At 58.3% G+C, this 124,591-nt stretch overlaps 2 protein-coding genes and 3 non-coding genes across 9 annotated transcripts; all 5 read right to left on the bottom strand.

The window, feature by feature from the left end:
* Nucleotides 1–48,912: 48,912 nt before the first annotated feature.
* Nucleotides 48,913–93,620, bottom strand: EIF4G1 (eukaryotic translation initiation factor 4 gamma 1). Of its 5 annotated transcripts, none has more exons than XM_077825665.1 (32): nt 93,523–93,620; nt 83,455–83,563; nt 83,042–83,128; nt 78,972–79,145; nt 78,318–78,417; nt 73,983–74,095; nt 70,514–70,606; nt 70,082–70,148; nt 64,529–65,377; nt 64,068–64,156; nt 63,523–63,709; nt 62,431–62,585; nt 60,745–60,864; nt 60,279–60,452; nt 59,997–60,194; nt 59,484–59,630; nt 59,121–59,357; nt 58,530–58,634; nt 57,377–57,533; nt 56,868–56,968; nt 56,032–56,134; nt 55,799–55,901; nt 54,858–55,117; nt 54,586–54,701; nt 54,023–54,195; nt 53,604–53,729; nt 53,403–53,484; nt 52,076–52,174; nt 51,711–51,845; nt 51,275–51,356; nt 50,857–50,997; nt 48,913–50,618 (listed from the first exon to the last, which is right to left on the bottom strand). In XM_077825665.1, the coding sequence occupies exons 2-32, from the start codon at nt 83,527–83,529 to the stop codon at nt 50,437–50,439; spliced, it is 4,830 nt and encodes a 1,609-aa protein (XP_077681791.1). In that variant the 5' UTR covers nt 83,530–83,563; nt 93,523–93,620; the 3' UTR covers nt 48,913–50,436. The 5 variants fall into 5 exon arrangements, with proteins under 5 accessions (XP_077681791.1, XP_077681793.1, XP_077681792.1 ...); XM_077825667.1 differs by having other exon boundaries at nt 62,452–62,585; XM_077825666.1 differs by lacking the exon at nt 93,523–93,620 and adding an exon at nt 86,796–86,936.
* Nucleotides 60,627–60,702, bottom strand: LOC144270714 (small nucleolar RNA SNORD66). The gene has a single exon (XR_013347220.1). It is a non-coding gene; the product is annotated as a small nucleolar RNA SNORD66 (small nucleolar RNA).
* On the bottom strand, nt 63,377–63,453 carry LOC144270715 (small nucleolar RNA SNORD66). The gene has a single exon (XR_013347221.1). It is a non-coding gene; the product is annotated as a small nucleolar RNA SNORD66 (small nucleolar RNA).
* On the bottom strand, nt 63,922–63,998 carry LOC144270716 (small nucleolar RNA SNORD66). Its single transcript, XR_013347222.1, has one exon. It is a non-coding gene; the product is annotated as a small nucleolar RNA SNORD66 (small nucleolar RNA).
* Nucleotides 93,621–102,226: 8,606 nt separating the features above from the next.
* Nucleotides 102,227–121,126, bottom strand: PSMD2 (proteasome 26S subunit ubiquitin receptor, non-ATPase 2). The gene is made up of 21 exons (XM_077826565.1): nt 120,973–121,126; nt 118,090–118,146; nt 116,953–117,117; nt 116,322–116,443; nt 113,415–113,639; nt 112,934–113,092; nt 111,480–111,624; nt 111,051–111,111; nt 109,763–109,909; nt 108,775–108,881; nt 108,062–108,189; nt 107,898–107,985; nt 107,242–107,404; nt 105,809–105,910; nt 105,587–105,732; nt 105,032–105,115; nt 104,347–104,515; nt 103,690–103,784; nt 103,339–103,465; nt 102,867–102,985; nt 102,227–102,562 (listed from the first exon to the last, which is right to left on the bottom strand). The coding sequence occupies exons 1-21, from the start codon at nt 121,105–121,107 to the stop codon at nt 102,380–102,382; spliced, it is 2,727 nt and encodes a 908-aa protein (XP_077682691.1). The 5' UTR covers nt 121,108–121,126; the 3' UTR covers nt 102,227–102,379.
* Between the last annotated feature and the right edge of the window lie 3,465 nt (nt 121,127–124,591).

Below are 124,591 nucleotides of genomic sequence, written 5' to 3'. Positions count from 1 at the left end.
GAATATATTTATATATTTTAAATTTTCAGCTAAAATGATTCAGCTATTTCCAAGAGCAAGGTTAGGAAAAAATATGTTGTTTTGCATTTGCTAAAATTTCTTACAACTTGTTTTCTTTGGAAGCTCCAGCATCCCCATCCTTTGGAGCAGGGGGGTCACAACATTTGGCCGGGGCATAACACTGGTGTCAGAGATGTGCTTTTCCTGTTTCCAGGCAAATCCACCCAAATTTGACCAAGTTATACATCTCTGAAAAAATCTGTGTGTACACGCTCAGTCGAGACTCGTTAGAGTTTGGCAACTAAATTCTCTGAAGAGACTATCTGCACTGAGCACGCTCTAACCCCTCACAGCTCCTAAGTACAGCAGAACCTCAGAGATACAAACACCAGAGTTACGAACGGACCAGTCAACCACACACCACATTTGGAAAGGGAAATACGCGATCAGGCCGCAGCAGAGACACGCAAAAAAAGCAATTCAGTACAGTACTGTATTAAACATAAACTACTAAAAAAATCCAAAGGGAAAGCAGTATTTTTCTTCTGCTTAGTAAAGTTTCAAAGCTGTATTAAGTCAATGTTCAGCTGTAAACTTCTGAACAAACCACCATCACGTTTTGTTCACTTACAAACATTTCAGAGTTACGAACAACCATCATTCCCAAGGTGCTCAACTACTCTGAAGTTGTACTGTATGACCAGACCATGCACACACCATCCCCACAAAGCAACTGAGCATACCCCAGCCAGGGGCTGCACGGCAGGGCCTGAGCAGAACTTTCCCTGCCATTGCTTCTCTCTGTTGGGGACCAGAACTGAGAGAAGGGAGATTGTCTGTCCTATGCTTTCAGTGCTCCCCCAGCTGTCAGAGAGGAGATGGAGAAGGAGGAAGCAGTCACACTGGAATACAGCGGGATGAAAAACAGATGGGGATGAGGGAGGGGGTTGCAGGAACTGGAGGGCTAGATAGGAACAGAGGGGAAAGGGAGAGGCTGGGGGCATGGGTCAGAAGGGTCTATAAGCACTAGCGAACACGCCCCTACATACTCTGGAATGGAACCAGGAGTCCTGAGTCTCCTCTGCTGTCCGAAAATAGCTATAAAACCCATCAGCAAAGCGTGTCTCATCCTGCCTCTAGTAGACAGAGGATAACAGCCTACTGCTGTTACCAGTTACTCTGTGAGCATAAGTCATCACAGTCTGTGCTGTGGATCTAAAGGTCTGAACCCTGCTGATGTGTCCAGTTGGAGTCAGCATATTTCCACATAATGGAATTTCTTTCTTTTTTTTTTCTTCTTCTTCTTTTTTAGGTTTGATGGTGGGGTTTAGTTTGTTTGCTTTTTATGTTGGGAAATTATGTTTAAAATGCTCAAAGAATAAGGTTGCAAAGGCAAGCACTCAGAAGATAGGAAATGCCAGAATTTAGGTTACCTGTGCAACCTTAATTCGGCCCCCTCTTGTGCGTATGCATTATTCACTGATTCACAGAGCAGAAGGCCAGAAGAGACCATTGTAATCATCCAGTCTAGCATCCTGTGTAACACAGACCATAGGACTTCCCTGAATTAGTGTGCATCTTTGAGAAAAACATCCAGTTTTAAAATTCCCAGTGATGGAGTCCCCCATGTCCCAGGGTAAATTGTACCGATGGTCAATTACACTCACTATTACACATTTGTGCCTTAATTCCAGTCAGAAATTGCCTACGTTCAACTTCCAGCCATTGGATCTTGTTACAGATTCACAGATTCCAAGGCCAAAAGAGACCTTTGTGATCATCCAGTCCGACCCCCTGTATCACACAGGCCAGAGAACTGCCCCAAAATAATTCCTAGAAACGATCTTTTAGAAAAACATCCAATAGTGATTTAAAAATTGTCAGGGATGGAGAATCTGCCACGGCCCTTGGTCCGTTGTTCCAATGGTTAATTACTCTCACCGTTAAAAAATTACGGCTTATTTCCAGTCTGAATTTGTCTAGCTTCAACTTCCAGCCATTGGCTCATATTGTACCTTTCTTTGCTAGCTTGAAGAGCCCATTATTAATTCTTTGTTCCCCATGTAGATACTTACAGACTGTAATCAAGTCACCCCTTCACCTTCTATTTGTTTAGACTGAGCTCTTGGGAGCTATCACTATAAGGCATGTTTTCTAATCCTTTAATCTTCCTCATAGCCCCTCTCTGATCCCTCTCCAATTTATCAACAACTTGAATTGTAGGCAACAGAACTGGAAACAGGATTCCAGCAGCGATCACATCAGTGCCAACTACAATCACATTTTTAGACCGCTCTCTTAGTTTTTAATCCGTTTAATGTGTGCCGTTTTAATTTTGTATCATTCTAGCTTTTTAATCAAAATGTTGCGTGGTCCCAAGTCCTCTGCCTTCCAGAAGGCTAAGCATATTACTTCCACACTATTACCTTTATCAACCAAACTCGTAATCCCATCAAAAAAAGACATCAAGTTAGTTTGATAGGCTTGACTGTCCATAAACCCATGTTCATTGGCATTCATTATATTATCGTCCTTTAGTTCTTTATTAATTGAGTCCTGTATTAGCCACTCCATTATTTTGACACAGTCTTTCATTACATGATCACATACTCTTTTCTCCACTGGACCCCTCCCCCTCACTCAGTGGAGGGGATAGATCTGCTCAGGGATGAATCATGGTTGTATAGTGAATGAGGCTGTTGTCCGGGACGCTGGTTTGTTTGTCACAGTAATTGGAAGGTGGCTAGTGACAGAGAGAGGGAACTGAAGGATGAGAAAGGATGGCTCCTGGTTAAGGCAGCTGAATGTCACCTTGGAGAAGTGGATTCTATCCCTGCCTTTGCCTGTGTAATTCTGGGCAAATCACGTACTCCAGCCTTTTCACAAATCACTAATTGCGTGATCCTCTTTTTCTGACTTGAGACTCTGGGCTCTTCTGTCCAGAAATGCAGCATGCTCACAACTGCAACTGAAATTGATCACAGCTGTGCTCTGACGGTATCAAGTGTTATAAAACTGCTAAGTTCTCAGTCAGGCCCTCGCTATCTCAAGTCGGGCATCCAAAGATAGTGGACAGTTGGCCTTAAACTCTATCTCTCTGCTCCCCGTCTGTAAGATGGGGATCACAGTAACCCCAAGAGAGGGGGGCGGTTAAGATAAATTCATCAATGTTTGTGAAGCATTCGGATACTATAATGAGAGCACCTTAGAAACACCCCTGAGGAAATGAATAGTTTTGTATTCAGTGCAGGGTTTGGACAGCATGTGGTAAATAAGGTCGGGGGTCAAACAGTGAATGAGGGGACAAAAAGAAATATTGAATGAGGCAGGGAAAAAATGTATGTGATCATGTCATTAAAGACTGTTTCATAAAACATAGACACAAGGGGGCTGAATTAAGTTTGCACGGGCAATTTGCAACCTTAATATTCTTTTACCATCATTGTCTGTAGTACATAGAGCGTGTGTGAATGATTTGCAAGAATGGGTAAAGAGCGTGTAGATTTTGCTTGTCAATGACACTCACCCCGGAGGTGTTGCAAACATCAGATGACTGTGAAATAGTACGAGAGGGGGTGTGCAGGAAATAACAGCACCAGAGAGTCCTTTTGGGGAAATACAATCAGGGTTTGAGGGGAAAGCGACCCTCAGTACAGAGTCAGCGCCTAGGGTGATGTCACATTCAGGCAGTTCTTCCCGGTGTCCTTCCTGAACATCATCCCTTTACACCGAAGATGGAAACCCTTTCGTTCAAGTCAGCTCAAACCAGACTAGACAAAGAACCTGCCTTGGCCACTGGGGAATAACCACTAGGCCTTGTCCACCTCTGACGTCTATAATTCAACAATGGCACTAGTCTGTTTTTAGGCCCAAAGGCGTGTAGATACGTGTATATTTTATACACGTTATCCCACTACACACACTAAATATACACATGCATTCTCACACCGTACACACTGTGTGTATCTATATATTACACACACATACTGACAGTATACACAGTCTCCTACGTTACCTGCATCTTTATCTATATATACACACATTCTCCCACTATACATATATATAGACACACTCATACTGTATATACACCTACATACATTCTGCCACTACACACGTACAGTCTCTCTCTCTCTCACACACACACACACACACACACACAACACATGCACGCACATGCCTGCCTCTTCCCCCCCAGCAGGAAGCTGTGCGGGGTGCTGAAGAAGAGCATTGATAGCATTGGGCTGTTTAACTGAGTATAGCTGGCTGCTCCTGTAACTTTGCAGACTATTTCATCATTCAGGATAAATATTTTCTTGGGTTCCCGCTAAGCCCTGGAGTGGATTTGCCCGTGGCAGGATTGCAGGGGCTGGCCTGGGCCCGGAGCTACAGCCTGGAAAACTCCCAGAGCTTTAGGAAAGGGTTGCAGGGGAGCAGCGTTGTCATCATTTTATCAGCACCATTAAGAAAACAAGTAAATCGGCTGCGTGCGGGAGAGCAATCGCGAGTGACAGGAGGGAAAATAAAAGCAAGATAATGGTTCCGAATGCTTCAGTCATGAACGCCCCGCAGCCGCCCTGGCAATTAGCCACCCGCTGGGACCGGGGAAGCGCGCTTCGCACACCCCTGCTGAAAGCGCCTGCCATTCTGCAGGAGAGGAGAGGAGAAGCCACCCCAGCAGCCGAGGTAGCGAACAGCTCTGACGCGGGACGGGGCTGGGCCTCCTGCTCTTCACCCTAAATACAGAAGCACGGGGGCTGCACATGGCCTGGAACCTGGCAGCAGCTGCTGGACTTGCTAAGCCCCACGGCGGACCCTGGGGAGACCAGCACAGGCGAGCTCCAGGGAGTTAAACCCCCTCCCCTGAGACCTGCACCTGCAGAGCTCTATGGATGTATCTGCACGGCCGTGCAAGCCTGGGTTTGCCATTGTTGGACCCGGGTCTCAAGGCTGCGCTACTGAGGCCATACTGCATCACGCAGAGACTCGGCTCTGCGGCTTGAGCTGCAGCCATAGCTTGGCCCCAGGTCTCAGCAGGTCTCAAGGCTCCGACCCACCCCCCTAGCAGGATCCTAGGACCCGGGCCCTGAGTGCTTGCTGACCTAAGCCAGACTGGCTTGAGCTCCAGCCTGAGTCAGAGCCCGGGCTTACTGTGCAGCGTAGACAGACCCTGGCAGCCACATGCAGTTCGGGGCCTCTGCAAACACTCATGCAACAGGTGCCAAGCATGGGAGAGGGACTTCAGGCACATGCTCTGTGGGTGCTGTCCCGGCGGCCGGTCAGATCCCAGCAGGGGCGAGGAAGAGGAACTGCAGCAGCTGGGGATGCATTTCCCACAGCCAGGGACAGTAGGAGCCAATTCCGCTCCTGTCACCGTGTATGGCCCCTGGGCACAGTCCCAGCACCACCCGGGAGAAGCGCAGCCTCCGCGTGGTCTTACCTGGCACTGCCAGCTGCCCCCTGCCTCCCTGGCAGCAGCCCTAGACCCAGCCCCAGTGGCTCACAGCCAGTGGCTTCCTAGGAAGTGACTCTGGACTTGTAGCTTGCAACAAGGTGTATTTCCATGGCAACCAGTCACCATGGACTGATTTCTCCCAGGATACAGGCCTGGCTTGGCACTGACGTCAGTGTAGCACGGCAGGAAAAGATACCAGGGAGCTGGGGCTGCAGCAGGGCGTGGGGAAGGGGGCAGAGCGGGGGATGGAGGGGGCAGGCCCCAGCCGAGCTCACAGGCTGCTGGCTGCACAGGACAGGCTCAGCGAAGCTCGTGGGAAAACCTTCACGTGCTCGGGCCAGGCTGGGTGTCAGGGCTGCAGGATCAGTTGGAGGGGAAAGCTCAGGGCTCACTTCACACTGACCACAGCCACGGAGGGCTCCTGGCGGCAGGGGCAGCAAGGAGAGGCCTTCCCGGCATCTGTGCGAGACAGATTCACCATCACGGCTCCAGCCTCAGGGGACGGGAATTTGAACATCAGCAATGAGGGAAGAGATGTGCCCCAGTCAGGCCAGCAGGGAGTATCGATACCCCGGGCAGGCCAGCAGGGACTCAGGGACCTGGCAGTATTGATACCCGAGTCAGGCCAGCAGGGAGTCAGGGACCAGGGAGTATCAATACCCCAGCCAGGCCAGCAGGGACCAGGGAGTATCGATACGCCAGCTAGGCCAGCAGGGACACAGGGACCTGGGAGTATAGATACCACAACCAGGCCAGCAGGGACTTAGGGACCTGAGAGTATCGATTCCCTGCTGGCCTGGCAGGGGTATCGATACTCCCTGCTGGCCTGACTGGGGCACATCTCTTCCCTCATTGCTGATGTTCAAATTCCCGTCCCCTGAGGCTGGAGCCATGATGGTGAATCTGTCTCGCACAGACGCCGGGAAGGCCTCTTCTTGCTGCCCCTGCCGCCAGGAGCCCTCCGTGGCTGTGGTCAGTGTGAAGTGAGCCCTGAGCTTTCCCCTCCCGCTGATCCTGCAGCCCTGACACCCAGCCTGGCCCGAGCACATGAAGGGACTCAGGGACCAGGGAGTATCAATACCCCAGCCAGGCCAGCAGGGAATTGATACTCTGAGATCCCTAAGTCCCTGCTGGCCTGGTCGGGGTACTGATACTCCCAGGTCCCTGTGTCCCTGCTGGCCTAGCTGGGGTATCGATACTCCCCAGTCCCTGCTGGCCTGGCTGGGGTATCAATACTCCCAGGTCCCTGAGTCCCTGCTGGCCTGGCTGGGGTCTCAGGGACCAGGAAGTATCAATACCCGAGCCAGGGCAGCAGGGAGTCAGGGACCGGGGAGTATCAATACCCCAGCTAGGACAGCAGGGAGTCAGAGACCAGGGAGTATCGATACCCGAGCCAGGCCAGCAGGGAGTCAGGGACCGGGGAGTATCGATACCCCAGCCAAGCCAGCAGGAAGTCAGGGACCAGGGAGTATCAATACCCCAGCCAAGCCAGCAGGAAGTCAGGGACCAGGGAGTATCAATACCCCAGCCAGGCCAGCAGGGAGTCAGGGACCAGGAGGTGAGGGGGTCAGTGGAGAGACACTGCACAGGCTCCCCCGGGTCTCTCGGTGCAGGGCACATGCTGAGCACCCAGCCCTTGCTGGCTGAGCTATGGGCAGGGGCTGTCACAGGCCAGGCAGTTATTGCTGCTCTGCGGTTCATTGAGATAAGGCTAAATTGCTCCTTGGTTCTCCAATATGCAGACCCCACTTCACTGCCCAGCACTTGGGTCTCATCCAGGGGCCAGCAGGCTGGGGGCACTGAGCTAAGAGCACCCAATAATACAGTCCCGGGCTCAGGGCACCGAACAGAGCAACTAACCTGCCCGCTCAGCAGCTCACTGCCCCTGCCTGGGACCAGTCACTGGTGTTCTGTGCGCTTGTGTCACTGCAGCTGTGAGAGAGGCCCATTGCACTGGGCACACCACGCACAGGTGTGCAAGAGACAGGCCCTGCCCTAAAGAGCTCCCAGTCATGTCCCGCATTCCAGGCTGCATTTCAAAGGGCACAGGAGGGGAAAGGGGTGCACCAGCTGGAGACTGAGTGAGGAGGGGTGGCAGAGGGTGGGGGGAGGCAGAAGATGGAGGCTTGTTTCAGAGGCAGCCATAAGAGAGCAAACAAGGATGATCCAAAGGACAGTTTCAGGCTGGAGTCTAGAAGCCGCCCTTGGGCTCTTTGGGCCCAGAAGCCCTTTGCAGCCTGCAGAGGACTTGCTCTGTTGATTATGAGCCCAGCCCAGCCTGGTGCCAATCCCCGGCACATTTGTGGGGGTTCCCTGAATTCTCTCTTTGTTTAGACACAGACCCCCCCCTCCCATCGAGCCCAGTGCTGGATCCGCCCCAACCCCAGGGGTGCTCCGGGAGCCAGGTCATGACAGCAGAGGGTGTGTCAGGACCAGCCGTGCCCTGGGGAATGGCCACAAGAGAAGCGCTGGGTTTCTGGGGGGTAACGGTGATGCCAGGAATGCCTGAGAGCTCCAGGGCAATCAAGCCCCCAGGGACATGGTCCAAATCCCTGGGGATGGTGCCAGCAGGAATCCCTGGGGCTCACCATGGTTCCTGCCCTTTCCCCAGTGCAAAGGCCCATGTCTGCTCAGCCCAGACACCGCACCTGCCCAGGGGCAAGGGCTCTGGTTACCCAACTGAGTGGGCAAGGCTGACCAAGGTGCTTGGCTACATGCTGGGGAGGAATGCCGAGAAGTCTAAAGGTGCCGAGACCTTAGTCTCCTCTGGGCTTTGAATGCTGGTGCGACTCCACGCTGGGGATTAACCCACGGCCGTCCTGCCCTGATCAGCAGGGCACTGGAAGGCTCATCCCCTTGGGACTGGGATCCCCCTATTCCCCACATTCTGCAGCCTCCAAGCCCATCACCCCAGAGGGGCAGGGACGGGGCAGTGTGTGTACGGGGGCCAGAGTGGCCTGCGCATTGGGGAAAGGAGGGGAGGGAGGGTGTGGGTGTAGGGACAGGGTATGTGGGGTGCTGGAGTGAGGTGGGGGTTGTGTTCTCAGTCGGCTGCAGAATGCCAATGCCCAGAGGCCCAGGGAGTCACCCGCACATAAACCACGTGGGAGGTTGTAATCCAAGAATCCCTCAATGCCAATGGGTTAGAGCGGTTACAGGCATGTCCTGATTCTGGTGTGTCCATTCTGGTTCACCAAGGAACATCACTGGGAGGTCTTAAATGAAAGCTGGGCTCACACTGGTCATTACTCGTGGTGTGAATGGTAGGTACAGACACTACCCGAGGAGTTATGATGTGTACAGCAAACAAGGTTTCGACTCCGTCTCAAAGCCGAGTTGACAAACAGGTTTTCTGTCAGCCAAGGGATGTTTACTCACTTGTCTCTCTGCTGAGCTGTAAATTAAGCACTCTCAGCGAACACAATGGATGCTGCCCCCTGCTTAGCTCCCTGGTTACTTTGAGGACACAAGTAACCAAGGAAGACGACCCCCGTCAGCCTGCACTTTGGAAGTAACCGGGCAGCGTGCGGACAGGCATGAAAATGGGACCACAACCAGCCTTGTCTGAAATGCTGCAGAGGACTTTGGGGGTAAGGTAAACAGCTTTAGCCGGGAGGTCAGCCTGGCCCCCCAGAAAGCACATTACGAGTTTGTTTCCAACATCCTTTCCCATTCCCTCTTGAATCTTTGATATTAAACGTCTGCATGGCTCACTCTGACTATCTCAGAGCTGTGATGTTAAGCAAGGAGCCGATCCTGAGCTGAATCCTACAAACTGGTGTGTGCACTGGCCCCTTGGGGACAGCAGACCTGGTGTTTCTGGGGGCATTCAGTGGATACGGGGCTGGACACTACAGGGCACCCTGCAGAGGGGCTCCGGGAGCGGGGTGCACCTATCATTAGCCTGCAAGACAAAGGGAGGGCTGGCATTGCCCCGAGGAGGGCGCTTTTGGGGGCTACCAGGCTGGAGGTGTCAGGAAGCCGACACCCAGCTAAGCACAAGCAAGTATCCCCCTGCCTCCAGCGTGAGGGAGAACAGGGGGACTCACTGCCCTGGGTACCCAGAGAGCCATCCCAGAGGCATCCATTAAAAGGCTCTGCCTTGCTCTGAGGGGGCTTCACGCACTGGCAAACCTGGAACCCCAGAGCTGGATCCTAAAGCCGTATTTAGGCCCCTGCATCAAAGCGGGAGATTATGAGCACTGCTGAGCACCCCCAATCCCACTGAAGATCATGCCGGCTGTACCTAGGGGGAAAGAGACAGACTTCAGCTGCTTCCACACTCCCAACATCTCTCTGCCTCATTTGCCCCAGCCCCCGCTGGGTGCACTGTGGGTGCGCTGCTCCTCACAGGAGAGCAAAAGGGTTGGTTTCCCCAGGGCTGAACCAGGGGGTTCCTGGGTGCAGAGCTTGGGGCTAGACCCATGTTCTGAGCTCAGCAAGGTCTCTCCCCTGCTCAGAAAGGAAGCTTGGCAGGACACAGGCACCGACTTTCCAAAGCGCCCGGGGTGCTCGACCCCTGGCTCTGCCCCAGGCCCCACCCCATTCCACCCCTTCCCCCAAGGCCCCACCCCGGCCCCGCCCAGTTCCACTCCCTCCCCAAGCGCACCTAATCCTCACTGCTCCCCCTTCCTCCCTCCCCAGCCTCCTGCACACCACAAAGCAGCTGATCACAGTGGGTGAAAGGCATGGGGAGGGACTGGGGAGGCGCTGATCTGCAGGGCCCGCCAGCAGGCACTGGGGGAGGGGGGTGAGCTGATGGGGAGGCTGCCGGCCGTCGGTGCTCCAACCCCGGAACACCCCCAGAGTTAGCGCCTTTGTGGCCGAAGCAGGGTGCTCATGAGCGGCAGAGAATGCCCCTGAGGCCCACCCACAGCTTGGGCATTCACTTTATCTACCATCTCTACAGCCCTGAGCCTGGTCTGGACTTGGGAGGACAAAGCCACCTACAATCCAGACTGATGAGGGGGAACAAACATTTAATAATGGGCTCCTCAGTCTGGCAGAGAAAGGTACAACACAATCCAACAGCTGGAAGTTAAAGCTAGACAAATTCAGCCTGGAAACAAGGTGTACATTTTTGACAATGGGGCTAATTAACCGCTAGAAAAACTGACCAAGGGTCACGGTGGATTCTTCATCCCTGACAATTGTTAAACCACTATTGGATGTTTTCTCCAAAAGATCTGCTCTAGGAATTATTGCGGTAAGTCCTCTGGCCTGGGTGATACGGGAGGTCACACTAGATGACCACAGTGGTCCTTTCTGGCCTGGGAATTGATGAATTACTCCAAGGCAAGGGACTGGCTTTATTGTCAAATCAGGAGAGAGTTTTGAGCAGAGTGGGGGGCATGTGGGTCTGACTGGATCAGGGGTAGGGAGCTGCATGGAGGAAGAAACCAGAGCAGAACAAGGACACCCAGATTTTGCTAGCCCTGGTCCAGTCACAGCCCCTGCAAGCTGCAGTAGTGCAGAGCAGTCACACTGCGTGTCCTATTTTTACAGAGCATCCATCTGCACTCGCTGGGTCTGGAGAGGAGACATTCCCTTCCTTCCCTGACCTAGCGCAGTTGGGGTCTGGGGGGATAGATTGCTGCTTGGGGTGACGGGGAGGACAAGTGGGTGCTGGAGCAACCTGGGGTGTAGGTGGATTTACAAGGACCCTTCCCCGCTCTTACTTTTTCAGGTCTCAGTAGCACGGGGGACACGGCTGAGGCAGTCCACGGGTGGCTCGGGCAGTGTAAGTACATTGAGGGTGTAAGCATTGGGGGGCGGGCGGGGGGAGGGGGAAGAGCGTGTGCAGACCCACTTGGCCTCCTAGCTTGGCCCAGACACCCCTGATTTTGGGCACCCATTTCTACCCCTGGGGGAGCCGTAGTCCCCCAGCACTCTAACCATAGAGAGGCTGCTGTGACAATCAGGGGCCAGACACTCCAAGGGGAAACCAGGGGGGCTGAACTCCAAAGAGCAAGTAACTGAACCAATGTCTTGCACACAACGTTATCGTACTAGAAAAGTGCAGCGAGTGAAGTCTCTTATGAAAGCCTGTGATGTTCTGAGCGTGATGGGTATTATAAGATATGGAGACACATTGTGGTGATCAATCTATGTATCTAAAGTACTAAACTCATGACTTGTTCTACGATTTCACACACACCGCCCAGAAGGGGTGGTTTCTCCCAAGCCAGATATTTCCATGAAACTGGCTCCAAGCAATGACCCATTGTCCAGCCAGGAACAGACAATGGGGGACCATTAAAGTTAATGGACAGACATTGAAACTGACAAGAAACCCCCAGTCTTGGAAACCTAAGGAAGGAGGGAGTTTACTCTGAATAACTGAGAGTCATCATGCCAGGAGAAAGAGAGGCGTGAGGGGGGAAAGCCTTTTAAAATCAGGCTTGCGTCTGAGGGTTTTTATCCAGAAACGATGGGGGTGAGGGACAGCCTCTAAATGGGAAGCTGGGGAAAGGCTGGATCCCTTCTATCATAAGAAGAAAAGGAGTACTTGTGGCACCTTAGAGACTAACCAATTTATTTGAGCATGAGCTTTCGTGAGCTACAGCTTAAATTGGTTAGTCTCTAAGGTGCCACAAGTACTCCTTTTCTTTTTGCGAATACAGACTAACACGGCTGTTACTCTGAAACTTCTATCATAAGGGCATGCGGGGAAACCGTGCAGGGGCAATAGACAATGTCCCTTTTCTAATACAAGTTAACTAACACAGAAGCGTGAAGCCTGGAGTTGTGTGTCTGTTAATTCTCTTCGTTACTTGCCTGGGTTTGTTTTTCCTCACTAGCTCATCTTTGAACCTGGGATTTTTCTATTAAATAAACTTTTTATTTTTACGCCTAGCAGCTCTCCTTTGTGCAAACTGTTTGGAGCACGTGTCCCGAAACCGAACTGATCCGGTGAGCCAGAGGGGAAAATCCGAGTGGCCAGTCATTAAGAACTCAGGTTACACAGATCTGGGGACCAGAAGGGCTGTTGGGGTCACCCTGCAAGGTGTAACGAGGCCGGTGGAAGCCACGATGTGACCTTTATACTCAAGGACCAGCTATGGGTGTCAAGGTTCTGAGCCACAGCAGCAAAACAGTACAGCACCCTAAGTTACAAGACGGGTGGTGACAGAGCCCCTTACGGATGTGAGTGATCCCCAACCCATCACAGCTGCAGGGAGCAGAGCCCTGAGCTGGAAACACAGCTAGAGCACCGGGCAGGGAGACAGACAGAGCGGGAAGACCGACTGCACCACCAAAGCCTGTTATTCCTGTGCACGCTGGCCCTGCAACGATGCCGAGGGACATGGCCGCGGAGGCAGCTTTGCTCCCCAGGGCGCGCGCAATCGCCCGGTGATGTGAGCCTGGAGCACGCAGTGGTGCTCACAGTGGCAAAATACTCTAGCCCAGACAAGGGCAAAGGGGACAGCCAGTTTTCTGGTTGGAGCTGGTCACAGCGGCGGGATGGGTACGAACATGAGGCCTTGGATGGACATCTCCACTACTATCGTGGCCCAGGTTAAAGCTAGCACAGGGGTGCCTACCCGTGCTATAAGCACATCTTCACTTTCAGTGTAGACAGAACCTCAGAAAGCCCCGGGGATACAGCAGCCTTAGGCAGAAAGTTAAACCAGGCAGCCGTGAGATGTGGGAGACCCTGAAACGAAAGGCCAAGGGAGGAGATGACTGGAATTCAGTAATGTCCCCCTGCAGCCAGCTCCTCCCTGCCCAAAGGTTCTACCCTTGCCTGTCATGCCAATAAAGATTTCTGATGTATCACACAGTCGACAGTTACTGTGGGATCTGAGCGCCACACCAGGGTGGGTTGGTGCAAGATGGGGCTGGGCTGGCAAAGCTGTCCATGCTGGACCTGACCTTGAGCAAGTCTCTTAGATCCACGATTGCAAAACAAGCCACTGATATTTGGATGCTACGGTGGAAAACGGAGGCCGTACTCCCTCTGGGCCTCAGTTTCCCCTCCTCCAATATAGGCCTACCGCTGCCACCTACGTCCCAGGGGAAAGTTGCAAGGTGAGGCTCATTCTTGGGTTGCAAAGCACTCTGGGATCTTCAGTTGCAAGGCACTGGCAAAGGGGGAAGTGTTGCTATTGTGGGTCTATCCTGATGGTAGGGAGGACAGCAGCCTCAGCCAAACCCCAGGTGCTGTTTTCATCGCACAAGGCCTACGTGCCACGTAAGTAGGGCTGAAGTGAGACTTAGGCCTGACTCCAGCAGCTGGGGCCTTAAGAGAACCCCTAGATAACCGGCAGCTGGCTTTCACTTGAATTGGAAAGGCAGAGAAGCTACGCACATGGCCCTCCTCCCCATCTCCCCCTGCCCCAAACAGCTGCCCCATAGACCCACACGCCCACTCATAGCTCATTTCACCTACGGAGCACCCCCCATCCCCAAAGGCAGAGGGATGAGAACCATGGCACCTCGAGAGAGTCCTGGCTGTCCACCGAGCTCTGCCGAACCAGCCTGTGGACCAGCGACGTCCTGGTGCTCCCCAAGGGCGAGAGGGCAGGCAGGGCCTTCACCTCATTCCACTCCACATGCAAAGTCGTGTCCACAGCCACTGTGGGGAGAGCACAGAGAAACGTCAGCCCCCAAGAGCCTTGCCCTGCTGCGGGGCCCTCTGGGGACTCTAAACTGCACTGCTCCCTCCAGGAAAGTGACTGCCGTGGGCAGGACACTGGCTGTGTCCCCTCTGCTCTGCACCAGACTCCAGCTCTGCGCTTTCCGCTGGAACCAGATCTCTCCGATTCTGGGCAACAGCGGGGGTTGATTCTTCCCTTTAAGGAATCCCAGACTTTGAATGTAAATGTCACCCCGTTGTTACCAGCGAGCCTCTTTCTAAGGTCTCCGAGCGCCATCAGGAGGCAGCGGGCAGTGACAACGAGGGGTTAACGTTAGTCATCCCAGTGGGACCATAAAAGCACAGAGGGGGTATTACTTTCTGTTCCCCAGGGGAATAGAAGCAATGAGAAGGGGAGAGGAGAGGCTGGTTTAATGTTTTAGTCCAAGTATTAACAGGCACTAAGGCACCATGGAGACCCAGCTGTGTCTACACCCGGAGACAACAGCGGCATAGCTAGGCCAGCATAAGCCTGTAGTGCAGACAGCGATGGGGAAGGGGGATGGGTTTCTCTGTCCGTGTAGGGACACCACGTCCCCGAATGACCATTGCTACGGGCTGATCTACACTGCCGAGATAGGTCCGCTTCACTTCTCACGCTCAGGGCTGTGAAAAATGGGATGTAATAAAGCTGACCTAAGCCCTGGTGTAGACACCCCTAGGTTAAAATAAAAAAAAATTCTTCCATCAACCTGGCGACCACCTCGTGGAGTGGTGGATTTACAGCAAGGACCGAAGAACCCCCTCCGCGGCCATCGTACAGCTGCACCACGAGAGCCTGTCATCAGAGCCTCAATCGACGGAAGCCTTCCTTCTTCCATTAACAGAGCTGCATCTACCCTGGGGCTTAGGTCGGTATAAACGTGTCATCAGGGGTGTGGTTTCTTCACAGACCTCCAACCAACGCAGCTATGTCAAACCAACTTCAAAGAGGGACCTCAGTGCGCGGACCTCCCTGTGGGTTTCAGCCCCCGTGTTGAAAGGGGGTGGGATTTTGGACTAGGATTTGCAGCACGGAATCCAAGGCCAATCTTTTGCATTTCCCCAGGGCTATCCCCCTGGATTTTGTGAGTGCGTCCAGTGAAGTCCACCCCAACGCAGTGCCATGTAAACCCCAGGGCAGCAAACCCTCCACACGGCGGGAGGTGGTGTGTGTGGAACCTTGAACAAACCTGCCATGCAGAGGGAGCGAATTGCACTCTCCTAGCAAAAGAGAACAGCATAAAGGCCCTACACGTGCAAATGCACACGCACGTGCACAGAGGCTACCGTACACAGACACACCCGAACAGGGCTGCCGGATTTCCTAGCAGACCCGCTGTCGGCACTAACTGTGTTGTTCTCTCTTGTATCAACCGGATGGAACATAAACGATCGGCAACTGGTGCGCCGCTGATCCCAATCGTCTCATTGTTCTCCTGTCCGCCTGTCTATTGCATCTACCTGTTGTCTCTTCTGCTTAGTTCGGCATGCTTTCGGGGGCAGGGACCCTCCCTTTGTTATATGTTTGCATGGTGCCTAGCGCAGTGGGATTGGAGCCCCTACGCCCTACTGTAATACTTATCGTAGAAGGCATTTGTGACAGCTGCCATCCTGGTCAAAACACCAGGGGTCCAACTGGGACCCCCCCAAAGCTACACACACAACTGGATTCCGGGCTCCCCAGCAGCAGCTGGAACAGGATCCCATTCTTTGTGGATCAGGCACGAAAGGGGACTGACCACAACTCACCCACCAGTGGGTCACGTGCGTTTCTATCTCAGGAGGGGCAGGTCTGCACTTCGCTCTACTAGGCCACAGGGCGTAAGCGATGAATAGGCAGTTTGCCGGCCCTCTGCCTCAGGGTGAATGTCACCCTGGGGCCTGTGAGCCAGGCCCGTCCTCAGCATGCTATTCCAGCAGACACTCTGTCACCCTGCCATCCCAGCCAGATCCTCATGTGGCTTGCTTGGAACCCTTTCAGAGGCGCTGTGGTTTTGGTTGGGGGGGGGGGTTTTCTGTCTCCGAGCTGTGGCCACATCAATGGGAAACAAGGCACCACCAGGGTCAGGATGGACTGGAATGCCATACTCGGCATGCTGTGAAATCTCACTAGTTAGGGCAATCCTGGGAGCCAGGATTCTCCCTAGTGTGTGTCTGAGACCATCCAAAACTCACTGCAAGTGTGAAATGCCAAAGGCCTGATCCTCACACTCATGGCTGTTTGTTAAAGAGGCATGAAGTTTGGGGTGGAGCTGGGCTGCTGCCCCCTCCCCCCCCCCCCCCCCACACACACGAGGTCGGATGCTGGGCTCCCACCAGGGGACACTACTACATTCTCTTATTTACAGGGGCGGTTTGGAATTGGTTTTTTTAGCAGTTTAAGGCCCTGATTCTGCTCCCATTAAGAATGTTGCCAGTGACTTGAACAGGTTCCTGCTCATGGCCTAGGGAGGGGATTTTAATATCCCCATTCTCAAGGCATCTGTTACACTGCGGAACAAAAGGGCTGAAAAACCCATGTCCTCTCTACGTACCTGCCAAGACCTGACTAGAAGAGCTCTGGGTTCCCCTGCAAGAGCTGACGTCATCCCAGACCCCCTCAAATGAACCAGGGGAAGCCTCCAGTGTAGGCTGTGGATGTCCTCACGGGTGGCAGGAAAACCCCTGGGGGTCCAGAACACAAGGACTTGGCAGGTCAGTAAAGGAGGATGGGATTGACGGGTTGCGTACCCTCCCAGCTCCGCTCCATGGGAAAGTCCCAGTCCTGCACAGGTAGGGAATGGAGCAGAATCCCAGCGTGAGGCTTCCCTAGGCAGCACCGAGAGCAGCCCTTTGCCTCGGCCTGCTGCATCTTAGCGTCATGTGGATTCTGCCGGGGGGGGACAATTTTGTGCCTTCGTTTACAAAGCTGCCTGGGTCACTATGTAAAGCACAGAGCCCCCAAAGCACAAGCAGAGCTTCCCTCCCTGGAGAAGTGCCGGGAAAATTGTAGTTGTTTGCTGCAAACCAGGCCAGGTTCTTTAGGGGAGTAATTCACCCGGTGCACAGGGGCCAGCACAAGTCATAAGCAGTGCCTAAGCCTTGTGCCTCCCCTCCGGGTCAGGGGTGCATTTCACCCTGCAGCCACAAAAAGAGACCTACACCCTGTGAAAAGCATAGAAATGGCAGGCATGAGCCATGGGAGGTTAACCTGCCCCATGGCCTGTCAATGCAGGGCTGAGAAGACCAATCTGGTTTTCCTAGTGTTAATTCAGCCCAGGTTAACGCCTTCTCTGATCTACTCCAGGAGGTCACTAAGCTCCGCTGACCCTCTCACCCTTCCTCTCTCCTCTTGCTTAACACAGTCACTGCCTCCAGCTTTTCACCGGGTTGTAAATTCATCAGGGCAGGGCCGGTGTGTCTGTGCAGCACCCAGCACCATGGGGCCCTGATTCTGGCCAGAGCATCGCTGATCCTGGCCAGAGCTTTCGACGCTCCCACAAAGCCAGCCCCGCAGTCATTGGGGAGGTGCTAGCATGGAACATCTTCCACCCAAGAGGCAAAGAAAGGCCTGGCTTTATACCACAGCAGTTCCCAGTGTCAGGCACAACGCACACATTGAAAAAGGAAAATCTAGCTATTCTCCGCTCTGGGCCTGGAACGCTGCATCGGACCAGCTGCAGCCCACACCGTACTCCAGCGGGGCCCATGACAGAGCTCAGTGTGCATGGGGAGCTGTAACCCAGGGACTGCATTTCCCAGCATGCAATGCTTTCTCTTTGTCCAGCCGGGTGCACCCCTCACTGTGGGTTTAGGCCCACAGGCCAAGCACAGCAAGAGGAAGATTCTCATCCCGGGGCCCATCTTTACAGGCCACCCTCTACACTGGAGGCGAGACCCCAGCCCCTTCCATTTTGCCAGCAATGCCACCTTCACGCCCAGATTTGCCCACTTCTCCCACAAGCACCGACATGCTTCTGTCCATGTTATTAACCCTTCCTCTTTCCCCAGGCTTGGCTCCTCGCATTGACACCAGTGGGGTCACGCCCCAGTTACCCAGGCATAAGCAGGAGCCGATTCCAGTCCTGTGCTCAAACCACTAGACAGCGCTGCCTCTTAGAGCAGAAGTTGCCAAACTTTTTACTAAGGTGACCCACCAGCCGCACCGTGTCTTTTGAGGGATCCCCCGTGACATATACAGAGACAGTGAGAGAGAAAACAAATCGGGCTTGCTAGGAGCTGTCACACCAGGCTGCAGAGTGCCTTTAAAGTGGGGGCCCTCCAGCCCCATGACCCCCTTCTCCACTCCCCTCCCCCACTCTCCAACCCCTGCTCCCCACTCCCCTTCTCAGCCCAAGCCCCCGTGTTTGGCTCTCCTCAGCCATGCCCCCAGCTGGGCCCGGATCACTGCCAGGCTCCGGACACTTCCTCTGCAGGGCTGCTGCTGCACCAGGGGAAGTGAGAGCACAGGGCAGAGGGGGAGAACGCTTCTGGGGCACGCACGACCCACCGCTAGTCTTCCCACAGCTGGGGAGCTGCTGTACTAGAGCGGGGAAGAGCAGAGATGCCTGGAAGCTGGGAAGGTGGAATTGCACTAGCCAGAGCCAAGTGCTTCCCCCCTTTCCCAGAAGCTTGGCTGCATCCCACAGGAACAGCAAAGGGCTTGCGGCTTGGGTTCTGCTGCAGTTCCTGGCCACCTGGCAGGTGACCTTTGGGCATGGATGGCCATGGCCGCAGCATTTTTTCCCCATGGGGCACAACCGCTCTGTGCTACCGTGGCAAATCAGGAGCAGAGCCGAGGACCCTGGGCAGGTGCCGTGGCGGCTGGCAGTGCACCGGGCTCGCGGCCCAAAAGAAAGGAAGGAAGGCACAGAGCCAAACCACCAGGAGCCCATCTGCACTAAGCAGCGGCAGGCCTTGTTGACGTGTGGATGGGAGACCTCCAAGGACCAGCCAGCTGCAGAAACAGGGAGGGGTGACTCAGCAAAGGGCACCCTTCCATCCGTGTCAGCATTCAGTCAGTGCCCCAGCCCGGTGCTAGGAGGCCCTGGCTCGCTGGACAGGCGATGTAAACCCAATGGACCGTGGTCATTGTTACGCGCATTGGGACAGTATCTCCACAGACCCGGACAACTCCCAGCTCGCGTAAGGATAGCCTGTCTGCCTCAGGATACAGGATTCTTCTTCACATCCCCTGTTCCACCCCAGCAGTGGTTGCATTGCACTAGTGATTGGGTGTGACGAAGCAGGACTGTTCTTAATGTTTCCTCTGAATAATGTAGGGGTGCCTCAGTTTCCCCTATGCATTTCTTAAGTCTCTAGGTGGTGGGATAAGGGGGTGTAATTGTTGAAGAGCAAAGGGCCAGTGTACATAAATGGCCAAAACTCTGTCTCCTGGCAACGGATGGCCTGGGCCCTTCCCTCCTGCAAGGTGAGAGCTGAAGGGTTGGAGAACAAAGGAATCAGGTGACCTCCTGGCCTGGGAAAGGGACAAAGCCCAGAGGAGGAGGGGGTGGAGGATGAGTCAGTTGGGGGCTGGCTGGGGATGTGTAGATGTGGTTGTCTGGCTCTCTGCCCACCAAAATGGACCCGGCTGAGGGGTCCTGTTCTCTGCACCTACAAGCTCTGTTTTAGACTCTGTTCCTGTCATCTAATAAACCTTCTGTTTTACTGGCTGGCTGAGAGTCAGGTCTGACTGCGAAGTTGGGGGGCAGGACCCTCTGGCTTCCCCAGGACCCTGCCTGGGTGGACTCGCTGTGGGAAGCACACGGAGGGGCAGAGGAGGCTGAATGCTCCGAGGTCAGACCCAGGAAGGTGGAAGCCGTATGAGCTGTGTGTCCTGCAGACAGGCTGCTCCCAGAGAGGAGACTTCCCCAGAGTCCTGTCTGGCTGCATAGGGAGCAGTTCCAGAGCAGCGCCCGGGGACTCCGTGACACGGGGTGTGAATGCCGGCTGGGATGCTAGGGGCTAGAGAGACGGGGTTGCCATGGCAGGGAGGGGAGTGGGGCGCAGGGAGCTGGGTGTTTTCGGCATAAGTTCTGGGGACAGGGCTTGATTTGTCGTGTGCTTGATCCTAGACAATCCTGCGCCCCTGAACCACCTGTTCATCCTCTCCAGGAGAGGGGCCGAGCCCTGCAGGCCAAGCGGGGGAGGCGAGGGGGGAGGCACCAAACACAATGGGCAGCAGGAATGAGGAGAGAGGTCCTGAGCCCTGCAGGCCATGAAGGGCAGGAGGCACTGAGCCATGTGGCGGGGGGGGACGGAGAGGGGAGTGGGGGGGGTGGGAGAAGGCACTGGACCCTGGTGAGGGGTGACAAGACACTCAGCCCTGTGGGGTGCGGCAAGGAGAAGGCAGTGGGGGCTGGAAGGAGGATGTGGGCCCCGCAGATCAGGGGTGAGGGGCAGCCCCACTGCATGGGGGGTGGGAAATGTGCCTTCCAGCCAAGATTCCTTCCAAGGAACGTGCATTCTGCTACAGCCTGCTCCATTCGAGGGACACAATGTTCCCACCATGGAGCCATTAATATTCCAGGGGGGAGACGGTGCTTCTGGCACAGTGAGTTTTTCTGATGAGCACACGTCAGGGCTGGGACAGGAGACAGCCTCCTGGGTGTCGGGCATGAGCCAGCCGGGTGCCAGTTCCCACACGCCTCCTCCCGGGACAGGCCCAGCACGGACAGCCCCAGCATCAGAGATTCTGGGCACACGTGGCCAGCTGGAGCGGGGTCAGGGAGAGGCAACGTGGGTCAGCCGGCACTGGAATCCCACAGGGTGGAGAGCAGAGAGGGCCAGGGGCTGACCCGCAGCACCCTGCAAAGGTGACCTCCCGCTGCTAACACCGGGGGAGGAGAAGAGAGGCACAGAATGGACCAAGGACGGGGAAGGTTTCATTCCCCCCCTCCCCCCAGATGGTATATCAGAGCCAGGATGCTGGGGAGGGGGTGGGCAGAGGGACAGAGAGCAGGGAGGCACTGTCCCCGGGACACCCCCGCCCCCAGCACTGCCCTAAGCACATGGAACGTGACAAATTCATCCGAAACACACAGACTCAGGCAATGCAACACCTGCCTCCACGTTCACACGCAACAGCCATAGAGACTCCTCAAACCCACCCACTTGGAGTCACTCCTGGGTACCCCACTCATGCACCCCCGCCAGCCCCGGGGGGGGCTGATCCTGGCCAGGAGCATCTCTCAGCCAGGGAGAGGCACAGCTCTGTCTCCATGCCACATCAGAGGACCCACCTGCCTTGGTCACTGCTCTGGGACTACAAAACTGCAACCTTGATGGTGTGGACCAGACCCACGGGCACCAGGGCTGGGGACAGATCCCGTACATGAGGTGGGATCCTTTCCTGTCTCAGACCTGGCACTACAGTGCCAGTCCAACAGCTGCCAAAGACCCAGGATGGGACACCCGCGGTGACTAACACTGCCTGGACACAGCCATGTATCCATGACCCCCGGCGGGTATCCAGGCTGCTGCTACGTTAGCGAATGTGGATTTGATCTAACTGGGGGTACAGTAAGTGTGTCATGCTAGTGAGCGTGGCTGAGTGTGGCACGTGTGAGCACACACTATACAGATGTCGTGACGTAGGCAGGGGCTGGGCCAGTCCGGGGGTTTCAGCATTTCTGTGTTAGGGGCTGGGTCAGCTGTGGGACAGGGAGACGAGAAAGGAGCAGCCTCCTTCTCTCAGAACAGCCTGTCCAGTAAGGTCCATGCCCTAGCTGGAGTTTCCCGACCCAAGCCCCAGCTGGAGGTCCCCCTAGATGAGGTCTCTAGCTCCCACATCGGGCTGGATACTGCTCTCCACCTGAAGTCCCTGGGAGTTGTACCGTTGATTTCAGTGGGAGCAGAATCAGGCCCCAGCCCTCAGACTCCACCCAGCCAGCCGTGTGTCACTCCCAGTGTGCACTGCCTTGTGTGGGGAAGCGTGACATTTCCAGTGGCCAGGCTAAGAGCACACGGTGAGGCATGGCCCTGTGCCAAGCGAAAGCCAGCTGTCAGCTAAACGGAGCTCATAGCAAGGGGAGTGACAACCGGCTTGATGCTAATGCTGGAGTAAAAGCTTAAGGCCAAAAAAGGGCTTCGCTGGAATGCTTGCCGGGGGGAGCAAAGCTCATCACTCATGCCTCCGCTGCGTGGTGAGATGATAAAAATCAATTGGATATGGTGACGACTCCAAACTTGACAGGAAGGAAACGTTACATCAGCATGGGGGAGGCTGGTGGGGTAATCACTCGCTACCTAACAAGGAACCCAAAGATTATCCCACAGTGGGGACAGCTGCGCGCTCCAGGCCCGACCGTGCTCGGAGCTGTACGCCCTGAGTAGAAGAGATTCCCTTCCCTGGAGGAGCTTATCTCTTTGCTTTCAGACCCAATGCAACAAGTGAAACAAACCAACAGATGGGGAGGGGAGCTAGTTACACAGCCTAAGCTTACCAAAGCCGACTCAGTTTGGTTACAAGTTGCCAGGTAACAGGAACCCTCCCGGTCCGGTAGGGGTCAAGCCCTGGGACTCAGAGCGTCCAAGCAGCAAAAGCCACGGGGACAGTCAGACTCACCGGCAATTGTAATGACCCTGCTATTAGCCGGCTGAATGGCACAACAGGGAAAATGACTGGATTATGACTGGTGAGAGCAGCTTTTGTTTGGGAGCCGACAAAGGGGAATGCAACCAGCCTTCGATGGAAGCGTTGGAGACCCACTGAGCACCAGAGATATACTTAGGACCTCATCCTGCGGTGCACCCGCAATCGCAACCCAACTCAACAGGAGCGGAGGGGGCTCAGGATCGTGCAGGATCAGGCCTGCACAGGCCTGGAGGTCTGGTGTAATAACACCCTAAAAGAGGTGGATGTTTAAACAGGGTTGATTTTAAAGGGGCAGATTTTAAAGCCAGTGAAGGAGCTGGCTGCTAGGCTGAGTTGTGAGCTCACTACACAGGGTCCGGCTGGAGGCTACCTCAAACCTTGGATTAGAGGCACAGCTGGTTGCCTAGACCTCGGAGCAAACGAAACAGCGAGGCAGAGAGTTAAACTGAGAGACACAGGAGCGTGCTGGGCCTTTCCAAAGCAGGGATCCTTCCTAACAGCCTGAGCCAGTGCCGGCTGGATGCGCACTGGAAAGAAAAGGTCCGATCCTGCTTCCATTGACGTCACTGGACAAAAACCCACATTGACTTAAGTGGGATCAAAACAAAGGCCCAGAAAAGGCAGTGAGAGGCCGAAGGACAGGTCATCAGAGCTAGATATATCCAAAGGGGTGGGGATGCATTCAGCGTGCAGCGGTTGCATAGGGTATTGTGGGGCCCTAGGCTGTCCAGGGGGTGACAAAATGGGATGGTGAAGAAGGGTAGCACAGACTTTGTGCCCCAGGCTGTGGGACACTGAGCGATGGGGATACTGGTGGGCCGGAGGCACATGGGGTGGCAAATCAGTGAGGCCTCCAAAGAGAATGAGAGAAACTCAGGCCTGGTCTCCACTTAGGAAACAGATTGGCTTAGGGACCCCCTCAGGGCTGTGAAGCTCTCTGCACCCCAAGTGCAAACCTAACCCCTGCAGCTAACGCAACAGAAGAATCCTTCCAGCCAGCTGGCTACCGACTCCCGGAGAGGCGCATTAACTACATTGGCAGAAACCCCCCCGCCGATGTAGGTGTCCACAGGACAGTGCCCTCAAAGCAAGAAGTTGAGCTGGGGAAGCTGGAGCACAGGGACTCCTGGGCCCAGGCTAGGGCTCTGCAGGAGACAAAGTAGAGGCACCAGGTACGCAGTGGCAGGGGGGGACGACCCTTGCAAAGAGCTGGACGAGGCCTAGGCATCTCGTAAGCCCTACTCAGGCCCTTACGGGCATGAGTCTGAGTCCAGGGTTTTATCCACAAGACCATCCTTCCTCTCAAAAACAGGCTCGGCGAGAGGAGACAATCTCCCTGAACAGCTGCTGCTCAGGGGTACCAGTGGGGTTCCCCGGGGCAGTAATGGTGCCTGACCAGTCCACAGCAGCCGTTAACCCACCAGTACCCCGAGTCCCTATCGCTCTTGGGACGGGGTCTCAGAGAGCAGGGAGGAGGAAGTGGGGTGTCTGGGTGCATCTGCACACAGTGATGCTGACATGGTAAGAGACCCTGGGACTGGTCCCCTCCCCCCGGGGGAGTACACCCAACCCCGGCAGAAGCTGAGCCCGGCTGGCCAGGACGTTGGGAACCATTGTGGTTTAACCCGGGACTAGGATTGCCAGTCCTCGGAGGCAGATGAGTTTTGAAGGGGCTGCAGTATAGGGTGTCCATATAGAGACAGGCCCCAGCCGCCCTCTGCCCGCCTTCATGGCTGGGGCTGGCCTTAGCTAACAAGCCCCCTGTGCTGTGGGGGCTCAGGGGCATTTCCCCATGGCCTTGGCCGGCCCACCTGACGGAATCCCTCCCCTTGGGGGACTGGCCCTGTCTGGGGAAGGGCTCCCCACAATCCCAGGGCCCAGGAGATTCACCCCCACAGCAAGAGGCCCCGGAGCTGCCCCCTGGAGAAGGGACGAGCTGACCAGAGAGCAACAAGGCAGGCCCCAGTAGCACCAGGACCACCCTTGCCCAGCAACTGGGGTGTGGGTCTGGCAGAGCCGCTGCTGGGAGCCGGGTACGCAGGGAAGGGAGAGCGAGCTCCGGGGCTGCGCGCTGGGGAAGCGGGGTGGGTCAATCACATCCAGGCCGGGGGCTTTCTCCCCGCAGCGGCCAAGGCAGAGCTCTGGGGCCGGCCCACCTCCCTCCTAGCAACTTCGAGCAACTCAGCGAGCGGTGCAAGCTCAGGATGGGGGCCCTGGGGCTGACGCAGCGCAGCACCCCGGGGCCCCCCGGCCCCGCACTCCGGCCAACCGGGCACAGCGACTCCCAGCGCGTCCCGCCCCGCTGCCACCGGCCAGCCCGCTCCGAACCAGCGCTGAGCCGAGCCAAGCCGAGCCGAGCCGGGCTGACCCTACCCCTGGTGCTTCCGCGCCGCGTCCCCGCCAGCCCCCTCCCGCAGCCCGGCCAGCGCCTGCCGAGCCGGGCCAGGAGAAGCAGCGGGCTCGGCCGCGCTCCACCGAGGCGGGGAATCGCTCCCCACCGGCCCGCCCCGGCGTCCGCAGCCGCGGCCGCTTCCTCCCTCCCTCCCTCCGGGAGCGGATCGCGGGGAGCTGAAGGTCTCCTAAGGAGACTGGCGCCGGGACAACGGCCCTGCCGGCTGCATACTAACCGCGCCGGCTCCCGCCGGCCCGCGACCCCGCCCGGCTGCGGCGCGGCCCCCTCCCCGCTGCATCCCGCGGCCGCGGGGTCCCCCCGCCCCGGCTGCTGCGCTCGGGGCGTCCCGCGGGGCCCGGCCGCGCTTACCGAGGGTGCCTTTGGAGCCGATGCAGCCCATGCTCGGCCGGGGCGGCTTGGCGGGGAGCGGAGCCGAGCGCAGCCCCCTCGCATCGCCGCAGACCCGCCGCCGCCGGCCACACGCCGCCTCTGCCTGGCCCGGGAGCGGCGGGCTCGGCTGCTCGCCCGGCCACGTCAGCGCCGCGCGGCGGGGCGGGGCTTCAGCACCGGGGCCAGCGGCCTGCCCGGGGCCCGGCTCAGGACGCTGGGCAGCGCCCGCCGCTCGGCCCCGGGCGCTGCGAGCCCCCCTCCGGCGCGGGGACCCGCCGGGCGCCGGCCCGCCCCCGCCTTGCTCCCCCGCTGCGGGAGGGGGGGCAGAGCCCTCCCCCGCCCGGCCAGCCCCCACGGGAGCGGGAGGGCTGCACCCAGAAGTGGGGCTGGCCCATCCAGCCGCCCCTGCTCAACCCCGAGTTGAAACCAAACCATCCGCAGCCCCTGGCCCAGAAGCAGAGCCAGCGCACTCCTTCGCCCCGCACAGACCCCAGGCGGCTCAGAAAGCAGCGCCAGGGACTTTGGGGGTGCAAGGGGCTCGGCGCCCCAAGACCGCTGGGCATTTAAATAGACCCCGGTGGGGTGACACTCGTCCAGGTTCCTTCTCCTGCTCCAGGGAGTTTGCTCCTGCTAAAGGGTTCAGGTCAGCCCAGTTTGAACCTGAAATGGTCCCAGGCAGAGGGGCCCTCAGCTCCGGTTTGGCAGGGACTCCAGCCCAGCAGTAATGTCGTCCCTCTCTGCCACAACAGACACCACCCGCCTTTGCCTGCCCGGGGATTCACGGCCCAGGACATGATCCAGAAGGAAAGCATCCAGCATTGAAAAAGCCCTGGGCCAGGCTGGGCTGGGCAGCGCTGAGCCATCGCAAGGGGACCTGTAGTTACTCGAGTACCTCCCTCTGGTGCAAAGGTCCCAAAGGTCCACCCCCACTCCGGCAAACACGAGCCCCATAACCTCGCTAGAGGTTTCATCCCATCTCTTTGCTGGGTCTGGTGGCCTCCCTGGGTCAGTGGAACGAGGAGGGACTCAGGAGATCTAGGCTCAGTTCCTGGCTTTGCTACAAGCTGCCTGGGTGACCAGCTCTCTGACCTTCAGTTCCCCATCAGCCAAGAGAGGATACTCCTTCCTCTCTCCCACCCACTGTCAGCCTCTGTGGGGCAGGGACTGGGTGTGTGCAGCCCCCAGGACCCCGGGGCCCTGATCGAGACATTTCCCCCAGACAAAGAATAAAGCCCCACTTCATTCCACTGCTTCTTCACCAGCAACCCCCCAGCCCTTCTGCACTCTCCCTTCATCCCTACACAGATGAGACGGGCTCATGAAACAGCTGCCCAAGCCACCGCAGCTGCGTTGGGAGTAGCTATGCCCTTCCTCGTGGTTCCCGGGTGTTCGTACCAATCCCAGAAATGTCAGCCCAATCACCTAGCACCCTGGGATGGCAGCTACACAAGGGACCCTGAACACGGCACCTGTCACAGGGCTGGGCTCGGGCTCCCAGGACCGGAGAGCAAGATACACCCTGACATTTCCCGGCCGTGCAGAGAGCTGGCTGCAAAGCACTCAGCAGCATCGATCACGCCCCAGTTCAATGGCTCCTTGTGTGACTGTTGTCCCTGGTATTAGCTGTGAGTCATAAATCCCGGCTGGCTCAGGGTGTGATCATAACGGGTTATGGAGCCTGGTTCCCATCCAGCCAGGCTCACCAGTGACAGGGAGTTTTTGCCATTTGAGAGTAGTGGGGGGAGGGGATGGGGGACGTTGGGCACAGTTTTAGCAAGCAAGGCGTGCCCATCACAAACCCCAGGGTAACTGGCAGTCGCGTGGTGCCCCAGCTGGCAGGCCCAGCAGAGGCCAAGGAGTAAACAAGCACAAAGGCGGAACTCCCCGCTCACTCCTCAAATGGTCCCTCCAGTTTAAGATTGACACACCCTGAGGGACAGTTCAGGGGGGGCAGCCAGGCCCTTCTGATGCCCACGCTCTGCTGGCGCTGCGGACAAACAGCTGGCTCCAGCCCTCTTTTGCTCTGCATTCCCCCCGCCCCCCCCAGCCATCACGTTCACAAAGAGGCACCCAGCCCCTGCCTGTGTATTTATGACAGAGGTGTCACGTCGGTGACCAAGTATAACATGATGAAATGGACTGATAAATCCAGGCAGCAAAAGGTTGGGGAGGAAACCTCGGCAGACATAAGAAATGAAATTCTGCAGAACAAAGGGGCTGGGAAGAGGTGCCCCCCTGCTTCCTCCCCGCCCCCCTGCACTCGGGCTGCTGGACACAATGTGGAGGAAATTGCTGTTGGGGTGATAAAAATGTCTGTTTCTAAGCAAACCAGCTGAAGTGCGTGGGGCCGATCTTCATAGAGGAGGTACCTTTAAATTCCAGTGGCTTCAATGCTAGCCTTATTTGATGAACTCCTCTGCAATTTGTTCACTGTAGCAAGGCTAGGGGGAGACTATTTGCTTCATCTTATGAGTGCTACACAGTACGGGCCTTTTCCAAAGCCCACTGAAGCCAATGGGAGCCTTTTCATGGCATTTCAATAGCTTTTTGAATCAGGCCCTCACAGCAGAGTTGTCACAGCCAATTAGACTGTGGTGGGCTCCCGTGGCCAGAGCATTGGGAACTAGACTGTAAAGAACCCTCCCACGGGGCCCTTCTTTGCACCAGCTGGAACCATCGGCCTTTTCCGTCTCTAAGAGCTATGGCTCTGTATCTCAATGAGGTCGCGGTGCAGGGCAAGGTGCTGAGCTCCCCAACCCGCCCTTCCAAATGAGGGCAGAGCAGCTTTAAAAACATCTGATAGGACCTGGTCCTCACCGGATCAAGCTTTCGGCTCTCTGAGGCAGGGCCTCTCATTAGCTGCAGCCTCCTAGAGAGAGAAGCACTTGGGAGGCGACTAACAACTAGGAAATGATACCTCTGGGTTTCTCTTGGCAAGAGGTTCAAATACAGGCATGGGGTTAACGTCCCTTTCTCCCACCCCCGTCTGGCTTGTCTGTTTCGACTGTCAATTCTTCTTCAGAGCTAGCCTTTTACTAGGTGTTTATAGGGCATCTCGCATCATGGAGCGCCTTGCTCACCTGGGGCCTCTTGCGGCTACCATAACACAAACAATTAGCAATAATTCTAAACAGCCCTGACACCGCGAACATCCCCTTAGCCCACAACAGCACCAGTTAGGGACTCAGAGGGGACATTTCTCATGCACATTTGCTGCTGAACTGCATAGTGAAAGCCTGCGAAACAAACAGGAAGGAGCGAACAGACTGGGATGCAGGAAATTTCTGCTCCTGGGAAGAGCCAGAAAGCCCCTTGCAAAGGGCTCGTTTTGGAAGCTGGAGCCTATGCTCAGGAAGTGCCCCATAATTAATTCACTACTCACCCATGTAATGGGCTGGGGCTGCGGGTAGGTAAGGGGTCTTTATCTGACCTAGGGGTATTATATTGGTACTCAGTGTGGGTTCACTGTGAGTTCGCTGGAGGCTAGATTAGCTCTGCTCAGGTCAGGGCAGGCTGCCAGGGATTTTGGTTTACCCCGAACGGCATCCCTGCTGATTTAGGGTCAGTCAAATTGCCTTCTAAGTCCAGTGGCAGAGCCTTGACAGGAGAAGCAAGGCGGGATGGGGGGGAGGAGAGAGATTTCTGAGCCAACAGCCACTTCTTTCTGCTATTAGTTCACTCAGTGTGCACTCCCTCATGCGCTTGGGAAGAACACATAAAAGGCAGGCTATTGTGCACTGCCAGCATCCGCAGCAAACAACTACCCCCTCAAACACACTGGCCTCCAGGCAAACAAGGGCTCAGCCCAGACAGTGATGAAAACTCTTCCTGTAGACCTTAGCTTTGCCTATTTTGGAAGCATGCCCTGGGAAGAGAATGCCCAGAACTCCCTCCCGCCCCCAAAGTAACTGGCCCAGTGATGGATTCCTTTGAAAGAGGATCACCTTCAAACATTTGCCTCTCTCCCTGCCTGGCTGGAGGGCAGCCCTTGGATCTGCAGCCAGATAATACAGCTGAGTGGGTAAGTGAATCACTCAGGAGACACAACCCCCAGGGAGACATGCAAAGAGGCTCTCAGAGGTCTGGCTCATTTATCCAGACCCCCTCAGGGTCCTGCCAAGCAACAAGACGGAGAGAGAACATGAGCTAGCCAGAGCTCAGGAGTGCTCCCATATCCCTATTGTTGGCTCCAAGTGGTTCATCTCTTTGGGGAGAGATACTGTCATGAGTGTTCATTATCCAGGGAGAAGGCAGAGAAGGAGATGGGTGCTCAGAGACCATGAAGATGGGTGCCTTAGATAAACCTAGATGACAGAGAGAAAGTGTCATTAGGCCAGCGTCTGGGGGTCTTTGACCCGGGAATGCGAAGCTGAGCCAGATGCTAACTGCACACCTCTGAACATCAGAGCCCCACCTCACTGATCAGGCACAGGTAGAGATTAATGCAGCTACAGGAGCAGGAGAAAAGTTCGAAGGCAGAGAGCCCAGTTCAGACAGAGCTTCACAGTGCCTTTTAGGGAGGCTACGGGGGTGGTAGTTGACAGTTATCCAGCCCTTGCGTGGGCACGGCTATCACTGTCTGCAGGACTCTCACTCGCTGTAAACAACCTCACAGCCAAACAGGATTAGCATCTCCTAGACTTAGCTGCCAGGACCTGGGGGTGGGGGGGGTGGGGGGGATCATTCCGCTGCCGCAGCAGCAACACAGAATCCTGCACCCAGGTCCTGGCAGCTGACCCTTGACGTTCCCTATTAAAGGAACCAGCAGTGACGTTCCCCGCAGCCAGAGGAGATGCCACCAGCCCCTCGTCTTCCCCACGCGGGTGTGCTCAGAGGAACAGCTACAGAGCTGGAACCCTGAGGGTGCATTAGACCAGGAGCAAGTGCCGCTGGATTAGAGCAGGGACTGGGCTTTGGGAGCCCTGAGATCTGTTTCCACTTCTCTCACAGACCCCCTGTGGGACCTTGGGCAAATCACATTCACTCTCCATCTCGGTTAATGCCCTGTAAAATGGGAAGCCTAATACTTACCCACCTTCTTACAGTCTCATGGCTACAGGGCTAGCTGTGCCTCGTCATGTCTTGGGTCTCTCGGAGAGCGCCCCTGAGGTTCATAGTCTCTGGCCCTTCCCTGTGTCACGGTGGAATCCCCTGATTCTGCCACTCTTAGCCCAGGACCCAGCTACACGACCCCAGATGCCGACTGCTTCTCCCCTGCAGGCCTGGCTGGGCTTGGGCACCTGTGTTCCCCTCGTTGGGGCACGTGGCCGGTGTTATGTTGACCACCAGCCTCTTGGAAACAAACTGTTTTTAGTTAGCTGGGGGACGACAGCATTAGAGAAAACAGACTGTAAACCCTAAGCAGCCTCCGCACGTAGACAATCTCCACTAGTTTTATAGACTAAGTGAGATCAATTTTCCTCTTCAATTACAGGAACAGAACAGAACGGGTTGACATTCTCCCAGCCAGTTCAGATGCTCCTGGGCATCTGTGTGGGACTCTTAATCCACCTGGTTTTTCAGTCTGACACACACTGTTCCACCTGGGTTCATGCTCTGCAAAAAGACTGGATTAGAGCCATTAAATCTACCTGCTCTGGCATTGTCTCTTAACGACCCTTCCGTGGAAGCTATTACATGACCCTGAGAAACAGAGCCAGGGAGGGTGTGAAAACTGTCCGATCCCAGAAGTCAAGCCTGTAAATCACATTTGGGGATAAAGAGTGAAACAGGCACTTAATACAGGTGTGTATGGCCACATCTCAGCACAGAGCTCCTCAGGCAAATAGCGTTACGGTGGAAGCACAGGTAGAGATTAATGCAGTTGCAGGAGAAATGTTCGAAGGCAGAGAGCCCAGTTCAGACAGGGCTTCACAGTGCCTTTTAGGGAGGCTACGGGGGTGGTAGTTGACAGTTATCCAGCCCTTGCGTGGGCACCGCTATCACTGTCTGCAGGACTCTCACTCACCGTCAACAATCTGCTGACCTCAGACGACAAACCCTCCAAACTTGGGGATTTTCAGAGCCAATGGTGACCTACAAGAGAAAGATCAGATCAGGGCCTTCTCTGGATCAGTCGGGCCCATTGTGAATGAGCGAGCTAAATCCCAGGCGTCTAGCTCCATGGGAACATGGGAATCCATCATGTCACTCAGTCACCAAGGGCCCAACATCTGTGTCTACTAACAGGCAATGGGACAGAGATTCCCTAAGCCACTTTGAAAATCTCAACCAAATTCACCTTCCACTCCCTCCCCCATTCCAAGCTGCCCCCTATACTTGGTGTAATACTGCACCCCCACCCCCAAAAGCCCAATAGGGAAGGCTCCTCCACTTTCTCCTCATTCAAATCACTGCTAAAGATTCACACCTTCCAGCAGCCCATAAACCCCTGCCTGTGACAACCAACAGACCCTTCTCCAATCCCATCCCATTACAAACATTAAGTCTAACCCAGGCGCCCCTCTCATGACTCCTGCTCTGCAAACTCCTCAGGGCAGGGTGACGGGTACACCAAGCACATGGTCAGTGCCTAATAAATCGTGGGAATGCTCTATTCTGGGTGGATCAGTAATAATGGGGGGGCGGGGGGGAGGGGATCATCACTGCCCTGGCAACTTCTCAGAGCTGGATTTGACAAATTAACCCTTTTGGGGTCCCTTGTCTTAGTCCTGCTGCAACTGCCTAGGAGCACCTTGGGGTGGATTAGTGCCAGGTGGGAGGGAACAGGCCAGCGTCAGGCAGCGGGGGCGATGGTACCACACGTTGCCCCATGGGAAGGAGAAGGGGGCATGGTGTGTCACCCCCTGAAGCCTGGAAAAAGGCAGGAAGGAGCCATCCTCGGATGAAAATGCTAGGGGGATTTCGGGGGTGGTTTTAACCAGTTTGGGAAGTGCCCCCTTCCCCAGATCTAATTCTGAACTAGACAGCAGGGAAGCACTGGTAAAATCCGTACCCAGCCAGAGCGCCCACGAAAACAACAGCTGTGTTCCATTCCGAATCGTAGCACACGTGCCCTGGGAGCTGGTCTGGGCAGCATAAGATGGTTTTATTGTTTAAAACGTCTTTGTGCTAATAACTGGCAGGCACTTGTGCAGGCAGGGGTGCAGTGAGGCACACATTCCCTGTTGGGCCCCAGCTCAGCCTGGGGGCCTTGCAGCAACGTCCCAGCCCATACTAAGCAATGTTACCTTTGCACCTTGCTCTGGAAGAGACAAGGAGGGGGAGGGAATGCCTTTCACTGGAGCTTTGAAGCACCACCAAGTTCATCCCTTTAGAACCAGTCAGAGGGATCCCATTAGTGGCACCATGCAGTAACTTCACGGTTACACGCATACTAGTAGCTGGTGTTCCCAGACTAGAAGCAGCCGATTTTTAAGGACCCCTTAGAGTTCTTCCCGCTGGTGTCACTACAGCGTCTCCCTAGACCTTTCTCTAGTACAGGTGGCCTGACACTTCCTGTTCTAAAACCACCTTTCCAGTTGCTTATAACTTTGCCCAGCGTATTCCTCAGGACGAGATGAGGGAAAACGGTGCTGTTTTCGACCACGTCAAAACAATGGCACAGCTGATTTGTTGGGAAGCTCTCGTGCCTCCATGCTTTGGAGCGGGGACTTGACATTTGCCAGGGGGGTTGCCCTGGTGGCAGAGATGTGCCCTTTGCTGCCCAAGCTATAAACCTCTGAAGAATCTGTCTGCACATGCTCAGTAGAGACTGGTTGAAGTTGGCAGCTAAATTCCCCCAAAGACTCCATCTGAACTGAGCATGCTCCACCCCCTCACACCTCCTAGGCGCTGGCTGGACTGTGCATGGGCCATTCTCACAAAGCAACTGAGCATGCTCCAGCCCGGAGACGCAGAGGCTGAGCAGGATTTTCCCTGCAAGTGCGGCTTCCTTCGTCTGCCAGGCACCGGAACGGAGAGCAGGGTGATTGTATCTCCTGTACTTTCTGTGCTTCCCCTGCTGGGCCCCAGAAAGCCAACAGAAGGTGGAGGAAGCTCCCTGACTGGTGGGGTGAAGAACTGATGGGGGGAGGGAAAGAGATGCAGGGTGGGGGGCAGGGGCAGAGGAGGACAGCAGACTGGGAGAGGGAGAGGAGCAAGAGGGGAGGAGGACAGGTGCAGAGGGAGTGGGGGATGGAGAACCATAGGCAGGAGTTGCAGAGTGGGGCAGGAGGAGAGATAGGGGGATGGATGGGGCAGAGGGAGGAAGATAAGGGCAGGGGCAGGAGCCAGGGGGCTAGCAGGAGGGGACGGGTGCTGGAGCTGAGGAGGGAAGGATAGGAGCAAGGGCGAGGGAGAGGCTGGATGGATTGGCACAGAAGGATACACACCTGTAGAGAGCCTGGAATAGTCCCAGGTCTCAACACTTCCTTGCTGTCAAGCAAATAGCTGTGAAACCCACTGGCAAAGTGGGTGTCTTGGGAGAAAAAATTATTACACCGTCTTGAATTACATGCGCGTATCATAATGCATACCCACGATGGGGCCAAATTAAGGTTGCCCAGGCAACTTTAATACCGGCATTTCCTCACTGCTGACTGCGCACCGTTAACATTCTTGCAGTGGAGTCTTTGGGGATGTGATCGCACCTGCCTGCACACGCGCACACAGAGCCCCGTCGGTCGTGTGACTGGAACGGCTGCCACCATTTGCTGAGGTGTTGCACAAGTCGACCTCCCAGGTTAGACAGGGTGGAACCTATGATGGGGCGAGTCTCTCCAAACTCTTCCCACAAATTCTAAAGTGCATGAGACGCAGCAGCGTCTGGGCCCCTCTTGCGGTCCGTGTCTGGGACTATCCAGGCAGTGACCTTGGTGGCAGAAACATTCAAGCAAACAGGGACGCAGATTCCCACAATTCCAATGCCCCGTCGTGAACATTTGCATCGGAAACCTGGCTCTCACCCAGTTAGGTCACAGAAACATAGTCAGGTGACCTAGGCGCCCAATCAAACAGCTCCTCCATCAGCTATTCACAATTGAGCTGTAGCCAATGGATGATCCACAGGCAAATAATTCTGAGTAATTAAAATAAAAACCCAGGAAATCACACACAGCTGGGGAATGATTCCCAACCAGGAGAAAGTGGTGGTCACTGAACGGATTATTCCCTAGGGGTGACTCTTAGTTCCAGTGGAACCCTCCCTGCTGGCCCAACACCCGGTACAGAAGATTCCTGCGCTGGCCAGTGGGCTATGGATTAGATACAGCGGAATATGGCCTTGTTATCTGTCTATTTCCTGGTTGTCTTATCCCCACGCTCCTGCCAGCAATGGCAATGGAATGGCCCATTGTTCATTTCATTGCACAGGATGGAGAATGTAAACCAAGGGGGGCTAGAGAAGGTTGGAGGCACAAGCAGGCAACACCATGAGATTCAGTTTGGGAAAATACAGCTGATCCGGCAGCAGGATACTGCCCCTTTCTAGACAGAGCAGGCTAGTCGGTAAACGTGTGGCCAATGCACCTTAAAGCAAGCACGAGCAATGGTGGGAAGGCCAGATCCCCTGGCCATCTTGGGAAGGTCAGATCAGCGAGGGATAGATTTCAGTTCAATGGCACTTCGGTTGGCTAGGCAAGCGTTGCCAAAGTGTAAGCAAGAGACAGGCAAGAGCTGCCCAGGCTAGGGCTGCAGTCAGTGCACGTATGCATGGGGGCGAAAGGTGATCACATCGGGCATCCAGAAGGAATGTACCACACGTGCCCAGTGCAGCACATCAAGGCTGTTAGCCGCTGCCCCTTGTCCAGGCCGACGGTGTGAGAGACAGCTTGGCTCTCCAGCCGACAGACTCAAAGGGGGAAACAGCGACAGAGACCGCTGCGAGAAGCCTCCCGTTCTTACTCCATCAGCTGGAGAGAAGCCATTACAGGGTTCTTTACGGCACAGGCAAAAATCTCTGGGGTCATTTAAAATTTGGACTGTCACCTTGTTCTAATGAGGCAATCTTATCACCACAGCATAAAGGGCTGGCTAATCTCTCTGTCTCAAGGGACATTGTAAATGCTGGCCTGCCCCTGCTCTTGCTAGCCACATGCCAGCTTTGTTTGCTGGACAGGGTGTTCCAAAGGGAAACTGGCTCCGTGTTGTAAGTCGGGAATTACTGTCGTTGCTACAGCGAGGCTCTGAAAATGTCAGGGACCAGCTGGCTCCAGCGTTTCCTAATCACACTCGGCCTCTGTTGGGTGGCCCAGCTCAGCTGGAGCTCCTGCTAGCACTGGAAGAGCAGAACTGGGGCAGAGAAATGTGTTCTATGTTCCCGCTGCAGACAAAGCCAGAGAGCGATTGCCAGCCAAAGGACAGGGCAGGTCGGGAGGCTGAGGTAGGGCTGTGGGGGTGGTATGCGAAGAAGTAGGGTTATATCAGAGGTGTAATACACATTGGTTGCATGGTTATGAAAGACACTGAACTGGGCGCTATCTAATGTGAGGGATGCTAGTGTTGCCCCTTTCACAGGGGACGTATCACCTGATCACCTGTTCTGTTCATTCCCTCTGGGGCACCTGGCATTGGCCACTGTCAGAAGACAGGACACTGGGCTAGATGGACCTTTGGTCTGACCCAGTGTGGCCGCTCTTATGTTCACAGTTGGACACTCCCCTTCTAGCATGGAACAATTTTTCTGCCAAGGAAATAGGATCATATTCGAAGAGCACATGGGGCGTTTGACCCTGCTGCCCTCTAGGCCCCAGCTCAGGGGCACATGCCTGCAAGATTGATTGCTTGAAGACACCAGGACTGTGCAATGCCAGTTTAGCGCCCAGGCTGCCCTCGAGTCCCCAGGGGCATCTGTTATGCTGGTGTCCCGAATATCTTCCCAGGAGCTTTGTCTTTTGTGAGGTTTGTCCAGGGAGCTATTGGGACAGAAAAGCCAGGCAGGGTCAATGCCCTCCTCAGCTGGGTTCCCGGCTAAACCCACCTCCTGAAAAGCTGGAGTCCTGTCATACCTATCCTGAGATGCTGAGTCCAACACAGGCTTTATAATGGTACTGGACTAATGACTGCATGAAGAAGCTCTACCCTACTGCTGGGGTGGTGGGAAGCACCCAAGCTGGAATGTGGCTGGGGCAATAAAGAGACCAAAGGCGGAGTCCAGACCAAAGAGAAGGGCAAAGGACTTTTTTTTGGACTCAAAGATGATGTGGATTGTGGGCTGTCCTGGCGTCCCTGGGCGCTGCTCTGGAACTGCTCCCTACGAAGCCAGGCAGGACTCTGGGGAAGTCTCCTCTCTGGGAGCAGCCTGTCTGCAGGGCAAGAAGCTCACACGGCTTCCACCTTCCTGGGTCTGACGTCGGAGCATTCAGCCTCCTCTGCCCCTCCATGCACTTCCCACAGTGAGTCTACCCAGGCGGAGTCCTGGGGAAGCCAGAGGGTCCTGCCCCCCAACGCCACAGTCAGACGTGACTCTCAGCCAGCCAGTAAAACAGAGGTTTATTAGATGACAGGAACAGGGTCTAAAACAGAGCTTGTAGGTACAGAGACCAGGACCCCTCAGCTGGGTCCATTTGGGAGGGCAGTGAGCCAGACAACCACATCTGCACTTCACTCCACGTCCCCAGCCAGCCCGCCTGCCCCAAACTGATTCACCCTCCACCCCCTCCTCCTCTGGGCTTTGTCCCTTTCCCAGGCCAGGAGGTCACCTGATTCCTTTGTTCTCCAACCCTTCAGCTCTCACCTTGCAGTGGGGAAGAGCCCAGGCCATCCGTTGCCAGGAGACAGTGTCGGCCATATATGTACACTGGCCCTTTGCTCTGCAACAATTACACCCCCTTATCCCACCGCCTAGAGACTTAAGAAATGCATAGGGGAAACTGAGGCACCCCTACAGTATTCAGAGGAAACATTAACAACAGTCCCACTTCGTCACAGGCGGGTCCTAGAGTCTGAATGAGTCTGGCTTTACCTCATCTGTCCAGCATCTCACCAACCCGAGGCACTGGGTGGACAGGGCATTTTGAAGCCGCACTGACTTTCTAGAGTAGCCTGGATGCCAGAGATGCCCCGGCAGGCACCCCAGCCAGGTGTGTGCCTGTCCAAAGCCCCTCTGGACTATCATCAGATAGTCACCTCTTGAGATAGGCCTCAAAGGGGTCTCACTTTGGCCAGGACCTCCCCGCAAGATCTGTGATGACAGCAAGAGACAGGGAACCTTCCTCAGCCACTGGAACTACCATGTTGATCCCGTTTTGGTGCCAGTCTTGGAAACTCCATTTAACCATTGCCATGTAGTTCACAGGCAGGAGCGAGTCTGGGGTGGCACATGGCAGGCCACCACTGACGCTCTGGGTCTCACCCAAAGCCGCTTGGAGAACACCAAGTGAGATGATAAAACTGTATCCCGTAACAGGTGTCGGAGAACAGTTACATCTCCTGGGATGTCCCAACCGTCTCTGGCTCCCAGAGCATCCACAATATATAGACACAGCTGGTGGGACACAGCAGCAGCATGTCGATCCACCTGCTGAGGGTCGGCACCGACTTGGTCAAGAGAAGCGTTTGTTGTCGTGCCCCAGCCGGGTCACTTTTTGGCTGATGAATGTTGCTTGTGCAATAGAACAAATTAAAACCTGCAGGATCCCCACTAGATTCTCTGTTCACCACATTTAGACCACAGTGTGCACAATGGCTGTCCCACACAACTGATCACCACCACCACCGGGCACCCGCTTATGGCACCAGCTCCATCAAAACCCAAAGCCACTTGTGACCCTGAGACCTGCTGCCACGGATCGTAGCTTGGTATCTTCTCTGCTAGATCCCTCCCAGGCATTGATGTCAGTGAGCCCGAGGGCGTCTCCTCCAACGACACCATTGGGCGAGTTCCATGAGCAAAGGACTGTTTGTGCCTTCCCCACCCCACCCCACCCACCATCTCATCTGCCACCACAATCACCAACTCCAGCTTGCGGAGTCATTTCATGACAGTCTGTTATTTCTGGACCACGACGCTCGATCTGCTGAATCTGAATAGCTTGGCTTGGGTGTGCGGTTGGCCCCCTACCTTAGCTATTTCTCCAGCCCCTTTTGTGGCCAATAAATGCACAGAGCCATCCAGGAGATCCCATCACTCTCAGCTGACGGAACTCTGCTCTTAGGACCTTGACTGGGTGCTTTTGAGGGCAGACATTGCCCATGTGATTTGAGGGGAGATCTATCCATTCTTCTGCATCTTGTTACAATGGGTCTAGCGAAAGTGGCTGTAGGTGTCACCCAGGGCCCAGCAGCACAGGTCTGGTGTTCAAGAGCAGGCTAGTGTACATTGGAGCCAGTGCTGAGCACAGGGTTAATGGGGCGGGTTGGCCAGGCACTCTGGAGCACTGTGGGCAAGAGGTGAGAAGCAGAGCTTGGCTGTTGAAGATGGAGGAGATGTTGGAGCAGGTGACCCATGAGGCAGCATCTGAAGCCGCTGAAGAGGGGACAACCCCAGAGAACGATTCATGCCCTGAAAGAGGAGCAGACGGCAAAAGAGGCCCCACATCTGGTCCTATGGATGTAATTCTGTGGCACAGGGGTGAAGGGGAAGCCTCTCTGCAAAGTTCATCTCTGCCCATGGTTGTGGTTTGCTATGGGGGGCAGGGGGGAGGAGAAGGGCGTTGTGCTACAGACAACACGATGCAAAGAAAGGAATTTCGAAGAGGGTTGGAATGATCTTGACTCAATTTTCTGTTGAAAAGCCCCATTGTTGAAGCACTTCCTTTTAGAAAAGAAAACCCCTCCTGGGAAAATGACACTTCCCCTTGTCAAACAAACGGTGATAGGGCATCTGGTTCTATGGACACGCAGTGCCGCTTTGCTGACTCACCCTGCTAGCCAGACCAGCGGTGCCTTACAAGGGGCATGGACAGGGTGTATAGTCCCTTGAGGCAGGGGAGCGCCAGGTGGGGAGGGGGAATTTGGCTGTGAACTTGTGTGTAAGCCAAGTTCTGCACAGCAGGACCTCCCCCTGCCCCCGCCCCCCCGCTGACAGAAACAGCCAGAGTTTCCATTGTCACTTGAGAAGCAAAGTGGCCCCCCTGCGCTCCCCACCCCAAAATGTTCCACTGAAAATGAGAAACTCCAGCGGGAAAACAGCAGGAAAGGTTCCTCTTCAGAGACCAATGGAGGCAAGAAAAGCCCAGCAAGAGACCAGGGACCAGGACGCGTCCTCACACTGCTGCTCTGCTGTGAGCACCAAGGGAGATCAGAGCGGGGCCAGAACATGGTTATGCCCACAGGGCCGTACTCCATTCAAAGCCACCCTGAAACCAACAGGGCTGCTCATGGACTAGTGCATGAGGTAGCAGAATCCGGCCCAGAGAGATCACGGGCAGATCATGGCCAACATGACGAGCGTGTCTACACCAACGACATTCTCCACTGCACGCAATAGAGGAAGCTGAACACGGTGTAACGGCCCATGTAGACTGGACCTGAGCTGGCACCGAATGTGGGCTCGTCCTGTCTCTTGCAATCAAAGCGTATTCAGCCCCGGTTCTGAGCTCCCAGGTTCAGCAAAGGGGAACATTTCTAGCACAGACAAACTTTGCGTCACGCTGAGACACATGCGCCGTACAGGTGCTCAGGGCTGCAGCAGGGAGAGAGCGAGCTGGGGGGGATCCTCTCTCCCTGCCGTAGCCCCAGGGCAGCCTGCACCCCAAACCCCTCATCCCCAGCCCAACCTTCTGAGCCCCCTCCCGCACCCTGAACTCTTCAGCCCCACCCCCGCCACACGAATTTTGTGATGTGCACCCATACGGAGGGGATGTGTCACATATCCCTTCCACATTAGTGCACATCACAAAATTCATTCTGCACACGTGTGGGGAAAATTAGAGGGAACACTGCCCACATGCTCATCTCCTAGCTCGATTCTGGACCCCCAAGCACTCCAGACCCTGACATGCCTGCTGCCCCGCTCCTGGCCACTCAAAATGGAGCTGCTCAGACCCCTCTGACTACGGCACCCCTCCCCTGGCTCCCCCTGCTTCGCCCAATCACACTGAAGCGCCCTGTCCTCCAAGGCACGGCATAGCTCTGCTTTTCCCTATCGTGCCCCCTGCTCCCCGCTCTGCCAACCACGCCAGCCTCCTCCCACAAGCATCCCTGCTACCTTCCCCACCCTGCAAAGCCGCTGGTGCCACCCTATGCTCCTTCAGATCCCCACTCCAGAACCTCCTCTGCTAGACACCTCAGGGCAATCAGCCAGGCAGCCAGGCCCCGGAGCCTAAAGCAAGCAGCTACAGGCTGGACTCCATGGCCTTTCTCTCCCCCACTCCCTGCATGGCCTTTGCTTCTGTAGATTGCACGGTCCTTGGAACGGGGCTGCCCCTGGCTCTGTCTGTGCACCACGCAGCACAGCGGGGCCCTGATCCTGGCTGGGGCCACTGGGCGCTGCTGGAAGAGACACACTGGCCTGCTTTCCACCCAGGATGCTCCTAGCAGCGCTAGGACCCACCTGTTAGGCCCCCGTGTGAAGCGCAGGCCCAGCTGCTGTCTGGGTAGGGCGGGTCCGTGCCCGGCCACAGCACAGCTGTGGGGCAGTGATGATCCTCCACTGCGGGAGAAAGAGGGAGCGAGGCCCCGCCGTCACCGCAGGGCGGACTAGGATACAGCAGGAGGGGGCTAGGGAGACAGCAGCCTCGCCGCCCAGGAAATGCCAGAGGTGCGAGATCCGCCCTTGGCGTGTGCCCAGCCCCAGCCAGGGGGAGAGGAAACAGCATGGAGACGAGAAAGTTAGTGTCCAAAGGCCAGTGCCCCACACCGCCCCACAGCCACCTGCCAGGAGCCGTGAGCCTCCGTCGCCATCTAGTGGACGAAGGCCACGTTGCTGCACCCGAGGCAAACCTCTCCCTGCGTCCCTGCCCACGCTGTCCCCCAGCTGGGAGTCCTGGCACGTCTGTCCTCGGTAGCGTAGGAGCTGGGGCTGCTGCTCTTGGCTCCGCGGCTGCCACCCCCAGGCATAGCCCAGCTCCGAAAGCTGCCAGGCCAGGCCTGCCCAAAAGCAGCCCCCAGAGCCCCAGTGAGATGGTGACAGCCCTGGCGACTGCTGGCCGGTGGCTGAGCGCCAGGGCACAGTGACTCCCTCAATGGAAGGGCAAAGGGAACAGCCAGAGCAGGGCGGCAGTTTGACTCAGGTCTGTGCTGCAGGGCACTGCCCAGACTTACTGCATGATGGTCTAGCTGGAACCCCCCAGGCCTCCCCCCGTGTCACTGCCATGTCACATTTAAAGGGGTGCTCTGTGGGACAGGAAGCACGGCTTTCCAGGCCACTGTGCCCTGCCACTCCATGGAGAAAGTTTGCTTTAATCCTGTGAGGAGCTTTTTGCAGCCTAATGTTTCCAATTGTTAATCGCTCAGTGGGCTGGCTTGGCCGGCTCAGCCTTTAAGCCAGGGAACAACTCCCCAGATAATTATTGGCCAGCTTGCTGGCTACTTCCCAGTAATGTGTCAGCAAACTCACAACTGGCCCCAGTGCCCGCTAGAGCAGCCAGGCAAGAGCAGGGACGCTCCTTCCGTTTGATGCAGTCTCCTGTCACAGGCCCCCAGTAGCCCCTGGCCCACCCGCCAATCTGCCATTGTGTTTTCACTCCCTTTACCATGCATCACCTCCATCTCCTGATCTCACCGCACCAGACTCCATCTCAGCATTGGACCCTTTCATCTGACACAGCCAGGTGGGAGCGAATGGTCAGGGCACACCAGGAGCAACGGTACCCACAGCGACATGGCTGGATGGTCTCCGTGCCCACACAATGGCCGGACACTCCTGATCATCACTTGCATCGTTTATTTTTCAGGGGAGAAATATCTTGCTCCAACACACCACGAGCTGCCTCCCCGTTGTCACCGGTCTGCAGCCGTACAGCTCACAGCTGTGTCTGTGAGAACCCAGTGGGTGGTCTGGGCTTGCTGGACAGATCTCTGCTGAAGGCCCATTTCGGTTCACAAGAGGCCTGTTGCCTGTTCAGTGCAATCTCCTTCTTCTGGCTCTCTCTTTGGACACAGCTCAGGGATGGAGCTGCCGCGAGGGACGAAGCTCCTGTAACTTCTGACCATCCCTGGAAAGGACCGAGCCTGTTTCCTGCTCGGGGGAGCGGGCTAATTCTTAGGACCCTCCACCTTTGCAGGCTCCTGTTTAAAGCAGCCACGCCCCATTCCATGGCCCAGATAGGCCGTGCCCCCTTTACGCTTCTCCATCTTGTCCATCAGTCCTGCAGCCTGAATGTGCCGGAGCAGCAGTTCTCAAACTGTGGGTCGCCAGAGCCAGCATTAGACTTGCTGGGACCCAGGGCTGAAGTCCGAGCTGCCACCCCCACCTGGGGCAGCAGGACTTGGCTGCGGCCCCTCTCAGGAGCTAAGCCTCCTCTGACCCAGCCCTGGCCCTGCCCATGTTCTGGCCTGAGGCCCTGCTCTGCCTCCCCCCTGTTGTTCCCTGAAGCTGGAGGGGACCCAGCTCCAGGCTGCCAGGGCCAGCGCTGGGGCCAGCCCAGGGGGGGTTGGGGCTGCCCAGCAGCCCAAAGTGGCGCTGGGACCAGCCCGGTGCTGGGACCAGCCCGGTTCGGGGGGGGCTGCCCAGCACAAGCAAGCTGGCGCTTCATCGGCTGTGGGAGGGCGGGGCCTCAGGTGGAAGGGGCAGGGCCAGTGGGCTAGCCTCCCCAAAGTGGGGGTTCACCCGCCACCCATGCCCCCTTCCCCCACCCCTGGGGCGGTGGGGCTCAGGCTCTTCCCTCAACCCGAAGTCATGTTGTAACCTTGTTGTCCGAAGGGGGTCATGGTGCAATGAAGTTTGAGCTGCCCCCCATCGTGGGGAACATGCCCCTCCCAGGCCTGAGCTAGGAAACAAATCTCTCCCCTCGCCCCAGCCAGCGACCGACATAGCTGGAATCCCCTTCCAGACCAAAAGGTAAACCAACGAGCTCCCAGAGCCCACTCGGGGATAAACATAGATGTGGTAAAGTAACATGCACTTCCCAGCTCATCTCAGCTCTCAGCAGGCCTGGCCATCGGCTACCTGTCAGACACGGAGGGCATTGAGCTGTCTATAATGACATACACTCCCATGGTCCCTCCCTTCTTGGGTGTCAGCACCCGGGCAATGCCCCACAGGTTCCGCGGAGGCCAAGTTACCCCACCACCAGCGGTTTCCTTCTCCACGCTCTGGAGGAGGGGAGCCACTAACTGGACCCCCTCTCCACCCAGTGGACAGCAAGTGAGGGGCATCCAGGCTGCTGGAGAGGTTTGTAACCCTGCAGCCCCTCCATGCTGGCTGTGCGGGGGCCAAGCGCTCAGAGAGGGGTATGGGCACCAGCAAAGGGGCTCCCCTCCCCCTCTCCCACATACCACTAGGACCGACGTCTCTGTCTCGCTCCGGTACGTTAGTCACCCCAGCGGGGGAACGTAGAGAGCTCCACACCAGAGTTCTCCTCAGCGAACGACTTGATGGGTTTAAAGGGCCCCTCCCTGGCAGCTTGGAGCCTATTCCGCCACTCAGGAACGAGCACCGTAACTTTGTCCCCTACTCTATAGCACCGGGCACCACTCAGCGTGGCTATGCCAGACTTGCCTTCTCTCCTGGGCAAGCCCATGAACTCCACCGCCACTGAGGCCTTACCCTGCCCACTCAGCCCCCATTAGACCCCAGGGTCCCCGCACTTTCCTCCATGGATCAGGTTGAAATGGGCAAACCCTGGGGCTTCTTGGGGAATTCCCCTCCGGCCAAATTCAGGGAAGGTCCACACTTAGCCCAGTAGCTGGGCATTGCTCTGCCAGGGTTTTCAGAATCCTTTTCAGTGTCCCTTTAACCCTCTCCCCCGTGCCACTGGTTGATGAGCGACACGCAGCGGCCCAGAAGCAGCCGATCCCGCCTTTCTCCCACCAGCCCTGGGGAAGGGCGGACAGAAATATGGCTCGCTGGCCGACAAGGACCTTGGTAGGGTCGGCCCCCGTGCTCAAAATTGGCAAAAGGGCACCAGCCGCCGTGTCTGCCTCTGTGGAGGATGGAGCTACCTACCACCTCGGCGTAGCATAGGCCATCGCCCCCAGGATGTCGTTCGCTCCTCTCTGGGTTACCGACAATCCACGGCCACCTCTGAGACGGTCCCTCTATTATAGTATAGGCAGGGAAACATGGCTGCGGTACCCTGATCTCAGGCGTTCCCCATCCTCTGGCCAGAATCACACGTTTTGCAGTGATTTGTAATTGGCTCCAAAGCGGTTCAAAACAGCTGAACGCGGTACTTCTGGGGCCTCCCCAGTGGCTCCTCCTGCTATCCCAAGTCTCACTCGCCCCTGTGGGAGCCTCATCCCCGCACAGGAGTCCCAGCCCCGGCCCCACTATCTCCCTGCATCCCTGCTCTGCAAGCCCTCTCAGCGAGGAACCAGCCTCGAAGGAGAGATCCGGCCGGTGGCCCCATTTGGAACTCAGGGGCCGGGGCAGGAGATAGAGCCTGCTCTTCCCCACAGCCCCAGACCCTTTTCCCAACCACTTCTAGAGGGAAAAATGCCTCGTGGTCACCCCCTCTGGGGCTGTAGTCACCCCATTAATCTGCTGCGCAGGTGGGGCAGCATCCTGCCCCCTCCTCCATCTGGCCTGCCAGTGTTAGCATGCTCTGGCAGAGCACTGTGGGGAGAGTGGGGGGGTAAATGAACAAGTAAAATACCTCAGAGCCCACAGGTAGCTCTTGGGGAGCTTGGCTTGGGGGCCCTGCTCCTCCCATTTCTGGGGAGCACCCCCATGAACGCCCCTTCTAGGTCCCAGACATGGGCCATTCTTCCTTGGACATTTACTGAGAATTGGACCTACTGTCTCCACACTCATCAGCCGGCCTGAGGGCTCTTGGCTTCTTAGCCACTAACCCCATTTTCAGGTCAGCACGGCCCAAACCCCGACCGGCCCAACCCAACGATGTCCTGCCCTTCCTCGAGGGTGGGGACGCCTGGCCGCCAGCCAGCGCGGAGCTCCGTGGTCCGCACCGAAGCAGGCAGCAGCTGCCAGCCTGTTATCAGCACCAGTGACATTGTGCTGGTTCCTGGGCCACCTTTGCTCTGACGCCCAGAACGGGGAAGGCTGGGCCGGGCCGGGCCATGGTGGGGGGTGACTGCTTCGGCCTGGGGCTTGTGCTCAGGAGCTCCTTTGGGTCAACGGTGAGCGACATGTGCAGAGAAACCCTGAATGCACAAGGGGGCATATGAACACCAGGCACACAGGATGCAGCTCCCAGCCCAGCTCAGCAGACAGCTGCTCTGGCTGTCCATTGTGGGAGGGAAGCTGGCAGAGGATGGGCAGGGTTTGAACTCGAGCCTGGAGCCTACCAGGAACTGGGGCAGTTGGCATGAAGTACCCTTGCAAGGGAGAGGTACGGGGGGCTGCGGAGAAAGTTCCATCCTTAATTTTTTTGGGGAGGGAGAGGGACAAAACCACCCCATTTGAAAAGATGACAGAGCTGTTCCCCCTTTCTATGAAACGCAGGGGGGCGGGGGGCTGGCTCACAGCCCCCACCGCTAAAAGAGACTGAAGGAGGTTTGCAGACACCCTGTCCGCTATACCCTCGCCCAGGAGCCAAGGGGACTCAGGTCACGTGACAGCCCAGCAGCCATGGCTCATTAACACCCTGATCTCACACCCCCATAGTGGGATCTACAGCGGGAGGCATGCGGGGTTCCAGGGGGCTGGGCCAGCCGTTTAGACAATCGAAGGCGACAGCCCCAGATTGCACGCTCCAGCCCTGGCTTTCCGGGGAGAATCCTTCCACAACGCCTCACACCCCTTTCCCAGGCAGGGCACCGGCGTGGGCGCTCCATGAGTCACAGACGGAGGAGGAAGCGGGAGCAGAGACGCTGCTGCCAGGGGTGACTTATTCCCCTTACACCGCAGTGGCAGCACCCGGTTCTTGCAGATGCTCACTGGTTCGGGATTAAGACCAAGAGCCAGGATGGAGGCAAGTGGGGTCTGGCTGGTTCCAAGGCTGGAGCGGGACAGAGACAGGTCAAGGACTGGGCCTGCCGTGCTGCAGGGATGTTGGGGGCGGGTCTCACAAACCGGGACTAGGGGAGAGCAGACCCCAACAGCACAGGGGAGCAGGGCCAAGGAAGCCACTCTACTGCAGCTAGCCTGAGCAAGGCCCAAGGCTCCTGAGCCCACGCTAGATCCCGCTCCGGCCACTGAAAGTCTGTGCCCTGGCTGCCTGGCATTGGCTCTGGGGCAGGCTTCCTGCCCGCCTGGGGCTCATCAAAGCAGAGGTTGATGTGGACAAGGAGTCATTGCTTCTCCTCCCTGCCAGGGCCCACTTGCAGCCAGACACCCCGTGCTGGCAGGCCAGACTGCTTACCAGAGACACTGCCCGCATTCACCCTGCCCCAAGCTTGTCCCACCCGCCAGCCCCACACAGCTGCCCTGCTTTACCCCCACAAAAGGGAATGCTTCCTTCTCTCCCCACAACCCAGCATGGGGCTCACAGCCAGGTATCCCACAGCCCTGCCAGACTAGAGACAAAAGCCTTGAATCTAGGACAGGCAGATCCCTGAGCCCCCGCTGGGCCCAACTCACCGGGCTAAAGGCCGGCTGGAGGGTTGTGTGGTGTCCAAGAGGGGTTCAGAGCAGGCAGCTGGCGTGTGAGAGGCCTGCTCCCCCCCCACGTGCACTCCGGGCCATCACGCTGGAGGCCCAGCACATAGAGCAGCAAACTCTCACTGTGCCAAGTGACGGTGGGTGGGCAGGGCTGTGACAAGCAGCAAGTCACCCCACACTTGCCCCATACATGCCCATGTAACATGGATGTTCCAGGCCACAGTTAACCAGGGAGAGTTCCCTACCCCTGATAGGCACTGCGCACACAGCGGGGTGGGCCATGGATGGGGCACCCAGGCATTACCACCACAATGGCAATTACTTCCCTCGGGACCAGCCCCGCCCCTGCCCGTCCCAATCTCCCCACTTCCCTCAGGACCAGCCCCTGCCCGTCTCAGTCCCCCCGCTTCCCTTCAGACCAGCCCCTGCCCGTCCTCATTCCCTCCACCCTGCAGCCTGATAACAGTGAGGCCCGCCCAGGGCAGGCACTGGGTGAAGGTCATAGGGACAGAGAGAGCTGCTCCAAGCCCCAGACTGCTGTGCCCACCAGCTGAGTTCAGACGGGTGTCAGGGGGCTACGTCCCCACTGGACGAGCAGGCGGGGGTACAGCCAGGGGAACATAACACCAGCACCACCCCAATGCACTAGCCTGGATGCACCCCACTGTATTAGGTCTGGCCCCGTCCCCAGGGGGCTGGAGGCCTCAACTGTCTGCCCAGCCCTGCTCTCTAGACCTGGCACTGCTGCCTACCCTTGCTGGGAAGTGGGCCTGGGGAGAGCATCTCTGATCGCATTTCCCTGAAGATCCCAGACCATTACACCCAGGTGCACCTCTTACCGCTCAAAATCCCCACCCCTCTGCAGACCAAGCCCATCACAGCCCAGGAGCACCGTCCTAGTACAGCGAGCAGCCCCCTGGGCCTGCTCCGACCCGCTCCAATACAGCCCTCAGGCACTCGCCAGCAGAACGAACCAGCTCTTCAAGGGTTGATACAAATCAGTCCCAATTCAACAGCAGCATCTGAAAATGCTGCCCCCCACAGGGTCGGGGAGATGGGGCAAGGCTCCGGCCCGTGCCCCACATGGTTCCCCTGGAAGCAGCAGGGCAGGCTCCGTAAGTGCCCCCCGCCTCCATGTCTCTCTCCTATCCCAGAGTGGGCAGTTGAGTCTCCACAGCCAACACAATGGGCAGACGTGCCATCAAACACCCGCCAGCCAGGGACCAGCCTCCAGCCAACAAAACCAAGCGACTTGTTCTCTCCCCAGCAGAGCCAGCTCGTGCTTCCAACCAGTCAATCTTCCCAGCCTGGGCCTGGCGTGGAGCTCGGTCCCAGCCCCCCCTGACCAGGGGGGAGGCCCCAGCTCATATTCCCTGCTCCCTGAGCCAGCCAGGGCTCCTGCCTGGGCCCACATGAGCACTGGTACCCCCTACAGGGGAACATCCCCCAGCCTGGATGTTCCCCCACACACACCTGGCAAGCCCCACTGGGGCAAGGCCCCATGTCTCACTCTCTAACCCCCACCCCAGGGCAATTCGCCTAGCGAGGGTAACAGCAGGAGAGGCTGGAAGAAGCTGCCCAGGGCAACTCTGCATGGGGCTGCCACAAAAAGCCAGAGGAGGGGCCTTTGCTCAGCTGTCCCCTGGTTCAGCCTCCAGGCTCAGCCCCCCCCCATACAATAAACCACAGCAGCCTCTGCCCTCCCGCACCCAGGGCCCACAGGCCCAGTCTCACGCCCAGGGCTGCAAAGCCAGCCGCAGAGACAGAACCAGACCAGCGGCTGGAAGCCAGCCCCATTCAGATGAGGAATAAGGCTGACAGCAAGGGTGGTGAACAGCCAGAACCAGGCACCTCAAGCAGCAGGGGATTCTCCATCTGTTGCTGTCGCCCTGGGCGGCCTGGGGGGCAGGTTAGCCAGCCAAGTCACTGGGCTCAATACAGAGGTTACAGGGTGACATTTAATGGTCTGTGTTACACCAGGTCAGACTAGATGCGCTAATGATCCCTTCAGGCTGTACACTATGAATCATCTATCATCAATCCATCCACCACCACCACCCCTGTGTTGGCTCTGCCCAGCCCTCAGACATTGGGGCCCCTGCAGCCTGGGGCAGGAGCTCAGAGGGTGTAGCCCCCTTCCCAGGGCTGGTGCAGGCAATGCTCCAAAACACCCTGGACTTCTGGACTGTACTCACGCCCCTTCGTTCCTGCCACCTCCCCTTGCCCACAGTAAGAATGGGCACAGTCCTTAGGGGACCCAGGCTGCCCCCAGGTGGCACCTGCCCCACAGCTCCTGGTCTTCGCTGGACTTCTGGGCTGCGTTCAGGTTCCCGGATCTCCCTCCAGACCAGACCTGCGAGCGCTTCTCTTCGGACTCCCGCGTTGGCGATCCTTAGGCTGGAAGAGTGATGGCTACAGTGCCACATAGGAGCCTTCACCCCATCCAGGGCATCCCGCCAGCACCAGCTCCAGACGGGCTGTAACTGCTTAGCCCCCATTTGCTAGCTGGCCCCGAGTCCCTGAGTCTGGAGCCGCTCTCTGCGCTGCGGGGGCGGCAGGTGAGCCCTCGCAGACACAGGCCCGGATCCGACAGCGGCACACGCGGCGGGATTTAGCAATGTTCTTTTATTTCCAGTTTAAGGTGAAAAGATGCCTTTAAATCTTCAATTAAATACTCCATAAAGAAAAGCAAAAAAAAAAAAAAAAAAAATATTTACAAATTCATGTGACCGGTAATTGAATCCTTGTTTTAATAATTACGCGTGCGGCTCGTTAACATCCGGCGCTCTATAAATACAGGGGATGCAGATGAAGCCACCGCTTGCTGGCTCGCACAATTGTGGCCTTAAACGTGTTGGGGGGGGTGGGGTGGGGAAGAAGGAGACAGGAGTTGCCGAGCTGGCCCTGTGGGAGGCTCACCCAGCGCAGAGGGGGCTGGAAGTCCCACTCCCGCCCGGAACGGCCCCAGCAGCTCCCAAGCCGATCTCAGAGGTGGGAGATTGGGGGAAGGGGGCTGAAATGATTTTTTTGAAAATAAAAAACCATCCGGCGGGTTTGTGGTGCAGGCTGTGATCCGGGAACGGGGGAGCGGGAGAGCAAAGTCCTGTCCCCAAACCAAATTTAATAAGTTTATATATATATAATCTCTCTATATTTCAGCAATAAATGGGGGGAGGAGACGGCCCCCAACAGACACGAGTTTCTGGTGCTTTGCACCCTGCAGAGTTTGGCCCCGCTCACTGCGATCCATCCGGGTTTCTGCGCTGGGGCTGAGCAGAGCCCCACAGCGTGCCTGCCTCCTTCAGCATGAATTTATTATCATCAGACACAAACCAATACAGGCCTCGAAAACAAAACAAAAGGAAAGGAGGGAGTTCAGGGGGCAGGGCGGCTCCCCGCGGCCTCTGCGCAAGAAGAGTCCGGGCCTCGGGGCAGGCCGGTAGGGCCCTGGCCCCACTCCTCAGTTGTTGTCCGATTCGTCCTCAGCTTCCCGCAGCCAGGTGAAGAAGGCCGTCACTGACTTGAGGGCCACCCCCTTGCCCTGCTGCTCGGCCGGGTCCTTGCTCGACTCCCACTTGTAGAAGGCTTCCTCCTTGATGACGTCCTCGTCGTACAAGGCATCGAAGAACATTCGGAGCAGGTCTGTGGGGAGGGCGAGGGGGGGGGTGTGTCAGGGGGACACGGGAATAGCCCCTGCTGAACACCCCCACCCCACCCCGAGCAGCCGGCACAGAAGCCGTGTCCACCAACAGGTGTGGGCTGGGATTGAGTGACTGCAGCCCTCCCAACACCTCCTTTCATCTCCCTGGGCTCCCCGGCCCGCCATCCCCTGGCCCTCCCAGAACCGGCAGCCACCCCCCAGCCGGCCGGAGACACTCACTGGGAGGCTGATCCAGCTTCACCACGAGGGCCTGCAAGGCATAGAGCGCTTGCAGCTCCTTCTGCTCCTCGCTCACGTACTTCTGCAGCAGCTTGGCCCGGCTTTTGATCACCACCGTGTCCACCCGGTAAGGGTTCTCGACTGCAGGGGGAGGGGAGCAAGTGAGAGAGGCAGGGAGCAGCCCCGGAGCAGCTCCTCCCACCCTGCCCCAAGGGCCGGAGCTCCTGCCCCACTCCCAGCAGATGGAAAACGCAGCACCGGGAAGGGTGGAGGAACGGGGTCCGCACTGCGCTTGGCGCCAGCCAGCTTCCCCCTCCCATCCCAGCTGCCAGGGCTCTGGCTAGTTCAGGCCACCCTCGTGGGCAGGTCTGGGCCCCAGCTGAGCCCACAGAGGCAGGGCAGCCTCCTCCCTACTTACAGACAATGGCCGAATGGCACACGGACGTCATCAGGGCCCTGACGAAGATGCTGGACGAGACCTGCTGCTCGCTCAGGTTGGCCTGGTCGGGGAGAGAACACTTCAGAGGGGCAGCCAGGCACAGCGCTGGAGGAGGGAGACCCACCCCCACCCCAGGCCTGGCCTCCCCAGGGAAACTGCAGAGCAGCAGCAGTGACCCTGAGAGACAGCAAACGCCCCTACCCTGCTCCCCCCAGTGCCCACTGCTGGGAGAGACTGGGACTGGAGTAGCCAGGTGCACCCCCAGTCAGCACTGCTGCCCCGCTCCCTCCTGGAGTACCTGGGGGCTCCCCCCTGCCCAGTCAGCACTGCTGCCCCGCTCCCCCCTGGAGTACCTGGGGGCTTCCCCCATAGCCAGCGCCCCTTGCTGGGGAGGCCCTAGGGGCAGCGCACTCACCTCGATCCAGTCGTATATTCTTTGGTTGTTAGAGTTCTCTTTCAGCAGCTTCTCCATCTGCTTGCACAGCTCCTCGGCAGTCAGCTCCTTGCGGCTGGGCGTGTCCGAGCTGTCCCCCATGGTATACTCCACTTTCTGGGGACAGGAGAAGCCAGTGAGGGGAAGCCACGGCGCTGCGACAGGAGGGAGACACGCCCCAAGAGATGGCACTGGGGGATCCTGCCTGCAGCGCTGGGCACCGGACTGCTCATCGTCAAGCTGCTCCCTGCTGGATCCTCCAGCACCCAAAGCTCCAAAGCCAGCCAGGGCCTCTCCTGCCAGCAGCTCCCCTCCCCCAGGCCTGGAGAGGGTCCAACCCTGCTCACCTGCTCCGTGACAAACTTGTTCACATCCTGGTCCTCGGGCAGGAACTCCTTCCAGCTCAGGCCACCCTCTCTCCACAGCGTCCCTGCCTTCTTGTGGCTCTGCAAAGGGGGACAGGGTGGGAGAGCTCTCCTGTCGTCAGGCTTCCCAGGCAGGTTTAAACGACCCCTTTCCGAGGCCCGGGAAGGCAGAGTGAGCTGTGCCCAGCTGGAGGAAGGGGCTGGCTGGGGTGGAGGCAGACACTCAGCTCCTTCTGCAACTGCAGCAGGAAGTGTCTCCACGTGGCCCAGATCAGGGCTCCAGGGCGGGGACAGAGCTGCAGGGCAAAGCTTGGAGCCTGCGTTCATTCATAGAACTGGAAGGGACCTCGAGAGGTCATCTAGTCCAATCCCCTGCACTAAAGGCAGGACTGAGTATTATCTAGACCATCCCTGACAGGTGTTTGTCTCACCTGCTCTTAAAAATCTCCAATAATGCAGATTCCACAACCCGCCCTACACAATTTATTCCAGTGCTTAACCACCCTGACGGTTAGGAAGTTTTTCCTAACCTCCAACCAAAATCGCCCTTGCTGCAATTTAAGCCCATTGCTTCTTGTCCTGTCCTCAGAGCTTAAGAAGAATTTTTCTCCCTCCTCCTTGTAACAACCTTTTATGTCCTTGAAAACTTATCACATCCTCTCAGTCTTCTTTTCTCCAGACTAAACAAACCCAATGTTTTCAATCTTCCCTCACAGGCCACGTTTTCTGGACCTTTAATCATTTTTGTTGCTCTTCTCTAGACTTTTTCCAACTTGTCCACATTTTTCCTTTCCAGAACTGGACACAACACTCCAGTTGAGGCCTAATCAGTGCGGAGTAGAGTGGAAAAATGACTTCTTGTGTCTTGCTTACAACACTCCTGCTAATACATCCCAGAATGATGTTTGACATTTTTGCAGAAGTGTTACACTGCTGACTCATATTTAGCTTGTGATCCACTATGACCCCAGATCCCTTTCTGCAGCTTCCTTTCATCTAGTGGTGCTTCCTCCAACTCAAACATCCCTTTGGCAGCGGGGTCACAGGGAGCAGGGCCGAGCCAGATGGGAGGGATGAGGACTGCAGGGGGTCAGGGCCATGCCCCAGAGCCAGACAGGAGGGATGAGGACTGCAGGGGGTGGAGTGGGTGAGGGCCATGCCCCAGAAACAGACAGGAGAGGCGGGGTCTGAGGGCCCGGACCACGGCTCAGGTGTTACATGCAGACACCAGCCCTCCCTGCCACGGATGTGGCTCTCAGTCCCCACTAGCAGGCTGAGGCGAGCAGATGGGCACGGGGGCATCACTTACCATCCCCTTGCACAGCAAACCCAGGATCTCCAGCAGAAGGGTGCTGGCCTTGCCAATGGGCACCAGGGGCTTGGCAATCTCTCTGCAGGGCATAAAGACACAGGTCAGCTCCTCATTACGCAGCCAGCCATGCGCCTGGTTACGCTCCCCCCAGCCCCAGGAGCAGGGCCTGGAAGGGCAGCCACGCGGGGAGCTGCTCACCTGAAGAGCTCCTCCATGGGGATGCCCCCCTCCCGCAGGATGGGGGTGATCAGCTCGGCCAGGTAGAGCCAGATGTGCGGGATGTCGATCTCCATGTCCTCGGCGATCTCCAGGATGTCGTGCACCCTGCGAGGGAAGCAGAGGAGGGCCGGGTGGGTCAGCGGGGAGGGGCAGCTTCCAGGAGCCCACAGCTCAGGGCCGGCAGCATGGGTGCCGTGTTTCCCTGCCAGCCCAGGGGCATCTGCAGAGTGAGCCAGAGGGGCAAAGCACAGGTTGGAGCAGGGGAGCGAATCCCACCCCTGCCCATGGGACCGGCCAGGCCCCCAGCCCTGATTCAGCAGCCCTAGGAGGGATGGTGCTCCAAGCCCTTGACTAGACCCTTCCCTAGCAAGGTCGCAGGGCATGGGGGGTTCTCTTACCCTTTATAGTACTGCTCCTTGGTGAGGTTTCCAGCTTTCACTAGCTGGTACAGCAGCAGCCCCATGTGCTCGCGGGCGATCATGCTCCTCTCCAGCGTGGACTCAATGCCATTCCGCACAAAGACATAGAGCTGTGAGGGACAGGCCAGCTCCTGCACGCACTGCAGTGCCTCCTACAGGGGGAAAGACGACTCAGCATGGCCCACATCTAACCCCCACTGCAGCGCCTCCTGCAGGGGGAGAGAGGGCTCAGCACCGCCCTGGTCCCACCATCACACACACTGCAGCACCTGCTGCGGGGTAGACTGGCATGGCTCAGAATGGCCCTGTGCTTGCTCCTGGTCCCCGGCCAAGGGCTGGCAGCTCCCAGCCCTGCCCCCCAGCTGCCACCGGCCAGCCCAGACCCCTGCCCTGCCCCATCCACCCCTATTGTTAAAGGAAAGATCATTATCACTTGTAATTCTGCTGCCAGTTCCAGGGCTGCAGGCGTCTCAGGGCCCTGAGCGCAGATCCCAGCATGCAATGCTCCTCCCGAGGGGCTGCCCCTGCCTTCCAGTTCTCACCTTCATGTCGTTGATATGCAGGTACTCTTCAATGATGGCCTTGGATTTCTTCTCCAGCTCCTCCTCCGACAGCGCTGGCTTAGGGGGGGCCGCAGGGGGCGCCGGCTCTCGCTTAACTGTGGAGAGGGAGAGATCCCATCAGCACGGCTGGGCTGTCGGGTGGATGCCCCAGCCCAGCGCAGGCAGCCAGGCCCTTGACAGGACTTGGGCGCAGGGCGGGTTAACATGGCACCGTGTCCCCCTCCCAGCACCATGCCAGCCCCACTCTTCACCTGGCTCCCTGCTCCTGTCCCGCTCCTCTGTCATGCTGGAAACCTTCCGGACAGCCTCCTGGGCTCCCTGCCTCTCGCGTTCCCGGCTCCTGTCCTCCATCTCCTTGCTGTAGCTCCGCTTGGTGATGGGGGGCCGGTTCCTGTCTGCCCGCTCCCCCCTGTCGGGGCGCTCCAAGCGGTCACCCCTCTCCAATCGCTCGCGCTCAAACCGCTCCCCTCGCTCTCCGGCCTTCTCTGACCGATCGCGGCTGGAGCTGCTCCTGGGGGGCGGGGAAGAGTAGATGAAGCACCCCAGGACATAGCAACCCCCCCCCCCCCCCGGCAACATTCCACTCTCCTGACTGCACATGCTGCTTCCTCACCCTCTTGAACCCAGGGCGAGACGACTCCGGCCCCCGGGCCCCCCCCCGGGGTTTTAAAGCCTTGCCTGGCTCCCTGTTGCATTTCTCCCTGTCCCCATCCCCTTCTCTGCAGGTGTGAGAGCCTCCTCCTCAGCAGCTCCTGCATCTCTAGCTCCTATGGGGTCTCAGCCAGAAGTGCCCCAGGCTTTGCAGTCTGATTTTTGTGGCACTGCCTAGCTGGGACTTGGTATCCCACACGGGCCTGGGGGGCTCTCCCACCTGCCCCACCCATGGCTGAATGAGCAGCAGCTGCAGGGGGCTGAGAGGAGCTCCTGTGTCCCAGAGGTGCAGCAGGGTCAGGGGACATGCCAGCCAGCAGCGCCCCACTGGCTCTAGACCCTCCAAAGCTTGGCTCCAGCAGCGTCTCCACACATGCCTGGGACTGCCAGGCACTCAGGAAAGCTCCTTCCCCTTGCTGCGTGCTAGGGACTCTGTCCCCGGTCCGTGTGCAGCCCTGTGCCTGGGAATAATCACCCAGAACGCACTCACCAGGCCCTGGCAGCAGCACGGCCAACAGCCAAACGGGCTGATGCGACTCACCTCTGTACCACGCGCCGGGAATCCAGGCTCTCCGCGGGGGTCGACTGCTGCAGGGCTGAGAAGCGATTCAAGGTGCTAGTGGCTGGCCGGTTGGCATCAGAAGCTGGGAACAGAGAACAGATGAGTCAGAACCGGGTGCGAGCACAGCACCCACCCCCCACTGCCCATCTGAGATAGACCACCCAGGCACCAGGCTCCCCCCGCCACAGAGCCGGCGAGCACTGCTCATGTACCTGAGTCAGCAGGCTTGGCACCAGATCCCCCGCTGCTGCCCTTCCCCCAGCTCAGACGCCCACCAGGTGCAAACAGCTGATTATTGGAGTCGATCGATCCAGGCTGCATAGAGAGAAACCAACACGGAGCTGGCTCGAGTCGTTCCTTGTCTAGCACTGCGCTCCGCTCCCCGCCCCCCCCCGTCAAAAGGAGCTGGCAGACGCTGGGGGTGGCACGTGTCAGCATCCAGGACATCCAGGGCTCAAAGCCCAGCAGGGAAAGGCCATGACAGACACACAGCATCCACCCAGAGCTGGGCTCCCAGGCTCTTCGGGACCATGCTGCTTGCCCAGGAGCCCCTGCTGCCCCGAATCAGGCTTGCCCTAGATCCTGCAGCAAAGCCTCTGGATCTGGCACTGCTCTAGTCATTCCAGAGCAGCTTCACTTAGTGAGGTTGCTAGGAGGTGGAATAGCCCAGCCAATGCAGCAGCTGTTCAATATTTGTTATCAGTGGCACTATGTGGGGAAGCAGCCTAGACCAAAGGGTAAGTAGGAACTGGACTTTTCTGTTGAGATGATCCCCAGCAAAACCATTAATGTTGGCATGCACTGTATCATCTTTAGGTTTCAGAGTTAACACCCAATTGGGCTGAATAGGGCTGTTCATCCATCTCACAGCTGTTGATTCAGGCTATCTGCAGACATCTGCATTGGTTACATGTATGCACGTTTTCAAAGCTTTACAACCATAAGGACTAGGACCATGTAAAGGAAAACTGAGACTGTAGCCCAGTTCTGTGGCTGCAGAGAGCTCCCTTCCCGAAGACACCGCCAATGCCCTCCCGCCCTGGCTCACCTTTGTGATCTTGGTTATCCGGCTGGTATCAATAGGCCGGTTGCCCTTGCTGATGGGGACGGTGTTCCAGCCATCATCTGCAACCTGGCTCCCTCGCCCACCTGCACGGCACAGGGACAGACCAGGCCAAGGTCACCAGCCACCCCCAGCACCACAGAGAGATACAGACCCCCCCAACATCACGCTCAAAGGGCAGAGCCAGGGCCCAAGGAGCAGGCAGCCCCAGGCCCAGCTTCACAGTTCTTCTGCCCACAGGAACATGGGACCCTGCCCAGCGGGTGTTCTGGATCTGCTGGGGCGAGGGCTATCAGGCATTCCCAAGAGTCCCAGGTGGGCATGTGGAGAGGAGGAACCATTCCAACTGGTCTGTAAATGTCACAGGCCTGAAATCCTGGGTGTAGCAGGGTCGAGAACCCCCAAATCCCAGCACTCAGCATGGTTTGCCTGTCCCCCTGGCCAGGGCTGTGGGGACTCAGCAAGGTGCTCCACGAAGCTCACAGGCCTCTCACCTCCAGATGAGGAGCCAGGAGGCCCTCTCCTCTTGTCCTGCTTCGACATGAGCTGCTGCACTTTGATGTGCTCCCGATGCTCCTCCATCTCCGCCTCCTTGTGGATCTGGTCAATGGTTTTAGGGCCCTGGTCTCCTCGCCGTGGCACCCAGCTATTCTGCAAAGGGGGTGGGGGGAGCGGGGGTTACAGCAGCTGCGGGAGGAGGAAAGGATCCACCGGGTTGTCTACGCACTGCCTCACCCATCTGTGCAGGATTGGAATGGCCCGATGGGACATGCTGACTTGGGATTCTCCAGCAACCTGTGCCCCGCCAGGAGCTCACTCCACACAGACATGGTCCACCCACACGCTTCCTCAGCTACCTGCCTTCGAATCCAGAGCCCATTGCCATCGCAGACAAGCACTGATTTCCCGGCCCCCTCTTGCAGGGGGGCAGCCTTCATGGACTCTCTCCAGCTCCACCCACCGGCCCAGGTAGCCTCCTGCTGTTTTTCCAGCCCAGTACCATGGGGCATGTCACCCGCACATCTCCAGAGGGGTGGGGGCCAGATGGTCTGGCCTCAGGGAGGCCAGCCACTGCCGACCCGGGGGGCGGGAAGGGGGGGGAAATCTGTGGGCTTGATTGCCACAGCGCCGCTCTATTTCAGACCTCGCTGCACCCCCCTCTGCCTGGCTCTCGGGGTTTGCAGCAACCTTTGGTGCAGAGAGGTTCAGACTTTGGAGTCTCCCTGCATCAAACAGCTGCTGGTGGGATTCGACCCAGCTGCCTACGTTTGCCACGTGGGACCTCAGTAACAGTGGTCACTAGCTGGGAGCAGAGGTCACAGTACGGGCGTGGATCCCAAAATCTTTGAGCTGAAGCCCTCCTGCCAGGAAGCGGGTGGATCACGCACCTTACCCGCCACTGTCATGTCTGTCTATCCAAGAGGCAAGGCTGGCCCCATGGATCCAGGCATACGGGATGGGTGTGGGGTTGACACCCATCTATCCCGAGGCTGAAGGAGGGATGTGTACTTTATCCAACCCAGCAGGATAATGCCCCATCTATCCTGAGGACGCGGGGGTGGGGCTGGCACCCATCTACCTGTGCGTACACGTCCCTTACCCAGGAGGGTCATGCCCACCTACTCAGGGGCAAGGCTGGCACCTTACCCGCCTGAGGTCAATCACATCCTGCAGCATGAAGCGAATTCGAGATGACGTTTTCTTCTCCTTAATGATCTTATCCATCTGGTTGAAATACTGATCCATTCTGGGCTGCACGAGGGGAGACAGTGTTACCCCAGTCACCACCATGCCCTCCCCACACCTGGCATTGCAGCGTGCCAGGGGCCCATGTCTCCCTGCGCGAGGGCTGCGAGCGCAGCATCCCAGGGCGCCAATCGCCTGGGGGAGTCACTGACCCCTCCTGGGGAGCAGGAATGGAGGGAGTGAAAAGCGGATGGGAAGTAGGGAGCCATTCAGGCTGGGTAGGCCCCACTGGCTCCTCCCCCCAGCCCCCCCCCCCCACTCTCCAGACCCCCCCCATAGGCAGCATCAGCACCCCTCCCTGCAATGGGGTGCTGAGGCCAGCATGACACTGAAAGGCAACTCCTGGTGCCCTACAGTCCTAGGCCACGAGCAAGATGGAGCAGCCCTGTAGGGACAGCTGCTGCCCCTGCTTTCAGGGGCTCCCTGGTTCTCCAGGGTGCCCTGACTTACAGGCCCGGGGCAGGGAAGCCGAGGGGAGAGGGCAGCAGCTACCTTGGCTTTCTCAAAGTCCAGGTCCTTGCCAATGGTGGTGAGCAGACGGCACAGGCACTCGAGCGACTCCTCGTCGTGGTTCTTGAGCAGCTTGACCACGCAGTCGTGCATGATGGCCTCCGTCAGCATCTTCAGCTTGAAGAGCTCCCCGATGAACTTGATGTTCCCCAGAGAGCGCCTCCTGGCCTTGTCCCGAGCATCGTCCAGCTCCTCCTTCAGGCGAGCCTTCTCCTCCGGCTGTGGGGAGGGGAGGGGAGTGGGGTTTACCCAGCAGAACCGCAGCCCACTGCTCCTGATCACACCTCACAATGGGGCAGTGCCCACGCCTCGCCCCCCCTGCCCTCGGGGAACAGCCCCACTCACGGCAGCAGCATCATCCATTTCCTTCTGCTTCTTCTCAAAGATCTCGTCGTCGTCCTTGTCCTTCTCAAACTCTTTCTGGCAGCGGTTCAGCAGCAACTTGCGGAAGTTCACAGTCACCGCCGGCTTGTCAGTCGTGGGGACTTTCAACTGCAGGGAGGGACGGGACCAGAGGTGAGGTGGGGTAATACCCGCCAGGCTGGACAACCAGCCCTGTACCCTCACCCCCCACAGCCAGTCCTGCTCCAGCCCAACACAGGGACAGCTGCCAGCTCCACCCCACGCAAGGTGCAGTGTCTGAGCCATTAGAGCTGGGAGCCAGGACTCATGGCTTCCATCCATCTCCAGCTCTGCCACCTCATATAAATCCCTCTGTTGCCCCCACGGTGCCTCAGTTTCCCCACCTGTAAGATGGGGGTCCTGGCTCCACAAAGTCTCTAGGAGGCTCTGATTTCTGTGGCAGGAAGGTGGCAGGGCACACAGAGCTCGGAGGAGCTGAGCCCTCAGGGCACTCACCCCCATAAGGCAACGGCACATGTTGGCATAGGCAACGGAGAAGTTTGGCTCGGAGATGGCCTTCTCAAAGATGAGGTCAATGACGCCCTTGAGCCGCTCCTCAGTGTCGATGGACAGCTCCGTGACCTGCTTCATCAGCTGCTGGAACATCTGCGGCGTCAGCTTGTTCAGGATGCTGCGCACACGCCGGAACAGGTCCTGCAGGGACACCCCAGACACCGTCAGTGAGAGCCGGCATATCCCCCCAAGCCCCCTTGCTCCTCATAGCTCCTCCCTACCTACCTGCGTCTTGATGTTGTCAGGATCCTCCTCCTCGGCAGCCCGCTTGCTGCTGGGCTTCCAGGCCTTCTCAGCCTTGTTGAGCTTGATGTCCTCGTTCAGGGAGACCGTGGCAATGATTTTCCGGGGCTCTTTCCTCTGGCTCTGCTGCGAGCGGCGCGGGCCCAACCCTGCAGGCTGAGGAAGAGGAGACATCAGCACTTCCCTTCTCATCTCCCCACACGCCACTGTCAGGCAGACCTGAGGCCTTGCACCCCATGCAATGGGTCTGTATCCAGCCCCCATGCTGGGGAGCCCCCACTGTAAGATACAAGCCAGATGGGCCAATGGCACCAGCACAGGCTCCTGGGCCTGCTCAGATCCTCGGTTCCATCACGGAGCATCAGTGGCCCAGACACGATGGCACAAACAGGAGATCATCATGCAGGCGAGCAGGAGGCTGAGGCTGGTGACCCTTTGAAGCACTTACCGGTCCCCGGTTGCCCATGGATGGACGGCCCAGGTTGGCAAAGGAAGGGGTGAAGTCAGGGCCGCAGTTCATCCCGCTCAGGCGAATGGGGTCCAGCGGTCGCATCGGCGTTTTATTCACCTGCAAATGAGAAGGGGGGGGAGGGAGGAGGCATGAAAACCACTGAAGATTCCCAACCTGCTGGGCTGAATGCACAGCCAGACTCCACTGGCAAGCTACATCCTCAGGATGCCCAGTGGAGAAGGGTCACTGCAGCAGAGCAGGCAATGCCAGGAAGGGAGCAGGGCACCCAGAAGGCACAGGCCAGACAGCTCTACCAGGGCTCAGGGGGAGCCCAACAAGGGAAATGGCTGGATGACACACATAGGAACGGCCAGGCTGGGTCAGACCAAAGGTCCATCTAGCACAGTAGCCCACCTTCTGACAGTGGTCAGTGCCAGGTGCCCCAGAGGGAACGAACGGAACAGGTAATCATCAAGTGATCCATCCCCCATTGCCCAATCCCAGCTTCTGGCAAACAGAGGCTAGGGACACCATGCCTGCCCATCCTGACTAATAGCCATTGATGGACCTAGCCACAATGAATTTATCTAGTTTTTTTAACCCTGTCAGTGTCTTGGCCTTCAACATCCTCTGGCAAAGAGTTCCATAGGTTGACTGTGCACTGTGTGAAGAAATACTTCCTTTTGTTTGTTTAAACCTACTGCCTATTAATTCTATTTGGTGATCCCTAGTTCTTGTGTTATGAGGAGTAAATAACACTTCTCTATTCACTGTCTCCACACCAGTCATGATTTTATAGACCTCTATCATATCCCCTTAGTCCTCTCTTTTCCAAGCTGAAGAGTCCCAACCTTGTTAATCTCTCCTCATACGGAAGCCGTTCCGTGCCCCTAATCATTTTTGTTGCCCTTTTCTCAACCTTTTCCAATTCCAATATATCTTTTTGGAGATGGGGCGACCACATCTGCATGCAATATTCAAGATGTGGGCATACCACGGATACACGGGCAATATGATACTGTCTGTCTTATTATCTATCCCTTTCTTAATGATTCCCAACATTCTGTTCGCTTTTTTGACGGCCGCTGCACACTGAGGGGATGTTTTCAGAGAACTATCCCACAACGACTCCAAGATCTCTCTCTTGAGTGGTAACAGCTAATTTAAACCCCACCGTTTTGTACATACAGTTGGGACCATGTTTTCCAATCTACATTACATTGCATTGACCAACATCCTCTTCTCCCACAGCAAAGGGAGAGGACACGGATGGGACAACTCCCAGGGAAGGCACCTCGGGCATGGCTCAGCCAAGGAGCTGCTGTGGTTTGTACAGTGCCCCAGGCAAGGTCAGAAGCAGCAAGGGATGCTCTGCCCATTCCAGAATAGGCACTTTTCTCAGCTGCCCAGCACCATGTGCCCAAGTGCAAGAAGTGCACCGGATAACTTCTGAACAGTTACTTGGCCAATGCTGGCTTGGTGGGAATCACCTCTATATTTCCACTGGGATCTGATCTGTGCCATGGCAATGACCAACCCCCGTCCCCCCTGCCCCTGAATACTTGGGTCTCCTGTTCTGGCCACAGCAGAGTCCACAGAGAGACCAAGCACGGAACTAAGAGTGGTTAGCAGCGTTTCCCCCATCTGATAACAAGCTTGCGCTGGTAGATCCAGGGTCCTCACCAGTCTGGTGGTGGCACTGACCTTGTCCAGCACCACATCGCTGATCTGGGGCAGCCCCTCAGGTTTCTGCATGCTGGCGAAGATGAACTGGAAGCCCAGCAGGAACTCCCGATCGTATCTCTTCTTCTCCTCTGGGTTCAGGGGCTTCCATTGTTCTGTGGCAGACGAAAGGCGACCACCCTGAAAAACCACATCCCTCCCAGCCACAGCCCACACCCGGGGGACGTCGCAAGGCAGGAAGAAGGGGCAGAGAAGCTGCAGGCAGGGCCAAGTGGTATAGCGGGGCAGGGAGAGAGGAGCACCCCACACAGCGGGCACTGAGCGGTACCAGCCCAAGCCCAGCCCCTGTAACCCCCCTGCAGTGGGAGGAAGGTCATGCCTGGCTCAGTGATGACACTGCCAGTCTCTGCCCACCACCCTGATGTAAGGGGATGTCGGGGGGATAAAGCCCACATCAACCCAACAGGGCAGATGCAGAACCTTGGGCCATGACGGCCTATCAGGAGGCTCCACAACAGGGCAGCCTCACATACAGCAGAGGGACAGCCAGCGGGCAAAGCCTGCAGGCCACGGGGCATGCTGGGACCTGCAGCTCTTCCGATTCCTGGCAAGCTGCTCAAACAGCTCCCCGACGTGCAGGGCTGGCATCACCCCTCGGGTTCCGGCATCTGCAGGACCCAACCTGCAGCCTAAGCCTGAAGCTACTGCCCTGCCCAAAGAACTGCTGTCCTCCAGTGCCCACTGGACAAGCAGGTTGTGAATGGATCTGGCCCCCCCCGCCCACAGTTCCAGTTTGCGCTAGGTGCTAGTGGGCCCTGCTGGGGTCGAGTCTCTGCAGAAGCCGGCGAGCCAGGACAGTGACCAAGGGGAAGTGAAAGCCAGGAGTGGTGAAACTCAGCGGGACGACCGGCGCGTGCTCCCAGCACCCCACCAGTGCAACCCCCGCCTGCTCAGATCCTCAGTTCCATCACAGAGCGTCAGTGGCCCAGACACGATGGCTCATAGCGGATGTCATCACAGGAGGCCGGGCCAGTCCGAGCGCAAGAAGGAAGCAATGAGCAGGACACCTACTTTGGCTGAAGGAAGGCTCACCTTCCTTGTACTGGTACTTCTGATCTGCGGCCTTGACCTTCTCCGGATCCAGCTTGTCCTCTTTCTCTTCCCAGGTCTCCTCAGTCTCTTCCTGAGGGCAGGCTGGGGCGGCCTCCTTGGGCTCCGGGGCTGGGACAGAGGCTGGGGGCTTGTTCTCTGCCTCAGAGGCACCATCGCTGATCTGAGACTTCCAATGAAAGGAGCCAGCGAGACAAGAAATGAGCGAGGAACCCAGCCAGGCCCTCCCAAAACCCTGGAAACGCACTCAGGGCCCCAGGATACCCGGACCCATAGCAGCCCCCAGTGCAGAGAGCTCCCAGTTAGAGGGAGGGCTAGGCACACAACTACCCCATGCCTTCAAGCCCTGGCCCTGCTGGGGGGAACCCCGACTTCCTGCTGCAACTCAGATCCTCAGTTCCATCACGGTGCATCAGTGGCCCAGACACGATGGCACTAACAGGAGCTCATCACGAGAGGCAGCAGCTCTGGGAGGTGAGGGGGTGGGAATGTGGCACCCATGCTGGCTCACAAGACCACACACCCACCTCTTTAAAGGCATCCAGCAGGTCGCCCACTGCTTCCTTCTTGTTGAGCTCCTTCATTTTCCGCTTTTTCTTTGGCACCGACACGGCGACTGGAGGGGAGAGGTAGGAAAGTGAGACCCCGGCCCCAAAAGGGGGAGAGAGAGACATGCTGCGGCCACCCCTCCAATGAAAAAAAAAAATCTTGAGCCCCTCCCCCTGCAGTGCAGGGAGAGATTCCCCTGCTACTCCGCAGCCCTTTCCCCACGCAGTGCCTGCCCCACGCTGGCTGGCTCCCCGAGGCGCAATAGGGCAGCATGTGGCCCAGCAGCCCCAGCGAGGGACCCCAGGCAATGCCAAGGCACAGCTTGACCACCGGCACAACCTGATCAGAAGGCTGCAAGACAGCCCTACACAAGACCTTGCTTCCTGCTCCAGGAGCCCCCATCCTTAGCACAGGGGTGCCCCCCTCCCAGCTCCCACACCTTGCGTGATCTCCTCGGAGCTCTGGGAAAGAGGCGCTTCCAACGGGGAATTCTGCTCTTGTGCTTCCAGGGGCTCCTCGCACTCCTCTTCTTCCTCCTGTTCCTCCTCCTCCTCTGCAGGGGGGGAGGCTGGGATGGCCGGCTCCTCTCCCTTAACCTCCTCGGGTTCCGAGATGGGGCTGACATCTGACTCCGGCTGCTCCTCTGGCTCGTCGGCCTCCTGCTTGCCAGGTACCCCCAGCCCGTTGGGCAGCACCAGCTCCTCTGGCTGGGCAACGGGAGACTCCACAACCGGCTCTGGCTGGCACACAGGCGGCTCGGCCACTGGCTCAGGCGTTTCCTCCAAGACTCCGTTGGATTCAACAACAGCTTCGCTGGAGGCCTCTTCCTCAGGGGGCGAGGGGCTGGGGGGAGTGGCAGGCTTAGCTGGCAGCTCCTCCTCCAGGGGTGGCACCTCCGGGGGCACCACCTCCGGGGGCACCACCTCCTCTTGTGTTTCTACCAGCACTGGTTGGGCTGGGGGTTCCAGGGCTGGGGGTTCCAGGACAGGGGTGGCAGCTGCCTCCTCCTGGGGCTCTGTGTCCAAGGCAGAGGCTTCCTCGGGCTGCTCCATGCCCCCTGGCACTGTAGTGGTGGCTTTAAGAGGTTCGTGTGTCTCTGCAGGAGCCTCAGCCAGCTCCGCTTTAGTGTCCACGTCCACTGGGCTCTCCATCGGCACCAGCGTCACCGCGGCCAGCGGCACGGGCTCCACCTCAGCGATCAGGGGAGGCGGGGGAGACGGGGACGCTGATTTACTTGGCTCTAGGGAGACGGGTTTACTTACAACCGGGACAGGCTTTGGGCGGTCATCTGCAAAGAAGGGAGACAGGGAGTTAGCGGTGCCCAGGGAAAGCCTGCCTCCACGGGCCAATTTGCGGAGCTGGGGGCACAGGTGGGCTTTTGGGTGCCAGCTGGCTGCCACAGAGGAAGGACAGGCTCAGGGTCAAGGGGGAAGCCAAGGAAGGAGGGTTGGGTGAAGCACCCGAGAAAGGCCGAAGAACAAAGGAGCCAGTGAGAGGAGCAGGAAGAGACAGAAGGAGCTGAGCTGCAGTCGGCTACTGTGCTGGAGCACAGCACGCATGAGACCGGGCTCGGAAGAGGCACCAGAGCGAAGTTGGGAATCACAAACAAGGCTTCAGTGCCACGTCGGAACACAAGAGCTGCCACCTTGGGTCAGACAGTGGGCATTTACACCATGTCTCTGACAGTCGCCTGCACCACAGCTTCAGGGGAGCGTGTAGAACAGAGCAATTACAAAGTGATCCGCTCATCTTCCTCTCCTGCTTCTGATACTCCGAGGTTTCGGGTCACCCAGAGCATGGGGCTGCATCTCTGACTATCTTGGCTAATAGCCACTGATAGACCTTTCCTCCAGTTCTTTTTTTAACCCAGTTATACTTTTGGCCATAATATTCAGCGGCAATGAGTTCCATGGGTTAACTGCACATAGTGTGAAGGAGTCCCCCCTCTTGTTTGTATTAAACCCACTGCCTATCAATTGCATCGAGTGACCCCTCCTTTTTGTAGGGTATGAAACGGTAAATAACACTTCCCTAGTCACTTTCTCCGCTCCATTCATGATTTTAGAGCCTTCTGTCTTATGCCCCCTTGATCATCTTTTTTCTGTGCTGCCTAATCCTTTTCATACCTCCTCATATGGAAGTTGGTCCATACCTCTAATCACTGTTTGCTTCCCCTCCACTATATCCTCTGGACACAGTATTCAAGGGTTGAACACTCCATGGATTTACATAGAGGCATTTTGATATTTTCTGTCTTATTTTCTATGCCTTTCCTGATAGTTCCTAACTGTTCACCTTTCTGACCACTGCTGTGCATTGTGGAGTAGTTTTCAAAGAACTATCTACGGTGACTCCAAGATCAATTTGAGTGGTAACAAGAAAAGAACAGTGTAGTTCCCCTTCTTAAAGTGAAATGTTACTATAGTGGGTGTATGTTTAGCTGGGATTATTTTTTTCAATGTGCATTACTTTGCACTTATCAATATTGAATTTCATCTGCCATTTTGTTGCCCGGTCACCCAGTTTTGTGAGAGCCTCTAACTCCTTGCAGGCAGCTTTGGACTCAAATGATTCTGTATCATCTGCAAACTTTGCCTCTTCACTGTTTTCTCCTTCTTCCAGATTGTTTATGAAAATTATGAACAGCACTGATCCCAGTGCAGATCTCTGGGGGACCCTGCTGTTCACCTCTTTTCACTGTGAAAACCGACCGTTTATTTCTACCCTTTGTTTCCTATCTTTCAACCAGTTACTGACCCATGAGAGGATCAGCCCTCTTATCCCACAGCTACTTAGTTTCCTTAAGAGCCTTGGTGTGTGACCTTGTTAAAGGGTTTCTGAAAATCCATATACACTGTCAATTGGATCACCCTTATCCACATGCTTGGTGACTCCCTCAAACAATTCTAATAGATGAGCAAGGCACAGCTTGTCCCTGCAGACTCTGGGCTGATTGTCCACATCATCACAGGATCCTATAAGTGTCTTATCCTTCTTTTATCTTTTCACCCCACTACTGTATCTCCAATAGTAACATTTAACTTTAAAAATGGGAACAACACAGGAATGAGGATGGTAGTTAGAGGGAAATTAAAAAGAACAAGGGTAAAACGCCTGCAAGCAGCATGAAGACTACTTTCAAAACACCTTAATAGAGGCTCAGACTATTAAATGTATACCCCAAAAAAAAAAAAAAAAAATCAAATCCCAATGAGAAAAACAGGAAGCAGCACAAACTCTGGAAAGTAAAATGTAAAAGAATAAGAAGTCTGGCCAGGAAAGAATTTGAGAAGCAACTTACTAAAGATGCAAAAACAAGTGCGTGAGAAGCAGGAAGCCTGCCAACCAGTCAGACACCAGATATGTTAAAGCAGCACGCAAGGAAGACAAGGTCATTGCAGAGAAGCTAACTGAACTCTTTGCATCAGTCTTCACTACAGAGGATCTGGCGGAAGATCCCCACAACAGAGCTATCCTTTTGGTGCAACAAATCTAAAGCACTGTCCCAAATTGATGTGTCAGTAGGAGAGGTTTAAGAACAGATTACTGTTTAGTTTACCAATGAGTCACCAGGACCAGATGGGATTCACCCAAGAGATCTGAAGGAACTCAAAGATGAAACTGCAGAACTACTGTCTGTAACATGTAACCTATCACTGAAATCAGCCTCTGTATCAGACGACGAAGTTAGCTAATATAGCGCAGATTTTTAAAACCAGGCTCCAGAGGAGAACCCGGCCGTTACAGAGCGGTGAGCCTAACTTCAGCACTGGACAAACTGGTAGAAACCAGACTCTGCAGGGAAAAGCCGTGCCTTGCCTATTAGATTTCTTTGAGCACATCGGCAATGCCACCCCACAAGTCAGACCTCTAGTGAAACACCACAACAGTCACTTAGACCAGTGGTTCACAACCCTTCTGGGCTCAGGACCCACTTGTAAATGCCTACGGCTTGTCACAACCCAGTAAATAGTCTGGGGGTGGAGGCCCTGGGCAGAGCCGTAACTAGGAATTTTAGCACCCAGGGCCAGCAAGCATATTTGTGCCCCCTACCAGAGGCAATGCCCTGTTTTTTGGTTGCGCCACCCCAACTGAGACAGACTGGGTGACCCGCTGAGGCGAGTCATGGGCGGAGGTCCCCCCCCGAGCTCCGCCGCGCAGGGCTGGCCCGAGCCACCTGGCGTCAGCCAGGGGTAGCTGACCTGCTTGCTCAACCCTGGTTACAGCCCCGCCCTGGGGTGGTTTTGGTCAGATCCTGCACCCGGGTGGAGTTGGGTCCTGCCCAGCACTCACACCACAGAGGCGGCTCCTGTGCCGTGAGGCTGGCTGGGCTGGGCTTGGCTCTCCACTTCGGGCGTTGCAACCTCCGGGTTTGCAGCAACTCTTGGGTTTGGCCCTGCCCCCTGACTGGACCAAATGTGTGCGAGTGGAGTTGTGACCTGGCTCATGCAGTTGCAGTGCCACTCACTCAAATTTGGCCTACCTAGGCTCCCGTCATCATGATGGCTGGGCTAAACCCGCGTGTCACTGGAACCTGAGAGATTCCAGTGCCTGGAGCAGGGAGGCGAGCCCAGTCAGCCCGATGGGACAGGGGCCACAAGAGCTGCCACACAACCCTTTGAAACACTCTGGTGACCCAATTTTGGGTCCCAACCCCCAGGCTGAGAAACCCTGACAGACAAATCACTAAGTATTCCTGGAGGTGGGCCAGGACAAGGGGCCCAACAGCAGGATGGGGGAGTGGAAACGAGGGAGAATTGTCTGGGGTGGATTTGGATCACGCAGTGAAATCAAGGCTTATTGGCTTCTCAGTACTGGAAGAGGCACCCTGAGCATGGAATGGTTCTAGCATCTAGGTATGAATGTCAGACTAATGGCAGCAGGAGCTACAAACAGCCACAGGGTTCGTACAGACCTAGGCAGGCCCAGCCAGACAAGTGCTGGCTGTAGACCGACAAAGCAGGCTGCGAGCTGGGAACCCAGCAGAGGAATACCTGGGCTTTAGGGGAGCATTCAACACCATCTCAGCCAGTACGACTTGCAGAATTAGAGTTGCTTGGCTTGCACATTGCCTTGGGGATGGGACTGCCCCAAGACATTGGGCACGGTGACCCTGAACTAGGAGGCCCTGCCGTGATCACAAAGGGTCCAGAGTGATCAGAAACAGGCAGAAAGTGACAGAAAACCACAGCTGATCTCTTAGGGGGAATAAACTGAAATCCAGACCCGCGGCGAGGGTGAAGGAGAAGCTGAGATACACCTGGTTTCCAACCAGACCAGTTTGCCATGGGACATGGGCACAAAGAAGACAGGTTGATGCCAGTTTGAACTGCTTACATTGAGCCCACTGTCCCGGAGCTGGGAGGGCCTGGTCCTCTCCACATCACTCGAGGGATACCCTGCCCTAGGGAAGGAGTTCGGAGAAGAGCTACCGAGCTGGAGAGGCTGAGCCTGGAGCAGAGATGGAGAGCGCTGGGTGTGCTGAGCTTGGATGAATCTAACCACCCAACAGGTAGAAACCCCAAGGAGGGGGGGCTCTGGGCAAATGGAGTGACACTAAGAAAGGGGGGGATTCTAAGCTGAGTCTTAGGGAGAACAGCCTCCCAGGTAAGTCACGTAGGGCTGGAGCATCGACTGCCCAGAGAAGGGGCGGGAGCCACATTGCTTGGGACACTGAACTAGCCCGAGTGCAATGCTGCAGGAACCAATCCTGCCACGAGCTCGGGATGGGGGCCCCCAGATTCCACGAGAGGAAACCCCCCACCAGCCTCCAAGGACTTAAGGAGCTTCTCCCACCCTCACCCCAACAGCTCCATCTGCAGGGGGTCACAGCAGGAGAGAGCAACAGGCCGCAAGCCGGGGACAGTCACCCCAGCCCTTCAGCCGCTTGGCTGCTCTCCTGCTCCTACCCCAGGTCCCACACTGGCCGCAGGCAGCTGATTCTCTATAACTAGTCCATGGGGGATGCCCCTACCCCACCCCAGACACCCACCTGGCCGGACAATAACCGCTACGTGGGGCGTCTCGCCATTGGCCTGTGGCTCCAAACCGCTTCCAGCCTGTGGAACAGAAGCACATGAAGGGTTAATGAGTGCCCTTCCCCCACACTAAGAACTTAAGTATAACGACCTCACGCACTGGTGTGGATTTTCCACGCCCCTGAGCAGGACAACTACCACCTATCGGGGAGGTGGGAGCGCCCACACCGAAGGGAGACGCTCTCCTGTCGGCCTAGGTAGCGTCTTCATTAAGTGCTACAGCAGCGCGGCTACAACCATGCAGTCCTGTAAGTGTAGGCAAGCCCTTAAACTCACAGCCACATACCACCCCTCCCTAGAGAAGGAACATGCAGGGCCCATCACTTGTGTGTGTGTTGGGGGGGGGGGCACCCAGTCAGTGGGGCAGCTAGGGAGGGGCCCCTTACCTGAGGAGGGGTGGGGGTGGAAGAGGTCCTTGCTCCAGACATGATTTCTTCGGTGATGTCTTTGCCGCCCTGGTTTGGATCTCGTATCCGGATCTGCCCATATAAGAGAGAGGCAGAGCATCCGTTAGCGGAGGGGGCCCACACTCCCCCTTCTCCCCCCCCACCGCGTTGGCAGGGTGAAGGGAGGGGCACACACGTCCCAAAGCTAGGGACAAGCTGGCAGCAGAGCACAGCTAACCAGCTCATGCCACCCCAGGGCTGAGATCAACCCAGCCCCAACACCCCCTGCATGTACAGTGCAGCCAGGCAGAGGCCTCTTGTGGATCTGCTCCAGGACAGAACTGCCTCCCAGGCAGCAAGCCCCCCGCACACCCCAGGGCCGGGACAGCCCCGTACCTGATCCCCCAGCAGCCGGGCGGGGAGCGGGTCAGGCCAGGCAGGAAGGGGAGGTTTGTTTAGCTTCCGGTGGGCTGCTGTAGCCACGTGGAGCGCAGCACTCACCCCGCTCCAACACGCGCTCGGCTGGGACCTCACACAGCCCATGGCAGGGGGCCAGCGACGCCGCAGCCAGCTGCCATTTCACTCCCGCTTGCTCGGCACATTCCCCAGCTCCCCCCTCCCACAGAGGCCAGGCCAGGAGGAAACGGCTCCTCCTGCCCCAGAGCAGCCAGGATGGGACTTTGGCTGCTGGAGGGGGAGTAGCCAGGCCAAGGGCAGGGGGAGGAAGGCACTTAGCAGCAGCCTGTGAGGTCACAGAGGCTCTGTCTGGCAGCCAATGGCAGAGCAGCCCTCTTGCTGTGCTGGGTACATCAGCACCAGTTGGGCCAGGCAGAAGCCACCCCACACCCCCGGGGAAGCAGAGACCAGCAGCCCCAGCCAAGACAGCAACCACCTACCCAATACAGCCTGGTATCTCCCCTCACTTGGGCAGTGGGACAGTCCAAGCATCTCCCCCCTCCACACCCTACCCCAGCAGGGCACTGAGAGAGTCCCATATTCCCCTCCCCAAACTGGGCAGTGGGACAGTCCTGTCATTCTGATTGTATGAGAAAAGGGGGTGTCACAATGCTCAGGGAATTGAGCGTCCCCATTGGCTGAACACTCCACTGCATCTGTCCTGGCGTCTCATGCCCCTGCCCTGGACAGGCTGTAACCCAGGGTGAGACCCCCTCGGGCAGCAGTGGGACCCCAGGCCCCCAGCCTGTAAGGAACAACCCTGCCCTGGAACTGGCAGGGGGGCGGGTGTGACAAAGTGGGACTGTTCTTAATGGTTCCTCTGAATAGTGTGGGGGTGCCTCAGTTTCTCCTATACAGTTCTTAAGTATCTAGGTGGTGGGGTAAGGGTGTATGATCATTGCAGAGCCCTAGAAGGCAGGTGTGTGCAGGGGCCTGGACACAGAATGGCTGACACCCTGTTTCCTGGCAAATGATGGCCTGGGCCCGTCCCCCCTGCAAGGTGAGAGCTAAAGGGTTGGAGAACAAAGGAATCAGGTGACCTCCTGGCCTAGGAAAGGGTAAAGCCCAGAGGAGGAGGGGTGGGAGGGAGTTTCAGTTTGGGGCTGGCTGGGACATGGAGTGCAGTGCGGACATGTTTGTCTGGCTCACTGGCCCCCAAAATGGACCCAGCTGAGGGGTCCTGTTCTCTGCACCTGCAAACTCTGTTTTAGACCATGTTCCTGTCGTCTAATAAACCTTCTGTTTTACTGGCTGGCTGAGAGTCACGTCTGACTGCGGAGTTGGGGGGCAGGACCCTCTGGCTTCCCCAAGACCCCGCCTGGGCGGACTCGCTATGGGAAGCGCACGGAGGGGCAGAGGATGCTGAATGCTCTGAGGTCAGACCCAGGAAGGTGGAAGCTGTGTGTGCTGAAGACAGGCTGCTCACAGAAAGGAGACTTCCCCAGAGTCCTGACTGGCTTCATGGGAAGCAGTTCCAGAGCATCGCCCAGGGACTCCGTGACAGCGGGCAAGACAAGCCGGGTTCTAGGAGTCTCCACCCTGCCTGCACATGGTGCAGCGACCCCCTGAGAACACCCCACCCCCAGCATAGCAGACATCCCCACTGCTGCCAGGGCAGTCACACTCCAAGCCACATGGCAGCTACCTACCGCAAGGGCCCCTCGACCCTTCCTGAGGATAGTGCTAGTCTCCTCCTCCTGGTCCTGCAATAGCCTCCCCCATCCCCCCCGCCAGTGCAGCCTGCACCACACTCTAAGCCGCCCCCTGCCTATCAGGCTCAGCCTCGCTGCAGAGGGGTGCCTGTGTGGAGAATGTAGGTGAACAAGTGGGGCACAGTAGGCTGGGATCCATTGTCTCTGCTGTGCCCCTCGGGGCAGGGCAGAATGTGGGTCACCTCTGCCCCAGCTGCATGGAGTCCCCAACACTGCACCATGGTCCCTGGGAATGGCCCAGGCCCCACAACAGACCGGACACCCGCATACCACAGAGCCCCTGGCCTGCACCCCAACCCCCAGCACTGCAGTGGGAATTCTGCCTCCGATAACAGGCAGAGCAAACGGAGGGGCCCAAGCTGCCTGCTGCCCAGCTTGGCATGGAGGAGGCAACAGGCTGCCCCGGGCACAGACAGCTCTTCCCCGTCCAACGTGGGCTGACTCAGAGACAGCTCCAAGAGGCGCAGGTGCCTCTTCCCTGCCAGGTTGCCAAGGTGGCCTGCCGCTGCCACAGCATCAAGATGCACAGCCTGGGCAGATGGGCTCCCAGCAAAGCAGGGTCCCCGCATATCTCCGACTCAACAGCAGTGCAGGTGCTCAGCTGCCCAGGCAGCAAGGGCCAGGGGAAACGAGGTGGCAGAGGGTTTGAATTACAAGCCACGGAGAAACATGTCCCTACATGAGCCAGGGTGGAGCCCGGGGGGATCTGCGCCCCCCCCCCCCGGGGAAGGGGTCCTAGCAGACCCAAGCTGCAGCGCTCACCGAGGGCGGCTTAATGCTATAAACAGATCCTGTGCCAAGCCTCTGAGCAACAGCATTACTGCAGCTCCGGCAGGCACCGGCTGGCAACTGCAGCACCCACCCCCAGTCGCAGCAGCCGTGACTCAGCACATTCTCCCCACCAGGGAGGACAGGGAAGGTCGGGCCTGACTGTGCAGACACAACGAGACCCAGCCACGCGCTCCCTCTCCTAACCACCGCCCCCCACATCCCCTGCACACAGCCACACACGGCCCCCCTTGCCCCCGCCCACAGAGGGGACGACGCAGTCCCGCCCGCTCCCTGCTTAGTGCGCGTCAAGATGGGCGAGAGGGGCCTGGCCAGGCGGCCTCCCACGGAGCTGGGCTCTGGCCCCTCACTCCCCACAGGGGCAGCACTTTCAGCTTGGGGGGGGCAGCGGCGGCCAACAAGCCGTGAGCCATTCTCAGGCACCCCACAAGAAGCTCCACCCCTTGGCGGGGAGTCACCAGCACAGGGCTCCCATGGGAGGCAGCAGAGAAACCCCCCCACCCCCCCCTTACCGTCTTGCGCTCTCGCTTTGTCGGGATGGGCGGCTGCTGGTTCATCATGACCTGGGCAGCGGGGACCCCGGCTGGGAACTGCTGCACCCCCTGAGCAGGGTAATAGGCACCAGCTGGGACAGGAGAGAGAGAGAGAGAGAGAGTCAGGGCACCGGGCAGCAGCCGGGACTAACAGCCTTGAGCCACCAGACACCATGCCAGAGGCAAATACCTGTGGGCCCTTGAGCAAGTGCAGTTCCCCCCAAGGAACCCCCACTGCTCGCGGGCCGGGAGTTTTGCCAGGCAGGCCCAGCAGAGCAGCTCCTCCCTCACAGACCAGGCAGCTCTTGCTTGGCCTTCCCTGCCCAGAGCCACTCGGGGTTGCTGGGGGTCAGAGCCCTCTAGAGCACCAGAGCACTACCCAATGAGCTGCTGCGCCCATAAACATGGGAGGCCCATGGGCTGTTCAGTGGGGCGGGATCCTCTCCCGGCAGTCTCAGGAATGTCCCAAACCTGAACAACAGGACCAACCAGCACTTCCGAGCATTCCTTCCCCATGATGCAGAGCGTACCCGAGCTGCCCCCACGTCCAGCTGCCTGCTGCGGAGGGCTAGCCAGCCCCAAGCCCAGCCCTACCCAGTGGCAAGGCACAGGGAAGCCACCCCACTGGCAGGCAGGAGTTAAACTTGCCACCAAGGTTGCCTCAGCTGGCAGAAGGCAGCTGGAAAGAAATCCCTACTCCAGGCCCAGCTACACTTCCCAGAATGCTACAGGACAGCTCAAGCTCCCATCCAGCCCCCTTCCAAACCTATCAGCTGGGCGGAGAAGGAAGCCTGTGTGTGTGTGTGGAGTCCATGTCCCATCCCGAGAGACAGGAAGTCCCAGGCAAGCACTGGGGTTCAGGTGTCTGCTCCCGCAGCTGCTTTCCTGGTGCCCCAGCTCCGCAGCAGCAGCTCCCCGGCCTTATCTCCCTCACACCAGACTGCATCCGCCCCAGCTCCGAGGAGAAGTGAGTAAGAAACAGAGCAGTCAGTTCACTCTGCTCACACCCTAGAGCCCTTCACCCCGATGGCTGGAGAGCTGGGGCTCAGGACCTTCACCAGACCCATGGCTGTTAGGCCAGCCAGCATCCCCACACAGTTGGACTACAGCACCAGGTAGTAGCCTGACCCCCCCGGCATGAGCCAGGGTCACAACAAGGGCAACATGACTGGGCTCCCCCAACTCCATGGCTGCTGCAAGGTCCCATGACCCCCAGCTGAAGATGCTGATCAGTCTCAGCCAAACCAGGACAGAACAGGGCAACCAAGAGCCCCAGGAACAGTGATGCGGGGCAAGGAGCAGCAGCACGGGCTGGCTGCTCAGATCCAGGGTGACTGATAGATGGACACAAGCAGTCAGACAGCGCAAGTCAGAGCTGGTCTGTCTCAGAACCAGGACTGGGAATCAGCTCTCTGCAGAGACCCTGTCTCTGCCCAGATCACCAATGGAGAACCAGGCCCATAGGTAAGGTGTCCGGGGAACACAAGAGCATGACCCGGGCACAGGAGGGCGTCCAAGGAAGAAGAGTGTCAGCCCCTGGCCTGAGCTTTACAGCAGCCAGCCTTCCCTGAACAACGGGCCAGACAGATGCCCCCCACACTCCCTCAGCAGGGCAGGCGACCGTGAGATGGATGCCAGCACAGGGAGGGAGAGACAGTAACAGGTGGGAGCCTGGCCTCTTCCCAAATCCAGCACTTTCCTGGGCCCCTAACACCCTTAAACCATCATCAGCAGCATTAGCGGGGACTAATGGAGGCTCCAGATCTCCACACCAGGGCTTGGGCCTGTCCCACCCCATTAGCCACCTACACACCCCAGCAGCGCACTCGCTGCTCAGGCCAGGAAGCAGCCACAAGGCAAACCAAGCGTGGGGGAGTTCAGACAGGCTGGCCAGCAATGGTCCTGCTAGCTGGCAGGGGGTGGAGATGGTGAGGGAAGAGAGAATAACCCAGAAAAGTTACTCCATCCATAAGAACACGTGGTCCCCGAGGGCTCGAGGGCCTGTGTACAGAGGGGAAGTGACTTGCCCAAGGTCACCCGGTGAGTCAGTGGCAGTGCTGGGAACAGAGCCCAGATCTCCTGACTCCTGGTCCTGTGATGAGCCACCAGGATGCCCTTCCCCAGGTACAGACAGAGCCCTCAGCAAGTGATTGCAGGGGCTCAGCAAAGGAACAAGAGCCCCTCCCATCTGAAGCACCCGACGCCAGCTCAAAGCTGCAGGTTCAAGCCAGCCCTGTTTCTTACAGGCCCCTTGGAGCTTTCCCCCAGCCTCACTGTCTGGGAGCCAGACTGCCCAGGAACCACACCTGACTACCCTTATCTTTGCCAGGGTTGGCTGCTGGTGTAGCCCAGGTATGCAACACCAGGAGGCTCAGAACAAGATGGAGGAAGAGGTACAATTGCCAACTAGAGAGGATGCTGGGAAGTGTAGTTTCCACACAGAGTTTAGCCAGCCACCCTCCCTCAGCTCAGCCTCCCACAGCATTTGTGGCCAGGCTCCTAGAAGCCAGCTCCTTAGAAGACCCTTCTGATGGCCGGTGACCACCAAGAGGAATACCTGCCGAGAGCGCCGAATGACGATGCTTTGACAGGGAGCTGGAAGCAGCAAGAGGCTGGGAAGCCGGCGTGTCAGGTCCCTCCTCTGACCCATGCAGCCAGCAGCATCCCAGGACGGACATTTACTAGTGACTTTGGAGGCCTTGTGCACTGGTGAGAAGCAGCCACGGGGCAGAGCGATGCAGCTCCCTACCACACAAGTCTGCCAATACCTGCAGCCCAACGCCCACAGCCCAGACCCCTTCCGTCCACAGCCCTGTTCACACCCCTCAACCCTGACCCACAGCATCCTTTTGCACGTCATTCCCGGGCCTCCAGCAGGAAGCTGCCACTCCCACTGGCCTGCTGCTTTAGGGAGATGAGGCACGGATGAGTCACCTGCCCTGTATCTCCTTCGAGGGGCTCTGGCCAGCTGCAGCAGCCCAGCCAGCCTGCCATGACTCACACACAAGGCTGCAGATACCACTGCTGACTAGCTGCTGTTACACAAGAGCATGTGGTCAAGAGATGCTGGGGCCTATCAGCTACCCCACCCCCAAGCTGAGGATGAGACACAGACAGGCCTAACCTGGAGGTTAGAGGAGCCCAGCCCAGCAAGCCTCAGCGTCCGGCTCTCTCCAAGATGCTGAATCCCAGCTGGGGAGGAGGGGCTGCACCTACCTGTCTCAGGGCCAGCCCATTTTGGTACCGTGTCCAGAGGCGGCCGCTGCTGGGGATGGGATGGGACGCAGGCCCCGGCAGCTCACATTGCTGTGTCTGCAGAGACGCCCGCCCGGGATGGATCCAGACTAAATATAGTCACAGCCCTGCTGGCCATGTGAGCGCAGCGTGGGGGAGGGGCGGGGCGGCTGGCTGCACAAACACACCGCTCCACTCCAAGGAAGGGCAACCTGGGGAAGGGGGGGGACCGAGAAGCCATGGCAAGTAGGGGGGGCACATGGGAGCCCCCTTCCATACTCCCCCTTGAGCCCTTGGCTTGGCCCCTTGTTTATTTAGGGAACAGCTGACTCTGGGGCTGCTGCCTGTTTCCTTCCACAGCGACCAAAGGGCAGGCTGGGGCTAAAGTCTGCCCGGCCTCTCTGCCAGGACAGTTAAACATTAAGCTGCCCTCACTGGGGGTAGGCGGGCAGGGGGCCCTAATGGGGTGGGCCAGCCTCAGTGTTCTGCCCGCTCATTTCAGCCCCACGCTCACATCTCTCCTACCCTCTGGCAGCGCCCTCCTCCCGCAGAACAACACTCCCCACCCCTCTCCTTTGGCAGGGACCAGTTTGGGAATGAGGAAAGGGACGTTCCTAGGGAAAACTCTCACCCCCCAACTCCGGGGCGCTAAGGGAGGAGTGCAGGGGGTGAAATTCACACCCCCTTCCGATGGGACACGCATCCCACAAAACGAACATGGCAGGATCCACAGCCTTTATATAGGGAATAGCAAGGGGCTGCATGGAGGCCAGAGCTGGGGCAGCAGGGCTAGCCGGGATTCAGGGGCATCAGGAGAGCTGAAAGTGTGGGAAGCCCAGGGCATCGGCAGAGCTGTGTGGGGCACAGTGGGGCCCAGGGCTGGAGTAGCAAGCAGCAAAGGGGGCTGCAGGTCAGGATTGAGGAGCATCAGCAGAGCTGCACAGGGCACAGCGGAGCCTCGATGGGAGTAATCGCACGCTGTCTGGTTGTCACCAGTGGCATCAGCCCCATGGTTTCAGGCGCCCCAAACTCCCACACCAGACTGAATGGAAGAGGAACAGCGACTCCGGGGGCCCTTACCGTAGGTGCCGAATTCCGGGGGGTTGGCTCCAGGGTAAAAGCTGGGGGCGCCCGGCTGGACTGGGTACTGCTGAGTTGGAACAACATACGTGGAGCGACCCTGGGTGGGCAGAGAACACACTGATTACTGCCTGCCAGACCCTGGAGCACACATCTTCACGCCAGAGATCGGAGGAGACTCTCCCAGCAACGGTCACAGAGGGCAGGACCTAGGGAATGGGCGAGGCTGCAGAGCAGGAGGGCTCTGGCACCAGGCTGCCAGCCCCACGGGACATGGCTCAGCGGAGCAGGCAGTCAGTCCTTGCCAATCCAGCAGCGAGCAGGGCCCGATACCACACTTGGCCCTCGAGGCTTCCTGGGGCAGAGGTGACACATGGTGTCACTCAGCACCAGCCTTTCCACCCCAACAGCAGCACGACGGGCTTCCAGAGGGCATGGGGCAGGGCCCCGTGCATGGGGCAGCAGAGAAAGAGAGTCAGGGTCCAGAGGACTTCACATGGGGGAGCCCCAGAGCCTTCCCTCCCACTCCGAATAAGATGATCTGGTGGCCAATTCTGTCCTGATGATACCACACCCCCATTTCAAAGCCATTTTGAGCCTCATGCTGCAGGGAGCAGAAGCCCAAGGAACCCAGTGTCCGGATGCAGCCCTCACCTGTCCTGGGATGTAATAGGCTCCTTGCGACGCAGGGTAGGAAATCTGGGAGGGGATCATCATCACCTGGGAAGCAGCTGGATAGACATGAGCAGGTGGGCCGGGCCGGGCCGACGTGTTACTCTGCACCCGGGAAGCACTTGTCGGAGGCTGGGCCCTGCTCTGGTAGAAATGCTTTGGGAGAGAAGGACGGTGGCATTCAGTTAGTCCCAGCAGGGTGCCAGGACCGCCCAGCTCCATGCCCCACAAAGGCAGCTGCTTCCCATCTCTGCATCCCTTATCCAGAGGGCTGGACAGCAGCTACCACTACCCCCGGAGCTGGGACCACAAGCAGACAGCTAATGTTCCGCCCCCCAGCTGGGATAGGAAAGTCAGTCTAGGGCAGGAGGTGTGAGGAACCAACAGCAAGGCATGGCATGGCATGCCCACACAGCTTGTGGTGTAACTCTGGGACCCTTCTGACACATGGTGCCCAGACGCTAAGAGATGGTCACCTGGCAGCACACATGACCATTTCATAGCTGTCATTTGTGCCCATCACAAGATGGCTGCAATCCCCAGCTGGCTCCTCCCGCCCCTGGGGCCATGGGTGTCTCACTGCAGGACCCAAGGTGTGCAGTGCCCCAGGTTGGCTCAGCTCCATTGACACCAGTGGAGATGGACTGGGCCCTACTCTTCCCCTAGCAAAAATTCCCATCATTCCTCGAACAGCCATGGAAAACTACAACTCACAGAAGGCACCTGTAGGGAACCACAGGAAGTGGGACAATCTATCTCCCCCTATTCCCCTTAAGCACAATGCTCAAGCTCCATCCAGCCAAAGGCTGCAAGCCTAACAGAGCTGATCAGAGCCACTCGCAGCACCCCCAATACAAATGCTGTGGCCTGTGGAGACTACAGGCCCGAGCCAGCCAGGCAGCTGGGACTGCAAGAGCACTGAATTCTGGGACATGTCATCTCCATGGGCTGCCCTACAGATGGAGCTGAGCAACCAGCTGGAGCTGGGTGGAATCACTCTGCATACATAGGGAGCACAAGGAGGGACCATCTCATTAACCAGCTGCTGTGGGGGGTGCTGGGGTGCACCAGGCAAGTCCAGCCCTGCACCTTTCTCCTAGGGGGTCTCCTTTTAAGTGGGAGCAGCCCTGAGCCTTTCCAGACCCCAGTGTAACATCAGAGGCCCCCTGGGCTTGGGAGGGAAATTACTGCATCCCAATCCTGAGCCCCAGAGCAGCAGTCCACCAACAGCCCCAGCAGAGTGAAGCATGGCAGATAGTAGCACCGTGTTCACACACACATACACACGCACCACGTGCCCTGTCTCCCACTCCCCAGCCGAGAGCACCACCTGAGCAGGGGTAATGAAAAAGCGTTACCTGAAGAGACCTGAATCCTCCCTGTTAGCGAGCACACACACAAGGGGAGAAGGAAGAGAAAAGAGACAGGAGTTACCCCACAGCCTCACAAGGTCCCAGGCCCCAGGACAGGCGAGCGCTGCTAGGCCAGAGGCGAACACTGCTGTCGGGGGAGCCGGAGCTCAAGCGGGCTTTTGGTACAAGAGCCGCCCGGCTGTAAGGGAAGGTCAGAGGGGAGGGCCAGGCGGGAGAGCAGTAAAGCAAGCGTGTCTCATGGGCACAGATGCTGCACCCCTAATGCACAAGAAGGCAGCCCTGGCACCAGGCGATACCTTCAGGGCCACGGCCCGCTGGGCTGGCAGGAGGCTCAGGGACCTAACCCCTCCCCACATGCAAGAGCTGGGCAAAAAGACCACAGCAGCCCCTCAACTTCCCTCCCCCAGGATGCCGTGAGCCAGGGCACTTTCTGCCCTTCAGTCCCAGAACGTGCCTCCAGACACTGAGCGTGAGGGTGAGGGACTCATTTCACAGCCTGGACTGCCCATTTTCAGGGCCCACATCCTGAGTACAAAGGGGGGCTGCTGACACCAGCTGATCTGGGATGGGCCTCAGCTTCAGGACCCCAGCAGCACCAGGGCCCACCACCATGAGCTACAACTCCCCTCTCCTCCTCCCATCAGACCCTATGTCTTTCTCCATCTCCACGAGCCATCCTGGTCTTCAGCCAGACTCCGGGCAGCGAGGCCCCAAAGGGCAGGACAAGCAGAGACGATCTGCAGATTGCGGAGTGCCCCTCTGGCAAACTCCACTCACGCACTAAGAGGCAGGACTATGCAGGTGGTGAATGGGCCTCTCTGCCCTGCTAGGCCAGCCAGAGCCCAAGCCAGGTCTTAACAACAGACCTCGACCTGACCTAAGACAAAGCAGCGGCTACAGTGCTGGAATCCCCTCTCCGGCCTGCGTCTGATCAGTACAGACAGCCCAGAGCTGCCACCTCCAGGGCACAGCTGGTGTGAAGGAAATGCCAATGCGCAGCCCAGCCTCGGGAGCCAGTGCACCTCTTCCAGCAACCAACTCCAACCAACCGTCCAGAGGTGAATCGGACGCGTGTCCCCCACCAGCCACCGCAGCTCCTCCCGTCCACAGAAACGCTCAGCCCCACTGCAGGGTGTTTCCCAGCCCGTGAACCGCCATGTGACCCCACTGTGCCAGACAAGGTGTGGAGCCAACTTCACAGCTGGGGGGTGCAGAGGGAGGTGAAAAGTCAGGGGAGGGACCATAGTTACCAACAAGCTGCCCACCCCAGCTGCCCCCTCTGCTTTGGCAGCAGAGTAGGGACGGGGTCCACCTCGCCCTGCAGCCACTGCGTGAGATTGGAGCCATTTTAGTAAGGGACAGGCTGACTGCCATCTTGGGGTGCTGCCCTGGGCGCTGCCAGGGGACTAGTCCATCTGAGGAGCAAGGGCGAGACCACCCGTGGGTCAGTCAGAGGCAGAAGCAGCTTTGTGGGGCAGAGTGGGTTGTGGGGCTGGTAGCAGAGAAGCAGCCACATGCTCCAAGCTTCATGCAGGAATCACGTCAAGGTACAGACGCTGCAGTGAAACTCCTATGGCCTCCTACCCAAGGACACCTCTCTCCCCCTTCCCCCCCACCCCGAGACACCCACACGGCCAGCAGAGATCCCAGCGCACTGAGCTGTTTGTGTCAGCAGCCCACTGGGCCAGTCAAACCTCCCGGCTCCCCATTCCAGTTGTCTGTCCGGCCCTGCAGAGCCCCAGAGTCTGGCTCCTGGCTCACGTGCAGTCGGAGTTTGGCGCAATTCAACCAGCGCTCGGGACCCACTGTCTTTGCGCATCCAGTCACCCACTCTCCCCACGGTGGGACCACCACTGGCCTGAGAATGTGGCAGGGGTCCTGGGCCACAAGGAACCACGTGAGACTTTGCCAAGCCTTCCTGCTCCTTGCGTTAACCCAGACCAGTCATCCCTGGTGCCCAGTGCAGCAGCCCACACCCTCCCACTCCTCTAGCCCCGCCGTTTCCTTGCAGCATCCAGACAAACACCATGTGGCTGCACCCCCGGGGGTCCGTACGGCATGCGGGGAGCAGGGGCTGGTTAGTACCTGCTGGTGTAAAGTACGAGGCCCTGCTGGAAACTAAGACAGGAAAGAGCGAGGGGAGAGGAAAGAAGAAGCAAGGTCACTTCAGGTTCAGACAAAACTGTGAGGCCTGGGAGGGGGTGGGGGCAAACACCAGCAGCTCTGCGCTGTGGACGCAGGAAGGGGACGCAGGCCGGGAGGGAGGGCGGGCAGACAGACAGACCGACCGACATCCATCCCCTCACAGCTCCCCTGCAGTCACCCCTTCTCCCCCTCCCGAGTGAAGAGCACACGTTCATTCAGGCCCACCTCCTCCACACACACGGCTGCGCGCACCACAGGGCCAGAGCCCAGCTCAGGGGAGAGTCCGGGTAGCTCTGCCCTCCCTCTGCCTGGCACGCTGGAGCCCTCCAGCCTGACTTAGAGCTGGGGCCAGCTCAGCACCACAAAACCTGCTCGCCAGCGGATCAAAGGCCCCCAGGCGCAGCCACCCAGAGAACCACACAACTGGGAGGCAGCAACCACCCCGGCCGTCAGAAAACCTGACGGCCATAAGGCAGCAGGAGTCCCAGTGGCCCCCAGGAAGCCGGCAGCGGCCCCGCCCCAGTGCCCCCTTACCTGTCGAGGCTGGGAAGGCGTATTCATTTGTGTAGCTTGCGACGGGTTAAAAACCACGGGTGCCGTCTGACCAGGTGGAAACGCCGACTGCAGGGAGACAAGGAAGGAGCAGGTTGGCACGGCAGCTACCAGGGCTCCCCAAAGCCACATCCCTGGGACCCTGTACACAGCGCCCCCTGCTGGGCAGCGCCCAGCACCCCTTGGGCTCCAGGCTCTGAGCACGCCTCCCTCACCTGGCGAGCCCAATCCTGACCCCAGGACTGGTCAGCAGGGAGCCGAGTGCTAGACCAGGAGTCTCACCTCGTATCTCAGCGGAGGACAGTATGGCTGGGATCAGGCACACGCAGGGCTCTGAGGGGAGATGCTCCATCAGCCTCAGAAAAGGGCTGGGAGGGGGTGCAGAGGGGCCCTACCTGTGGAAGTCCAGGAGAAGGGGCAGGGTGTGGGGCTGTCGGGGCTCCTCCTGTGGGCTGTGGAGCTTTGTTCATTTCATGTGGTGCTGCATAAGGATCCCCTCGCTATCTGCGGACAGAGAAACAAAGGACACGCTCAGCGGAGGCGGCAAGGAGCCTGGGGTGAGCGGGGCAGAGAGAGGAGCTGGGCTGAGGGCAGGGAGTTCCCCAAAGGCTAAAACGAGGCCACAGCCCAGGTGGCTCCGGCAAGGGCTGGCTGATGACTTTGCTGCCTGGGTCCGCGCAAGTCCGCAGCACAAGCAGGCTGGCCCCTGGGGCCCGAGGGTCTGCGTGCCAGGACAAACGAGCCTCAGACTGCAGCTAGCCAGTACAGTCCAACGCGGCAGCGGGGTTTCAGGCAGAGATTGGCCACCACAGTCCCAGGGGCAGCTCGAATAGCCAGAGCCAGGCACGGGCAGACACTGCACGAGCTCCTGCTACTGATCCCCGCAGAAGTGCTCAGTGGACGCCACTCAGCAGGAGCGCTGGGGGTCTAGAATCCAGGGGCCCCACCCCAATGATCATCCCTGGTCCCATTTATCTTCTCCCTCAACCATTCCTCGTTTTCTTGATGTTCTACTGTCTCCCCTTCCCCATGGCCACACCCCACCACCAACAGTAAGTCCTGGGTGCCCTCAGTATCTGGAAAGGGCTCCTCACCCCTGTGCACTACTGAGGTAATACCAACAGTGGATGGGGGGATTATCTCAGAGCAGCCTGTACCCCCAGGTACGGGCTCACCTGCCACCCCCTCCCCAATACAAACAGACAAACATTTCAGGAGGTCGGAAGTGCCCTAAAGTCAAGAGACCAAACAAGGCACAAGGCAGCAGGAACCCGGCCGTGCCCCCCAGAGCCAAGAATGGACCCAGCCACAATCGCTGGTTAGAGGGAGGGGAAGCCGAGAACTCTCCCAGCTTTAAGATCGTTAGGAGCTGGGGGAGACATCTCTCCCACAGACCTGGAACCTCAGTGAATCCCCCCCTTATTAGTTCTCAGGTACTACAGGGGGCAGTCCAAACACTGCAGGGGCCCCTCCATATCACACCCCAAGAGCTAAGCCCGGGTCGGTTCCCCGCAGACATGCAGAGGGCGTGGGGGTGGCAGCTTCTCTTGGGAATGCAGCCCGCCAACCCCCTCCCTCCCAGAGACCACTAGCCACAGACAGTCGGGAGCCCCATGGACCCAGGCCTCCCCAGCTCAGCAAGAGTGAAGAATCCACTGACCTAGGCTTGAACCCTGCTACAGGGACCTGCCTGGGCCCATCTACACAATAGGGGCAGGCCAGGCCCCCCGGCTCAGCTCCCCACTAGCTCATGACCCGCCCCATCGGCCTGCAGCTCCCACAGGCCAGACAAACGTGTTTCTAGAGAAAGGAGGCCACACTGGGAACTGGATCCCCACGGCACGGCAGCCTCACAGTCCCACAGGGATTCCTGCTGGGAACTGCCCCACAGCCACTGTTCCTGCCCTGCTCCCTGCTGTGCCAGGCTGGGACTGGCACCACGAGCAAGGGCTGTGCTCACCCACAGCCAGAGAGAGGACTGCTGGGGGGGGATTCCCTGCCCCGTTCTCACTGGGTGCCGGATCCGGAGAGCAGCAGAGAGAGCCCAGACCCATCTCCGATGCTGACAGGCCTTGCCCCAGAGAGGACTCCCTGGCTGCTGCTGCTTCCCCTCCCCCTTGGTAACAGTGCAAAAGCCACAGTGACAGAGCATGGGGAGCCTGAGACCAAGCCGAGCCACCTTCCCCGGGGGGTAGAGAGAAGACCATTGAACCCACTGAACCTCGCTGGAGCACAGAACCGCCGTATGGAAGCACCAGCCAGAGGCAGCCCAGGCCAGCCCTGCCAGGGAACCCTCCCCAGCCATCCAAGCCAAACAAACAGAGCCCGGCTCCCGCTGTAACCTGATGCTCAGAGTCAGCATTCCAGGCATGGGGAAGGCACAGCCAGTGCAGATCAGGGGGCGGCCATCTCGGTGCAGGGGAGCTTCACCACCGCCAGACCCTCTCCTAGCACCCCCGGGAATCACGGCCAGTCCCCCCAGAGGTTACCACCAGCTGCCAGGGGCAGGATCCCACAGCAGCCTGGGTCACATAAGGGGGGAAAAGGAGCTGCGGGCCCAGTCCATGGGCCCTGCGTTTCCTGCATCCTCCCCACTGCCCTCAGCTCTGACCCCTGGGGTCCCACCGCATTTCAGGAGCCTTTCACCTGCTACAGTCCAGGGGCTTTTAAAAGCAACCAGGTCCTTGCTGCCTGTCTCTGAGCAGAGGGGCTAGGAAGAGCCCAGCCTCCCCCAGGAGTCCGCACCAAAGCCCTGCAAAGCAGGGCCTGCACGGCCGGAAGCAGGTGGGTGAGCAGGCCCAAGCACCACGCATGCCCATTGCCGTGCAGCACGGTAAACACTGGGCACCCCACATGACAGAACCCGCTGGAGATGTGTGTCTGCAGAGCGGGCTGGGGGTCGCCCCGGGGGGCCTGGGGTTGGGGATCTGCGAGGGGCAGAGGTGCCCACTGAGGTCACTGCCATTCTCAGCCCCATAGCACGCAGCGCTGGGTCCAACGCCCCCAGTGCAGGCAGCACCCCTGCCCCCACCAAAGGCTGGCATTTCAGAGACTGCCTCCCGGCCATTGGAATACACCCTGACCCAGCACCCCACAGCGCTGACCAGCCCACCCCAGCCCAGGAGTGGCTTGGCTGCAGCCTTGGATGTGCCCAGAGCCCAGAACTCAGCAGCTGCCAACCCCAGCCTGGACAAAGCCCTGGAGAACATGACACAGCAACAATCCTACCCAAGACCTCAGGAAAGAGGGTGCTGGATGGGACCGACCAGCACTCACTAACTCCCCTCCTCCACTTATCCAGGGCAGAAGCCAAGGGCCCAGGGTGTGGCTCTCTGCCCTAGGCCCCTCCCCTGCAGCCTGGCAGGGTGCCTGGAGTGCATACCCAGGCTCTCAGCCCTTCCCGGGGGAATACCAAGCTTGGGGGAATTGTAATATTCTTTTGGGATAACACCAGCAAGTTACTCAAAAAAGGGGGGGAGGGAGGGGGAGACTTTGGAGTGCTGAGAAGTTCCTGACTGTGCAGTGACACCCCCAGGAATGGGGGAGCCCAGGTCTCGCAGGCCTCTCCCCAGCACAGCTCTGATCCACACTGCAGCCAGACCAAGCACCGAGCACTCCCCATGGAGAGTCGGAACACCCGGTCAGCCTGGCGTACACACAGCAATCATTACAGTGCCATGTAGGGAACCCACCTCACCCCCCGACACACACAGACAGGAGAGAGAAGGATACTCACCCCTGCCCCGGGAAAAAGCTAGGCAAGCTGAGCGGGTCTGTAGAGATCTTTCATCCAACTGACTTCAAGAGAGGAAAATCAGCCTGCAAACCTGCCCGCATGCGGTGGGGAGGGCCAGGCGAGCCAAACATGGGCAAGGCAGGGGAGAGCCCCCCGCCCCCACCCCAGGGAGGACGGGAACATGCCTGCCAGGGTCAGATCGCAGAGTCTGCTGCAGTGCAGAGACACCGAGAGGGAGAGCCAGCCTGAGGAGCCAGGGAGCATCCGAAACCCCACCCACAGGCAGAGCCATGCGGCCTCAGCACTGCCCAAACCAGTCAGAGAAACCCGTCTCCATGCATGAGTCACTCGTGCTGCACACGCTCCACGGCAGGCAGGAGAGGAGCGGAGCCCCACGCCAGGCGCTCCCTGCCCTGCCTCTCCCCTCGCCATGCAAAGCAACCAGACACCCACCTGTGCCAACGGCACTCACGCACGCTGGAGGCAGACAGACGCTGTGCGATTCCACCAGAGCTCCCCCCAGGCTCCCCCCCGCCCCCCCAGCAGTCTGTTCTGGCAAACCAAGGACCCCCCCCACACACACACACCTCTGCCCTCCGAGAAGAGGGAGGGGCAGCAGGGGGCAGCGCAGCAGCATCACCCTCCTCCCTTGGGAGCTGGAAGGCAGCCTGGTAATGAAATGCACAGGTTGCACTAAATGGGGGAGCTGCAAACCGCAGCCAGGAGGGAGGATGGTGCAGAGGGGCAGGAAACAGCACCAGTGCCACCTGGGAGACAGGCAGCTGGGGAGCCGGAGTGGGGGGAAGGGCACCGCACACCAGGGAGGAGTTTGCCATGGGACACGGTTGCAAAAAGCCCACTGCAATTTAGGGGCTGTGTATGCCATGGCCTCCCGTGCACGAGCAGGGTGGGCACCATCCCATTCCATATGGTTCCAGGGAGATTCCCCCCCCTCCCCACCTCAGGCCCCTCCCCACAGATGCAGGGTCACTTAACCCTTCAGTAGCAAAGGCCTTGACATGCCTCTGGCCCTGCTCCCATTTCACAGGTGGGGAAACAGGACTAGACAGAGCCTGGACACCCCCTGCCACCACACCCAGCCTCTAGACCACACCCACCTCCCCTCCAGACCAGGGTGCAAATTCCTTGGCCTTGCTAAACCCCAGCTTGGGTATTTACGGAACATGGGACACTGTCACCTCACCTTCCCCGCAGCAGAGAGGCTCCTGGGACCCTGAAAGCCCATATTCAGTGGAGGACCATGTCCCTGAGGCCAGAAGCCACCTTGCAATCCTCAGCCACCCTCCTTCCCCAAGTGCAGCTCACTGCACCAGCCAGTGGCTGTTCCTGGCAGCTGGTGATGCTAGATTGTGTAATGCTGCTGCCCTGCTAATCCAGCCTGGCGGGCCCACTCCCAATGCCAAGTTGGAGCACTGGGAGGAGGATGCCCACTGCTCTGCACTTGGGGACCCCACCCGGTGCAGAACTGTGAGAGCTCCAAGTTGCAGGCCATAGCAGGCAGGCTCACGGAGCAGGGTAAGGGGTCTCTAGGCAGCAGGCCCTGCCATATGCTAGGGAGACACCAGAATTGCGCTCAGGGGACTGGCATCCTGATCACTCGGGGGGGGGGGGAGGGGGAGGGAGGGAGGTGCTCCCCCCTCCTCCCCGTCAGGTGCTCATGCACACACGAAAGCTTTAGCCACTCAAGGTCTCTGTCAGCCCAACAGTGATTAGACCAGCCATCCACGTTAAACAAACACCTCAAAGGTTATGTCCAGATACCAGCCCACAAGAGCCAGGAGCCCAAGCCCTAACGCTGCCAGCTTGTCCTCGCCTACCCCAAGATGGGCCAAGGGCCCAGAGCCATGAACCCCTGGGTCTAGCAGGTTAAAATCCCATCCACAGGGGCAGATAAAGGGCACTGCAGAGACTGAACCAAGGTGGCATAGGGAATAGGCTGGCTCATTGGTCAGCTCAAGCAGCCAGGCCCCCTGGCTCCTCCATTGAGGAGCACAAACACCACCCTCTCATCAATATGGAGGTTCAAAATCTGCCCCAGGGTAAGCAGCAGCCTGGGGAGCTGGTGTCCACCCGTGGAGCTCTCCTCCTCCATCCTGGGGTGTGGGACTGTTTGTCAGCCCTTGATTTTATTACAAGGCAAGCTTCTCTGGGCAAGGACAGCGTCCTCTTTGCCTGTGAAGTGCCGTGCACAATGGGCCACGCCAGCTTCAGGCTGACACAGCCCCAAGGACATGTTCCCTTTGACCCTGCCTGATCAGCATCCCAGCAACAGCTCATTAACAGCTGGACCTGGGCAGAACTTGCCCAAGCAGCAGGGACGTGGCAGCGTTAGGGTTCATTGTACTCTAGTGCCCCCCATGTTTCCAGCAGGATCGGGGCCCCATTGGGCAGAGCACTGGACAGTAGGGATGTAAATATCAGTTTAAAAAATTAACCCGTTAACCGAGTAAAATTATATTGTTTAACTGGTTAACCGAGGTCGCTCCGGCTGGCCTGGCACGACGGGGGCTGGGGTTGCGGCCCGGCCAGCACGTGGCCGCCAGGGTTAACGGTTAAGGTTGGTTGACAGCAAGTCTAGCGCTTACCGGTTAACCACTTAACCTTTTACATCCCTATTGGACAGACAGCAAAATATTTACAAACTAGCTAGATCCCAGGGCGTCCACATCTTCAGAGTCCTCCCAAATCTTTGCTGGTTAGGGGGCTCCCGGGTTCCGACTCACCCACTCGGGCAGAGCCGGGAGAAGTTCTCCCTTACTCAGGACCTTCCTGCCCTTTTGCAGGTTTGAGATTTAAGCCAGGTGCTAAAATACCTTTAAACCACCCCAGTGACTCTGCCTCAGATTGCAGAGAGGCAAGAGGAGAGCCAGGGTCATGAGGAATTACAAAGGGTTTCTATCTCATCCACAGACACCCCACACCGAAGTGTCACTGCATTCCCCTGCTTGCTCTGGAGTTACTAGGGGCGAGGAGCGAGGCATTCCTCCTCCTGGACCAGGCAATGCCTAGCACTAGCAGGTGCTCAGACCCACCCCACCGCTAGCTCCAACCTTGAGATGGCAGCACCCTCTGCTCCCCACTACATCAGGGCCACAGGGCGTACTCGGTCTCATTTAGCCTGGGAACTCCTGGAGGCCAGGCCTGAATTCCCTGCTTCGTACAGTGCCAAACACGCCAGCAGCTCTTACTAAGCCAGTCCCCTGCCCTAACCTGAGCCAGGTCAGCCAGACATTTCAGAAAGCAACCTCTTGCGTGGAATCAATAGCTGGAGCTCACTTAGCTTGACGTTCACTTCCTAATGGGAGGCAGAAAAACATCCGGCTCCTTAGGTAGCTATTTTAATTGCCTGCTAGGTTCACCTGAAAATAGCCCTGCTGCAGCTTGGATGAGAGGGAAGGCGTCAACCTCCTTTGTAACAACCACCCAATATGCAATTAGTATGGAGGCAAACAGCTTGCTCTCCAGTTTACAGCCCAGCTATTTGAAGTGGCTAATATATGACCCCAGTGCCTGAAATATAAGGGAAGAGAGGCAGAGTATTAACCTAGTCAACAGGGGCTGGGGTTGCATCAGATCCCAAAGCAAGCGGAGTCAGGCCTGGCTGGAGACCTCCAAGGAAAAGCTGGGGCTGAGGAGGGCCGCACATTAGCATGGCACTGGGGCTGCTGGAGGTGCTGACTTTGAGCAGAAATAACTGAGGCCCACAGCACTTTTGTGGAGAGGCTGATCACACATTACCCACCACGAGCCCCCCCGGAGCTTTTGGGAATAATCCTTCCTGTGCTTATTCCGGGGGGGGAGGATGGCAGCACCTGGGCCCCTCCAATTCCTAGAGCAGCAGAGCTAAACTAGCATGAACTCAGTGTCTCTCTGCTCCCCCACAAGCAGGATCCAGGCAGCAGGAGCTGCTGTTGGTACTGGGGTGGGGAGGGAGGAGGAAGCAGTGTGCGTCTCCTCTCTCTGTTCCTGGCACAGAGGATGGTGCCTGGGCTGCTCCCGCAGGTAGCACATCCCTGGCATTGCTGTGCCCATTGGACCAGAGCGAAACGGAGGAGGAAGGGCACAGCCACCATCTTAGAGAAGAGGTTAAACAGGGATGGGGGGAGGTGTTCTGGATGAGAAGGGGTGTGGGCACCATTCACCCTGGTTCTTCCCTGCAGCCCCAAGCCAAGCAGAGCAAGTCAGGAATAGGCCTATGGAACAATGATCCTCCCTACTCTACAGCGCCATCCCCTGGGTGTAGCAGAGTCAGAGACGACCGCTTTAGGGGCCAATTTTATTCTGGTACTTTTGTCTCCTGTAAGCCCTGTAGGGCCAGTCCAGCTGCAGGAGAGGGAACTGGATTCCAGAACTGTTACTGAAATGCAAGTAGTGGCATGGGGCTCCACAGATGCTAATGGGGGGCAGAGCTCAGCCCGCAGGCGGTACACGCCAACCTTGTGCCCCAGTCCGAAGGATCTAGTTCCCTTCTCAGATGCCAGGAAGAAGCTGCAGGGCAGTGACTTTACTTGTAAACTGAGCCCTTTTGACCTGGAGTCACGGAGAGGGTAAACAGGGAGCCCTCAATGCCAGTTTCACATTAAGTCCCCTTCAAGGGTGTTTGTGGCAGGCCCAAGACTGCTCTCACGAGAGGTCACAGAATAAATGAGCTCCCGCTACCCCACAGACATAGCTGCAGAGATCAGATCAGAGGACACCCCCCACTCACAACTTCAGACACTGCCCCCTCCCTGGAAAACATGCACACCCCACCCCACCCTGCCAGAACCAACGGTTTGGAAAGCAGGGCAGCAAGAATCCCTGTTTTTTTCTCTCTGCTTTGATACAGGAGAGCGCGCGTGCCCAGGAAAACGTCTCAGACACAACCGGGTTTATGGAGCAAAACACAGACAGGAGAAGGGTAAACAGCCCCCTGGGTAGCCCGGCTTTGAACTCCCCCTGGCCACAGTCCAGAGGCTTACGGGGAGCAGCGCGCAGCAAATGGATCCCGAGCGCTCAGTGGGCGCGACATGCGGCACCCCGCAAAGAGGCGGCACAAGCACGTACGCCCCAGGGATATGAGCTGTGGGGCACCTCACCAGCCCCCACCACCACCAGGGCAGGGGGGCCCCAGAACCTGCATCGCCATATGTAACAGGCAGGTGGGGGACCCCCCCCTCCGGACAGGCTCCCCGGGGGGCCCCAGAGCCCGCTCCCCGGGGGGCCCCAGAGCCCGCTCCCCGGGGGGCCCCCAGAGCCCGCTCCCCGGGGGGCCCCCAGAGCCCGCTCCCCGGGGACCATCCAACAGGCGCCCCCTCCCACTGGCCCGCCCTTCCCGGCCGGGGCTGGTGCCGGCGGCGCACGGAGCCGAGGGAAGGGCCCGGCGGCGGCCTCTGCCAAGGACACGTGTCACTCCCGGCGGCGGCCATGGCTTCCCGGGAGAGGCCCGAGCGGGAGCCGGCGCCTCTGCGCCACGGCCGCCGGGGGGAGGCAGCCAGAGCCGGCGCCGCAGGCCCTGCCCGGGCCCGACGGAAGGAAGCCGGGCGGCAGCGGCGACACGTGGGGGCCGGGCCTAGACACCGGCTTGGGAGAGGCCGGGGCTGGGCCTACGGACGGGGGGGAGCCGAGAGCACGTGGGGGCTGCCGCTCGGTACTGGATAAAGGCCTTGGGGGGAGGGGCCAGGCATGGGGGAGGGGGCTAGAGAGGCCCATTCAGGCCCCTATAGACGCCGGATATTTAAGGGGAGGGGTCAGCTGGGGGGCGGAGGTGAGCTCAGGCCCCTATAGCATAGGGACGCCGGGCATTGTGTGTGTGGGAGGGGGCGCCGGGGGCTCAGGCCATATACGCACCAGGCATTGGGGGGTGGGGGGGCACAGACGTGGCAAGCCATAAGGGCATAGACGTACCAGAGGGAGGCAGGAGCTACCCCCGGGCCTATAGACGGCAGGAATTCGGGAAGGAAATGGATGCACTCAAGCCCTATAGGCAGCGGGGGTGGGAGGGGGAAACGCGGGCGAGGTGCGTTAAGACCCTATAGACACCATGGGGGGGGGCGGTTCAGGCCCTATAGACACCGGGGGGGGGGGGACGGTTCAGGCCCTATAGACAACGGGCCCTTGAAAAGGGCCGCTGGGATCAGGCGCTATAGACAGCGGGAGATCAGTCAGGCCGTGCAGACACTTGGGGGGGGCCCCCACTGGGGAATTTCGCCCCCCCCAGACGGCGGAGATGTGGGCTTGGCAGGCGAACCAGGGCCGAGGAATGTGTGTGTGGACGGTGGGGCGGGGGCCCGCAGGCCCCACGGAAACAGGGTGGGGGGAAGAGGTCAGGCCCCCCCCATGTGGTGTACGGGAGGGGGGGGACATCCGGGCGGCGGGAGGGCGGATCAGGCCCTGCAGAGCCGGAGACAGCGGGCCCCGGGGCGGAAGGAGCGAGATCCCGGTCTCTGCCCGCCTAGGCCGAGCCCGAGGCCCGCGCAGGGCCGCTCCCCCCCCCGCCAGCCGCGCGCGGGCGCCGGGGGCTCCATGCGGCCGGGCCGGGCCGCGACCCCCCACCCCACGTGGTGGCCGGGCGGGCGCGGGGCCGGGGCGGGCGGCGCGGGGCCCGGGGCGGCGGGGCCAGGCTCCCCCGGGGGCGGATGGCGGCGGATTGCTCGGGCCCCGCTCCCGCCCCGGCATGGCCGAGGGAGGCGGCGCCGCCCGGCCAGCCCGCCCCGGCCCCCGTTACCTTCAGTCTCCTTCAGTCCGAGCGGCCCGACGCAGCCGCAGCGCAGCCCAGCACGACCATTTCCGGAGCCGCTCCGCGGGGAGGGGCGGGGCCAGGCCGGTCACGGGGCGGAGGAGGGGGCGGGGCCGGCTGAGGCCGAGCTGCGCCCCGCCCCGCCCCGCCCGCGGCGGCACCCGTGTCACGTGACCGACCGACCGCCCCCTTCCGGGGCGCCCAGCACTGCGGTCAGGTGACGCGGACCGCGACGGAACCTTTATCATGTGACCTGCCGCCAGCCAGTGCGCTTGGCCATGAGCGGCGCTCACGTCATACGGCGCGCAGCCGGTTCCCACCTTCCCGCTCACATGTGACAAGCACGTGTCAGGTGTGGGGGGCGGGGCGCTCCAGGCAGGCTGCCCCGACCTGTCAGCCTCCCCCACAGGCGCCTCCCCGGGGTTTAGGATCCCCCCGCCTGGCACTTTACCACCCCCCACACACCCCTCGTCCTAGGGTCCCCCCCCCACACACATACACCTGCTAGGCTTGCCAGGGGTCTGGTTTTCTACCGTATGCCCGGTCAAAGAAGGACCCTGGCGGCTCCACTCAGCACCACTGACCAGGCCATTAAAGGTCGGGTCAGGGGGGCCAAGGCAGGCTCTGTACCTGCCACGGCTCCACACGGCTCCCGGAAGCAGCGGCATGTGTAGGGGCAGCCAGGGGGGCCACACGCTCCCCCGCCCCAACTGCCGGCTCTGCAGCTCTGATTGGCTGAAAACTGCAGCCAATGGGAGTTGTGGGGGCAGCGCCTGCCGCCAGGGCAGTGCACAGAGTGGCCTGGCCGCGCCTCCGCGTAGGAGCCAGAGAGGGGACATGCTGCTGCTTCCAGGAGATGCTTGAGGTAAGCGTCGCCCGGAGCCTGCGCCCCTGATGTGCCCGCCCCCGTGCGTGCTCCAACCCCCTGACCCAGCCTGGAGTCCTCTCCCATACTTCAAACCCCTCAGCTCCACCCCCAGCCTGGAGCCCCCTCCTGTACCCCAAATCTCTCATCCCTGGCCCAACCCCAGCCAGAGCCCTCATCCCATCCCGCACCCCAACCCCCTGAGCCAGTCCTCTGAGCAAGTAACAGAGGGAGGGGAGATGGAGTGAGTGGGGGCAGAGTGGGTAAGAAGCGGGGCCTCAGAGGAGGGGTGGGGCAAGGGTGTTCAGTTTTGCGTGGCAACCCTAACACCTCCCCCTAGGCTTTGCACACATCCTCCCACACACACACACCTCCTCCTAGGTTTAACAGTTGCCCTCCCACACCTTCCCCCTAGGTTTAGCACCCCCCCAGGCCTTGCACCTATTCCCTCCCACAGAAACACACACACCTCCCCCCACACTTTCCCCTAGGTTTAGCACTCCCCCCCCAGGCCCTCCTCCTAGGTTTTGCACACCCCCCCGGCCTTGCACCTATTCCCCCCCCAGACACACACTCCCCCCTAGGCTTAGCATTCCCCAACCAGACCTGGCTCTCTGCCCCACACACACCCCAGGGCTTGGTACCTTGCCCACACTCTTGAGTCTGATGCCCTCTCCCCCACACATGCACATCCTAGGCCTGGCACTCTGCTCTGCCCATGACCTGGCATCCTAGACACGACCACACACACATTCCCCAGCATGATGCTGCCTACCACCAACCCCCACAACACATACACCCATCCACCCAAGTCTGGCACCCTGCCCTTTTACCACTCATACATCTATCTCGCCCCCCCTGTTCCCTCTAAGCTGTGCGCCTGTGTGCACGCACACAGATCCTAAACCCCGCGCACATGGCGAAACACCGCGTGCGCATTTGTCCGCATCCCAACGGCACTTCGGTCGGGACGCCCTTTGTCCCGATATCGGGGACCGCTCACCGTCACCGCCCCCCCGCCCCCAACCTGACCCTAGGAGCCAGGCGGACCTGCTGGCTCTTAGGGTCTCTGCACGCTGCCAACGCCTGCAAGCCCTGCTCCGCAGCTCCGGCAGCTCCCATTGGTGCTTTTCCCAGCCAATAGGAGTCGCGGAGCTCGCGCTTGTGGTGGGCGCAGCATGTGGAGAGTCTGGAGACCCCCCCCTCCCTCGCCACTCTGATCCTAGGAGCCAGAGACCTCCCAGCAGGCCAGGGAAGGGGGCAGGGCATGATGGAGTGAGTGTCTGGGAGGTCTGTGGTGGGGTGCTAGGCTGTGAGGGCACTGGGCGAGGTTTGTGTGTTTTGGGGTGCTAGGCAGTGGGGGTCTGTTGGGGGGTGCTGGGCAGTGGGGGAGATCTGTGTGTGTCAGGGCAGTGGGGGTCTGTGTGGGGCATTGTTTAGTTGTGGTGGGGCTGTGGGGAAGGGCACTGGGTGGGAGGGAGGAGAAATCTGTGTGTATTGGGAAACTAGCGAGTGGGGGGTTCTGTGTGGGGTGCTGGGCAGCTGTGGTAGGGCTGTGGGCGGCGGGCGCTGGGCAGGGGTGGTGGTGTGCACAGCACTGTGCATTTGTGGTGGAAATGTGGGGGGGTTGTGGGGAGGCTCTGGGCATAGTGGGTTCAGGGGGTGCAGGGCAGGGGAGCTGTGTGGCTCTCTTCCCCACCCCCCACCCCCCGATTCGCCCAATGTGTCCTGATATTTCACTCTTGCGATCTGGTCACCCTATTTATGGGCGACTTTTGACATTGTTCGCCCGCCGTCTATCAACACAGCCAGATTCTACTAGCTGGCAAGGGGGGGCAAGGGAAAGGAGGGCAATGACTTGTACCCCTCCCCGCCAGCATTTCGAACGTGGAACGTTGATCACGTTGGAATGGTCAGGACTCACACATCTCCTTGTAGTCTGTTCATTTGGCTGTGTACAAACTCAAGTATGAGCAAATAAGTCAAAATGCCTGGCCGTAGTTGCTAAGGAACTGCAAAGATTTCCCAGAAATGAATAAAGGTAAATGTTGCTTTCGTGATTGAAATCTTTCAAAGGCATTGGACTTCATACATTTACTCATGATGTTTTACCATTTTCCCATGTTTTTTTGCCACAGATGCATGGACATGATCGGAGCTGTGCACCAACTTCCGGTATCCTGATCTGAATGATCTCCCATTTGCCCTTTTGTTGAGTCATGCTGTTAAGCGCATTGAAATAGTAGCCATATAATAAAAGTATTAATTTTAAATAAACCAGTCTGGTAAAAAATCAATCCCAAAATGTCACTGTCTAGAGGTCTAAAGCGTAAAAGAACAGCGACTTCATTTAACTCTGGATGGCTGGATGAGACGATAGAGACAGTTACACCGAGGTCACATAGTGTAATGCTTGTTAAACTTCGTGAAATATTCACATATCATGAGGACAACGGCGTGGTTTGTGTATATTGTCGAGATGCAAGAGCTTCGGGAGAATTTTCAACAGGAAGAATGTGGAATGGTGTATGGAAGTTGGATTTCTTAAAGCATCATGTGTCAAATCCCTATGCTCAAAATACAAAGAATTTCTTGCTGAAGAGATTGTTATAGTCAGTCAGTACGACTTCAAGTTTGCAGAAGCCGAAAGAATCAAAAGCCAATTGGTTTTAAGTTTCCCGAATATGGTGACATTTGCTCACCAGAACGAACAGTTTAAAGATCTTGCAAAGTTGTTAGATATTGGAGGAACATTCCTAGCCTCAAGTGCAGACTGTGAGCGTGGCTTTAGCTTAATGAACACTCTAAAAAATAAACTACGGAATTGTTTACAAGTAGATCATTTGGACATGCTGATGTGTATTAAAAGTTACCAGCTGGATGGAGGACTGATAGATCTGGACAGAGTTTATAGTGAATGCGCAAATGAAAAAGATCTCAGGGAAAAACAGTAAGGTTAGTTTAGCAGTCTTTGATATTTCGACCAATAAGGAAATTAAAATGCATTTGTAATTGCATATCTTATTCTTGGCTGATAATCATTTATTGATTTTTTTCAGGAAAATTTTAAATTTAAAACAAACTCTTGTTTTTCTTTTTTTACTTATGTCGTCTCTATCTGAAAACCCATATAAATTTGCTCACATGGAAAAGTAACAGGAAACTACTTATGTAGCTTTAGCTTCTTCTAAGGGGATTCAGCATGTGGAAGTGAGGAGACAGGACCCACCTGGCCCACCACTGATCCCCCGCCTTCCATCTGAGAACCATTGATCTCACAGACATGATGCAACAAGGAGGGAGAGAACAGCCATGATGGGTAGCCAGTAGGGCCTGACCAGTTTGGCGTCCATAATATTGGGCAGTGACTCACTTCATGCACATTCCTTAACAAATGTGGTGGCTTGGAAAATAGGCTTTGGGACAGCATAAAGCGGGGGAGGGGGGGCAGAGAGCAAGAGAGGGGATGGAAAAGAAGAACAGGTCAAAGACGCAGCCAGATTCTAGCCTTAAGAAGGGGGCCAGAGCCTCTCACACACCTGAAGACACTATTATCAGCCCCATTTAACAGAGGAGGGACCACAGAAAGCAGTGAAGATGTTCCTCAGAGTCACCAGTAAATAGAACCCAGGAGTCCTGACTCCCAATCTTCTGCTCTAGACACATCACCTCACAGGGCTGCTCAACAGCGCATGTCCAAACTTTTCTCATTGGGGGGCGGGGGGGGGAGGAAGGGGCACCTACATTGGCAATTGGTCAATGCCTAATCTGCCTAAAATAAAGCAGATGGCAGCCACCATGCCTCTGTAACATGGAGGGGTAGACACAGAAACTACCAGTCCCAGCATGCAATGCAGAACCAACTTGTCCCAGCATACAAAGGCCCCCTTCAGGTCACAGTGGAGTATTGCATGCTTATATCTTGGAGTCTGACCATGTGGGCAAACTCCATAGGGGTTTGTTTGGCCTGGGATTATTACTGTAGTGCCTAAAACCACCAGTCAGGCGCCAGGGCTCTGCTGTGCTCAGGGCTATACAAAGAGGTTACCTGCCTGGAGAAGTTTACAATCCGTATGTGCCCATGTTGAGCCAGCATCGCTCGGTGGGTCTGAGTCAGGAGTCCCCACTGGTGGAGGGCCAGTGATTTGTGAATCGTCACCAATCCAGTCCAGAATAATCTCCCCTGTTCCTCTTTATGTGAACAGGCCTTTCTGGTGTACCTTGGTGGGGGAGGGGGTACAGCTCCCAGTCGATTTGGCCAACTCTACCAGTCTCTTAGCTGTATAGCAACTGATGGCTGCTTTGCAGACCAGAGAAAAGACCCAAACCCCCACCCGCAGGGTGCTCACAATCTGAGGTTAGAGGGAAAAGGTTCTGACAAATGATGGCATTGCTTGTTCCGTGGCTTCGGGGTGCGCGATGTTGATGCTCAGCACTCCTGCCATCAGCTGGATTTTCACATTTCTTTAACAGAAGGGTTAGCTGGGTTTGGGAACAAAGGAGAAGAGCTGGAGTAGCAAGCAGGGTGGGGACAGGGCTGAGATGAGAATGACTTGACTTGCCAGAGTTAAAGTAAGCAGTGATTCCACAGGCAGAGCAGTGGCTGAGTTCAACAAGTGGCCATGCCCAGGACAGCTGGCACCGAGAGCAAGGAGATTGGCTGGCTGCACGTATCAGTATGACTGAGCAAAACTGTACCAAAGCATGGCACGAGCTGGGTGAGTTAACAAATGCCAATTGGGTTCCAGTAGCAGGGAACTGAGCCATGTGCAGGGGTGAAGCAGAGGGGCCGGGAGTGCCCTGAGCTGGATTGGAAGCTGCTGCTGCTCCTAAAGCAAGTGATAAACACATACCTTGGTACAGCTCTTGCTGTGTTGGTAGCTCCCCAGCCTGGGGGAGAGAGGGTGAAGCAATCAGCACGTGATCTGGCACACACCTAGCTAGTGAAGGGAGCTGAGCAGTCCAGAGAGGGCGGTAAATTTCCGAGTTTGTAGAAGGGGCTAAGGTGAGAACGCTTTACAAGGATCAGCCCATTAGCAAGGCAGCTGGGCCTGGGACGAGAGGGGAGTCCTGCAGAGGAAGGAAGTAGGGAACAGGACTATAGTGATTCCAACTAGGGAATGCCAGAGGTAGGCTACCAGACTTAGTGGCCCAAAGGCAAGGGTGTCTGATGTGGATGGGAGGGCAGGCAAGGGTTCAGGAGTAACCTTAGGACCACGCTGCTCTTGAGCAGAACTGGCACCGGTAAGAGGGAAACGCAGCCAGAGCTCAGGGTGGGTCGAGTTGATCTGGCCTGGCTCACCCTGCAGTGCCCTGCTCCAAGGCTGGTACCACGCTAGGGAGACACGATCCATCTGAGATGCCCGGTCGTCGGCTCAGCCCAAGTCACAGTGGCAAGTTGCTGGGAGCCCAAGGGCTGCACGTAGTTTGCACTTCACCCTGCCACAGAGCCCTGGCACAGAACCATGCCAGGAGAACTCCCTGGGCGTGGCACATGCCAGCAAGAGAACAGCCTTTGGCTTAACTCTCACACCGCCCAGGCAAGGGGCAGCTAAGGTCCTGCCAATCCCTGCTGAGCTTCACCCTCGCCCAGGCTCCCTGTGAAAATAAGGGGCATTCTTCTGCTGTAACAGCTGGGGATAGTGAGGCTGGGGTGGAGGTGGACAACTGAGCCAAGGCCACAGCAGCTGCACAGCAGAGCCAGGACTGCGCCCAGCAGAGACTGGACCACATGCTAGGGCATGGGACAGGGCCTCCATTGGCTACCCCACCATGACTGAGTAGGAGTGATACTGCTGCCAGCCCAGGTAACAGGACTGGGGGGGAAGCTGTGTCCCAGGCCGGAAGGGGCAGCAAGGACACAAGGTGAGTGGGGTCTGAGCTCAGGGGCTTTGGCTGCTTCCCCGAGAACGTAACATCAGAAGGGCCATACTGGGTCAGACCAAAGGTCCATCCAGCCCAGGATCCTGTCTTCCAACAGTATGCCAGGTGCCCCAGAGGGAATAACAGACAGGTAATCATCAGGTGATCCAGGCCCTGTCACCGATTCCCAGCTTCTGGCAAACAGAGGCTAGGGACACCATTGATGGACCTATCCTCCATGAATTTATCTAGTTCTTTTTTGAACCCTCTTATAGTCTTGGCCTTCACAACATCCTCTGTCAAAGAGTTCCACAGACTGACTGCGCTGCGTGAAAAAATACTTCCGTTTGTTTTAAACCTGCTGCCTGTTAATTTCATTGGGTGACCCCTAGTTCTTGTGTTCTGAGAAGTAGTAAACAACACTTCCTTATCTACTTTCTCTACACCCGTCATGATTTTATAGACCTCTATCATATCTCCCCTTAGTCATCTCTTTTCCAAGCTGAAAAGTCCCAGTCTTATTAATCTCTCCTCATACAGCAGCTGTTCCATAGCCCTGATAATTTTTGTTGCCCTTTCCTGAACCTTTTCCAATTCCAATATATCTTTTTGGAGATGGGGCGACCACATCTGCACGCAGTATTCAAGATGTGGGCGGACCATGGATTTATACAGAGGCAATATGATATTTTCTGTCTTATTATCTATCCTTTTCGTAATGATTCCCAACATTCTGTTCGCTTTTTTGACGGCCGCTGCACCTTAAGTGGATGTTTTCAGAGAACTAACCACAATGACCCCAAGATCTCTCTCGAGTGGTAACAGCTACTTTAGACCCCATTACTTTATCTGTATATAGTTGGGATATGGTTTCCAGTGTGCACTACTTTGCATTTATCAAAGGAGCCGAGCACCTTTCCCTCCCGTTTTCGGAAGGGGCCGATTGGCAGGAGGAGGGAAATGGGCTAGTGGAGGCAGTTTGAAGAAAGCCTCGAGGGAAGCTGACCAGGGAGCCCCTGAATCTCCTCTCACTGTTCCTGCGTGGGGAAGCATTGTGAGCCCAGCCAGGGAAAAGTATTTCCCAGACCCCCCCAAAGCAGGCACCCCTATTGCACCTCCCTCTGCTCCGGGGCTCCCACCAGTGGCAGACAAGCCCCCATTTCTGCCACCCTGAACCCCACCTTCATTCATCTCAGGCCATCTTTAGATTGAGATGCTCTTCAGGGTGCCTTGGGCTGGGATCAGCCAAGAGCGCAGCCCCGCTGTGTGCTCCAAAGGGAAGGTGAAGGGAAAAGCGCAAACTGGCCCTGTGCAGCCCCCACCCAGCACTGTCAGGCAGCACCAGCTCCATGGGGCCAAGGGCACCCACTGCCCCTCTCCATTCCTGGCCCCGCGACAAGCAGTGCCTGGGACATACATATCTTAGAGGTCCAGAAAGGGGATAAATGAGGAAACCTCTCCCGCTCCACCCAGTGTCAGCACCCTGCTCTCGCCTACCCAACCCATCGCAGCTCAAAGCAACTGGGGTGTCGGTCTGTGTGCACCGGGGGAGTTCAGAGTCCTGAGTGCACATCATGGCTTAGAATTAACAAGGGGCCCTGGCACTCTCCTCCGTCCAAGTCTGACACCCCTGCACCGAAGCAAGGCAGAAAGGTACCAGGTCGCCCTGCAAAGACTCCAGGCAATGGAGAATCCACCCACCCCTCAGTGAGCTGGTCCAGTGGTTAATCCCCCTCCCAACCCCCTTTGAGTTTGTCTAGCTTGGAAAGGGGGAGAACCACTGGGCCTTGAGCCATCACATCCACTGCTCGCTGCCCCTTACACGAAGCATAGCTAGAGATAGATACTACAGCCCCCTGGCAAGGCACCAGCCATTACTCAGCCACCTGTCTGTAGTCCAGGACAGAGGGGACCAGGCCCCCACCCGCACATGCTGCTTCCAGAGGAAACAATGAGCAGCACCAATCTCTCTCTCAAGTTTATTTTTTAAATCAGCAATTTCAGTAACAAAACCACTAAGTGGGGAGTTGGGCCCCTCTCCCCGAGTGTGATGCCCAGCGCCTGCCCCCTCCAGGCACTGCCCAGTGCTGTCTCCCTCCGATCCCGCCCCATGTCAGCTCAGACATCATAGCTGGGGTTTTTGCGCAGGATGACGAAACCCTCAAGGATGGGGGTGACTGGCAGATGTTCCTCTGTGGCCAGCTCTGCCCGCTCGCCGTGCGCCAGCAGCACCGGCGTTGTGTGCGTCTGGAAGCCAGTGATTGTCTTCGGTTTGCCCGCCTGGCCCACCACGTCTACAGCCTGGACAGGAGGCGAGAGGTTAGAGCTGAGGGCACAGAGGCAGCCCGGATACCACGTATCACCCGCCGAAGTCCGGGGCCCAGAAGCGAGGCTTCATCACTGGCATGAGCCATCAAGGCCTCTGCACTGACCCAGCAGCTCCTGGGAGGAAACAGACCCACGTCCCCATCCAGCCCAGGGACCTCAGAACGGCCCCACTCAATCTGCTCAATAAGCTCACCTGCCACGTCACCCTCTAGCCAGATCCCGCACTGATGAAGGGACCCCTCCCCAGCCATATTCCTGAGGGACCCTGCCTCCTTACCTGCCCCACCCTGACCGACACCGGCAGAGGCCGCAGCTCCTCGTCAAAAGTCACCAGCATGCGCGGCTGCATGGCAGCCACCAGCCCGTACAGAACGTAGTGGGATTTGCCCAGGATGACTAGGGGGAGAGAGAAGGCATGTTAGGGCCCCAAGGCTCAGTCCAAAGTGAGCTCTTGGTTGCCTGGCTGCTGCCACCTGCCATGGCAAGGCAGCCCGACAGGCCGCAGCAACCTCAGTACCAAGATCGCAGGCATGGCCCCGCCCATCCACCTCCAGGAGCGAAAGGCAAGTCAGCCTGCCTGTTAGGAGAGCCTGCCAGCAGCCAACACAGCAGGGGATTCCCTGGGGCTGGGAGCAGCCATCTGCCCCACCCGCACCCTGGAATAACCTCCCTTTGGTCCCAGGAGCCTGCCTGAGGGGCCGGCTGCCGTCTCCCTCCTCTCCAGGAGGATCAGACACACAGGTACTCACTGTTGCGCACATCCAGGAAGGACACTAGGACGGTCAGCAGCCCCGCGACAGCCACCTGGCTCATCAGCTGCCGGTCGCTGTGGTAGGGACACAGGGTGAGCGTCCCCTTCCCAAGGTGGGTCAGACCCTGCACAGCAAGCAAAGAGCACGTGAGCGGAGGGGGCTCAAGAGCAGAGGATGGCATGAGACCTGGCAGCGATGCCCCAGCCACACCTCTCACTGAGCAGGTGCTATCCCGCAGCGGCTGATCAGTCCAGCTGACCCCTGGGGCAGGACGCAGCTGGGAAGCGCTCAGAGCACCAGAACCCCCACCCACCCCAGAGAACCAGGGCCAGCCGCTCCGGTAGTCACCTGGGCCAGCCGCACCATGAAGAGGTTGTTTGGGTCTTTGGCATGGTACTGGGCCAGCTGCCTCAGCATGGCGGCCAGCCGGGCATTGTTGGTGCCTGCAAACAGGAGAAACGGGGTGAGCGGGAAGCCCTGGCAACAGGCACAAATCCTAGGCTGGGAACAAGCATCCAACTTCCCTCCCAGCCAGCGCAGGACAGAGTCTCTCCCAGGGTGCTGGGCCACATGCAGTCCCCCAGCTGGCAGAACCCACACGCTGCATTTGACAGCTTCAGGGCACACGCGCCCATTAGCCACCCCCCAACCCCCAGAGATCCTGCCCTGCTGCTTCCAGCAGGCCCAGCTCCCCTGGGCCCTTCCCAACCTCACCCAGCAGAGGCTGGCAGTATCTGACCAGCGACCTAGTTGACAGTAAGGCTCTTGCCAGCCAGGAACAGGTGGCCAGGCGAGGGCAGCCAATTTCACGCAGCCGTTGGAAGAGGCAGCGAAGCTATTCAGCCCTTCCCCGTCCCGCTGGCACCACGAGCCGAGACGCCAGCTGCTGTGCTCAGACAAGGAAGCCCTTGAAGGCAGCCTGGACGATGGGGGGGTGTCCCAAGAAGCAAACTCCATCACCGGCCCACCTCCCACTCGGCGCCCCCGGGCCCATGCAGCCCTTACCGCTGCCCACCATGCCCATGGCAAAGATGGAGTTGTAGGAGACCTCGGGGTCAGCATCGTGGGAGAACTTGCTGAGGGTGTCGAGGATGTTGAGGCGCGGGTTGGAGACGGAGATGAGTGCCAGGGCGAGGGGCACGGCTCGGCGCAGGGTGGGCTCCCCATACCTCAGCTGCACAAAGAGGAGGAGGGAGACATTATTAGCCGCCAGGGCAAGGGACTATACCCAGTGCCAGTCACTCCCATGCCGCCTGGCCCAGGCCATTCTCCCCGTCCCTGAATCCACTCACGAGTCAGGGACTTACAGCCACTAACCGTTTCTGGAACTGCCCCAGGGCTGCAGCAAAGGAAAAGCCCATCGGGGCCCTCTGGTGCTGCAGCTTCCAGACCGGATCCAGGGGACCAGAGAAGCAATGGCCTCCCCCTGAGCGGACACGGCCCCAGCCTGCCGGGAGTGGGGCAGAGGGTTAAGCAGTTGGTTGTAGGGCAGCGCCCCAGCTTGGCGCTCCCCACACGCTCCTGTGCCTGCTCCCATCTGCGTGTCCCCTTCACAGCCCGGATCGAGCTCCATCGCACCGAGCCCTTCACTAGCATTCGGCTCAGCTCCGGGCACCTCCCTCACCCTGCCATGGGGCGCCGTGCCCCGCAGCCCCCAAGGCAGAGGCCTCCGCCCCACAGCATCACTCACCAGGTGGCCGAACGTGCGCAGAGCCATCTCAGCGCCGATCTCCTCCCCCATGGCGATGAGCGCGATCCCCAGCACTGCCACGCCCTGCAGGAGAGGAGATGGAGAACTGGCCGGGGCGCTCCGTAACCCCCCTGCCACAGGCTCCCCAGGCCACATGGGACCAAACCAGAGCAGGGTTTGGTCCCCCTTCCCCCAGGAAGATGGTTCTCTCCCGAATCAACCTCCCAGTATGAATGGCTCCACGTTGGGCCCTTCTAGTACAGCTCCCTTTGGGGAGCAGGCATCCATGCTACCGCAACCCCACCCTGCCCAGCCCACTCGACCCCTCTGGAAAGCTCTCATCTCCAGTCCAGGGAGCTGCCTTTGGCAACCGCCAGCACTGGCAGGTTCAGACAGTGGGCAGTTCTGCTGCAGGCCTGTCCCCCTCCCACAAATCCAGTAGGGCCAAGAGAGATCCCCAGTGGAGCCTGGGGTCTCCCCACCAGGAAAGGGTCCGAGCAATGGGGCTCGTCTGCCCAGGCCCGCCCCCGCTGGGCTCCCTCCTGCCCGTCCCACCTGGTGGGCGCCCATGTCAGCCGAGCTCTCCTTCTTGTCCTTTTCCTTCTTGTCCTTCTTCTCCTTGTCCTCCTCCTTCTCCTTGGTGTCAAAGTGCTCGCTGCAGATGTGGAGCAGCTGCTGCACCTTCAACACGTTCCCCGAGCCTGAGGGACGGAGGGACTATGGTGACTCTGAGCACTGGCCCAGGCCACCCCACAGCCAAGCTGGCCAGAGACTCACCCGCATAGGCGCAGATATCGACCAACGTGTTGGCAAAGCTGCGGAAGGGCTCCGACACCACCTCCAGCGCTGCCAGGATAGCCTCGATGGCCTCCCCCTTCCCTGCCGAGAGAGCACAGGGCAGCCCGTTAAAACGGCACAGCCCCGGGTCCCCTGCTGACACACACCAGGCTCAAACCAGCAAGTCCCAAGCTCCTCAATGAGCATCCCTAGCCAGCAGGGTCCTGAGCAGCACCGGTGTTTCTCCACCAGGGGGTGCAGTGCGCACATGGGGCATGGCTGGACCTGCTCAGAACATTCCAGATCCTGCAACAAATGGGACTTCCACCCCCCACCTCCCTCCAGCACCCATCTCTAACTGGTACACCAGCCCCAGCGCCCATAGCACCTCCCACTGCTGCCTCTCAGAACCCAATGCCAGTCCTTGGCAGCTGCAAAGGATTATGGGACACAATGGGCCACAGAGCAAAGTTTTCATGAACCACCCTGTGGGCAAAAGGTGGAGTCCCTTATCTATAGCGCTACCCCCTCAGGTCAGCCAGGAGCCCCTGCCCAGCACTCTGAGCCCCGAGAACAGGCTCAGACAGTGACAGTGCCCTGGTGTGACGACGTGGCACTGTTCTTAAGGTTTCTTCGGAATACTGTAGGGGTGCCTCAGTTTCCCCTATGCATTTCTTAAGTCTCTAGGTGGTGGGCTAAGGGGGTGTAACTGTTGCAGAGCAAAGGGCCAGGTTACATAAATGGCCGACACTCTGTCTCCTGGCAACGGATGGCCTGGGCCCTTCCCCCTGCAAGGTGAGAGCTGAAGGGTTGGAGAACAAAGGAATCCGGTGACCTCCTGGCCTGGGAAAGGGACAAAGCCCAGAGGAGGAGGGGGTGGAGGATAAGTCAGTTTGGGCTGGTTGGGTATGTGGAGTGAAGTGCAGACGTGGTTGTCTGGCTCACTGCCCCTCAAAATGGACCCAGCTGAGGGGTCCTGTTCTCTGCACCTACAAGCTCTGTGTTAGACCACGTTCCTGTCATCTAATAAACCTTCTGTTTTACTGGCTGGCTGAGAGTCACGTCTGACTGTGGCGTTGGGGGACAGGACCCTCTGGCTTCCCCAGGACCCCACCTGGGCGGACTCACTGTGGGAAGCGCACAGAGGGGCAGAGGATGCTGAATGCTCCGAGGTCAGACCCAGGAAGGTGGAAACCGTGTGAGCTTCTTGCCCTGCAGACAGGCTGCTCACAGAGAGGAGACTTCCCCAGAGTCCTGACTGGCTTCATAGGGAGCAGTTCTAGAGTATCGCCCGGGGCACTCCGTGACACCTGGTGAGGTGGGAAAGGCCACGCCCACCTTGCCACAGCCCCTAGGTCATCCCTGGCTCCACAAAAGCCCGCTCCACCCCTGCCACCATGCGCACATCTGCTGAGCCCTGAGCCCTTCCTTACCCAGGTGGTTAAGGCCCAGGCCGAGTGGCAGCCACCTGGCGTAGGTGTCCTTCAGCTCAGTCTCCGATTTCTCCATGATGGTCTGGAGGATGGTGGAGGTGACGTCCCCGTTGCACGAGCCCACAGCTATCATGCCGCAGGCCAGGGCCGTCACGCCAGCCACCTGGGGCGGGAAGGAGGGAGAGCTGAGCTCAGCAAGTAACCCCTGCCTGCACCCCAGAGCCTTTCACGGACAGTTCAGAGAGGCTCACACTGGGAGCAGCCTCTGGGCTGGGGAAGGGGAGAGGAACGGGGGCAGAAACAGCCAGAAGCAACTGGAGCTGAGCATGTGAAGCAACCTCAATGCTTGGGCAGCGGAGGGTCTGAGGACTCGCGTTGAGACCCAGAGGTCTCCGGAGACCATGCACTCCCACAGACTGGCGGGGGAGACGCTGTCAGGTCCCATTTCGCAGGGTATCCCAAGGAGCTGCAGCTCAGGGACCCATGGCCCCCACCTGCCCTTTATCACCGCTACCGTCCACCCATGCTGGAGAGCTGCTGAGAGGCGGGGTCAGAGCTCGGGTTGGAGCCAGTGTCCATACTCCCGCCTCCGCCCATGATGCCATTGACCCTCTCCCACGCCGAGATCAGTGCGCTGGCCTGGCCGGAGCCCTCACCTCCATGCTGGACTTGGAGTCTCCCATCACGGGGAGCAGCAGAGTCAAAACGTCTTCCCGGTTGGACCCAGCGTAGGCCAGCCCCAGTCTGCAACAGAACCCCAAAGGAGCATTAGTCACAGGAGCCGCCCAGCAGAGGGAGTGGGGGCTGGGCAGGCCCTTACCCAAAGATGGCGCCGATCCTCATGGTGTTGCTGTTGTGGAGGACGTAGTCAGACAGCAGCGCGAGGGCAGGGTCGCACTCGTTCCTCACCCCCGAGTTCACAATGCCACAAGCGAGCAGGGCTCCCGACTGCAGGATAAAGGCACCATCAGCCAGACCATCATGGGGCTGCCTTGGGGACAGCTGGCACATGCAGTTATTGCACCACACGCAACAAGGGGTGCCCAAGGTCTACCCACAGGGCTACACCCAAATCACACGAAAGCAGGCAGGTTGCCTTGGTCATAACTCACACAGAGGTGCAGCCTGGGGGAACTACAAGCCCCATCATGCAATGCTCCATCGGGACCAGCTCAAGTGCATTGCCTGCTGGGACTTGTAGTCTCCAAAGGTCATGCCTCTGCATTAACGGGGGCATCAAGGGCCCCCTAGTGAATCTAGGCCCAAGGGGGCCCCGTAGTGAATCTCAATGAGCCAAGCTTCAGCCAGGGAGCACTGTGGCGCCAATCACCAGTCAGGACCCAGAGAGGAGGAGAACAATGTGGCAGTTCTCAGATGGGGTGAAGCACTCAGCTGGGCGGACTGAGGTTGGTACTTTTGTCCCTGGCAGGTCTGGCCCATGCAGCTACGCCACCAGGCATGCCAGCATGTGAGCCATGGCTCCATGGCCAGTGGGGCTGCACCTTAGCCCGGGCCCCGAGCAGCACCGCCCACCTTAATGTAGTCCTCGGAGGAGTACAGGTACTTGTCGATCTGCGTCAGCCCCCCATCCACGTCCCACAGCAGGATCATCCCCAGCGAGGCTGCAGCGCTCAGCATACCTGCAGCACAAGGAGAAGCCCCCACGTCAGACTTGGAATCACGACCTGGCCCCACGCCCCGAGACGGGAGCTGGGGTTCCCCTGTGGCTCCTTTCCCTTGCCCACCCCCTATTCCTAACATGCTGGGCACTTCCACTGGGGCATTCAGCTCTTTCTGCAGCCTTGGTTTCCCTCTGCTGCCTTTGGGGGGGCCCAATCAGGGAGCAGCCCCGGGGACAGAGGGGCACAGAGCTCTGCAGCATGTTCAGTGGCAGCTCCATTCTCCCAGACAGTCAGTCTGGATACTCCATAAGGGCCAATTCCTCCATCACACGCTGCTGGAGCAGTTTGGCCTTGACTCCATGTGAAGGCAGCGTTTGAGACCTCCAGGCAGGGCCTGGGAAGAGATGTATGGGGGAAACAGGCAGGCGTGCTGGCCTGCAAAACAAGCTGCCTTCATCTATAACCAGAGAGGTGGCCTGCGAAGACTCCAGGTCCCAGCATGCAGTGCAGCCTGGCAAATCAGGGCCAACTGGAATGCTGCATGCGGGGAGATATGTAGTTCCCATGAGCACTCCCCAGCTCCACCATTCTATGTTCAAGTACACACATGGCTGACAGCTGGTGTGACCCCTGCAGGGCGCTCTCCCCATTAGGATCAGGGGGCCCTGGGAGTTGCAGGCACGAGCCAGCAGGATTGGTGATTTAACCCACAGAAGCGAGGACATAGGGGCAGAGAAGCTGGATCAGGAGTTCCAGGCATGGGGCTCAGGGAACATAAGGAGCATCCCTTGGAAAAGCTGCCGGACACTGCCAGACACAAGCTGCCATTTGGAAAACCTTCTGCAGGGCCCAGTCCCAGCAGCAGCGAGAGTCCAACCGCCCTGTCCTGCCCGGCTCACCGTGATCCTTGTTTTTGTACAGCCACTTATTGCCGTCATCCGTCAGCAGCTTGTCCTGCCCGAAAGCTGCATTCACAAAACCGTTCACGAAGGACGAGGCCAGGTTCATCCGCGCAGAGTCCACCTGGGAGCCGCTGCCGCCAAACCCTGAGGAAGCAGAAACCACGGAGTGGGCTGGGCAGAGCATCACAACGCGGCTTCGCCAGGCCCACAGAGCTCGGGAGCATCTCCCCATGCCCGGCCCTCCTCAGTAGGGCTCTGAACATCTGAGCGCCTGATCCTGTAGAATCCTTTACCCTCCCCACCCTGCTAAGCCTCCGGGAATGGCCAAGGAGTCCGAGCCAATTCAGCACAACACAGCGGGGTGCTGCATAGACAGTGCACCCCCGGGGCTGCAACTGTAGATGGGCCTGTCCTGACACACGAAAGGCCAGATGCCCGCATGCTCTAGGACAGGGGCGGGTAAACTTTTTGGCCTGAGGGCCACATCGGGTTTCTGAAATTGTATAGAGGGCCGGTTAGGGGAGACTGTGCCTCCCCAAACAGCCATGCATGGCCCGGCCCCTGCCCCCTATCTGACCCCCCAGCTTCTCGCCTCCTGACTGCCCCCTCCCCGGACCCCTGCCCCATCCACCCACCCCTTCTCCTTGACCACCCCCGGACCCCTCGCCCCTAACTGCCCCCTTCCACCCCATTCAAACCCCCCCCTTCCTCACTGCCCCTCACCAGGACCCCTGCCCCATCCACACCCCCTGCTCCCTGTCCCCTGACCACCCGCCACCCCATCCAACCCCTCCTCTCCTTCCTGACTGCCCTCACACGCAGGGCCTGCCCCGTTCAAGCCCCGTTCCCCGCCCTCTGACCGTCCCGACCCTTATCCACGCCCCTGACCACCCCCCGAACTCCCCTGCCCTCTATCCAAACTCCCCCACACACACCCCTCCCCACCCCCTTACTGCGCTGCCTGAAGCACCGGTGGCTGGCAGCACAGCTGCATGAGGAGAGGCAGCCGCGTCACACAGAGCACCGGGTCAGTCCGGGCTCTGCAGCCCCGCCGCCCAGAGCATTGCGCCACGTGGTGGCATGGCTGCGGGGGAGCAGTGACAGCCTCCCAGATCAGGAGCTCAGGGGCTGGGCAGGATGGTCCCACGGGCCAGATGTGGTCTGTAGGCAGTAGTTTGCCCGCCCCTGCTCTAGGACAAGGCGGCCAACTTGGCTAAGGCTGCGCTCAGCAGCACCCCAGCCCCAAGCAGGAGGCAGTGAAGGAGGAGATGCAGCTTTTGCTTACGGTTATTTTCCAGGTGTGTTTTGTAAATGTCATCTGGCACTTTGGGCTCCATTATGTCCAGCTGCAAAGAGGGGGAGAGAGGAGGAAGTCACCTCCCCAGCCAAACCAGCCATGCTCACAGCCCCTCTGAAGGGACACTGCGAACGGCAGCACCAGCCCAAGCCCTCTGCAGCCTGCTCCTTGCCGTGCACAGGGTCAGTACACCGGGGCTCTTCCTGAGGTGACCAAGCACGGATTGGGAGTGGGGGGGAGACCAGACGCACAAACACCCCCCATACGAGTCAGACCTGGATGAATCTGCTCCCCCGAAGAGCCCCAGTTTGAGGGCAGCCTGGCCTCTGTGCCAGCTCCCAGCAGTTGGGGACCTTGGTACAGCCCTGAGCCTTCTCCTCACCCCGCCCCAGCTTGCTGGAAGGCCGGGCACCTCACCTCTCTGGCCAAGGCCAGGAAGTTGCTGTTGAGCTGGACGTTGGACATGATCTCAGTGAGGTCCTCGTACTCCTCCACATCCTCGTTTAGCTCCAGAAAGACGCCGTGGCGACCCAGCATGAAGGCCATCTGCTTCTGGATGACCCTGTGCCGGCGAGGGGGAGAGAGAGACAGTCAATGCCGGGCAGTGAGGACCTGAGCTCCCCTCCCCTTGGCACAGACCTGCTGGAGTACTCTCAGTACAGCTCCTTTCTCCCCTCAAACAGACCCGACCCCACCTGAGGAAACCCAGCCGGTCAGGCTGCCCATGGCTCTCCCATCCTCCCAAATTCCCAAGAGCAGCTCCTAGATCACAAGCCAGAGGGAGATGTGATGGCATCAGGGGCTGGGCCAAGCTGTGACCCTGCAATGTGGTAGGACCTTGCTCTAGAGGTCAAAGGGAACTTCCCAGTCAGCTTTGTGTCAGGCCCGGAGACGGCGCCTACATCAGGAACTCCTGTCTGCTTCCTGCCCACTCGCCTGTGTGGCAGAGCCGTGGCTGCCACGCCGGCCTGGGAGGAGGTTCCCATTCCAGGGGCACGCAGGGACCAGCCAAGAGAGCAGCTGCTGTGCCCCCTCCCAGCAAAGCTGCTGAAGCTTAGCCCTTCAGAATCGGCCCAGCGGAGGCAGCAAACAGGGCCAGGGCAGAGTACCAGAAGGAGGACGGCACCACGGCGGGGGCGTCCCGCCATCCACTCTCCGTACCTGGAACCATGGTACAGCCAACCAGGCCTGTCAACAGAGCTGGAGCATGGGAACGTCAAGACTAAAAGCTTACGTCTCTGCTGCTTGAGCTACAAGAGTAACTCCCTTTGTCAGCAGCTGTAGTAGATTCTTATCATACGACTAGAGGGGGATGATGAGTCTCACTCTTCTAGTGTAGGTGACGCTAATCAAGCTCATTTCATGCCCCATCCTCAGCGGTCAGGGAGAAGGCTCAAGTTTCAGTCCAATGCCCACAGGGGCAGGACAAGGGGGTTCCACCAGATCAGCAGCCTTAGAGGTCAATGCCCTGAACAAGTAAAGCCTGGGCAGCAGGCGGGCAAGCCTGCCCACCACAGGACTGCCAACAGAGGGGCCTTCTTGGGCAAGCTGCAGGGGAGCCAGTAACCCTGGCCCATTTGGTCCTTGGTCTCTCTGCTGACGCTGCCAGCAAGGGACCAGTTAGTGCCAGTTGTGATGGTTGTTTTAATGATGAAGCCACCTGTCATGCTACAAGATGAGCCGAGACCCCAGACTCATTCACAGCACTCCAGGCCCCTCAGGCGGCGCTATCACCCAGTGGCTCCTGGCCTGGCCTAGGAGAGGGGACCTGGAGACGGTAGGATTTGTACCCCATGACAAGGCAAAGGCTGGTCTACCGCAACTCCCACCCCGAGCAGGACCCCAGCTCTGAAAAGCCAGTCTCCACCTACACGTCTTTGCAGGAGGTGAAGATGTCCTCCACCAGCTCCATGTCGTTCAGCATGAGGGCCAGGCGCAGGGCTTCCGGGTAGCGGCTAAACTTGCGGAAGATTCCCAGGGCACAGCGGAGAAGGGCTGAGTTCTCGGGTTCAGGGACGTAGCTCACACAGCTTCGGGAAGGAGACACAGGAGAAGGTAAGTCCAGCTGCTACTGAGACCAGCAACAGACAGGTCTTACTGCTCAGCCTTGGGCTAGATCTGGGCCAGTGTACAGAGCCCTGCATGCTCCAGCCAGCAGCTCACTCTCATAGCATAGCTGTATCAAACTCTCCCAGTCACCTGGAGCGGGAAGCATTCCAGCAATCATGGCACGCTCCCATCTACTCAGGGACTCCTGCATCACATAAGGGTCGTTTTCAGCTTTCAATAGGACAGGCAGAGCTCAAACTGCAAAGGGCCAATCCCCATCACAGAGCAGCCCAACTCCCTCACCTGGTCAGGTAGAGGCAGACTTTGGAGTAGGCGTTGTCGTCAATATATTTCTCTAGCATGTCCATCTGCTCAATCTCCATCAGCAGGTCACAGGCTTCATGCTCTGCATTGTGGGCCATGTTGTAGGGCACAATCTCCTTCACCAGGGTCAGCAGCATTTCCCTCTGGGCCTTGTCAGCCTCATCAACCTCCTGCCATTCCTTAGCAACCTCGCCCGCCAGGTGTCTGTGGGGGCAAAGGGAAAGAGACCATCATAACACAAAGCAACAACCTGGGGCTGAGGGCAAGACGGCTACAGCACCACTTCTCCTACAGGGCTGCGATCCCTGCAGTGCCCAACAGAAGCTGCGTGCCCTCGTCTGAACAGGGCAACAGCCCACAAGGGGCTAAATCCTGGGAAGGGGGGGGATCATGGCTGAGTTACGCCTGTTGCTGGATAGTTCACAGTCCTTCGAGGAGATGATTCCCAATCAGATCAGATCAGACATGTCATTGAAGTCCAGCAGCCCTCTCTCACAAACATCCATGTCTGAACATCCAGCCCTCAGCCTCCGGGGGCAGCACCCACGCAGTCCCACTGACTTTGTTAACACCAGTGAAAACAGACGCTCTTTGGGGCAGGCATCCAAATGGGCAGATTTTCCACCGTCTCTGGGATGTGAGGAAGCACAGGTTCCACACTCTAATGCTTGGGCGTTAGCCCCCAGCCTAGTCCAGAGATTTTCAGTAGACTTGGGGAACTTCAGTACACACCAGCCAGTGCACATCATAAACATCCTAAGGCAGAGCTCAAAAGAAGCACTCAACTTGTTCAGGGAGGGAGCCGGCCTGACAGGCTTTAGGTCAAAAAAAAAAGTGGCCAATCTTAGTGGTTGGAAATAACTTTCTAAACGTGAGCCAATGCAATGCCGTCTACCTGAGCCTGCTGACGGACAGCTTTAGGGTCTCAGCAGCTGCTCAGCCCTTTACAAGGAAAAGAGTGAAATTTACAAGCTTTATTTCACAGCTGCCTCCATCCCCAGTCACCAAACTGACAAGAATCAGATCAATTTCACTCTGCCCATGGTTTGGGGAATCTGATCTGCAGAACCAGACGTTCTTAAAAACTGGCTGAAAGGATGATATGCTAATATTTTGTGAAAAACAACAAGGAGTCCAGTGGCACCTTAAAGACTAACAGATTTATTTGGGCATAAGCTTTCGTGAGTAAAAAACCCACTTCTTCAGATGCAATATTTTGTGAAGTACAGATATTGTGCAGGGGGAATGTGTATGGGGAGGGGGACACAGGGCCAGTGTTAGGTCCAGCCTTCTTTATGAAAGAGAAGGGAGTAAAAAGTTCATTAAATTTGTAAACAAATACTCAATCAAAAGGAGCGGCAAACACCAGTGAGAACAGAGAAACAATACAAACAGACCAAGAGAGACTGGAGACATGGACAAAGAAGAAGTTCATCTTTAAAAAAAAAAAAAAAAAAGATTTTGAGATGCTTATGCATAGGCCAGAAGGGCATAGGCCCTCTTTCTACAGCTGCAAGAAGACTTCACTGGGAACTTGCACTCAGCTCTGGACCCCTCCATCCCAGAAGACTCAAGTCCTGGAGCAGGAAGGGGGCAGCCCCATTCTACACAGCTGCGGGGGAGACTGTCTGGGGCATTGTGCCTCAGACTACCACACTGATACTGACAGGTTGGCGGGAGTTCAGAGAAAAGCCACAGAAACAGTCCAGGGGCTGGAGGTTGTGTGGTACACCTCTAGCCTGATATAACGCGGGTTCGCATACAACGCGATAAAGCTCCGACACGCTGCTCTGAGTGGCATGTTAAGGGTGCCAGGCTGGGGCTGAGGAGTTGGATAAGGGGCAGAGGGTCTTGGGGGAGGTCAGGAGCTCCCCCCCGCACCAGGTCTGGGAGGCAGGAGCTGTGGGACAGGGCACTTTTGGGAGCCCCGCAGTCCCAGAGTGACCCGGGGGATTAGCGGGGGGCTGGGAGCAGCTCGCTCCACTTCCCTCACCCCAGCCCCAGCCGTGTCACTCGGGGGAGGGGGTTCGGGGGAAGGGATCCCCCCGCACTCACTGGCGGTAGGAAGCAGAGCAGCCCAGACCGCTCTATTCCGCCAGCTCCCAGCCGCGGCGCTCCGCTTCCCACCGCAGGTGAATACGGGGGCGTCCTTTCTCCAACCTCCCCGCACTCACCGGCGGCGGGAAGCGGAGCGCCGTGGCTGGGAGGAGGTGGACTGTAGCTGGCTGGGGCTGCGTTGCTCCGCTTCCCGCCACTGCAGATGAGTGCCTGTCAGGGGGCAGGGTGTGAGGATGGGGTCAGAGCAGTCAGGGTACAGGGGAGCTGGGTAGGGGGTGGGGTCCTGGGGGTGATTAGGGATGAGGGTCTGTGGAGGGGGCGGTCAGGGAACAAGGAACGGGGGGGCAAAGAAGTTCAATATAACGCGGTCTCACCTATAATGCAGTGAGATTTTTTGTCTCCTGAGGACCGCGTTATGTCGGGGTAGAGGTGTATCATTAAAAGTGATGAGTCTACCTAGCTTGGCAAGGCAACTGGGAAAGCAATGATCCCAGCATGGGCGTACCTGGGTGTAAGCAGAAAGGAGGGATATTATTCACATGGCTGGAGCTAGAAGGAACGAGATAAGAATGGGCACCGCCGACTATCAAGGTCTTCTTGTCAGAGAAATCTACCCACCTTGCTCATCACCCTGGACTCAGACCAAACAGCCTGAGGAACAGTTTTCCAAGGGAAATGGGGGACGAGCCCCATCATAGGGGACATTTAATCAGGACTGGATCACGCATTACATATACAGTAGGGATCGATCCGGGGGTGGACTATGGAGCCAAGTAGAGTTTTTTCCACATGACTTCTAGGAATCCTATTCCTGGCCCCATTTCTCACCTGACATATTCATGTCCCCATGATGCCAGCTCCTCCTGGGACCCCACTAGCCGGTATTTCAGACACTCTCGCTCCCCACTCATGGTCATCGCCAGAACGGAAATTATGTCAGCTGCAAAACGCTGTGGGAGAAAGTTCTGAGACAGTCACCCACATGCCAGCCACAGAGCCTCCCGAGGGCCCACAGGTGCTGCACCTACAGCACAGAGTGCGAAGTAGCACCACGCCCCTTCCTGCACCCTCAGTGTGGAAGAGTGGCACGTGGACACTGCAGCACGTGGACAAGGCCAACACCCAGCATGCAGTTTGATTCAAAACACGTTAGCGGCATGACAAGCTGTACACGTGCTGCCAAATCACTGCAAAGAGTTACACCTAGCAATGCACTCAGCATGTGCAGGGTTCGATCCCCCCAGCATGGGCAGAGCTCAAGCCCCTGATCACCTTGTTACTGTCCGGTGCTCGTTTCAGTGGCAGGTGCTGTGTAGTCTGATGCTATCTCAAAATCTTTCCTCCGTTTGCACACAGATAGCAAGAGTCAACTTGTATGCTACACAACCAGACTGCTGCACTGCCATCCCCACCTGCCCAGTGATTCCAGCCCCACACCGAGCAGCTGCGAACCACCCACCTTGTTCTCTCCAGGAGCCATGTTCTCATAGATCTCCTTCAGCTTGCCATAGTGAGGCCGTAAGAACTTTAGGGGCTTCGGAACAGAGGTCATGGAGGTTGTGGAAGAACGGATCTGCCTACGCAACTCCTCCAGGGCGGGGCGATACAGCGACGTGTCCTTCTCCTGCAAGGATAAACTGTCAGGAAGTGGCAGCTGCCTGTTCCTTCTAAGCACAGGCAGCCAGGCTCAGCAGTCAAACACCTGCCCAGCCAGCCAGCTCATGTGGAAATGTACAGGACTCCGGCTTCTACCAGCTTTGGCACCGTGCTGCGGAACTCAGCCAGATGTGAATCACTGGGGGGCTCCTTGGCCACATGCTTGGTGGACAGACTGGCCACATAGTGGGCTCAAACAACACATCAAACACTGCAATAAACTGCAACAAAGACCAGCTCCACAGAGCAGCCTGAAAGTCTCTGCACCGTCTAATCTCACACAAATATCCGGGGAAGTACGTGAGCTTTGCCCATACATCTGAGGCTGGCAAACTATGGCTCTGTCAGGCTCATGGAAAGAACTACTTCTACAGTCAGGGGTTTGATAGCGAAGCCCCTTCTCCCCCCAGCAGGGGCACCTTAGCCAAACTCAATTGCCATAATGGTACGAAGGGAAAGCCTGGGTCCCTAAAGTAATGACTAGAAAGGAGACATTTAATAGAAGATGCAGTTGTCTTGCACTAAACGTGCTTCTCCTGGGGTCTGGGAGGGTCGGGGACTGTAACAGGCCAGCAATTGCATTGGAAGTGAAGTCACTACTGAGTGAAAGTTGTACGCAGGGGAGAAAAATCTCTTAGGTAAGCAGCAACCTGTGAAGCATGGGGTTTGTCATCTCCAAACCCAAGGCACAAAACTCAGAGACCAGCCACTGGCTTACACTGCTTCCAGGCCATCAGAGGGTGGGAAGGGGAGACTGTACTCTTACAGACAGCTTCACATCCAGCACCCACTTCCCCCATTCAAACAGGGGAGCTCCAATATCGAGGGGATCCTGATACTGCCCCTCCAGAATGGACCCAAAGGCTGGGGGTGCTGCCTAACACAGAGACGCGACTTGAGGGGAGAAAGGTACAGGCCCACGGGGGGGAAGGGAACTTACCCCCAAGCGCTCCACAAGCATCTCCAATTCATCCTGCAGTTGTTTGTCTTCCTCAGACTGCAACAAAGGAGCAGAGAAATGGGCATCAGCCCTAGAGGAAAGCTTCCCACAGCCCCACAAAATACCAGCAGCCAGGGGAGGGACCAACACACGAGCTTCAGGTTACACGCTGTGCGTCCAAGAGGCTCCTCAGCTGGCAGAACCAATGACTGTAGGAGCACACGCCTTTACCTCATTTGCAACCCCACTTTGTGCTTCTGACTGCAGCAAGACACCTGGCTTGCAGGCAGCCCCAGCCATCACAGCACAACAGGAGCCAACACTCTGCTCCCGGCCACAGGCTTGGAGAGTTCCTGCCCCTTCTAACTATTATTCAGCCCATTACAACCAGTGCAACTGCTCAGCTGTGCACAAAGGGAGCCTGGCTCTGCAGCTCTCATCCTTCCTTAGCCCTCCTCTTCCTCTGTGCTCCTTGTGGGCAGGGACCATGGCTTTCACCAGTTCAGTGCAGCACCTAGTGGCCTCCAAGGAACCTTATAAATAGGGCCCTACCAAATTCATGGCCATGAAAAACACGTCACAGACAGTGAAATCTGGTCTTTTATGTGCTTTTACCCTATACTATTCAGATTTCACGAGAGAGACCAGCATTTCTCAAATGAGGGGTCCTGACCCAAAAGGGAGTTGCGGGGGGTCAGTCACAGGGTTATTTTATGGGGGCCGTGGCATTGCCGCCACCCTTACTTCTGCACTGCCTTCAGAGCTGGGTGGTCAGAGAGCAGCGGCCGTTGGCCAGGCACCAAGCCCTGAAGGCACCCCCCGCACCAGCAGCAGCACAGAAGTAAGGGTGGCAATACCATACAATGCCACCATTACTTCTGCGTTGCTGCCTTCAGAGCCAGGTGGCCGGAGAGCGGCGGCTGCTGACTGAGGGCCCAGCTCTGCAGGCAGCAGATCAGAAGAAAGGGTGGCAATACCATACCAGGCCACCCTTTCTTCTGCGCTGCTGCTGGCCGTGACTCTGCCTTCAGAGCTGGGCTCCCGGCCAGCAGCCGCCGCTCTCCAGCTGCCCAGCTCTGAAGGCAGCACCACTGCCAGGAGTCATGCAGAAGTAAGGGCAGTAGTACTGTAAACAGCCCCCTACAATAACCTTGCGATATGCCCCCCCCCACTCCTTTTTGGTTCAGGACCCCTACAATTACAACACCAAGAAATTTCAGATTTAAATCCCTGAAATCACAAAATTTACTATTGTCATAAAAATAAAGGGAAGGGTAACCACCTTTCTGTACACAGTGCTATAAAATCCCTCCTGGTCAGAGGCAAAACCCTTTCACCTGTAAAGGGTTAAGAAGCTAAGAGAACCTCGCTGGCACCTGACCAAAATGACCAATGAGGAGACAAGATACTTTCAAATGGGGGGGAGGGGCGGGGGGGACAAAGAGTCTGTCTGTCTGGATGATGCTTTTGCCGGGAACAGGTCAGGAAGGCAGTCTCAGAACTCCTGTTAGTTAGTAAGTAATCTAGCTAGAAATGAGTTAGATTTCCCTTTGTTTAATGGCTGGTAAAATAAACTGTGCTGGATGGAATGTATATTCCTGTTTGTATGTCTTTTTGTAACTTTAGGTTTTGCCCAGAGGGATTCTCTATGTTTTGAATCTGATTACCCTGTAAGGTATTTACCATCCTGATTTTACAAAGGTGATTCTTTTACCTTTTCTTTAATTAAAATTCTTCTTTTAAGAACCTGATTGATTTTTCATTATTCTTAAGATCCAAGGGTTTGGGTCTGTGTTCACCTGTACAAATTAGTGAGGATTTTTATCAAGCCTTCCCAAGAAAAGGGGGTGTAGGGCTTGGGGGGATATTTTGGGGGAAGGCGTCTCCAAGTGGGCTCTTCCCCTGTTTTTTGTTTTAACACGCTTGGTGGTGGCAGCATACAGTTCAAGGACAAGGCAAAGTTGGTACCTTGAGGAAGTTTTTAACCTAAGCTGGTAAGAATAAGCTTAGGGGGTCTTTCATGCAGGTCCCCACATCTGTACCCAAGAGTTCAGAGTGGGGAAGGAACCTTGACAACTATTTTTAAAATCCTATGGCTGAAATTAACCAAAATGGACCATGAATTTCCTAGGGCCGTAGTTATAAATAGCCAGCTCTGCGCCTAGAGCCCTCTTGCTCCCTACCCACAGATAGGTATGGCGGGGGAGGTCTGTGCCTTTAGAGGGGGGGTAGCAGTGGGCTGGGGACAGTGTAAGATATCAGGGGGTGGTGCCGGAGGAGGTATCGCCAGTGGGGTATCAGCAGGCCGGGGACAAGGGGAGGTATCGGCGGCCTGGGGAGGTGGCAGGGAGGCATCGGCGACCCGGGGACGGCGGGGGGTGTTGCGCGGGGAGCAGGGCGGTAGCAGGGGGGGACCGCCGGGGCCGGGGCCGACCGCCGGGGCCGGGGCCGGGGGGGAGCGCCGGGGCCGGGGGGCCGGGACCGGGGCGGACCGGGGGAGGACCGGCGGGCCGGGGCCGGGGCGGCCCGGCGGAGGACCGGCGGGCCGGGGCCGGGGAGGACCGGCGGGCCGGGGCCGGGGAGGACCGGCGGGCCGGGGCCGGGGAGGACCGGCGGGCCGGGGCCGGGGAGGACCGGCGGGCCGGGGCCGGGGGGTATCGCCGGGGGGGACCGGCGGGCCGGGGATGGGGCCGGAGGGGGTATCGGCGGGCCGGGGCCGGGGGGGGGTTATCGCCGGGGGGGACCGGCGGGCCGGGATCGCCGGGGGGGGTATCGTCGGGGGTATCGGCGAGCCGGGGCCGGGGGGTATCGGCGGGCCGGGGCCGGGCCCGGCATGACTCAGCTCCGCGCCCGAGCCCGGCCGGAGCCGCGTCCCGCTCTCACCAGCTCCTCCTCCTTGTCGGCCGGCGCTGCCGGGTCCTTCCGGTCCTTGGTCCAGGGCCCCCCCGGCTTCTCGTCGCCGCCCCCCGCCGAGGTCCCCGACTGCTGCCGGCTCTTGCCCCCGCCGCCGTCCTCCATCGCGACGCCGCGCCCCGAACTGCGCCGGCGCCGGGTGGCTCGCGGGGCGGGGCCGAAAGGGACCAATCGCGGGGAGTCACTCCACACCGCGTGACCGCGTCCTGCCGAGGGGCGGGGATAGCGGCGGTGGGCGGGGCCATATTCGAGGGGCGGGGCCCGCGGGGAAGGCGGAGTTAGACGGGGTCGAAGCCCGAGGGAAGCCCGGGCTCGCGGCACGTGGCTGTGGCGGCACGTGGGGCTCTGCCCGGCAGCGGGCTCCTGGCTCGGGGTGGAGCGTGGGCGGGCCCGGCCCCAGGCAGCGAGTCCTCCTGCCCGGCCACGCTGCGGGCACAGGCTGGGGTCCAGCCCTGCCTTTCCCTTGGCTGAGGGGAGCTGTGGGGGGCTGCTGGGCGTTCTCCTCCCTGGGGCTTTTACCCCGTTGGGCCACCTGGGAATTGTTGGGAAAGTACCAAGAGTCCTGGGGCACGAGCCCCCCACCCACTGCGCCCGTCCGTCTGTCCGACCGTCCGTCCACCCTCCTCCCCAACCCACTGCACCAGCTGCGCCCGTCCGTCTGTCCAACCGTCCGTCCACCCTCCTCCGCAACCCACTGCACCAGCTGCGCCCGTCCGTCTGTCCAACCGTCCGTCCACCCTCCTGCCCAACCCGCTGCACCAGCTGCGCCCGACCGTCTGTCCGACCGTCCGTCCACCCTCCTGCCCAACCCACTGCGCCCGTCCGTCTGTCCGACCGTCCGTCCACCCTCCTGCCCAACCCACTGCGCCCGTCCGTCTGTCCGACCGTCCGTCCACCCTCCTGCCCAACCCGCTGCACCAGCTGCGCCCGACCGTCTGTCCGACCGTCCGTCCACCCTCCTGCCCAACCCGCTGCACCCGTCCGTCTGTCCGACCGTCCGTCCACCCTCCTGCCCAACCCGCTGCACCAGCTGCGCCCGTCCGTCTGTCCGACCGTCCGTCCACCCTCCTCCCCAACCCACTGCACCAGCTGCGCCCGACCGTCTGTCCAACCGTCCGTCCACCCTCCTCCCCAACCCACTGCACCAGCTGCGCCCGACCGTCTGTCCAACCGTCCGTCCACCCTCCTCCCCAAACCACTGCACCAGCTGCGACCGTCCGTCTGTACCACCGTCCGTCCACCCTCCTGCCCAACCCACTGCGCCCGTCCGTCTGTCCGACCGTCCGTCCACCCTCCTGCCCAACCCACTGCACCAGCTGCGCCCGTCCGTCTGTCCCACCGTCTGTCCACCCTCCTGCCCAACCCACTGCGCCCGTCCGTCTGTCCGACCGTCCGTCCACCCTCCTGCCCAACCCGCTGCACCAGCTGCGCCCGTCCGTCTGTCCCACCGTCTGTCCACCCTCCTGCCCAACCCACTGCGCCCGTCCGTCTGTCCGACCGTCCGTCCACCCTCCTGCCCAACCCGCTGCACCAGCTGCGCCCGTCCGTCTGTCCAACCGTCCGTCCACCCTCCTCCCCAACCCACTGCACCAGCTGCGCCCGTCCGTCTGTCCCACCGTCCGTCCACCCTCCTGCCCAACCCACTGCGCCCGTCCGTCTGTCCGACCGTCCGTCCACCCTCCTGCCCAACCCGCTGCACCAGCTGCGCCCGTCCGTCTGTCCAACCGTCCGTCCACCCTCCTCCCCAACCCACTGCACCAGCTGCGCCCGTCCGTCTGTCCCACCGTCCGTCCACCCTCCTGCCCAACCCACTGCACCCGTCCGTCTGTCCGACCGTCCGTCCACCCTCCTGCCCAACCCACTGCACCAGCTGCGCCCGTCCGTCTGTCCCACCGTCCGTCCACCCTCCTGCCCAACCCACTGCGCCCGTCCGTCTGTCCGACCGTCCGTCCACCCTCCTGCCCAACCCACTGCACCCGTCCGTCTGTCCCACCGTCCGTCCACCCTCCTACCCAACCCGCTGCACCAGCTGCGCCCGTCCGTCTGTCCAACCGTCCGTCCACCCTCCTCCCCAACCCACTGCACCAGCTGCGCCCGACCGTCTGTCCGACCGTCCGTCCACCCTCCTGCCCAACCCACTGCACCAGCTGCGCCCGTCCGTCTGTCCAACCGTCCGTCCACCCTCCTCCCCAACCCACTGCACCAGCTGCGCCCGTCCGTCTGTCCAACCGTCCGTCCACCCTCCTCCCCAACCCACTGCACCAGCTGCGCCCGTCCGACTGTCCAACCGTCCGTCCACCCTCCTGCCCAACCCACTGCGCCCGTCCGTCTGTCCGACCGTCCGTCCACCCTCCTGCCCAACCCACTGCACCATCTGCGCCCGACCGTCTGTCCGACCGTCCGTCCACCTCCTCCCCAACCCACTGCACCAGCTGCGCCCGTCCGTCTGTCCAACCGTCCGTCCACCCTCCTCCCCAACCCACTGCACCATCTGCACCCGTCCGTCTGTCCAACCGTCCGTCCACCCTCCTGCCCAACCCACTGCGCCCGTCCGTCTGTCCGACCGTCCGTCCACCCTCCTGCCCAACCCACTGCACCCGTCCGTCTGTCCGACCGTCCGTCCACCCTCCTCCCCAACCCACTGCACCATCTGCGCCCGACCGTCTGTCCGACCGTCCGTCCACCTCCTCCCCAACCCGCTGCACCAGCTGCGCCCGTCCGTCTGTCCGACCGTCCGTCCACCCTCCTCCCCAACCCACTGCACCATCTGCGCCCGTCCGTCTGTCCAATCGTCCGTCCACCCTCCTGCCCAACCCGCTGCACCATCTGCACCCGTCCGTCTGTCCAACCATCCGTCCACCCTCCTCCCCAACCCACTGCACCATCTGCACCCGTCCGTCTGTCCAATCGTCCGTCCACCCTCCTGCCCAACCCGCTGCGCCCGTCCGTCTGTCCAACCGTCCGTCCACCCTCCTCCCCAACCCGCTGCACCAGCTGCGCCCGTCCGTCTGTCCAACCGTCCTTCCACCCTCCTGCCCAACCCGCTGCGCCCGTCCGTCTGTCCAACCGTCCGTCCACCCTCCTGCCCAACCCACTGCACCAGTTACACCCGTCCGTCTGTCCAACCGTCCGTCCACCCTCCTCCCCAACCCACTGCACCATCTGCACCCGTCCGTCTGTCCAACCGTCCGTCCACCCTCCTGCCCAACCCGCTGCACCAGCTGCGCCCGTCCGTCTGTCCGATCATCCGTCCACCCTCCTCCCCAACCCGCTGCACCAGCTGCGCCCGTCCGTCTGTCCGACCGTCCGTCCACCCTCCTGCCCAACCCGCTGCGCCCGTCCGTCTGTCCGACCGTCCGTCCACCCTCCTGCCCAACCTGCTGCACCAGCTGCGCCCGACGGTCTGTCCAACCGTCCGTCCACCCTCCTGCCCAACCCACTGCGCCCGTCCGTCTGTCCAACCGTCCGTCCACCCTCCTGCCCAACCCGCTGCACCATCTGCACCCGTCCGTCTGTCCAACCATCCGTCCACCCTCCTCCCCAACCCACTGCACCATCTGCACCCGTCCGTCTGTCCAACCGTCCGTCC

Source organism: Eretmochelys imbricata, chromosome 9, assembly GCF_965152235.1.
Source record: "Eretmochelys imbricata isolate rEreImb1 chromosome 9, rEreImb1.hap1, whole genome shotgun sequence".
Classification (NCBI taxonomy): domain Eukaryota; kingdom Metazoa; phylum Chordata; order Testudines; family Cheloniidae; genus Eretmochelys; species Eretmochelys imbricata.
Note: the sequence above shows the minus strand (reverse complement) of the source record. Positions and strands in the feature narration are given on the sequence as shown.

Bases quoted from the DNA above. Each gene is read 5' to 3' on its own strand.
- EIF4G1 (XM_077825665.1), bottom strand. From the start codon at position 83,529: ATGAACAAAGCTCCACAGCCCACAGGAGGAGCCCCGACAGCCCCACAC. The intron at 78,418-78,971 runs GTGAGGGCTGCA...CTGCCCACCCAG, and splicing joins CCTATTACATCCCAGGACAG to GGTCGCTCCACGTATGTTGT. The intron at 54,702-54,857 runs GTGAAGAGTGGG...CCCTCTCCACAG, and splicing joins GGACAGGAGCAGGGAGCCAG to TTAAGCGAGAGCCGGCGCCC.
- PSMD2 (XM_077826565.1), bottom strand. From the start codon at position 121,107: ATGGAGGACGGCGGCGGGGGCAAGAGCCGGCAGCAGTCGGGGACCTCG. The intron at 118,147-120,972 runs GTGAGAGCGGGA...CCTTTGTTGCAG, and splicing joins CCGACAAGGAGGAGGAGCTG to TCTGAGGAAGACAAACAACT. The intron at 108,882-109,762 runs GTGAGCCGGGCA...CTTGTGCTGCAG, and splicing joins GTACAAAAACAAGGATCACG to GTATGCTGAGCGCTGCAGCC.